Genomic DNA, 143,425 nt, shown 5'->3' with positions numbered 1-143,425 from the left:
AAACAAATTACTAAGTGATTAAGCACCAATAACATCAAATGCAACATGTAATGCTGCTAATAAAATAAGTTAACATATAGTAAAATAAATATAGTAAACTTATTTACAATATGATAACGCAATTGTAACAAGTATATTCAAAAGCCAGATTTGATTCTTTTTGTATATAGCTATCCCAACTTCCAAGATTAGACAGAAAATACATTAACATAGACAGCCTACTGCTAAGAAAGATACAGCTATACTAGATTAAAAGCACATACAAAGCATACTGAATAGTTAGAGCTATATTGTATTGACAATTAGGTTTTAAGCGGACCATAAGGGCTACCGCAGGCCTACTGATATATATGCAGGTCAAATTCTAACAGTATAGGCCTACTATACAGTACTGTATTATAGTGTAGCTGTAAACTGTTCTTTGTTGCACAAAGACCATTGGCATGTATATGTGCATGTATTTATATATATACTGAACAAGATTATAAATGCAACACTTGCACCCATTTTTTATGAGCTGACCAGTCTCAAATATCAAAGATGTTTTCTATGTACACAAAAGGCTTATTTTTCTCAAATATTGTTCACAAATCTGTCAAAATCTGTGTTAGTTAGCACATCTACTTTGCCAAGATAATTCTAATTACATATACCTTAATCACAATCAGATAACACAACAACAATCAGATAATTCTGACTGCAGAAAAAGTCTTAGATCTTTGACTTCAGCTCATGAAAAATGGGGGCAAAAACAACAGAGTTGCATTTATAATTTTGGTCAGTGTATGTTGAATGGGCAATACAATAAGGCAATGTACTGTATACACAGGGATGGCTTTTGTGCATCTATTGCTAGATTAAGTATATGTGCAGTAGTTTATACAGTGTGCACAGACTAGCAATGTTATCACTTTCCTATTACCCCTTTCACTGACTGTAAGGGAACTGTTCCCTTACAGTCAGTGAAAGGGGTCTATTGTTTAGAAAGGTGTATGTAAGAGATATTTTTGGTGTTTTTGTTTTGTTTGTTTTCAACCTCCTGTCACTTGGGGCAGTGGTTCTTGTCAATTAGATGTAAGGTAGTTTAATCAAGAGGTACCTGCACTCAGGTGTTGCATGCAAGCAAACGTTTTTTTGACCGTGTGGTAGATGGTTGTTACATTTGTCGTTTATCATAAGAAAGTAGTAGAATACAAGAGGAACAAATTGGCTGTATTTTGTTGTAGGAAATAAATACATTGTGTTTATTGCAAACACTGGACATTTGGTCATTTACTACACACGTCTAAAATAAATTGACTAAGCAACCATTGTGGCGTTTTATTGAAAGGCAAATGGGTCACTACAGTGGATATAACGTCATGAATACAATTGGAAACAACATTAAATAGTATTTTTAAATGTCATTATGACCCTAACTACATTCTGTGTTAGATAATCCGTCCCCTTATATGCAATCCTCACCCTGCACTTACATGCTCATAATACAGAATTCGTTGCCAAAGAGGAGTTACTTTCTCCCCTGTTATTTTAGAATATAACAAGTGTCCATTTCTGAAGCTGGACTATACCTGTAGCTAGACACAGCAAAATAACCTTAGTGTATTGGGGATCATTTTGCGAAGTGGCTGTGATTTTTCCAATTATTGGCTTCTGTGACACAATTCTCCTGGCAGTTTGCAGCTGGAATGAGTCCTACTGATGTTTTTTCTTTACCTCTTTAAGTGCCACACACATGGCTGTGCTCTTCATTATTTCCCTGTTCCTCTTGCTCCTGCAGTCTGGTCATATGTTTTTCACACAAACAAGGTTAAGCAGTAGCTCATCCATTATGAAGGTTATTGAAACAGAAAATTAGCTTGATGGCTTAATAAACACATTGATTTTCATTTATTGCTGTTAGTGTTCTGTAGAGATGCCATGTACACCATCTTAAACATTTTGAAGGACCAGGGTATTCAACACAGATATTAGACGTACGTGATGGGCATCTTACCTATAGGCTGCTCAGCGCTGTTGTTTACTGTGGAGTTGTCCCTGGGATTTAAAATCTCTTTGGAGTGTGAAGAATGCAACAAAGACTTGGGAAATAAATGAGCCTACACTCGAGGTAGACTGCAAAAAAACTCTGATAAATTTACTGACAAGTGCGTGAAATTTCCCTATCCATTCTCTTAACAAGCCAAAAAGACAACAAGGCCACAGTGAGGGCCAGTGATGGATTGAGCCTTGATCTAATGATGAGAGTCAGTCAACCACAGAGCATTACTTCTTCTTCAGAGAAACAAACATATAAAACAAGCTATAAATCAACACCATTGCATAGCGCCAAATGTTTTTGGTTTAACTGAATGATTAAAAAGAGATTGTAAATGTTAAACTTAGGCCTACTAGAGAAAAAGTTGAAATGGTGTCAGAAGTGGAAGACTTTTCCTTAACCCAGTGGTCTTGAAAGGTATGATATTGTAAACAGTTTTATCCATAGACTGTATAAAGAAAGTTTTCATTTTTATTTTTCCGACAAACTCTCTTTTTACTCATTAAAAATATCAGTTTAATACCAGAAATTCTATTACAAAAAGCAAAACATATTTTAACTTAAACTAGATAAACTAGATAACAGATACATCCTATTTATCAGGAAATAATAAATGGTTGATAATATAAATGAATATTACTTTTTCAACTCTTATATGTACATTTAATGTGGATTTTGTGAAATTCTTAGTATGAAAAATTACAATAATTATTTCATAAAATGTAAACAATTACAGTTCTGATCTAACAATACAAATTTCATATAAAGAATTAACAAGAATTTTAGACTTTAATTAAGGACATTAATTAAGGAAATTTTTCACTTCTTTAAGTAAATATGTGATATAAAAGACAATTTTTCCCCAACAGAAATCAATAAAAGATATCTAACCCAACTCAAATATCACTCTGGTTAAGTTTATCTTTTATTTATCATAATTTTCTTGTATGATTAATGTTGATCAGATGCTGATACCATTTGTCAAGCGTTTCCATACACTTCAGTATTCAGTACAGCTTGTTTATATGTTTGGTGTTCCATTTTTACATCCTAACACAGTTAGCCTATGCCTCATTGTTGTGTGTGATTGATTAACAATATATGAGATGATCAATGTTTGCCTCTGGCCATTTTACCCAGTGAGCTTTGAGTCCACCATGCTGCAGAACTGCCTTACAACCACTCTTCTCTCATCCAACAATTGGATTCATGTCGGCCACGGTCACATCATCAATGGACATTACACATTATTACATTTACAGTCTGCCTTTCTCTTCCCCTTTTAAAAAAATAAATACATGAATGTAGTCTTATGAGTCTGTTTAGATCTTTTCTTTCAACTGGAGAGCTTTTACAAAACAAAGGTTTGTTGCAAGGAACAGTTTTCTTTTGATGATTCATAAAACTTTCTTTCATGTGCAGATTTCCGTGTTCACGTGGTTTAAGATTATTCTCTCTCTGACTTAAGCCACAATCAAATGGTTGATATGATTACTGATTTACTAGTATATTTTGTGTAAATGAAAACGTGGTGCGGTAAATTTTTAAAAGGATGCACTTTATATCTGTATGCAATAATCTGCTCTCAGGAAATGATTTGTCCACCTCTCTATTTTTATGTTGCTTGAGGGGAACATGTTTTGTCTAAAAGCATATTTGTCCTCAGGGTGATTATTGACCACTGTGCCACATAATCAATGAAACCATGACCTCTGAGCCAAAAAAATCAAACATTATCCATTTACTACATAGCCTACTACATGCAGTCTGGTTTATCTATGACTTTACATGGCACTGGCTTCTATACAATCCTGAGTTCACAAATGTCAACCTCGGCTACTTTGAGCTCTGCACAGCAAATTTGTATCAAGAGGCGAGACATTCTTCTCTTGGTTGTAATTATCTATCATGAACACACAAAGCTGTTGATTGCTGAGTACCAGCTTTTCAGAGTCTCTTGTTCTGAAAGAGTTGCCGATTTTATGGATATCAGGCATTTAGGTCAAAGGGTCTACTGTACTTCCTCTTTGCAATGACACACACACACACACACACACACACACACACACACACACACACACACACACACACACACACACCACACACACAAGATGACAGAAAACCTTTGAGCATGACGTCAGAACACAGCAAGAAAAAAGTATGAATAAGACATGCCTACTGAATGTCATAGTAAATGTCAGACACTGTATTTTGAGACTCTAAAAACTCTCTAAAAATGTGTCTTCTGAACAACTCTGGAAGATCCCCCAGATATGACTATCTCCTGTCTGATAAACCTGTCATTTTGCTCAACACTTGTAAGCTTTTGCTGATTGTGTTGTTCTGTGGCCTGCGAGGACGTAACCACTTTGAGAGGATCTGAGATGCATTGTCATCTGTCAGAAAATGAATTGGTTAGGCTTCTGCTGACAGGTTGTCACTCAGAAAAGACTGTGTCCACACACCACACACAACACCACACACCACACACACACACACACACACACACACACACACACACACACACACACACACGCTGGCTTAGGGCTGAAATGAAAAAAAATTAATACAATCCTTGGCCCTACATGATTGATAAGGGTTAGGGTTAGGGTTAATCTAACTGCAAGAAAGTGAATCAGCGTATTTCCCAAAATGTCAAACCACTCCTTTAAGTTTAGGCTGCTAAAGTTATTTGACATTTCTTGACACAAGTAGGCTATGGGAATTTTTACCCACAAAGCCCCACCATCAACTATTGACACACTGAAAAAAGAAGACGTGTAGCAAGGGAGATAAAGGTCTGGGGATTCATTTCCAGCCTAGCAGAGCCACACATACTGTATGTCTCTTCATGTGGCAGATCCAACCACTCCCGTATTCTGTGTATTAGCAAAAGCATAGGTTTGATTCAATGACTGGCTTTAGACATGTAGTAAACCTTGCACTTGAGTCGTAATCACTCAGCACATGCAATATTTCAGTCCGGCTCCATTTAAAAAAAAAAAAAAATCTACATATATAGTTTCTCTACTGATGCATGTAGGTAGGAGAGAAGATGGTGAGTGGTTTTAATTTGAGGACTGATGTCCAGCTGTGGGCATTCGCTGTGTGTGTGGCCTATAATGAGAGGAAATGGCTGGAGAAAGAGAGGGGAGCAGAGGGATCACAAAGAAGATGTCAGGGGATTTATGTGTAATAGCAGTCCACAAAATGGGACTTTATGCTTCATGTCCTTCGTTTCAAATTTCCTAAAGAATATCCTGTTTCTGCAATGTGTTTTTATGATAGTGCTCGCTGCTAGAAAATAACTTGGCTTACATTGAAAAAGTGGTGTTATATCTGAATGTAACATGGCTGCTAAAATTTCTTAGATGTTACATTTGATTTTCAAATGAATGCAACCTATGAAGTAGTAGCCACCTGTGTTGCGTTGGTGTTGTTTGTCTTTAAAATGCCATTTTCATATCTTTTACGAAAGGCAACAACAAAACAAAACGCAGTTCCATGAGCTCACAATGATTTACATTTGAGGACATAGAATACAACACAACATATCCAAAAAAGCCAAAACAACCCATAATATTTTCATAAATGTTTTAATTAAATTATTTTTTATAATTGATTACAAAGTGGAAATGTTTGGCTTCAGCAAATATTGTCCCTCACCCTCTATACATTGTATATAGCTATGTATTGTAATAGCCTGCCTGTCTCCTTGCTTGTTTACCCCATCACGCAATTAACAACATGAATAAAGCTCATTTTCATTCCTTCTGTGCAGCCTTTCAAATCATTTTAGCAGCTCTGTACAGTATCTTATATGAAAGACACTTTACATTAAATGTGTGCATTATGCAGCCACATACAGCTTTGAACTAGCATCACATATACTAATAGTTATGGGAATTTTGCTCAAATGCAGGATGAATATTTAGCCACCGGATTTTTTCAGCTTATCTTGACGAAGAGCGAGTGGGTTACGGTGTAATCTTTGGATCAGCTATGGCTTTTAACTACACTCACTACTCTACTCTAGCAAGATTACTTTGAAATATAGACTTTCAAGAGAGTAGCCCATTTAAACACATCTGATATTAGTCCTATCTCCAAGGAACAGCATAGGACTGTCTTACCCAAAGGAAGAGAAAAAATACAGAATCAATGATCACATAGACTTGAATGTAGATGCTGTTACACACTCCCTCCCTTCTTTACAGAACATTTTGTTCAGGACATGAATGAGCGGTCAATTAGCAATTACAGTGCTCATTTGTCTGTGTGTAATACCCTGCTTGTCATTCAGACAGAGTGCCTCTACGGAGATGATTCTAACTAAACTTTGTGAATCTAAATGCATGTTAGTCATCTCGGCACAGTGCAAACAATCAGAGGAAAAAGATCTGAACTATCTGTAGGTCTGCTATGGCATCTGTTTGTGCAACTGAGAATGTTTTTTTTGAAAGACTGCCGACGTCAGGTGGCGAATCAACATCAGGTGTGGAATGAGACACAGATCCCAGAGGGGGGGCTGCTGTGGGAAGTCTACTGTAAAAAAAGGCAGCGATGGCAGGTTCACCACACCTTGTTGAATCCCACAGTACTTGACAAATTGGAGACATATACCTCCCAAAAAAGAAGGTTATTCGGAAGAAACATTTGACATCTGTTTTGCAGGAGTAATCTTGTAACACACTGGAATGCTTCTAAACATCTGGCGATTCCAATTAGACATGCAAGATAGGCCACATGGGCCACAAGAGAGAACATTTTGTTTCTTAAGTTTTGTTGTAAGAAGTTCTTTGAATGTATTTTCTGTATTGGACTGACAAATATAGAAAAGGATTTCAGATAAATGGTTCAGTTTTGGCTGTTTTGGTAAATAAATCGTCATCAAAGTCTTTTTTTGTCACACTAGCGGTGTGGCTATTGGGATTGAAACGTTCTGTTGGTCGGTCCAGACATACAGACATTCTTGGTCCCCAGACAATGTGTCCTGGTGACTTTGGTGAGACAATTCCTCTAGCTCCTGCATGAGGTTGACATTTGGGCTTCTGTGTGAAGTGGCCCGACAACTGTTGGATGAACTGCCATGACATTTGAAACAGACATTCATGGTCCCCAGAGAAGGAATTTGAGATAAATTTAAGATCTCGATGTACTAAGATACATTTTTTGCCTCTGATGGTGTGTGGCTCTTGGGTTTATCATTAAAATGCACAGTCAATGACGGTGATTTTAATTTAAATGTCACTTTAAATAAAAATAATACTAATAAATGTTGCTGTTTTTATCTCAGATATTCTTATTCATATAAAAAGTGGACTGAAAATGAATTCCTGATGTCACATTAAATTTATCTGAAAAATTAAAAAGTAAATATGAAATTTTTCATCAATTTTATGACTTCCATACAATAATTTGTTTTAACGTATTTATAGGGAGGTTTTTTGCAGCTCTATTTTTCTGGCCTATATTGAATACTCAATTTCAAAGCCTCCCTGGGACCCAAGTGACTCCGAATGAGTCAGACAGACTCATTGTACCCCCAGATGTGGTGTGACTGACACAGCCGCATTATGATATCCAGTTAGCTGAAAGCACCTGCTCCCAGTCTGTAATGAGTATGCAGAGTTTGCTACACATGAACCAAATTGCAAAAACCTGATTGAAACGGTGTGCCCAGGCAAAGAATAATAACCTCATGTCTGAAGCTCAGGTGGGGGGGGGGGGGGCCTCCATTTAAAAATCCCCCACCGCTTTAACTCTCTGACACATTTGATATTTTATTAAATTAATGCCTTAAGCCGCCACTGGAATGTGATGAACTGATCTCATGTTGATCTCATGTCTTTCTAAGTTTGTTTTCATAATTATTCCAACTTGAAAAGCAATTACTCACCATGTAGTGAAAGGTCATTATTATTCTGTGATCAAAATTTAGTAAACAATAAGTACATAAAGGGTCCTACATTTTCACAATAGAATCACATTATAATCTCAGCACAGAGTATGATTTCTTTACTGGGCACATCTGTGTATCAAATTAGGCACTTAGAGGTTGTTTATGTCTTGGCATAATGAAGGACATAATTAATTAATTAAATATGTTTTTTAATATGTAAACATGATTACAGACGCTATGTCCTGTGTAGCTAAATGTAGAGCCATAGTGGTTAATGAGGAAAGTGTTTATAGTGCATTGATGATATCTACTTTTGTACTGACTCATTACATAATTACACCCATTTATGTTGACCATTATATCCTCTGATAACCTCTGAAACTTTAAAGGTTTTCAGGAAAATAGGGTGCATTTTTCCTGTGATAATAAATAGCTGCTAACGATGGGGGGAATTTTATAATTCCTCCTACATTTCAGCCAATTTGACACTTCTGAATGTGTCTGCATCTGGCAATCCCTGATTGCTAATTAGATATCATGTTAAACCGTCATTCTCTGTTTGCCTGACTTATTTAACTTTCTCCATCCTAAATGCTCTGTTCCCCCTTATCTCCAGGAAACAGTTGGGCTGAAGCCATCACTCTGCTGGCTCTCATTTAGGCTGCTGCAATCCTGTTGACTTCACACTTGGAGCAATCCTTTGTGCTCTTTTCTGAAGCTCTGATACCACAAGTCTATCCTGTCAGACTTGAGAAAACCATTCAATTAAAAGTGCATTGCTGAATTGTTTTTCACTGTCTTGTATTGAGCCACAGTACTCCCACTTCACTAGAAGTATCTGAGGCACTAACGTTTGCTATATTATGGTATTTATTAAAAAAATAATATCTTCATTGCAGGTCAACATTGGGTACAGTCCGCACTGGTTCGTACAAGCAATATTATTATTTTTTCATTTTCTTTTCCATACAATAACAACAATAAAGCAGCTATCAAGAACATTATTAACTAAATACATTACTGGTGAGATAGTAAATAGCAAAACACATGATAAGAAACTAGAGTACAAACTAAAAGAGCAAAATGAGGAAAGAAAAAATAGTTTAGATCTACTAATGTTACAGTGTCAATATACTCAACCTCTCATGGTATTTCATCTTTTTTAAATGAAGAAAGAAACTAATGAACCTCTAGGCCTCTTTTGAATGGTCTCTGAGTCAAGTCTATGATGATTTAAAGTTACCCGTGATCACTGATGTGAATAAAGGTGTGAATATGTCACAAGATTTGGGGGATATTTAAGAGAGTTGTCGAAATAAAGGGAATGAAATGAGGTTGCCATGGAGAAACATTGATGGAGATTTTTATTTCACTGGATTGTATAAACGGCTAATTAAGAAAAACAATAAAATGCGTCCTGTGGTACCATTTCCTCTAGTGGTCATTTACTTGGATTGGATTGAAGACATTGGATCACTGAAAAATGCAAAATGGACCTCAAACAGAGTTAGCTTGAGATTTTAAAATTCCCATTCAGCGATTATTTTCAGCATCTCAATTTTTGAAATACAAAACAAATCTCAAATTTCGAATCATTTTTTCCCGGATTTGTAATCACAATCATTTAATAGGCCTTTTCACAAGAGATATTTTGGCATTGGAAGTTGGATATTTTAGCATGGAAAGTCACAAGTGTAATCAAAGGGATAAATGATGGATGCATGCTATTTGGATGTGGTAGTTTGTGCATCCTCTCTAAATGTTTGGGACTTAAGTAAAATTTAGTCGTTTTTGGTATTTGCCAGTGTTAATTACATCTGTGGGTTACCAGCCATGACAAGTCAAAATGTTTTACAAAGAGTTCACTAAAGTACGATTTAGGAAGTTGTATTTTCCTTGTCTTCCCCCTCCCTCCCATTCTCTGTTGTGTGGATGTCTGTGTCTGTTCCACAGCTCCAGAGTAATACTGTCTTGGGACTTCATCAGTACAGCAACCACGAAGTAGAGATGTCAGAGCACAGAAATACCATATTTTCAGCTTTATTACATTCGGGAAACAGGTGTACTCAAAAATGTAGTATATGTCAGACATGCCAAAACTACATTCTAGCAATGCCATTCAGTCATAGTAGTTATATTGCATTTAATTGGGATTTTAAGCCAAGTTAAATAGCATTGCCCAATGACTGACTATTGTGATTGCACAATATTCACACATCCTAAAAAAAATTACTGTTGTTGTATAGCTACACTGATAAAAAAGACAATATCACAGCAAGCATATCATATAACATATAAATTACGAGAGCTTAGAGCTATAATTTCAGAAAACCACTCTATGTAGCACCAATCACGTGTTACAGAGGGTCCAGCTCTGATGGAGGAAATAACCCATAGAACTAGTGAGTTATCTATTCGCCACTGGTTTTTAACGAACAAACAATTTCAACAATGTGGTTCTGATGTTTATGTCAGAAGATATAGGACCATTTATAGCATAAATGATTGGCAGAATGTTCTCTGCTCCTATGGGTGCTCCCTAAGATCTAAGCAGTGCTGGGTTTATCTGGGACCGTGTAGTGCACAATTCTTTGCCAGCTGAACCCAGCTGACACATCGCTGAGATATTAAACACGTGCACAGAACATCAGATGCCTTCAGTTAGTATGGTAATAAGAAACTATTACAGGAAGAGCTGGAGATATCAGTCAACACAAGTAATTGTGTGAAACACGTACAGCAAAATGAATGAAACGTCAGAAAATAAGACTGCCTCATTAACTTTATGTCTGTGATTGGTATGTTGTTTGAACATGATTAGTAATTAACATTGTGTTGATTCTGATGATGTGTACAACACGAATGTGATACTTCATGGTCTTACTCCCTTGCAGTGGTGCCAGCCTTAGACTCCCGCTTCCTCCACAGTAGCTACAGACAAGTCCACAAGGCCAGCTAAAGTTGGTGACAATGACAGCTTCCTATTGTGGCAATGTAGCAGGTGTGCAAGGCCTCCCAGCTTGCACTGGGGCAACAAACATTTGTGTGTGTTCCTGCATTTTTAATGGTGTTTGTTTTGTTTCCACACTATTTTTCCACAATTAGTCAGAGAAGCGAATGGGATTACACCATAAGAGCAGTTGTGTTTACAGCAGTTGATGGTCTCCTCAATGTGGATGAGAAAGTAGTTCCACAACAGCATTGACTTGCCACTGCCCATATAGCATACAAATTTAACTAATCACTTAGTTGAGATCCCCCTACCTGTAAACCCATGCTTACCACAGAATATATAACATAATATAATGAAAACACATGAAACTAAACAAAATTGAATTGGATTATACAAATGATAAATAAACACAATAAGTTAAATATAAGTACAAGACATAATATACAGTATTTTGTCAATATAGTTACCAGTGTATTTAACTTTAGGATAATCACATTGGTTCAAAGTAAAATAATCAGTTTTTGATATCAATGTTTGGGTCAATATTTCTACACCAAGCAAACATTCTGAGTCGTCTAAAATAGACATTTTCTCCCACATCTGTTTTTCCTGATGCCTCTTGTTTTTGCACATTTTCCTAAATGTGCGTTCATCTTTGTAATCAGATACACTGCAACCCCCCTATAATATCCCTCTTTACTGCATGTTATTGCTGACTGTCTGATCACGTTTTCATCTTCTGTCTTTCTTTACAGATCACGTCTTTCACATTGATACAAATGAAGATATTACTCCACTGTTCCTGTTGAAACGCTAGCCAGTTAAGCGGTTTGTGTGACTGAAACTCCTGCCATTCATTAAAGAACCGTCTATCTCTTACCCTGATCCATTGTGATCCAAAATTGAGATAAATGGGGCCAGCTCAGCCTTTTTATGTATGTTACAGAGCATGTTAATATGTTACTTGTGTAATTGCATCATGCAGTACACTCAGCACACATTACTTAGGCAGTTGCATTTACCTCTACTAAGGAAATGACTACAAAATAACTACTAAATTAAATGTTACGGAATGAACAATGCAGTCATTTAACATGAGTGTGTTTGTAACTGATTAAAATGAGACTGTTAGTCTCAGGCACTGATTGGAATTTCATGCGATACCAGTGATTGTGGTGTAAATGTTTGAGTGGCAGCTGCTCCTTGTTAAAGTCACATATTAAATCTGTAAGCCCACTCACAAGTCCATTATCCTGCTCATTTTCATAATAAGAATCTTTGAAGGATGTGATGCCTATTATCTCTAGACTTGAACATGGAAGTAAAGGTCAGGAGCTGGGGACATTCATTCATTTATAAAGGATGGAAAAGAAAAGAACTCTTTTTAAGATACTCTTTTGAACAGGAATTTGTTGCTGTGCATGTGATGCTTTGACCAGATCAAAACTATGTTTGTGAGAGACACAGGCCACAGCTAAGTATTTATCAACCAGCTCTCAGATTCCACTTCCTTGTCTTGGCTCATCTCAAAGTGTCAGTTGCCTTATGTCAAATCTGTCCAACCTGCCAGAAATCAGAACCTGCATTCTAAGGCTAATACAATGTGACAGTTGTCAAATCCATGCAGCATGTCACCCCCCACATCCCTCTAGGAAAACACAGTACACTGCTCACAGCTATTTTTGGTATCTCTGTTAAGAAATGTGAGCATGTCCATCTCTACAACATGTCTTTATGGTCTTTGTTCAGACCATAAAGACAGAGATGTTGGTTGTATGCTGACAGCTGTTGTGGAGTCTGTCAAGTATTGAATAGAGAATACTTAACATGATGAGGAATGTAAAATGTAAAAGATTGAAGATGGAACATGAACGATTTTTAAACGATAGTGAGTTTAGAATTTAGGACAAAATAGTGTTTGCCATCAGTTTGTCTGAAATATTCTATGTAAACCGGATATCCATAATAGGTACACCGTTCTTCATTCTCTCTTTGTGTTTTTTTTAACTTTAAAGGGGCTGTACTAGATATTTAGAACATTAATAAAACAACAAACAAAATTTTTTTCTATGTAAAGTTATAGTAAAGTAACAGTGACCTGAAAAGAGAATGAAGTCACACCCCCTCTGTGTGTTGAAATGTGAGCTTCTCTGTTCTTTGTTTTGATACCCGGTCCCCCCACTCGTGCATATTAGTACTTGTGAGTGCCTTGTGCGTCGGTATTAGCCGCTGAGGGCTGTGACAAAGCGTTGATGTATAACAGACTCTGTAGAGCTGAGAGAAACTAAAGAGTCAGGCAATGGTAGGAATTGTCTGTGTGTTCATTACTGTGAGCAAGCCCTTTAACAAAACATACAGTAGTTGTTGAGTCTGTTCTTAAGATAAACTATGATTAGTGCAGCTTTGAGTAGAAGATTTTGGCAGGTGTACAGGAATTACTTTAATGGTCTAACTTATAATTACATTTTTCATAAACTGTAAACCTTTTTAATACCTGATAATCATGCATGATGTAAGTTTTGCTTTTATTTATTGAATGGCACTAATTCAACCTCGTCCAAGTCTGCACCCTCAAGCACCCCATCTGTAAAATAAGTTCTAATTCTAAAATTCAACCCATGTGCTTTTTATAGACCAAAATACAATTAGTAGTTTCTATATTCATCCTCATTTACATGTTAAAAGCTGCAGTTGTCCTTTTTTTTGTCATGATGTTGTCATGGTAGCCAGTTTTTTGTCTTTGTTTTGTGTGCCTTGTCTGTTTCCCCTCTTCTTTTTTTCCCCCTCCTGTGCCATCTGTGAGCTGTGGGCGTGGTTTAGCTGGCAGGTGGCACCAGGTGAAGCTCATGATTTAATTATCTTGCTGCAGTACTTAAAGGAAAATTCCGGTCAATTGTAACATGTGGCTCTGTTGTTTGTAAATTTGGAGCGCTGCCAGTAGCGAGAAAAATGAAACCGATCGGTGCTGCCTACATCGAGTTATCCAGTTTGCACCCAACAGGCTTAACAGGGCAAGTTTTAAACTTGTTTTTAGCCTCTAAACATGCTTGAAATGTCTTGCAAGTGCCTACCCATGTGCAGTCATTCCTTCCAAGTGAACACTGCAAATTTGACTGCAGTGGATGTGACAGTAAGGCATAAAAGTTGTGTTAATTCAACCAGTGCACATACATCTGTCTATTTCCTGTTTTCCATTGAAGTCCACACTAGTCAAAACATGCCTTTCTGTCACATCTACTGCAGTCAAATTTGCTGTGTTCTCTCAGAAGGAATCACTGCACGTAGGTTGGCACTGGTAATGACATTTTGAACAGGTTTAAAGGCTAAAAACATGTTTAAAACTTGCCCTGTTTAAGCCTGTTGGGTGCTAACTCTAGCAGGAGGATAACACGGTGTAGGCAGCACCAATTGGTTTCATTTTTCTTGCTACTGACAGCACTCCACATTTACAAACAACAGAGCCAAATTGAAATGGACTGGAATTCTCCTTTAAGGCCAGCTCTGTGATTACTCGTCACCAGATCGTACAGTCTACTAGCGTGGTATAGTTGCACTCCTGGCTCCCCGTGTTAATCTGTTTCTGGTGTTTTTGCTTGTGTAGCTAAACATGTTCTGTGTTCTCTCTTGTTGCAGCCTGCCTTGCTTACTTATGCTCATGTTTCCTGTCTGCCTGCTTGCTCCCCGCTCACTCCACACTGATTACTAGGATTGTATTCAGCCTTGAATTGTTTGTTAGACTCTGGAAGATTCCTCGTTATTACCGAGTCATGGGCACGCTCTAGAGAGCGAACTGCATCTACCACTCACCACTGGATCTCCTCGATGCACTCCCCTCCTGTTGTCACCAACACAATTATTGTGTATATAGATTCAGAAATTAAATCGCTTTATCGTATATCCTGTTGTGTCATCTGCTTTTGGGTCCAACCTCCAGTGCCGTTCCGTAACGTTTCTCTTCTTTTAGATCTCTATGAGGGCAGTACCCTCCAAGGAGTATTTCGAGATAGCCTCTGAAATTGGATGCCACTAAATAAAGTGGGGATTATGAGGCTTACCACTACTGTGACACTCAACAGCAGTGTACACGTGTGTCATTACATTTCCAACCAGATGCCTGAGCTGAACATTTACATTCACCCGCATTGAGAATGATTGACTGCAGACCGATTGCCCAATGTTTGCAAAAACCAACTGCGTTGCATTGTTCTCTGAGACACAATAAGCCAGTTCACCAGAAAAAGAAATGTGCTGGTTGTTAATGGCAAAGTTAATCACACTACCTGTTATGACAGTTCCGCTATCTTTTACATTTCTCCCTGTTCTTGTCTCCAAGGGTCTTGTTGCTATGTACATTGCATCTTCAGACCCAGGATTCTTCAGTAAACACATTATCACATTTATGAGTTCAATTTATGTTCCTCTTAGCCCAGAGCAGTCTGTCACTGATTATAAAAACAATGCATTTTTTTTGTCGGGTGTGGGAGTTGCTTTAATGTTGTGGTTTTAAGGAAAGATGAGGGTGTATGTAACCCCGTAAGAAATATTTCATTTGCATTCACAGGACCAGGTGGTAGAGCCTGGTGGCACTGAAACCTGCTCCACTTCGGATATTTGTTTTGACACTGCTCTCACCAAAATGCAGGCTGAAAGCAAGAAGAGGGACACTGAGGACTAAGTGACACTCCCAAAAAGATGGATAAAGGTAGAGAGAAGATTGAAGATAATTGCAAACCAGAGGGACACACACAGTAGACAGAGAGAGATGCAGGAAAGTTTATGACAAAAGTTCTCATATTTTCCTGCTTAAACAAGCTCCATTTCAGTCCTGTCTACCTCAAGATTGGCAGCTGACATATCCTGTTATTACATTTTTATCATAAAAAGAACAATTTTCTAAATGCCACCTATAGTTTTCTGGGCTTTCATCCATCAGCTGCTGACCACCAGAACTAGACTGTAATGGAGACAGCTTGTCATACACTCCCAGAAGTCATCAAAGTCATCACCTCGTCCGACAGCTTATTTGTGTATGTGTGCATGTACTTATTTATTGCATTTGTGTGTTGCTTGTATCTAGAGTGCTTGGAGTTCACTGACCCTCAATATGCCCACCGTTTCAGGGCTTCCTGGGTGACTGCTGTCACTTAACTGTCAGAGGGCATTAATCCTAAAAACTCATACAATGTCATGCCTGAGAAGAAAAGTGCATTTCTTTCTAGTCCTTTCACCACAACCACTGTTGTGGACTGATATAATTTTAAGATTAAAGAAGGTGGCATTATTATCAGCCCATTTCAAGTCAGTTCCATCCATTTTGTGCCATGACACTAGTCCCCGTGCTTCACATCTGCAGTGTAAAAATAACCCAACATGGCAGGGCACCACACTGACTGAGCTATTTTTAGAGAAAACCTTTGGAAACCAATTTTCCTCTCCAATAATCTTTTAAATACCCAGACAAACTAATGTGCATGTCTGACATATGACGAAAGGCCCCCTCAGAAGATGCCTGTTTTGAGATGCTCTGATGTGCGTGATGAAAGGGGGGGGGGCGGGCAGACTGCTGCTTTCTCTCTCTCTACCCTGTGGTCGCTCCAACAGGGACCTGCCTAGCCTTTACTGGCGGGAAGCTAAGGGAGTTATGTTAAACTGGTCTAACATGGTCCCTTACTGTGCTGGCTTCTGATTTATAAATGTCTTTGCCAGTGTACTATAAACTTGTTTGTGCTGTTATCAATCTGCCAAATTGGACAGGCATTTGGTGAAACAGGGATGTTCCTGTCTGCTTGAGCAAAACATGTGACCGGCTGCGTGTTGCTGTTCAGAAGTGGAAATGGAAAATCCCATGGACTCATACACATTGATTTTAATTCTGTCTCATGAATGAAAACTGCTGGGTCAATGTGAGGGATGGGGACAGGGCTTTGTTTGGGCAGTGTGTGAACTGAAGTTTGAATCCAGAAACCAGCAAGCACAACAGGCAGTGACCAGAGTCTCAAACTTTCTGATTTGTTGTTTACAGGAATAAGAAAATTTCAATTTAGTAGACAAGTTAGCATGCAGCATGGTGCTCTCTCAAGTATTCAAATGATTGTTTTTTCAAAAGTTCAATGGTAATAGTAATTTAAGATATTTACCAAGTTGCGGGTAAACAATCTATTATTTGAACAATAAATAAACTTTCAGTATATATGTAAAAACGTATATATTTATTTGTTACATTTAGTTTATACAGTTTGTAAAGCAATGTTTAGGTCAAGCCCTGATATACACATAAAATAATGATCCCAGTCATTTTCACACAGTGAGACATACAGCTTATTAATTATTACAATAAAATGTTGTGCACCCCTAGTTTTGGAAAATACACATATTTGCATTCATGCTGAGAAGATTGATACCACTCTGATCTGTGTAGTAAATTTGAAGCTACAGTAAAAAAAGGTAACACAATCCAGTTTTTTCACTAACTAAAATGCTTGGTGAGGAGATTTTGTTACTTTTGTTTTGTTAACCATCTCCTGGATGTAAATTCATGTTGACTGTACAAACATGATAATTTAGCAACATTGAAAAATAATAATTGTAAGTTGTCAACAAAACTTCAGCTGCTATTGCTTTAACAGGCTTGGAAATGACGCAGACAGGACAGATGCTCTGTGTCAGGCACCAGAGCAAGTCCCATTGATGGATGAGCGTGTGATGAGAGGTGTAGTGAAAGGCACCATCAGTCAGGTGAAGCCCTGAGGCGTTGTGATCAGGTCTCTATGTGGTGGAGGGGAGGTGTCAGATTCAGAGTTAAACTAAAATGATGCACACCAGTTGTAGCTGCTGAGATTGGCTGTGAGGTTCTCACGCCTCTCTCACAACAGCAGTAGCGCGGTTGGCTGTTGGCACCCTAAACACCTTTATTTCCACAGTTTATGAGTATGTCCACATTAGAGCTCCCTCACATTCATAGACCTGACTGGTTTATGCAAATCCTGCATGAGCTAAGCCATCTGAATTTGAAAAGGCATCCATTTTCCTCCATTTTGGCCTTCCATCCACATGAAGCTGACTTTTCTTCTCATCGGAAATTGGTCATCACATGAATTTAACTATGGATGGGGAAAACAAAGCCTTCTGAAAAAAAAGACACCTATGCCTGCCCAGATACTGCCATAGACTTTGTAAACTTAGAAGACACATTTCTGTTCACAAGCACGCCCACGCCCACACACACGCACAAACACACACACGCACAAACACACACACGCACACATCCACGAATGTGTTCAGACAGAAAGCAATACAAATGTTTGCCTGGCGTTATTTGTGTGAATTTGACCACTGGACCGTCTCTGCAGTCTGTTTATTCGCCCTAGACCAGCCGACTGCACAGATATTAGCTGTAATCTAGCTAGCAAAGGGCACACCTACTATGTGTGTGTCGGACAGCTGTGTTTGTGTTAACCAAACCTGTTACTAATCTCAGAACTCTCTAGTTCTCTTTTTCCTCCTGTCATTGTACTTCATAATGCCCAATGATAATTGTACATTTTTTGCTCAATTTGAAACATTCAACTCGCATGGATGTTTCTTTGCCCTTGTGCTGCCTCTGGGGGAATTTGTGTCTGATTCCGTCCATTCTATCTATCCATTGACTTTAGGTAAAAGCAATCACTCCGTGTCTATTATTACATCGCATTCTGTCTGAACACACGTAAAATTATTGCCTGGTTGTTTCTCCATTGACCGTTAATCTCTTCTTAGTACAACTTCAATGAAAGAAATGAGGATTAATATCAAAAGTCAACGTTTTAAATGTGAAACTTTGACAGTTGGCCAAATCAAACGTGTGTCTACCAAAAGTCTTTTAGCTCCTCTTTTGACACGCATATTGGCATGATTATTACTTAAAAGGAACAATGTGTAGAATGAAGTGGTATCTAGCAGTGACATTGCAGATTGCAACCAACTGAATACTCCTTTCCTCACAATTATTCTGCACTCTTTTCCCCTACCTTTCCAATCATGTAGTAGGATATAACCTAAAGTGCCTTCATAACATAAAAATGTGAAAGGCCCTCTCTAACCGCAGTGTTTTGGTCTGTAGAAAGATGGAGGTGCAACATGGCAAGCTCTGTGGAGAAGGACCCACTAGGGCTCATTCTAAACGAACAAAAACATGATTCTTAGTTTTGGGTAATTGTACACTAATGAAAACAGCATTTCTGCCAATAGAGCTCCTTCAGTCCTAAACATTGGTCCTTTAAGACTTGAAAAACTGTGGACCTATTTTGTCTGTTAATTTTGTCAGATGGCTTTCATAATTTAGTGATTGACATCTCAGTAAAGCAGTGCAGAATATACAGTTTGCCTGGTCAACAAATAAGGAGATTTATTTTGGACAGTTATTGAAGATTTTTACAAAAACAATACAAAACAATACTTAAACTGCACTTTCAGATTTAGCTTTCTTAATGTTGACGTCAACTGTCACAGCCATAGCTACTCTCTAAGCCACACACACAACTTGACACAAATACACCTCTCTCATCCTCTATCCTCTTTCTTTTTTTTTAATCACGAATCAATTTCCTCTCACAGGGACCAGAAAGGTGTTTAATGGTTACAAAGAGGAGAAACAAGTAGGGAAATAGATCAAAGCATCTCTGACACTAGCCAGGTGCAAAGCCCTGAGATCCAACCATTTATATGGCGATTTAAGCAGCTGCATGGGTAATTCACAGTATTAAAGCCAGGCTTTGTTTTTCAAATGTGTGGTTTTGCAGCTCAGTCCCAATGTAAATGGAAGGAGGTCACATCGGATAGTCATGTATAGGCTAATCATATCTGAAATGCTTGATTAGATGACTGGTGCATGCTTTAGAGGAGTCATGGTTCATAGCTCATTTATGACATCTAATAAGAGCTACTTAGGAGCTAAATGGCATGTTTGTGAACACTGAGGATGTTACATGGGAACTAGTGCCATTTTTGTATGTAAAAAGTTGTTGATTTGTGGGTTGGGAACTCAAATAGTTTCCTCATTTTAACTGAAAGGCCTTTTACCTTAAATAACCCATGAAAATCCGCTTTGTGAAATGCTAACCTGAACTGATCCAAACTGACACACTCAAACAGGCGGGACTTTAGTGGTCATGTGATGCAGCTGACCTTTCATTTGTAAGAATAAACAGTGAGGACAACAGAACAGCAGAGGTCTTTTAGAAAGAGGCTCCTGGAGTGTGGCGGGCTGGATGCTGATCCTTTGTGACAGCTGTTGTGTTGTAAGGTGTGCCTCTGCTAGGCTGGGATGTCATTTCACACACACTGCTGCAACACTCTTGCACCTGTGATGCTGACCCTCATAGCATTTATAAGCACAGCAGACAAAGATGCTACACAGACAGACCACACAGTAGAGATAACAAAAGAACCCAGAAAGGAACATGTTATTGGGATGTTTTTGTTGTTAACAAACTCCATTTCTTAGATTATTTACTGTCATTTTGGCAGGTAGTGCTCTGAAATAACACCAGATTCAGCTTGTATAGGTACTGTAAATTACAGTTGGTTCCTTGGCTGCTGTACATACAGTACATTGACTCTAACTGGGGCCGGTGATGCTATATTAGTGACATTTTCGAATGTCATTCTGTTCAGTGGCTGTTAAACTGCACACAGATTGGGAAGTTAAGTGGATTATTCTGACACTGAGTGAGTGACACTCTTTTTTGTGCTCGGAAAACATATTTGTCATAGAGTAATTTGGGGTGGCAGTAGCTCAGTCAGTGGGGAGTTAGGTTGGCAATTAAAGAGTTGCTGGTTCAAGTCCCCATGTGGACCAAAGTATGGTGATGGACTGGTAACTGGAGAGGTGCCAGTTCACCTTATGGGCACTGCCAAGGTGCTCCTGAGCAAGGCACCGAACCCTGAACTGCTCGGGGCGCCTTTCCATGGGCAGCCCCTTCACTCTGACATCTCTCCATTTAGTGCATGTACAGGTACTGAGCATGTAAGTACTGAGTGTGTGTAATAACAACAAAATGTACATTTTTAATGAAGTATACATTATTATAATCATTATTTTTATTATTATTATTGGTAATAATATTGTCATTCATTCATTTCAAGTCACCTTTATTTCTAACTCATTTGCTTAAATTTCCTTCTTCAAATCTTTACTCTCTCTCTCTGTCTCCATGCATCTCTTCTGCTTTATGATAGATCTGTTCTGTCAGTGCAACTGCTTAGCTTTGCTAACCAAGTCTTCCCTTTATGGATTCTGTCTTTTATAAAATATGATACATGGGAGTAACTGTTGTCATTCACAAAGCTAGTTAATGTACGTACCTTACCGAAATGCCATTGAAACTTTATAACTCTCATTATGATTATTACTTCCATTGGTGAAATTGCTAATTTGCCTTTTTGGAGATTATCAGCAGCATGCAGTATTGTTGTTTTCTCTGGAGCTAAGCTGCAGCATAGTGGAGAGAGTCAGTGATGTGACCAAAACACACCTGCAGACAGAGCCAGGCGATAATGGAGCCAAGCCTGAGGGAGGAAGAGCTTGCAGCACTATGAGAAGCAATTTGAGGAAGCTCAATAACTTAGGACCCTATAGAGGTTTTATCATACAGCACTCAGGTTTACTTTCATGTGCTGTGACAGAACCAGGAAGTGCACCATTAGGCATAAATTCCTAAGTATAGCATTAGATCTGAAATATGGGACACTGCTTAACTGGCAAATAAGATTACCACTTGTATAATACGTCAATAGTATAGTTTGTGAAATTCTGAGTTGAGGTTTCCTATGTAGACTGTAAAGCATTCTACAATAATGATTTTCAATGTAAATATGTTATTTTATTTTGGAATAAAAACATAATTAGGCATAAATCCTGTAAGTGTAGAAACAAGGCTGTGATTAGAGGATGATGTCAGGGGAAGACATACTGTATGTAGTGGTAAAGCCCTGCTTAGCCAAAGGTGGTTCATAACTAGTACAGTGACTGAGTGCAGCTGACAGCTGGGGCACAGGAGTTGTCCACATAGGCCGACAGGACACTGCTACTTGGCAGGCAGGTCCAAACTGTCACTGCTGATTTCTACAGTCAGGTCTGAAGAGAATGCTTCTCATCAGTGTACCTTTGCTCAGCCAAGGAAACTGGAAAAGACTTTGCAATAATAATTACTTTTTACGAAGTGATTTATTTTGTGGTATGTAAGAATCTCCAAAGGTTACACACAGACAGAGGCATATTGAATCAGGTGATGTTAGGCTTTACAGCATTGCCACAAGTATCTCTTGTTGTGGCAGTGTATTCGCTGTACAGTTAACCCCATCTTGCATCTTGTATTCAACCACAACAAGGGGGATGGATTGAGCTTAGCTTGGTTGCATAGATGCTAGAAAATGAAGAACAGCAGTAATAAAACATGGAGGCTCTATGATAGAAACAGCCAACAGATGCGTGCAGAAATAAAGCTGTTGGTTAAATAATGTAACGTAATATTTGTATTAAACATCTTGCTGAATGATTAGGAAGCTTTGCTCCTCACAATTGCCATTCATTAGTGATGGCTGTCCCCAAGTTAACAGGCTGTTATGTATTAAAATGTGATTTGCAAAGTCAAAGTGGATTTAGCAAATGGCAGCTAATGACATCTTTGCTTAGGTTCAAGGGCATTAAACTGAATAGTGGCAGAGTATGCTTACAACATAACAGTCATCTTAAGCTCATGGTGGCCAAGGAATATTTGTGATTAGGATTTCACTGAGATAAAAATGATCTACAAAACACTCTACATGGGAAATAGTGTGGCTTCATACTACAAAAAAATGGTAGCAAAGTATTCACAATCTTCAGCAGTGAGTTTGAAAGCTCCCTTGAAAGTTTTTTTTCTTTTTTTTACTGTAGAAAAAAAAACACTTGAAATTCCATCTGTGATCTTGAGTGCTTTCATGAAAAGGTTATTACCTTTGTGGTAATGGTGTATGGAGAAAACCTTCCTCTTAAAACAAAAGTAATAGTTCACTTTCAGAGACAAGGCTGTGCTGAAGCTGACATAGCTGCCAGAGAGCTGCATGATTAGAAGGTCAATAAAGCCTGAAACACGCTCACGCAAAAATTGAAATGGATTTCAGGGTCAATATCACATCATCACAGCTATTATTTCTAAAGCAAGCAACACTCATTACACAATTGCATGACTGCAATGAATAATGAGTTCCTTCTGGTTGTCTATAATGATGCTGCATAGTGTTACTCTTTTATTCAAATGGAAAATTATTTAGTTTAAAATCTGCCAAAGCCTCTCATTACAAGAGTTCATTTGCATCTTAGACAACTGACTTCTGTCACTTATATCCATCTCCTGAAGTATAACCCTAACTTTACTACATGTGCAACCCTTCCTAATCCTAATCCTAACCTTAAACATGCATCAATTCATTATTTTTGACCATTTGGTGGCAGAACTCTAACTTGTTGCCTAAAATGGTTTGTTGACACAAAATAACCCGAGAAGCCGTCATTGGAAACTGTTTGGAAAAGGGCAGGCACATTAAAAAAAAATCTGGCAGGGCTCTGGATTAACCATCCTGCTGTTAATGGAAATGTCAGCGAACTCTTGCCAGAGTCAGTTGCGGGGGAATGCGAAAACATATTTTCCAACAAGAAAAGCCTTCAGCTTTCAGCACCGTTCGTTTCTCTTCTTTCAATAAAGAAATACTGTCCAGGAGTTAAGATTCCATACTACTAGGCTAGTTAATGTAAGTGCAATAATCACATCTCCTTTAAACTCTATTTTGGTCTCCACCAATTCCTGAGGAAAATATCTGGATTAGATTGTAGCAGCTATTCCTAAATCCATTACAAGGTCTGTGTGTACATACCTCCTAAATTCTTAGGAGGTATGTACACACTTAGGATTCTAAATTATTAGGATTCTAAATTCTTAAACTAGCTGGTTTAAAACTAGCTAGTTTTAAACTAGTAATTCAGTAAATTAGATTGCAGCATTAAAATTTAAGGAATGTCTTAGCTAGTGAAAACGTTTGTGGTGTGTTACTTTTTTTGTACAGAAAGAACACACACACACAGACACACACACACAGACACACACACACAGACACACACACACACACACACACACACACACACACACACACACACACACACACACACACACACACACACACTGGATTACAGTGTAAGTGGCAGGTGTTAAATCTCTGTGAAGTTTGAGTGTGAAACAATCAGTGGTACAGAGCCATGACTCATCCCATAACTGCAATCAAACATGTCAACTAAGGGAATCATTCTTCAAAACCAGCCTGCATGGATTTATCACAGCTTGACTTTCACAATTACTGCTGCTGTCGTAGAACCCTGACGCCACATGATGTCGGCATCAGCTTGGTTCAGACTGAATAGGCATTGCTGTTAATGGAAATGTCAGGATTTCATAGCCTGCATTCACTTTTTAAAGAAAATCTATTGAGTTTCCTTTTACGTAAAAGGGTAGTTCCCACTGGGGTCAAAGATCTAACTTAAGCCAAAATTGGCTTTGATGGAACCACAGTAGAAAATCAATATGGTGTGCATCAAATATTATTTTTTATGAAAAGACATACAGTGAAAACATAATATAAAACAACCACAATCTAATAACATAAACCACATTAGGAGATGTGTATCTCCCAAGTAATGTAAGAAGCGAGCAAGGGAAGGATGAATGAGGAGCTGTGGGAGAAAAAGAGTAAACGGGAGAACATTGCAGCTGCCTTGCTGCTATTTGGAGCTTTTATTCACTATCCAGTTCATTGACTGGACCTCCGCTCGATAGCCAATCACATGAGAGTAAGCCAGGACCTGAAGCCTCTTTTAGCCCACAATCAACACCCTGCAGATGCTTTAACAGTTGAACACAGCACACATGCAGTAAACTTTATATATTGTACAGTTATGCTATTTTGACCTGTGCTATAGTGGTGAGATACGTTTCTCTACCCAGATTGCAGCTGCACAATAAAAATGTGATTATTTAGTTTTTCTTTTTTGTCCCATCACACTTTCTGCTAAGGGAAGTAATGTGAGAACACACTGTACACACAAACAAAAGTTCTGAATTGAATCATTTGTTTTGTTTTCCCTGTCTTTTGTTTTATTGCAGAATAAAATTAAATTCCTGAATGTCTGAGGATGAGTTGCTCTGAGAAGGAGCCCTGCAGAGGACTATCGGTTTGTTGATAGCAGGACTGCCAGGTGTCTACGTAGATGACTATTTGCTGTTAATATCTCCTAAATCTCTCTGAACATTGGTGTGAGACAGGTGTGTGCAATTTTTAATTTGGCAGTACCAACTGTCCATCAAGAAACTGACTACAGAATGTATTAACTTTAATCTGCAACTTTACATTTCCCTCGTACAGGCTCTCTAAAATCGATCAGAATCAGGTCTCAATGAATAAATGTGTATGAGACACCACAGCATGACCTAACAATGGTTCAGCTGCAGAAAGAAGATTGTTCTCCGCTTGATATTAAACTGTCTCTTCAACATTTTCCTGGGAGCTATTCTGGGTCCCCTCTAATGAAAGCAATCACACAAAGCAGAGAGAATCGTAGTGTGACATATAGAAAGAAATTCTCCCTTTTGCACTGTGTTAAAATTGTTCTTACTCTTCTATACTCACTGCAACATAGCATATGTAATCAAGTTAATGATTTTGTTTTTAGGAATTAGGTTTTATTCGGTAATTTAGAAAGCCAGAAATGTTTTTCGGATTTATATTAGGTTTAGATTTGTTTTTTGTACTACCAACTGAATCTAATTTATATCAGTCTGAATTTTAGATAATTGGTTACATTTGTAATGTGTTATTCCATGTGTTATAACTACAGAAGATGTGAAAATGAGGCACACACATTGCACAGCTATGAGCTCATCACACATAGACTTAATGTATCTGCTTGTTTAGGTGGCAGTGAGAGCTCGATACATGAGTGTATTCAGTTTGATTTTATGCTTGTATAGAATCAATTTTACTTGCCATTTTTAATCCGCTTTGACAGGACCTGTTAAGGACCTGTGAAAATATCATGCGTCAATAGATCGTAGATGTCATGCATCATGGCAACCTTTTTCCTGTTGGATGTTTGAATAAGGAATAAGGCAAGAAAAAAGGGGATTGAAATTAATTTAACAAATGGACAGTAAAATGACCTAACTGAAAGTCCTAAAGGTTTGACACAATAAATACATCTGTAAAATGCAATATAATCCAGTACAGTAGACACGCAATGAATACTTTTCCGTGTTTGTTAGGTTTATTTGAGTTACAGAGGAGACTGTGCCAGAGAGGTATTGATACAAGTGTGTTTTTTTAAGCCATTGATGCTGTGTTGTATTATATTATACTGTTATGCAAAATTTACCTAACATGTATTAACTATATTTATATATTAATATATTTTGAACAGGACTTGTTTCAACTGTGTCCACCCCAGGTACATGTGATAGATTTTGCCCACCACTAAAAAAATGTGGAAATTCAAATATTACTCATTAGACTACTTGAATGAATTTACATCTTTTTGCATCCTCCAATTTGTGATTTGGTTGATTTCTTCAAATCCAACATGACGACATCAAGTGTGTGACCTGAGACAGCAGTTAGGGTTACTTGACAAGCTGCAGCCATCGATCATCAGACAGAATGAGGGCTTGATAAGCGGGACATGGAAGGGAGAACAGAAGGAGGGGGAAAGGGAGGTGAAGGACTTTTATTTATTTATTTTTTTTTTTTAAGAAAAAGCTAGACTTGGGCGATTTAACAGGTGGGCGAGGGTTTCATCCTCCCTGGGTTGACAAGAGAAGTCATTTCTGAAGCTACTGGTTTCACCCTGGGGAGCATGGTTTCCAGGTGAGCCAGGAGTAATGCACAACAGATGCTTTGACTGGAAGGAGAAGGGATTTAAAACGTTTAGACACAACACCCTCAGATAAGGGGAATGTTGCATTTTGGGAGTGCCTTTTTCGGGTCGATTAAAGAAAAATGATTTTCAGTTCATTTAGATAAATTAACATTTTGACTGACTATTAATGGAGAATTGAGAGGGGAAATGTTTTTGTGGAAAGCCATTTCTTCTCCATTTAACACTCACTGCATGCCAGAGAAAACACACGTCTTGATATCCGTTTGATTAAATACATGCTCCTAATACTGCCAATTTCCTGTTGGATTCAATAGCAAATAACCTACATTTGTCTTATCAACATGTTTTTTTTTAATAATTACCACAATAGGCTAATATCTGAATTAAATAGCTCTTAAGGTCGTTAGTTTCTGAAATCTAAATCCCTTTGGCAGAGGGCTTGGCGGGGACCGATATTCAAGAAAAATAGACTTTAATTAAGAGGAAAACTTTAATTACAGAACAGATTTATTCCAATTAACAGGATACATGGCATGTTGGGCTTTTTTTTTCTCTCCACCGCCCACGTAGACACTCATACAGTTATCACCATGAAATTCCGGAGAAATACACCGATTAATAGATTGCATATTGTATGCAAAAACACATACAACATTTAGTACATGTTTAAATATGTATTTCTCCCTTGCATTAGCAACATGAGAGGGTGTTTTAAGCAGCAAATGCGAATACTTTGCCACTTCCTTGACAAAGGATGCCGCATGACACACGGTGCTCCAAAGTACAACAGTGCTCGATTGAATACTTTTAAACAAAGAGGCTTAAAAACGCATACCTCTTGAAGATGCGTACGTCTTTGCTGGCATTTAAAAGCCACAAGGAATAAGGTGAACACCTGTGAGCCGCAGTCACCAGCAGGGTTATTACCTTTGAGGTTTTTCTAAATACCAATATGAAAACAGGGGCTTGTTCAGGCAATTGATCATAGCATTTGTCTTCATTCTGTCTCCACCGAACTTCCGATCTGTTTCAATACAAAGGTCCTCGTCAGTCAGTAGGCTCCAACAATAACTGCCTCCGTTTCTTTAGACGGTCTCCTGTCCGTCACTAAAAAGTTTATCATTCCTTCTGACTTTATGAGAAGGTTGCAACCCAGGAAAAATATGCCAAAAACCACCGTGAGGGACAAAACGCACATGACGGCTATCTGGACCACCCGCATGACGAAGAGACTCCTCTCATCCGGAGCGGCGGCCACAAAGCCGTTATCAGTCACCACGGAGGAAAAGTTGCAGCAAAATAACTCCTCGGTCGTGTTGAGCAGTCCTCCCTCCGTTCGGTTGAACCCGGTGGTATTCATTTCCACTTTAAAAAGAATCTAACTTTCAGTGCGAAAGATCTGAGAAGCAGAGAGGGAAACACGCGCCTGGAACAAACAATCCCTGAGAAAGGTGTGTTCAAGTGAAAAGTAAAGATGATGATGATGAGGAGGAGGAGGAGGAGGAGGAGGCGCTGAATTGAATAAGTTCCGTCAGATCAGACAGGTAGTGGCGCACTTCTGGAGTTTAACAAGCTGCTTTGGCATCGCATTACTGGAGATTTCATGTGGTCTGTAGCCAGATTCACAGCGGAATGAATCCACCAACCCGCGGTTAAAGCCAGTACCTGCATATCTGCTTTAAAGCGCTCAAGTGGCAGGACGACACAGCAAGAGCGCCACCATACGACCAGACTGCACGCGTGTCATGAGTGTCCACCAAAGCATTTAGTAGCCTAGGTCTATGTAGTGGTAAAGGGGTCTTCAATCTTTTTTTAAGCCAAGGACCCCTGACTTGAGAGGGAGACGGATCAGGCCCCCCTACTGCATAACCTAATGCAAAAACAACAACAACATGTGGGTGGCCTAAAGACTTCACATTTACCTTTTTACTGTTAAATGTGGCAAAGTAACGTTAGATCTTTAGGAATAACTGTATCTGTGGATGACTAAGCCAATGTGTTTCTTCACAAATAGACAGATTTATATTTACTTATAATAATAAATTGGGTTAGATTTGAGACATTCTAGTTAAAGATAAACCCAATTAACAATAATTTGGTGGCCACCCTGCAGTAACTCTGAGGACCCACTAGGGGTCCCGGACTCCCCGTTGAAGATCTCTGTAATAGTAGGCTACATTATGATTTGTTTGTGTTCTGTATATTTGTCTGTGTGCAACCTGCTATGTGTTGGTTTGTGTGTATTCATGCAAACATGAATATAGCCTGATGTGTATGGAGTTCCCAGTGTTTTAGGCAGGCAATAACAATATACAGCCAGCAATAAATCCCATCATTATTTATATGGTTTTTAGCTTTTATATTTTAAGTGTCCCAGAAAGCCATGCCAGTGTGACAGTAAGTCAGCGTGCATTCCAGGACCTGGAAACTGAAGAAACTAAATAAAATTCAGCCATTGTTAATTGTAATATTTACATTTTTGGTTTAACTACTCTGTCAAAGTGTCCTGAAGAAGAAAGCAACAACTGCTGTCTTCCATACTGAACAAGTAAAACAAAAGCTATTCGACATCAATCAGAGGCTGAAGTCATTCTTTGATGTTGGTGGTAAACAAATTATAATCAGACATAATTTCACCCAAAATTATGACTTATACTGTACATAAAAACAAGTGGAAGTGTTCACCACCCAAATGTTGTTTTTATGTTTTTTAAATTTCTAACTAAAGTTCCAGCCAACTGCATAAAGTCTTACCCCTTTTTTGGAACTAAGAGTAACCAGGACATGCGCCAACATCTAGTAGAGGCTTTGTAAACAGCAGACTTTGTTAGTTTGCTTTGGACACAATGTATGTTCATACATATCTGCACAGTGTATTAGTCAGCTATTGCATTACAATTGATTTTAATGAACTAACAATGAGCGCTTCAAATAAAAAGGTGGTTTACAGTCTGTGACAGTTCTTCGTTGACAGTGCATCCGCGTTATCATGAACTGCTGAATGCTAACTAAATAGGCTTAGATTTTTGTGTACTACATTGCCCAGAGGCCAATGCAACACTGAATGTCTTTCATAAATAGCAGCAGATGGCAGCATTGTTCAGTATAACTCTCTGAAGGTCTGCCTTAAACAGCTGTGATGTAGACAACAGCATGAATATGATAATTTAATTTCATGTACACCAACTTGTGTGGTGTCGATTTCTGCCTGACTGTAAATTACTTTACAGTATACTACAACCTTCTGACTCCCTGTTTTTCTTATATGAACTAATGAGAACCAAACATCAACAGTTTGAAGACTGCATGGTTTTTTATATGCCTCATGATGGTAAAACATTTATTGTTGACAAAAAAACTCCATGATTTTTTTTTTTACAGCAAGTGAGAGGCCCAAAGCCATTTACTCTTATCTTGAGATGACCAAAGGGTCAGAATATGATGTTATTGTAGCTGACCTTAGCTAAATGACGAGCTAAATTGAAAATATTAAGATGCTCTTAATTTACTGGATTTATCTCATTATGACAATCAAGAATACAAAAACGTAATCTTAAAGCAAACAATTCTGAAAGCTAGAAACCGAAATGTGTACAATTCAATTAAAAGAGTTTTGAGACATGGATACTTTCCTGGCAAGAAGTCCCGAACCAAAACAAAAACAACAACCTAATATAATGCTAATCGTTTCCCTTCCCTTTCTCCTGTATGTTTTTTTTTTTTTTTTCAAGCCACTTACAGGGACATTTAAACATAAAAAATAAAAATTTAAATTTAAATGAAAAATAAATTGGTATGCATGTATTACGCTAAACTCGCAGTAGTAGGCTATCCTGCCTATGGTGGTCGGTGCGGGTGCACGCGCCTACGTTTACCAGACGCCCGTGACGGTTTTTATGACTTCGACAGGATTTCATGAGCGACGACGCTTTCAACCAATCAGAGAGGAGAAACGAGACATTTTGAAGGTCGGTCTGAGTCGAGGTTAGATTGTGCTGAATATCATCTCTCCTGTCCTCTTACCGTCATAGTGTTCAGTCGGAGAACAGGTGCGGGACTGAAGACGTTACGTTGTATTGACAGCATCAGCGTTAAAACGAATTGGAAAAATTAATGGAGACTGGTCGTGTTCGCCGGTTTACTGCGGCTCAACTAGGGACACATCATATTAAGGAGTCCAAACAGGTTCCACTGGAGGCTTTACTGGACGGACAGTATCACACTGCATTTTGGACTACTCCGTATTGAGATGGAATGGAACTTAGGTGTCGTTTTTACACGTTGCGTGTTTTGCAGGAGCTAATTACCCAGTTTAATTTGGCCATTAAATGTACTGTGTATTGAGTCATGTGTCTGCGTTCAACACGTTGCCTGAGAGCGAGGCTGGAATCCACAAATTAGGTAAGCAGAGAGAATCCGGATTTTTCTGACGCGTTCATACACCTTCCACAACATGTCAGTAGATGTAATGATGATGATGCTTTTTGATATTAAAAGTAAATCAAGGTTACCATGTTGAGTAGATGTACAAGTGAGGAAGAGTTCATTGGTTCATTCACTTAAATGCTGTAAAGTGTTTTTCTTTCATTTCACTCCTGTCACAACCCATTAAATAATCAATATAGCATTATGTACATCAATGAAATATTGTGTGTGTGTGTGGCTACATGTACGTCACACCTTTTAAAACCACCACAGTGTAAATGTAATCTTTTCGTGTTTGGGTTATAAATAAGCTGCAGTCACTCGCCTAATGGGTTTATTGGGATCAGCCCTATAATTACCTCCTGTTCCTTTTAGGGCTCGGTATAGATTGGCATTTTTCAGTACTTGTGCCAATGCTAATATGTGTTTTAGTACCAGTAGCAAAACAATACATTTTTTAGTGTTTCTTTTTCTAAAAATCCCAGTATTTACTTTGTTGTTTAATAGATGTTGACTAATTGCTCAATGCCAACTTTCCAGTCTTGACGGTTTATAACACTAGATGCCATAAATACTTTGTTTTGAAGTTAAAAAGTATTGATGTCCGACACACAGCTACACTTCCTGCTTGTGAGAATAGATACATAGTTGACAAGAAAATTGCTGATTTGAATCCCTTACCTGATAGGTCTGAGCATATGAGTGCTCTCTGTTATCTTCGATCCACACATAGGTAATTTCTTATCTAAATAACGATATGTATCATCATATAGCATGTTTTTGGGTAATTCAATAAATAAATAGTTTATGATTAAACCACATGGTATAGCCTATTTTTGTATACTCCTGTGTGAATACTTGACAAATGAAAAATACTGAGTATTTTCTCATTTCATTAAGATCTTTAGTGCAAAATTAACACAAGGTGCAAGGATCAGAATGTAAAGCGTCGTCCAAATGAAGTAAATACTGCTGCAACACAGTTGGGCCTCTGGTTTTTCAAAATTGTGATATAAACTAAATAGACAAATATTTGTGATAGACAATTTCATATAGTTTTTGATGATACATATCATAATATTGCCCGGCCCTTGTCTCTCTGAAGTACCCAGAACAGCAATTAGTTAACAGTTTGGCAATTGCATACAGTGCAAGCACTCCTATTGAATTAATGAGGAATAGGTCTACATAATTTAGCACATAGCACTGCACCAATTATTTCACAACAGAGGGTGTTGCTAACAGCACAATTAACTGTCACTTCATGAAGCAAATAAACATGCCTGGTGGTTTACACTTGTCTTAAATACTGGAAAAAGTGTCTTGTAAAGACCTGGAGGGACCTGATTTAGCACCCTGTACAGCACAGAAGAAATATTCCTTGGTGCAGATGGTTAGACTAATTGACTAAGACTACCTTCGGACGAGACGCCAGGAAGCTGCCGGCAGCACGGTTAATGGTACCAAACCCAAACATGTCTGCCACTGATGCACCAAAGCAGATGGTTATAAATGCAAACAGACCTCAGACAGAAACATCATTGATCTGTCTACGATGTGAGCGGCGGTGATGTGCTACACACAGATTTGGATTCCAGCAGAGTTTTTCTGAGACTATTACTCTTCATTGGACTCATTATCTGGTAGTGTAGATCACATCCATGCAAGATCTGTCTGTCTGAAATCATCTGCCACGCTGTAATCTGAGTCTGAATCTCTTGATGCAGCTGGATGGAGGCTGCCTTCTTTTTGAATAAGAAAGGAGTTAGCCCAGGAAGCGGTGTCAGACCCTGTGATGGACATTTAGACAGGGTGCAAAGAGGTGTTTGTGGGTGTGTGGGTGTGAGTGTGGGGTTGTGGAGTGCAAAAAACATTACCAAGCAAAAGATGAGGGACTCAAATTCCCCACAGGAGATGCTTCAGCCGGTTTTCACTAGATGCCCAAGAGTGAGGTGAGTTGTTAAACATAAATGCATTTACAATCAGATACAGAATGTATATGCACATTATGTTTTATTATTTTTTATAAAAATGTTACATTTTGCATGTGCAGGCGCTCAGTTGGCTTTAACACATGTCCTGTATCATACAGTTTTTGGTAATCTCTCTTTAGAATAAACTTAAATGTACTATACTACGCGGTGTATATTATGAATGCCTAAAAGGCTGGGTATATGTGTGTTTGATCCTCTATGGCTGAAAGTTTTTTTTTCCTTTTTATTCCATTTCCATTCTGATTAAATTTTCATAAGCCTCTCAGTTTACAAAAACCTCTAATTTCAGTCAAGTAGAAATCCTGTTTGATGGAAAATTGTTTTTCTTCAGAAATATTGTGAGGCATACATTCCATGGCAAGAGATATTTAACCTCCACAAGTTGCCTCTGGTGTGAAAGCTTCGCAGATGGTCCGAGCAGCACTACTGTTGAAGTGGGAGAAGTCTGTAAAGAGGAAATAAGCATACACTCATTCTTTTGAATGGAAAAAAACGTTAAAGGTTTGGGATTGGTCCAATACGGGAAGTTGAGTGTGACCTCTAATAGACCATCCGTCTCGTAAATGCACGCCATGCACACGTGGGCAACGATAACCTCACCAGATCAAGGTGGCCGCAGGTTTAAGACTCGGGCAGCCCAGTTGCTTTTCACCGACTGCAAGACCCAGGTGGACCCAGGGCAGGATGGGATACACCTAGCTCTCAGCTGATCTGACAGCTGTTTGGTTCAGAATCGACTCAACATGACATTTTTTAAAAACCTTTTTTTATTTTTAAAATGGAGGTTTTTTTGCTATTTGTCTGATTAAAACAAATCGTAAGAAAATGTTGGGGGAAAATTTACATTAAGAAATCAGAGAGATTAAATCGTTCAGTTTAAGATATTACATCGTTTATTAAAATCAGAAAACATCGATGTAGGCTTTTTACAGTCCCTTGCTTAATAAAACCACTGGGGCCCGGGGTCAGCGAATGGGGGGTTGATAAAAATTTTTAAATCAAAAGGGGGACCAAACGGATGGGGGTTTTTTTGTGACTTCCGTTCCTTTTTAAGGCTTTTGGGAAAAAGCTGTAAACGTCCAACTCATGAGTTTTGCACCCCCCCCGGCTGGCCCCCGCCTTTTCCGCCCCCTTATAGCGAGGCGCATTTCATTTTGAAAAAGCTAGTGAAACCCGAACCCCCCGAAGGGCAGGTTTTTTTGTTTTTTTTAAAAAATCACCATTTAAAATTTCTTTTGGGGGTTTAAAGGTTTACATAATCAGGGCTCGCCCCAACTCTATCCATGATCCACCTCTTTGACCATTTTTGGATTAGCCGGAAGGTAGCTTATGTCAGGCTCTTCATTTTATCTATAAATGACGTCAAGGAGACTACGTCCATATTTTATACAGTCTATGGGTAGACCTTACTTCTGGCTGTCTCTGTCTTCTGCATGCCGTTTAAAGTTAAATAACCCAGTGTATATATACATAAATATGTATATATATTATGAGATTATCAGGCATATGTCGGTATATCTGATTGATTTCAGACCACTTCTTCTCTCTTTCCCAAAATGTAAAAGCTGTTTACCTCCCTAAAGTGGAACTCACTGGGATCATTTTTATGTAAGGTAACATGATGCCAGGTATAGCTGTAGCACAAACAAACTGAGTTGGCTACCAGACATGACTTAATGATGGATGGATGGATGGATGGATAGATAGATGTTTATTGATCCCAAGAAAAATGGGAAATTCCTGTGTTACAGCAGCAAAATCAGTCACAAAGCACAAAATATAAATGATAGTGGAAACACTGAATTTTATGATGACACTGTCAAAGCAACTTTTTTCATTGTGGAACAGTTACATCTGGCCTATTTACCGGATTCGGTAAATATTTGTTTAACCCCTAACGAAGCAACCTAGGCACCTCATTATCCCTAAACTTATCTAGTATGGTATCTGGCTCTGAAAAATCCAGTATAGATTAGGTCATACTGTATGTGTTTTTCTTTTCACTTTTCCTCTTACTGTCTCTTTTTGTCTTCTTACTCAACTGCACATCTGTTTCAAATCTAACTCATAACCTCTGTTTTGTTCTGCAAAACACACTATCACAGTGTCTGTTTTGGCGTGTTTGTTCTTTTTTTTGCACCTTGTTGTGTCTGTCTATATTCTAATAATTCTACTGACTATTTCTCTGACAATATAAAAACATAAGTCACATAAAAAAATAAATGCTTTGTAATCTCTTATGTATAGCTATGAAAACATAAAGGTAAAGCCTTCATAAGAGACAAATGGATCCAGTTAATGTGGTTTCTCACTGATTTTGCTGACACATTGGTTGTTTTAGATCATCATTGACTTTCATCCCCAATTATAGCAGGTTGGCTGCAATAATGATCATGATTCCTGTCATTAGATTTAGATTTCCACCTACTCATTTTGGGCTTTCTCTGTCCTGTAGGATGATGCCTCCTGGTCAAAACTACATGGTGTCCTCCTTGTTTCCTCGTCCCGTCTTCAGAGTTCAACCGTCTAGCCAGCAGACTGAGCGCTCCTGAGCACTGTCGTGACCCTCCCCTTGTTTGGCTTTTCCTGGCTGACGTCCCAGGGAGGTGATGCGACGGTTTGTCTACTGTAAGGTGGTGCTGACCACCTCTTTAGTGTGGGTGCTGGTGGATGTGTTCTTGCTGCTCTACTTCAGCGAGTGCAATAAATGTGATGAAAGGAAAGACCGCTCGCTGCTCCCTGCTCTGCGAGGTGAGTCCACACCATTGCTGCCACACCTTTCATTCACAGGAGAGACGTGATAGGACACAAAGCTTTCAGGGGTCAATTAAGTATGAACCAAAGGAAAAAATCCTGTACTCTGCTTTTGCTAAAGCATCACTTTTTTATTTGTATGTAAAAAATTCTAAATAAAAAGGGACGCTTTAGCAAGAGCAGAGTACGTTTTTTTTTCTTTTCTTTTGGTTTGTAGTTCATTGTCCAACAAACCTGCACAGTAGAATGTGTTGTTGGATGTTTTCTACTCTCTTGTCTTTCAGTTTTGATCCAAGTTTTTCAGTTTTCATGATTTTCTATTGAAATATTTGGTTTAATTTTTATAAAAAAAAGAGCAGTAAGGTGACAAAGGAACTTCCAATGAGTGAATTGTAAGACCTCTCAGAGAATGTTAAAATTTTTAGGTTTTTGATCAGATGTTTTGGAGAATTATTGAGAGTAGAAAATCAAGTTTAGTTTAATTTGTGATGTCCAAAACTGCTTTGAGGAAAATAAATAATAATCCTATCTTTAGAGTCAGACATTTTAATTCCTAAAATTACGTCCATGTGTGTGGTATTGCATGTTTCAAGTAATGACATGACACACTGCTTTACATTTTTATATATTGTACAGTAAACTACATCTAGCACATCATCTACAACTATACAGTTTTTTCTAAATTCATCACTGAATTATTTATTTTTTATCAAGGTAACATTTACATTGTGTGGTAGTGCAGCTTGATTTGAACATAGTTTTCTGCATTTCAGTTTTGTAGTAGTAGGGGAAGGTAGATTTCTCTCCTGGTGCTCAGACAATCTCAACTACATTAATGTTCATGTAGAATAACATGAAATGAAGCTTTGATTTAGTTTTTTTCTTTCATATACTTGGATGGAGAATAAAATTGGTTTCAAGACTATAATCAAAAAACAACCTATTTTTAGGATTACATGTCTTAAGAAAAGGACTTTGCAGAAATTGTTGGAAAATTTAACAACTTTCCTTTTTTGTTTAGGGTCTCTGCATTTTTGATCTTGTAGAATCTAACTTTTTGGCATTGAGTCAAAACAGCTTGTGGATATAAACTGTAGACTTAAAACGTTCCATCATTTCTCTAGATTGTTTAACTCGATGATGTTTGCTGTATTTTCAATCATCAACAATAATGGAACATGCAAAAGCACCAGTATGATTATTACAGTAGTTTTGTGAAGTACTGAATCTCTTCCAGCCCAATTGGATTGTCAAATAGGACTGTTAAAGATCTAGTTAATTTACCTGTAGCAAGCACTTTATGCTTGAAATGATCTCTGTTCATGCGTTTGTTACAGAGGTCCTCCTAAACCACAGTAGTTAATTTCTTCACTTGCCCTGCAGTAAGCAGGTTTTCAAGAGGCTTGCTAAGCTGCTTTTAAGAAAGAGCCAAAGCTGCCAGCTTCTGAGACTGATTACCATACCAAAGTCTAATGTTAAGTAGGAGTTGCTTTGAAATAGCTTAAATATGATGATTTGCTAAATATATGTTTAGAATTTGTCCGTGAAACTGCAGGTGTTTTAGTTGAATCTTATTCATTCAGCATAAAACTGAACAGCCTCCACTTAATCTGGCACTTATTCACATTTTACACTTTTTGATTGTAATCAATTTACCCCATATGATTTGTATAAAACCTTCTGAAAGGTCACACTAATTACCATTCAGTCAATTATTATGTAGCCAAAATTAATGGACTCCTTAAAGCTACAGGACTCCTGATGAATGGATGTTGATTTAGTTTTTAGTTTTTTTTTTTTTTTTAATGGTCTCCACAAAAAATATCTTGGGCCATAGCTGCTAAATGTTTGACTTTGTTCACCAGTAACTTAACTACGGTGACAGGGGCAAACGCCCTGCAACTTAACAAAAAAACATGCAAATAAACAAGACATAAGCAAATTAAGAAAACAACTTCATTAATTTGACAACAAACGTGCAGCAATTAGCAAACGCGCTGTCAATACGCAACCAAATACACAAACACGCTGCAAATATAGAAACGATGCAAAACGTAAACCACACAAACCCCCAAAAAAGAAGCAATACAAAAAGAAAATCAGATTGCAACAAATAAACACTCCATCCAGATTACACAACTGAAGTTCTCCAGGCCTCTAGAGGGAGCGCTAAGTGGAACAGCTGGATCTTCGACCCCACAGGGAGCGAGCATTCTGCCTTTTTTATTAGAGTTGGGTATGGCTGCAGCCTGGAGCCTGGAGCGCTCCCGTCTCATGCCTGCTGTCCATAGCCTGTATATTAAATTAACATTATTATTATTAATATATAGTATATTAATAATATATAGTCTAATAATATAGTAACATTGCATTAATGTTGCTACAGCACAGAGCTGAGGTGAGAACACATCAAAGGGTTTGTTGAATGTTACTTTTAGCTGAGGACAAAAATATAATTCTTATTGTGAATTATTATTATTTATAGACAGATATTACACTAAGAAGTTGTACAAGACTTCTGATCTTAATTACCACGAATCTTTGTTTTTTGCGAAAGCATCGCTCAACTTGGTCCTGTCGAAAAAACGCACGTTGCAGTTAGGGTGAAGGTGCGCATCAAAACAACATAGTCATACTCTGCAGGGTGGTTTTTGTTTCCAGCCTGCTGTGGTTTTGTGTTCAACAGGAGCTTTTCTGATATATAATGTAATGCCAGCTGGGTCAGACTCACAGGAAGAAAGCGTAGCAGTAGAGGGACGAGGTGAGGTAAAGTATGCAGGAAAGAGAATGGATCAAGTTTGTGATAGAACCTCCAACTGGGCACCACTACACAGACCTTTTCCTGCAAATATAACGAGAATGGAAAGAGCTAGAGGACAATCTTCATGCAGATTAGTGTCTTAATCCACGTCAACAAGAAGAATCTGGGATCAAGAGTTCAGCTCAGCTCTTACAAGACATGTCAATAATGGAAAATAGGATAGAATAGGCTAACAGCTAACGTGGCAAATGTTTGGCGAGTCTACAGTTGCATATATTGCTAATTTGTCAGAATTTTGGAGTTTATAATCACATAACGGACAGGTTGATAGAGATGTGAATGTTTAGTTGAGCACTGAAATGTGAGTGATTGTGTCTCAGAAGACTCATTACCTGTGAGCGCCAGGGCAACCTTTTCACTGTAATTGATTGGGATAAAGCTACAGGCAGCGACAATGCATTAGACTGATTGACCCGAGGACAGACCGAGCCACTGTTTTCTTCCCACACAATCGCTATCATCTTTTATAATGAATGCTCTGTGTCAGGGGGAGGGTGTGCCAGGCTTCAAAAATGTTTCCTATGCTACCTTCTGTGTTGCTAAGCAAAACAAGTTAATTTGAGTTTCTAGAAGTTTTTATATTCAATAGTATCATATCATATATGAAGAATTTTGAAACAAGGAGGGTGAGAAATTATGTTTATGGGAGCTAAGTTGTAAACTAGTCATATTACTTCAAACATGATGTAATAAGTTTTTACAAGAAAAATAACTGGCTCCCTAATGCAGCATAAATATGCTAACATTTGGTATAAATAATGAAAAATAGTAATAAATGAAGTTAACAGCTTAAAAACAAAATCTTCGTTCGGTCCTTGATGTATCAGCTTAATTAAATGTTTTATCAGTGGCATGAAATTCACCCTGAAAGCTCAAATAATACATGCTTTAGTTAAAACAAGCCTAAGAGTAGCTATACTATGCTGTCCTTAGGCACAGCAGTGTTTTGAGTTAAAAGCTAATGTCAACCTGCTAAAATGCAAATGTTTAGCCAATTACATGTTTGCTATGTTTACTGTTGTAGTTTAATTTTAGTGTGTTTATATATGGATGCCCTAAGAGGCAAATGAGACTTTCCCTGGTGATCATCTTCTAAGTCTGATCAAAGTTTTCTTTAATTAGTTTTTCTCCTAAGTTTATGAGATAAGAACAGGTGAACATTTTTGTTGTTATGATCAGTTTTGTTTTTCGTTGTAATACTCAGTTTGGCCACAGGCGGAAGTGCCCCACAACCCCTTGTTCTAAATAGGACTAAAGGCATTCATCAGCCGTTCACTTTAGCAAAATTCATGCTACCTTAAAGGAGAATCAAATTATTCTGACAAAGTCACAGTTACTTTTGACTGTTTAGTGTATCACATAATGCTATTTGGAACATTGAATTTGTTATGAAGCTACCAGAAATGTAGTGGTAAAGTAGGAATGACAGTTTTCCTTGTTATTTCAAGGCCCGAGGACTGTCTTCTAGAAAATTCTGAAACTATTCCGCCCTCTGCAGTTTTCACATCTGACAGTACTGCTCCACACATTATTCAGAAACCCACTCTCACAGTCAGGTTACAATACTGTATGATATAATTTGACACTTTTAAAATTTGACTGGTGTTAATGGTTTGAGTATAATTTGTCCTGAAAATTCATACCCCGTCTTTATCTGTAGCTGTAGACTGATGTATTGGAGAGGCTGAGCCTGTGTTTGATGGACACTTTGTTCAATCATCCAGCTCAACTCTCGAGCTGTGTCCATCAGATTTAAGCCAGAGTCCAAATGAAGAATGTCAGCAGCGCCATAAACAAAAGATGATCAGTTGAGGTTAACAGTCCAGCAGGTATCAACCGGTCTCCCTGATGGGTTGTAGGGAATCCTCTTAACCTGGGACCATGCAGCAAATGTGAACTGTGTGTCTTCCTTTTCATGGAAATCGCTGCCTCTGCTCTTAGAGATTATTAAAGAGAGCACAGTCATAAATCTGTGGGAGGTTATTTACCTTTGGTGAAAGGAGCTGGCTTTGCCCAGCAGCAGCAACGCTGATGTTTTGCAGGCATTTGAATGCAGCAGCATAGAGCTAAGAAAACTGAAAGTAATTCTAGAAAAGATTTTGCTTTCATATTACTTTTTCATTGATTCATTAATACGTTCTCCCAAATCTTAGAAAAAGACCTCCTAATCAATAAAAATTAAAATGAAATAGCTGCCAGACTATGCAGAGCTTCATACCCACTCAGCCCAAGCCATAGCCACCAGGAGAAGGCTTAAGCGGAAGTCTGTATTAAATGTCTGTTTCCACATTCACTTATGTGTGAGGAAAATCTAACGGTGCAAGCGAGAATGCGATTACATTGTCTGTATGTAGAGTTATTGATGGAATATGACACACTGTTCATATGTGGTCATCCTGCATGCCGCCAGTACATGAATTTGTCTTGAAACACCTGTTTTGTACATGCTCATTGATCTGGAAAATTACATCTATGCTTTGTTTTTTTTCCCACCAGCATAGAAAATTTCACTTCACCCTTTAGTGTACAGAGATAGAACTAGCATGCTTTGCTGCACTCTCCTCAGCCCGAAGAGTAAAAAATAATAAACCCTGCCCAATATTTTCACTACAAAACTGATCTCTCAGAATTTATCTGTAGTTCATTCCCTTTGTCATGGACCAATTAAAAAAGATTAGAGACCCACTTTTTTCTCTCACAACATCAGATTATATATTTGCCAAAGAAGTACATTTTTAACATGTATTATAAAAACCTTTGTCTATATTATTTGTATAGCACTTTTCAAATCAAAGTTACAAAGTGTTGTACAGTAACAACAATAAATGAAAACAAGATCTATAATTGTAATATTGAGGAAATAAAATACTTAAGATTTAACTAAGATTCAACAATAAATAAAACGACAATATTAGCAATATATAAAAAAGTTAAGAAAAGGCCAAACGATAAAAGTGAGTCTTTAAAGGAGATTTAAAGAAGCCACTGAGTTTGCCTGCCTATTTGGATCATTATCCTTCATTAAAGCTTTATTTGCAGTCAACATAACACTACATTTATCACATATATATTTCACTTTTGCAATCTTGCTTCTTTAAGTTCTTGACAAACCACCAAAACATTTTCTCTCTCCACTTGTTAGAACAGTGCACACAGCCAACAGACTGGGATCAGGGAGGAGCATTCTCTAGTTCTTCTTATATGATTTCCCTATCAAGAAATTACTGTACAAACAAAGTGATTTATTTTACAATGCAATTTGTTACGTTTGTTTGTTTTTGTGTCTGCTATGTTTCAGCTGTGATATCTCGGAGCCATGAGGGTCCAGGGGAGATGGGCAAAGCAGTGAATGTCCCCAAGGATGACCAGGAGAAAATGAAGGAGCTCTTTAAGATTAACCAGTTCAATCTAATGGCCAGCGATATAATCGCACTTAACAGGAGTCTACCGGATGTGAGGTTGGATGGGTACGTAAGCTTGGGTGTCTTTCAGATGCATGCCGTGAATCACACAACTGACCCTTTTAACACCGACACACCCACACAAACATCTGCTTTCAAGCAGACCAGCATTATACAGTCCTCACCCTGCTCTTCCACTGCCGGCAAACCTTTGAGACCCATCACACATTGCAAGGTGCTGCAGTTTCTTTATTAAGAAGATGACATTCCAGCTGATTTTTTTATTTCTTGGGATTTAATTTCTGTGTACAGAGCAGACTTGGATGGCGGGTTCACTACAAACTGTTCCAGGATTCAGACAAATGTGTTGGATGGCTTATCAAGGAAGCAGGTATAAATTCTCTTGTCAAAAGAGTCTCAACAGCATTGCAGATAGAATACTCTAAACTATCAAAGCATTATATTCTGAGGGTTAAAGAAATTTTGGCCATTGTTTCACTGCCAAATCCATTAGATCCCTAAAGTGTATACATTTCCCCTGACATTTGAATGGGAGTAGGGTTTTGTTAACTGTCACTCAAAAATAACTTGAGCACTTAACCCTCATGTTGTCCTCGGGTCAAATTGACTTGTCTTCCTATAGCAATGTTCTTTTTAACTACCCAATTACCCAAAATAACATGATTGATTCCACACAACGCTCTTTAGCAAGTACAGATCTCTACTTTCATTAAATTTGGGGTGTCTTATTCAATTTTATGGCCTTTGGAGAAAATAGTGCTTTTGAAATAGTATTGATTAAAAGTTGACATATTCCAGTCGGTGACTATCCATCAACATACATTCCTTTAATTTTAGTCTATATAATTCCTAATTTCTGCTTTTCTAACTCAAACATTAGGTATATATTTCCTAGGTTTATTGACCATCAATTCCAAAAATAACTGTAAAACTAAAGTGTGTTTTTTTTTTTTTTTTTTTAAGTTATTTTTTCTGGGTTTTTTCCCTTTATTAGATAGATAGCCAGACAGAGTGAAAGGGGGAAAGAGAGAGGGGGGTGACATGCAGCAAAGGGGCCACAGGCTGGATTCGAACCCGGGCCCGCTGCGTCGAGGAGCAAGCCTCTGTACATGGGCACCCGCTCAACCCACTGAGCTATCTGGGTGCCCAAACTAAAGTGTTTAAAAAAAGGGACAAAAACATAAGAAAGATTTAAAAACATTGATCATCCAGGGTGCAATTTGTGTGAAACATAAGCACATTCATCCAAGGCTGCTGATATGCACCAGCATTCGCCTCTCGTGGAGACATTATCTATGTGATTCATGTTTAAATATTCGAACCAAGCTCTAGTTCACCACAGCACTTTCATTAAGTGAATGCCAAAGGCTCTGCCAGTCCGATACACCATGAGAAATAGGCCACAGGAATGTCTTTTTTTCACTCCCACAGTTCCACAGTTTTTATGCTATTCTTGCCTATACCAAGAAAACACCAACTAAGACTTTTTGCAGTGTGGAGATGCACATTTAAAAATCTTTTGTCTGCAAAGTGCAGATAAACCCTTTTTTTTACTGAACATTCAGCTGTTTGCAACATTTTTTTTCTGTCCACTATGGCTCTATCCTTTACTCAATATAAATATTAAAGCAGCTTTATTACAGCTTAGCTTGCACAATCTCTTCAGCTGTGTAGTGAAAAATATTCAGAGCCATGCAGAATTGCCGGTCGTTGCCTCTGAACGGCAGTAACATTTTGCCTTCAAGGCAACCTCCTGGCCTAATTGTGTCAGTCAGTGTTGTCACTTTGAATAAATAGGACTGAACTAGCAATGCTGTCTGCTCCGATGGCTTCTTTCACCCTCCGTCACCTCCCACAGCCCCTCCTTCTGCCCCGGCTATCCACTTCCTCCTCCACCTCTGAAACGCAGCTCATTCTTTATTCAAAATCATCCATGACGGCGCCGTCCCAAGTTGTGCCAGATACTCACTCTTGGCTTTGACAGACAGCCCATCAAGCCGAGGACATGCTGACATAGCTGTCAATACTGCTTTCACTTTTTCTACCTTCTTTGGTGATATTTGTCAGTGAATCCCATATGACAATGTTCTGCACTGACGGTTGCATTGGATAACAGTAGGACACACTCAGATTTCCACCTCAGACACTTTTCATACAATATAATGGGCTGCCGGTGAACCACTGTGACTTCAGTTTCAAAACAATACTGTTGTCTTAGACCAACACATTTAGCCCAGGTATGGTTTAGGTATAAGGATACAAATGATTATGTTCAGGTGTTATTGGTCATGGTTAAGTTTAGTTTAGCCACTATGATTTTTTTTTTTTTAATGTGTGTAGAATTAATGAATCGTTTAGTCTATAAAATGTGTGTTCAAAATATCCATGGATGGGTGTGTGTCCTTGACCAACTGCCACTTTGCTCGTTTGAAATCCATAATGTCTCTCTCTCATGGGTGGGCTAATTTCTTTTGGGTGGGCAAAGCAGAGGAAAGGGGAGGAAACCTTGCCACTTATGACCTCATAAGGGGTGCACAACCTTGAGGCGGATGGGCTACAACAGCAGAACCACTCATCTCCACTACAAATAGGAAAAAGAGGCTACAATTTGCAAGAGCTCACCAAAATTGGACAGTTGAAGACTGGAAAAATGTTGCCTGGTCTGATGAGTCTCGATTTCTGTTGAGACATTCAGATGGTAGAGTCAGAATTTGGCGTAAACAGAATGAGAACATGGATCCATCATGCCTTGTTACCACTGTGCAGGCTGGTGGTGGTGGTGTAATGGTGTGGGGGATGTTTTCTTAGCACACTTTAGGCCCCTTAGTGCCAATTGGGCATCGTTTAAATGCCACAGGAAACGGAAAGGGGGTCAAACACAGTATTAGTATGGTGTTCCTAATAATCCTATAGGTGAGTGTATATGCAACCTGTCATGAGAGGTCATAAATTGAGCTGCATATTAACTTTCCTCATATCTGTGGCTCAGTGATACTCAAACGTTGTTTAACTTTGCTCTGTTCAATTTTACTTTGATCGTTTCATTTTGTTTTTACTGTTGCTCCATCAGCTGTAAGACCAAGCTGTATCCAGATGACCTGCCAAACACCAGCATTGTCATTGTGTTTCACAACGAGGCTTGGAGCACCTTGCTGCGGACAGTTCACAGTGTCATCAACCGCTCTCCCAGACACCTGCTAATGGAGGTCGTGCTAGTCGACGATGCCAGCGAGCGAGGTTTGGAGTCTACGCTTAACAGCTTTTGTAGTCAAGTATACAGGATGTACATTTTGAACTAAGGTAGGCTGATGATCAATGTGACCAACATGGGACACAAAACTCTAAACTAAGCTTAGTGGATCACCAAACATGGAATATAAGAAACACGGCGTAGCTTTTTACTAAGATTACTTACATTAAAACCACCAACTACATTGAGATATAATCCTACAAGTCACAGTTGCTTGTGTTATCAATTAATCACCCAATTATATTCTGGATTAATAGATTATACATGGATATTAACCAACCTTTTGTTACAAAATTAGTTGACGATAATTTTGAAAATCAATTTATATTTTGAGTCATATTTCAGTTTATTGACTAATGGCTATTTGACGTATTCTTTAAGTTCTGTTGAATTGCATTACTTTGCAAGAGCACTCTTGCTGGAATGTCTGTTCTTTTGTTTCAGACTTCCTGCAGAAGAAACTGGAGAACTATGTGCGGACTCTGGAGGTGCCAGTGAGGATCTTGAGGATGGAGCAGCGATCAGGTCTAATCAGAGCCAGGTTGAGGGGGGCAGCCGCCACCAAAGGTCAGGTCATCACCTTCCTGGACGCTCACTGCGAGTGTACTGTTGGTTGGCTGGAGCCCCTGCTGGCACGCATCAAAGAAGACAGGTAGGAGCCAAAATAGACCACACGGAATATTTCAAATAGAATAACGACATTTAAGACGCTGATATTACAACAACTGGATTCTACTTTTGAGGAGCATGTTGCTACAGTGCTTATGAGCTTCTCATTGTTAAGCTTCTGCCTGTTCCGTCCTGAAGCATGCTTTAATATTACTGACATCATCACATTTCACTTCAGTTGCATCATCGCATGCTTGAGCCAAAGCTCTATCTGAATATTGTAGAGAAAGCAAAGTATCAGTAAGAATACACTGTTTGAGCCTGACACTGCTGATAAGGGAAGATAATCATTTTGCATCGTCTGCTTCTGCCATAGAGGGAAAAGTTTGCTCCAGTTACCAAAGCTTTGTTCATGACAAGTGACAAGATGTTTATTTGGTGAGATGGTGCACATAGTATAGAGTCAGTTGACTGCTAGTTGACATGATTAATCATACAGGTTGTTTAGGTAAATCAATGAAGGGTCGAAAGGGCTGGTTCATATCAGGTTTGTGATATCAGGACATTTTTTCCAATTCTGAGATACACTGTCACGATATGACACTTGTTTAAAATGCGTTTGATTGTGTTTTCACTGTTGTGCATTTAATCAGGAAAAAAAAAAATCGAAGTGTTTATATTATTTTTAAATCTTTAGCAGTGCTGCATTTATTATAGAATCTATGTCAACATTAAATCTTGTGCTGTATTTGACTTTCAGGACATCAGTGGTGTGCCCTATCATCGATGTCATCAGTGACGAGACGTTTGAATACATGGCAGGCTCAGATATGACCTATGGTGGATTCAACTGGAAGCTGAATTTTCGCTGGTACCCTGTTCCTCAGCGGGAGATGGATCGACGCAAGGGGGACAGAACACTTCCTGTCAGGTACTCAATGAAAATGTCCTCCTTTTGAAGCTAAATTGAGATCATTTTAGAGGAATGTGTTTCTGACGTTCCACTTGTGGGATGATTTTTGATTAAGAATTAAGAGAAAGTAGGTCAAATTATACAAAAAAGAGCAAGAGTGAGTTTCTCTGTGGCGGCAGCAGGCTACAGGGAAGACATGGATAGTTAGATTTCTTCACACATTGTGAAAAGTGCCATTTTTATCCTGCAGATAGAAATAGATCTTTCTTTTATCTCTGTATCTCACTGATGCAGGCAACTGCCTAAATAGCACCCTGATAGAGTGATTGGGCTCTGTTATGGTCCTAGTATGCATGACCTCCTTTATTTAAAAAATAGAAAAACAGAAACTCTGCTGACAGTTGCCTTTTTTTGGATACACAAAGCAAGGCACACTTTGTCATCTGGATGCAAATCACTCCCAGCAACAAACAAAATCCTTAATTAAGTGCCAACTTTAACATAGGGTAATTTAAAAGATAAAAGTAATTACCCCTTTAAGGCTTTGTTTCAGATTGTCAAACAAATTGGTCTTTATTATATTCTTGTTCCTCAGAGCTACACTATGGTACTAATAAATACAACAGGAAGAGATGCAATATTGCAAAAGGATTTTTCGGGCTTTTCTTGCAGGACTCCCACCATGGCAGGAGGATTATTCTCCATAGACAAAACATACTTTGAAGAAATAGGAAGCTACGATCCAGGGATGGATATCTGGGGCGGAGAGAACCTGGAAATGTCTTTTCGAGTGAGTGACAGACGCTATCTCGATGCTATCATGCCACCACAGTTGGTTGATATCAGCGGGTATATGCCATCTCCCTTTATAGTGTTAACGTTTCACTCACTTGCATCTTTTCCTTGAATCATAACCACTTCTACTTAAGATTCAAGGGAGAGATGCAAAGAAAGATGAATTATGGAAATATAAGTTTTGTGAAATATGATGCCCTTACTTCTCCAAAATCCACATTAGGATTAGAATGTCTCAATGTTTTAGAGGGAGAAAAGGAAAAGAGGTTATTAATAGCTCACATCAGATTGCACATTGATTGATTTGCAGCTTCACGCATGACTAAATGGAAATGACAGTGGTAGACAATAAAATGTTTATTGCTACAAGCAGCAGTGACAAGGGGAAATAAAGTCCAGGCTTAAGACCACCTCCTGCTCTCTTGGACTATAAGATGCAGGTTAAAAGGGAAAGGGAAAAGAGAGATTTTAAAAAGAAACCTCTTAATGAATGAAACACAAGAAGGGCATAAAAGTTGTTTAATGCTTTCTTTCTTAGGTCTCAGGTCTACAGTTGACACAGTGACCACTGTCGTAGCTAGATGTTGTAGAAGAAAACACAAAATGTAGATAGTGGGGAATAATCAGGTCTCTTGCTACTGGAAGTCTTCTTTGTTTCAGAATTGAAAGCATTTATGGTTCCTATTGATGACAGATTTGATTCAATTTCTGTGTTACTTCAAGGTGAGGAACAATCACATAAGGGAACTGGCATTTACCAACTGTTGAATCAGTTTGTATTGACTGTATTTGTCTGCTTTCATGCCACGCTATATATATATATATTATTATATTATTATATAATATATTATAATATATATATATTATATATAATTAATATACTATATACTTATATACCAAACTACATGGTTCATGTGTCTGCAGATCTGCAGTGCGAGGCTCATTGGAAATTGTAACATGTTCGCACGTGGGCCACGTTTTCGGAAGGCCACCCCGACGTTCCCGAGGAACGGGCCAGTCTCACAAGAACACAGCGCCTGGCTGAAGTCTGGTGGATGATTTCACAGGATTCTTCTATCTACACCGGTACAGAGCTGCAGGCCACAGCATTTCTGCCAAAGGACTAAAAGTGTCACATGTGGACACTTAGCTAAAATGGCATGGATTCTGCATGTTTTAAAAGTTTTAGGGAATGTGTAGTTCAGTCAGGGATTTGATAGATGTTTATTCATTACACCACGTCAAAGCGATATGACATCCTCATTACTCATGCTTCTGTATTACATTAGCAAATTGTGTGAAAAGGAAGACTCGTCTGCCCTTTATCTTTCATTTCTGCCATGGTTTTTTAATCTCACTCATTAGAATTATATTCTCTTTACATCCCTCGGTCAATTGAATGAATCTGTTTTGTACACCCAAACGGGATTAATTAGTTCCTTATTTCAGACACATTTTTTAAGTGCTCCTCTAACATTAAGTTCAGAACTTTGTCAAAGATGGTCTCCTTTAAACAGACTTCTCTCTGAAAGAGCTCAGGACAGTGCGGATTGTCCATCTGTTGACTTAGTAATGTGATTACTCTTTAGCAGACATCAGTGGTCCGTAAATCTCTGAAGTGTTTTAGATGCCAACCTATAGGGATCATCAAAGACTGCCATCTTTATGGCTCAAATTATGTCCTTCTCCTCCTAACAGTTTGGCAGGATTCTCAGGTCCTGGAGGTGTGCAGATGGAGCCACGGTTGTGATGGATGAGTATTTCTGCGTATTGTGACCCCACAATGACAGTCTGTTCCTCCAGAACGTTAGGGAGAATGATCTGGGCCACACTGCTGTCAGACCTCACTTATTAGAGCAGAGGAAGACAGTATGTTGCTCAGGCTGAGTTTGGTGGTGGCATATAGTGATCCTATTTAAAGTGCATCTCCCTCCTTGTCCCTTTTCTGCACTGGTGATTTTAAGATCAAACAGACTATTCATCTGTAACGTGTGATGCTCTGGCCCTACAAAGAGGGAGAGAAAGAAGGGGATGTAGAGAGCCAGGGGAGGAAGCGATGTCTTCAGCTCTTAGCTTTTATCCACCAATTTTGAGAATTTTTATTTCCCAGATTAAAAGTGTAAAATGGGATTGGTGTTGCAGAAGGTGCTGTTTGCATTGTCTGGCTGGTGTTTGATAGATAAATACACAACACTGTACTAGGTCTTACATGTTGGCTGGTTTTGAATAATTCATACTATTTTACCTTATTGCAATCCCAATCTTTCCTTATAATGTACTACCCTGGATCTATCTACATGCAAGCTATGAGTCCATAAGTGGCACTCTGGGAAGAAACCATCTGCCTAATGTGTTTGTAAGTGTCTGTGCCCAGTCACTATCTAATTTCTTCCTCAGTCTTCTGTTAGATCAAGGCTAATACATCATGCTGTTTCCATTTTGGCTAAAATGAAATACAGCATGACACGCAGTATTCCACAATTGATGCATTTGTTCGTTTCTGAAGTAGATGCCTTATTATAAATAGGATTTGACTTACCGTAGTTTCCTTTTACATTCCCTCTTTGCAAAAATTAAGTGATTTATGTGTTACTTAATAGAAAATCCTTCCATTACCACCCAAAAAGCCCGTATTACCAGGTAGGGTTGCAAATTATTTTTATATTATTTATTTTTTTATATATAAAAGGTCCCTCTGGTGTTTAATATTGGTGGTGCAGGAAAACAGAACTGTGCTTCTAAAAATGTAAACACTGACTGATAATGTTCAGTGATACATATGCCTGAATCCTTGTCTTGGCATTTTGTCTGCAGGTGTTATGCGCGTGGACTACGGAGACGTTTCTTCCCGCAAAGACCTCCGCGAGGCCTTGAAGTGCAAATCGTTCTCTTGGTATCTAGAGAACATCTACCCAGACTCCCAGATCCCGAGAAGATACTACTCACTTGGTGAAGTATGAGCTTTCTCATACTCTAATCCCCCATGATGCAGCATATGCAGACTGCCTCCCTCTGCATTCAGTCAGATACTGTGTGTCCTTGTAGCTTCCAGGTTATATTTTCAGAAAGACTCAATATCAATCCGAGATAAATCAGGAAATCTCAGGATCCAGCAAAAGCTGAACGAACTGAGATAAAACCAAATATCCAAAGCTGTTCATATTAAACGTGTAGGATAAACAAACAAGGGTATGTTCATGCAGTCGGTATTGATCCCACATGTTTACACAGTTCTGCTATGAATGCTGGGTAGCTGAGATAAGGCTCATGTATACAGTCTCATGGCCCAGTTTTTTGTTGTACTAAGCAAGCATGAATGATTAAAGGCAGAATTAAGTGCAAATTTGAGTCTCTGAATTTACAGAGATTTAAATATCTTTAAATTGTTAACCAGCAAATTGTGCAGTTATTAAAAGATGTATTCCCCTTTCTATTAATCTGAAAAAACAGGATATTTTTCAGCAAATGATTATTTTAATAGGCAGAGATGGCGCATACAAAGTAGTTTCTTAAGAAATGAGAAAGGGAATTGTGGGAACTGTGTGATAATTTGAAGCTAAGCCGTAATGATTCATCGTTAATTGTTTTTAAGATAACAGAAGTTTGAGTTTCTTATTAGTTAGTTTCCCCCTCACACAGAAAAGTTTTAAAGAGACCTGAATTTGCTTCTTGATGCCCGTGGCTCCGTGTCGACATCAGTGCAGCATGGTGTAAAGTCATATCTGACATGTAGGGCTCAGTCTGTACAGTAGACGGGGGCCATATAAAAGTAATGACAGTTGAAGAACTGGTGAAAGAGGTTGTAATCCTGCAGCATAGAGCTGAGGAGTGGAAGATTGTATGTATTTGGGCTGCTCTGCTTTACTGCACTACCAGCAGATTCTCTCTCTCTTTTACCACTGCAGCACCTCAGCTCCAATCTTCCTCTACACCAGAACTCTGCCGACTGATTCTCATCCTCCATAACACACAGTCAGCCCTTATTTAACAGCTGGAACCATTAGCTTTTTTATCACTTAATTATGAAGGCCATTCTGTTCCTGCATGATAGACATATTAGGCAACATATAGAGCCTGCTGAGCTTTAGCTCTGTGGAAGCATTAGTTCACTAAAAAGCTGAGTTGACTGTGAAGTCAGTCAGGCTGTGCAGTCAGATCACATATCCAGCTGTAAAAGTGAAGATAATGTGTGGAATATGGATAACTTTGTGACATGATATACTGTACGTTATGTAGAGAAGGATTTTGTTAATTAATCATTTTTACATATAAAATGTCAAAAAAGAAAAAAAAATGCCTGCTGTCCAAAGCCCAAAGATATTCAGTTTATAATGATATATGACAAAGCCTCAAATCCTGATATTTAAGAAATGGGAATTGACAAATAGTTGGCATGTTTGCTAATAAAATGACTAAAGTTATTATTGGCTTATCAAAATAGTTGCAGATTAATATTCTGATGATCAACATGGTGATAAACATGCATTTGTTCATGATTGCAATTTGGAAATGAATCACTAGTCACTAAAATTGTCTGTGATGACTACTGTATATGTCAGTTTTGTTGCCACGTGAAGTTTCCACAACCCCAAAGCTGTGACTTGTGTTTGATCAGTTATTTATTGTATAGCATAAGTTCTTGTTTTAAGCAACAAACTATCCAAACCCCAAAGATATTTTGTTTCATTTCATGTATGACAAAGAAAAGACATACTGGAACCAAAAAATTATATATAATATAAAATCAAAAACAATATAAAATCTGAGATAATATAAAATCTGAGTGTAACACTAAAAGTTCCCTGGATAATAAAACGTCAGCAGTAGCAATAAAAAGAAGAAAGTAATGAACACTAAGAGAACGGGGGGGGTTTAGAGAAGATGATTATTTTTTTTAATGAGACACAGGACCTGACTGGCTTCTGTTTGGTTAAATTGCTAATAAGTATGAAATTAGTCTACTGTATCTAGAGACAGAAAGTTAATTTCAAATTAGAGTTACATTAACTTACGTAATGTTTCGTTTTCTTCCTGCCTGTAGATCAGAAATGTTGAGACCAACCAGTGTGTGGATAACATGGGAAGAAAAGAGAACGAGAAAGTTGGCTTTTTCAACTGTCACGGAATGGGTGGAAACCAGGTGAGGGGAAAAGTAACACTTTTACTGTTCGTAATCTCAATTCTGTTTTTAAAAGTATCTACACACAATGTGCTACAAACACTAACTGGAAACTTTTCAAGGTATTTAGTGTTATAAGTGGAATGTAGAATAAATCTCTTTTAGATTAATTTTAAACAAGCCAAGCCTTTGATTCTTCTTTATCCTCAATACATGAGCTTTGGGATTTCTTTTTCCCTCGAAAGCTTGAGCTCAATCAGGTTGGATGCAAAGTGTGTTTGTATTGCCAACTTTTAAGTCAATCTACAGATTTTCAATACAATTCAAGTTTGTTTTTTTGCCAAGTTTTTCTTTCTCGTTTGTGAAGTCCTTTGTCGATTTGGCTCCATGCTGTGGGTCATTACGAAGTCTTGGGCATTTTAAGATGGTGTGTGCCAAGAATTTGATTGTACTTTGGTCTAATCATTGTTCCTGCTGTCCTTGCATATTGTGTGTTGCTGCACTGCATGACACAGCATCTCAATGTAACCCTGAACTAACAGAACAACATGGAAAATGGGGTAGAAAGCACTAAAACTGTGCTAATGTTGTACAGTAAATTATACAAATCAGGTTTGGCAGACACAGAGCTGCAGCACAGCCAAAGTAGCACACTTTTTAATTCATTGACTTTGTCGGTTATCAGGCAGATAAAACATTGATACAGACGATCTTCAAACTGCCAACTGCATAATTGGTGTGTCCCTAGCAAAAACCATGAAGGCTGTAAATCCAAAATAAATCACGGATAAATATATGTAAATTATTCAGATGTCCTCTCATCAAAGACACTTTTTAGCACTATGACTGCATACATTTCTTGAAAGGTAAGCTAATGATGTTGATGCTTCATCCTCTGATAGAGACGTCTTGATTCCCAGGTGTTTTCTTACACGGCGGATAAAGAAATTAGGACAGACGACCTCTGTCTGGACGTTTCTCGCATCAACGGACCCGTCGTCATGCTCAAGTGTCATCACATGAAGGGCAATCAGATGTTCGAGTACGATGCCGAGGTAGGATCCCTATTCCCCCAAAGCCGCCAAATAATCCACAACCTGGCTGCAATTGCAGGTGGCCATTCTCTGCTTCCTGATGCCTGATGTTTGGAAAAAGGACTTTGAAGAACGGCTGATTGATTGTTTGCATTTGTGTCATTGGGAAAGATTTGGGTTGTGCAAAGTAGGGAAAGGAGTACCTGTTTGCTGCCACCAGATGGTGCTGTGTGTCAGTTGTTTTAGCAGCACACAAGTTGAGTTGCTTTTTCCACCCTAAGCAGCTGAGTCTCTTCTCTCACGTTCTCTTCTTTCACGTAGTATGTTGGCAAGTGGGAATATGATTTTGAGGTAAGCTGTTAAAGTCGCTGTTCCTGGATATTGCCCCATAGTTTGAGTCTTTGAGTGTTGTGATTTCTCCCAAAACTGTGTGTGTCAGTGGTTATTAGAGTAGATTATTTATGGTTTATTATATTTTGTTAGATGAGTGAAGTCAAATCTGTGTTTTGATTCTTTATTCTTTAAAATTATAGTTCTTTTACTCATCACATAAAATTAAGTAAAGCAAATACAGTCCGTCAGTAACGTGCATCTTAAACAAATGCAGTCTACTGCAACAGTCTTGCAAAAAAAATTATGTTAGAGATGTACTCTACATATGAATGTGTGAGTGAGCCACAGTTTATTTATAGAAGCACCAAAATGACAAAGATTAACTGAAAGATTAGCTGGATATCAAAGTAAAAAAACTGCAGAGGTTAATTTTACTTAATAGTCCTGGTTATGCAAACTGTCTTACAATATCAATATTCTGTCAAAGGCAGAAAGAGATGTTGCCGGTTCTTTAAACAAAAATTTTACATCGTAGCAGAATGACGATATTCTCCTCAAGCCCTGTGGACTCAAAACAAAAAGCATCTTTTACATTAACAATTTATGTGATTTCTTTTAAACCACTGGGAGACCGTTAGAAAAGACTGCACTGAATACAGTGTTATCTATCAGTGATTGAGATGTCATATCGCTGACATGTAGATATAACAAGGTGAGGAAGCCTGGAGGCCTTTTCATCAAGCATGGAACAAACCCTAGGAGAAGTCCTTTCATTACACGTTGTTCTCTGGGTGCATTCTTAATATGGAAGAATTGAATAATTCATAAACGAAGAGGACTGGTCTCTGTTGTAAACAGCATTGGGGTTTCATCGCTGACAGAGGCCGAGGTTATTTTAAGCCCAAGTGTGATGGACAGGGACCGAATCCTGGGTGATTACAGTACCATTAACATTTCATCTGGTCAACAGTTTCACTTTCACAGGAATACCTGACTCTTCCGTATTCCTGCTGTATTCATTACCAGCTGTAACAGATAACTTTCATTCTTTTTCACCTGCTCTGCTGTTTCAGCCAGAAATAAGATGTGTCCAACAATCACTCATGAATATACCAGTTACATACATTGAGGCAGTTAAACTCATTCCCCTAATCTTATTCACACAGAGAGAAAATCTACTGAATTTATCCAGCTCTGCTTTTTCCTTTGGTATACCTAAGTTTGGTCTTAGTGTAGTAGAGACTAATGGTTTAGTTACTGTATCTTTCCAGCAACAAAGAGGTCAGCTATGATCTTCCATGTTATTTAATTCACAACTGGAAAGATGTGTTGGAAAATGCAATCGCATGAAAAAAAGGTTGAATTCCTGCCCACTGTGAGCACCATTAAGAGACATAACAATTTCATCATGGACATCAAATTCACAATATGAAACAGCAAATTTATAGTAATGTCGTCTTCATGCCATATGGGATGGATGGCAGAGAAAGATTCCCATGTTGATGACTTTGAGCGTTCTGTGACAGAATGACACCATATCTATTAATTTTGGGTTTAATTATGTTGAATGACAGTCTTTGGCAATGTGTGAGGCACCCATGTTATCTGTTCTGTTTTCTGAGTTTTTGGGATGCTATTTATACTCAAAAACTCATAAATGAAATAATCCCGATATGAAATAAACGCGGCATATTTCCACAAGTTGTAAAATAAACCAATCAAAAAAGGGAGCAAACATCCAAACATCTGAGCCATATTTCAACTCAATTACCATATAAATAACTGATAAAAAAATCCTTAAAGTAAGACAAACCATACATGTCAAAATCCATACAATACAAAAATAAATATAAGGTTTATTCTGCCAAAGATTAAATGGGTGTAATATTAACAAACAAAGTTTAAAGGGGGGTAAAGGGGACTGATCAGACAATAACCACTAACCAACAATAAAAAAAAAGGTTGTGAATTTAATCTTTTATAGTATAAACAAGAAATTAGATGTTACTATTTATATCTGTATTAAAATACTGTGTGCAATGTTAATGTCTTATTTTAAGGTGATGGTGATTTGTACAAACATTTTTATGTGGTAATTCAGGTAGAGTTTGGCTCAGATGTTTTGATATGTGCTTCCCCTGTTTGATTGGTTGTGTCATCCTTAAGGTTTAAAGATTACATTTTTTTATACCGGGAATTTGGTGCCTGACACAATCATGATTAAAACGTTATCTCTCATAAACTCAGTGTTGACAATATGATGAAATTAAGTCCAGGTTTTGAACACCTTAAATAAATTTTATGTTTTTCTATTTAAATTCACTGTCATTAAAAATAATCACCTCATATTAAACTGGAAAAGTTGTCTGTGAAGAACAGATGGATTAATTTAACAATAACCTATTGACTGACTCTCGGAATTACCTTCACCACCATCTGTTCCTTTCAATCCCGGCTTGTCACAGAAGCACACCTTCCTCCACATCATCACCCAATCATGTCTGACCATCAACCGTCTGGACGACGGCACCTACGGCCCCACAGTGCAGTACTGTGACAACAGTCCCTTACAGGCCTGGGTCCTCCACAACTACACACGTCTGGACGTTGCAAGACGCTTTTACTTCAGTCCCACTGATTATTCACTCTAAGCTCTTGGGTCTGAGGTGAGCAAGTACAATTTAGCTGAGAGTAGAAGCCAGTGGTCATTTTAGCTGCTGTGTAGTAGTGGTGTAGTTTGTCATTAGCATTGTTAGAAGTAGATTTGTTTGACCTTTTCAGGCCTTATTAGACACCCATTGTATGTAGCTGATTGTTGTGTCTGATTTTTAGAGGATATTTTATTTTCTTATTTTTGTCAGGGAAGGCAGATGAATGCAGAGCTTGTTATAATGTTGATCTTTCAGATATTAGTCAGAATGTGGATGCATATTGTTTTAGGAAGCATTAAGTAGCTTTTAGCGGTGACCTTTCAGGGTGAACGTATGACAACGGGCAGAGGCACACGACAGATGTCCCATTAAGACGGCTCTGTGTATAATATGCTATATGCAAGACCTTTAGCCAGTCTTCATGCTAAATTAGTTCTCATTTGACATTTATTTTCCAACATAAATATTTTCTTTTGATTTGAAAATCCACTGGCTGTCCCCTGGACTGCCTGCGTTTGGGGAATGATTCCTGAGATGGAGGGCGTGTTATTTTCAGCTGATTTATCTAAGTGCATGGCTGATTTGAAATGTGCTTACTATTGTTTACAAGTTCTTTTGAAGTGATCCTTCATTACGAACCTGCCTTTCATGTCCCTGTCCTCTCAGGCCACTCTCCTATTGGCCTGAAGCAGCTGTGTACACCGTCTGCCATGTACACTCTGCCTTCTTATTTACATACTTCTGTAGGGGAACGTTTTTTTTGACTCAGTATTTCTGTCTGTTTTAAGGTTGTTTTGTCCGTCATTGTCCAGTCTGTCCTTTTGTCCGTAGTCTATACTGTTCTACTGCGTTATATGCTGTTTGCACCTCAGTCTTGCACTGTTGTATTTCTCAAAAAGCTAACGAGCAATTTCATTGTCACATGACACAGTTTTTGTGTGCAAGCAGGGTAAATTGGGTAAGAAGCTCCAAGGGCTGCTGGTGTGTGTCAGAGTTGCGGCAGTAAAGTGACCTGCTGTTAGATGGCCTGATTTGCTGTTCACACTCAGAGGTCCTCGTGGTACAGCCAGCTCCAGAGGAGGGCGCATACACAAGAACAGGGCACCATTAGAGCAAATGAGACTGTTGCCTGACTCTGCCTTGAGATAAAAGGAATCTGCTGTTTTTGTATTTCCCACAAAAAGCAGCCCAGCCCTCTGGATAATCAGAGTCAGCACAAGATCACGTCAAACAGGTACTCTTGTGCCTTTCAACAGGTCCACTGTGCTGCTTGGTGACAAAGAGGATAATGTTCCACAACCGGGGCTTACGGTTAGAAACCGTCCTCATTTAATTAGCTCGTCTCAGCTGTGCACACACTCAGCGACTTTCTCCGGAGACTCTGGTTGGTTTGCTGGAAGGCTGAGATGGGAGTTTTCTCTGCCCCAAAGGAGGCATGAAATAATTATGAGCAAAGGACAAGACCTCCACATTTCTAGTATTTTCATAAAATGTGGAATGGTTTTTCTACTCTCCGTCGTTACACTCTTCTTCTGTCATCTCTGCCACTATAGGTTTGGATCTTTGAATAACTAAAAATTATCTCGTTATTGGCTAAACCAGGTTCATATGATTTAGAGTAGATCTACCTCCAATTTAGAGAAGCTCCTTGAACAAGTACCTTTTTAAATTAAATTAATTCTGATTTAATAAACCTACTCTTAAAACTAACACGTTTTTGAATTCTCTTTTTAACAAAGCAAGAAAATTGAAATGTTTAAAGTGTAGGGCTATCCCTTTCTGTTCTTGTCTTCAGTTTTTTTGGAGGGTGTGTAAGGTTGATCGCCACCTGGTCTCTTTGTTCTTGTTCTGTTTGAACAAATGTGGCCTGTAGTGTGGTCTGTACTTCAAGGGAGATGTGTGTGTATTTCTCCGTATCCAGGCAGCCAATGTCAGGCACTTGTGTTTTATAGCTTAAGATCAAACATGGCCTGAGCGTCTCTGTGTGCTCATTAGTCTGAATATTCTCTGTCAACAGTCGGAGCACAATCTTGTTTTAATATAGAATTATCCCTAAACTGCAAGATAAATCATGCCAATGCTCATGTTTAAAGGTGTTTTTTTTTTTTACAAAATAAATTATGTGTAATTTACAAACATTACAACACCTAATGGTATCTAAGTGGCACTTAGCATTTTATTTTTTAACATAATTTTCAAAGTTTCTGTCATGCCATTGTTCTCCCCTCTGCTTCTCCTCACAAACTAACTCCAGCTTTCCTACTTCTCTTCTACTTCTCTGCATGTGATCATTAGGACGAGAAAACCAACTCAAGTGAGCAGCTAAATTGCGGAAGCATGTTACTTTGAAGGAATGAACATAAATGGTTAATCAAGGCCATTGAGAGCTCTTTTACAGTTGTTAGTGAGCGGGTGGGGGGGGGGATCACTAGATTCTTGGTGGCATATAGCCTCCAATTTCTCTCGTACTTGCTCATGTGGTACTACACAACAGGTATGTTTCCCAGTCTGGACATTTTAAAAGTGCTTGTTCTGTCTTTTATAGCCTATGCAGACATGTATTAAGTTAGACATTAGTACTAGAGACCCAGATTTGAGTACATGTACAAGCACTCTTATCAAAAAAGTGACTTGAGTAGAAGTTGAAGTGTTCTTTAAGCACCACATTTAAGTGGAACATTTTTTGTATTTTGTATTTTTTTAAATGTACTACTCAAGTACCGAAAGTATTGTGTTATGTAGCTATTAAAGAAAGCAGTCAAAAGTTTGAATATCGTTTATATTATTTCAAATATTTCACTCACAATTCCTTTTGCCTGTAGCAGCAGGACAAGGACAGGAATGTACAACGCTGCAGCATGTCATGAATAGATAGAATAGATAGAATGCCTTTATTGTCATTATACACAAGTACACGGTACTTGTGCAACGAGATTAAAGCAATCCCTTTGCAGTGTTGACACAAAAAATATAAGAATATAACAGTATAAAATATAACAGTATAAAATATCAAAAATGAACCGTGGGTAGCTAGTTCGCTAGCGCTTACTGATAGCTCAAGCTGGTGTGCCATTTGTGTATTATATTTGTAACTTACCTTGATAGGTTTCTTGAAATTCAACGGTGAATTTGAAGGCCCTTATTTTGCAATCTTTCAGAAGGCAGAGTAGGCACTTCATTCTCTATTGTCTTTCATTCCAATAAGTGAAAAAATGGACTTTAAGAAGGGCCAGGGGTGGTCTCCTTCCTCACCGTCATGATCACTTGAGGTTGAAGGTACTGAAGATGGTGTTTCTGGTTCTTCCATCTCGAAACAAACTAACAAAGCTCAAGTTTTCTCAAGGCAGGCAGGCAGGCAGTAGAGCGAAAGGCAGAACGGGAGCATGCGCTGTCTTCTTATAAGACAGCTTGATTGCTTGATTTGCTCAATGATGAGCCAGCTTCATCAAACCTGGTGACAGAGCCATCTACCGCTCTGGCAGTGATAATGTGGGCTTGGAACATTTTTATAACTGGTACGAGTAATGATGCAGCGCAAAAAAAATGTATCGGAGGAAAAGTATTACTCATCAAAAATATGTACTGAAGTGAAAGTGGAAGTAGGAAAAATAATAATAAAAATAATACTCCAGTAGAGTACATATACAGCCTTTTAATACTTAATTACTGTAGTGAAGTAGTTCTACTTTGTTACTATACGTCTGAGTTTATGTGATAGACAAGCAAACGGGCAGACCTTACAGCGGAGAGGGGGCAATGTGTGGAATGGAACAGGAGACGTGGTATACTGCAAAGTAAACTCCAAATATAACAGGACCGTTTGAGGTCAGAAGCATTAAAATCTAAATCCACCCTTAAATAATCATCTGAGACAGTTAAGCATATTTATTAACTTTCAATGATATTGCTGAAACTGTTTGAAGATAACATTAACAATGGCTGAGTTCTATTCAAGTATCCCAGTAAGTATGTTTACTTATTTGTTATCTTCTTTTAACCTTTCATTTTGATAAAATAACTCTACTAACGCATTCTACCATTTCTTATGGAAAAGAGAAATGACTGCCCATAAGTTTTGTTTCACAGGCCAGCCAAAGGCCTCTGGGAGGTGTCACTATATAAAATATAAAGTCTATAGATTGCATAGTATTGAATGAGGTTTAAACTAATATAAGACCAATGTTATTGATGTAGTAATTACTGAGAAGCATTACCTTTTGTCACTAATGGTGTTTATTGGTCACTTTTACCAACTTTTGGGATTCACACAGAACCATTAGATGTACATGGAAGTCATTTGAACAAACTACAGGAAAAAAAGAGGTTTCGGGGGAAATATGGCTTAGCCACAATGAATAAAAGCGCCTGACACTGCAGTTGCCCCCAGTTAGTGACTAGCTGGTGAACATAGCGGAGCATTTAGTAGCCTAAGAGTCAGACATTTTTTGCATGAGATGGTGGAGACCAAAAACAGTGCTTAAAGGAGAGTAAATATTGAACTTACTATTAACCTGGATGTGTAAATAGGCCACTGTTTACTAACGTGATTGACTTAAAAATGATAATATGTCAATGTTGTTGTTTCTGCTGGGCCCAAGTGGCCAAATCATAAGCTGTTGCAGGGTCAAGTTTAGAACATGTCTGTTAAAAAGTCCTCTTCATCTTGGCCTAATATATCTTGTTCAGTCATTTCAAGAGTTTAATATGTCAAGCTGCGTGGACATTTGGCCTCCTCCTACTGTTTAGTCCCACAACCTGACTGCATGTGTCCAATGTTTGCCCGCCAACTCCAAACTACAACACTGAGCTAAAAGCAACAGAAATAATGAGCTGCAGACTGAGGTGTTGATTGTCATTGGTATTGGTGCAACTAGTAACAATTTTACATTACAACAACTCATTGGATATATCCCAAATATGACTTAATGCAGCTTAAACATAAGCATTAGAGTAAGTTTTATTCATTCTGGAGTAGAAAAATTAGTTATTTCTAGTCTCTTTATTGATTTTTTTTTTTTTTTTAATTTATTGATTTTTTTTAATGCTACTGATAGTCAACAGTATTTTACAAAAAACTCCTTCCTGTTCAGTGGCTGTGAGGACAACAGTCTCCACACTGACAAGCGCCTTAATCCTCTGAGCAGTCTCAGTGCACATTGTGTAATAAGGGGCACAACTCACCTTTTTCTCGACTAGAACATCCTGCTTTCTTGATGTGCCTATTGTTTTTTCCTGCTACAGTTACTGAGTGTAACATGCTCAGGCCATATACTTGGGTCGGAATGTATTTTTGTGAAATGTGGGAAATCAATATTTGGAAGTGTGTCTGTGAAGGTTCATCTTAGTCATCCAGGTGGATTCAACTTTCTCCTGAGAAGAGTTGAAAATAACTCAAAACAGACAATATTAGTCTAAGTATTTGTGTGTTTTTGTACGTTAATGTGTATACATTTACATGTAATGGCCTGTGTTTTCATCCTTTTCTCTCCAGCGACTCACTCTGCTGCATGTGAACAGCAACCAGTGTTTGGACATGCCTTCTGAGGAGGACAAGATGGTCCCCACCTTGAGAGACTGCAATGGCAGCCGCGCCCAGCAGTGGCTGCTCCGTAACATGACCTTAAGCGTCTGATCCTTCGCCTCATCTCTCTCTCCACCACCGCTCTATCCTCATCCTAACCGGTTCTGGTTCTCAACACCCTTGCCAGGTGGTTCCCACAGCACACCATACGCCTCTTCCTGTAACAGCCTGTCCAGCGAATACAGAGATCCAGGCAGCAGCGGCTTATCTTCCATTATGAAGGCCGTCTCTTTTTACAGCTCGCCACTGGTTTGAGAGAAGCTGCACCTGCCGTCCAGGCGGCACAACAAGCTGTGGCTTTGGGGACCTTGTCATGTCTGAGCAGGGAGAACGTTGTGTGAGGTCTGTGCAAGGAGAACATTGAAATCAAAACACTCACACTGTGTCAGCCAGCTGCTAGCCGTGCATCCACTGTGCTGCTTAGACTGCTGCTTAGCTGCTGGACAAACCAAACAAATAAACAGAAGAGCATTTATAAGAATATTGCGAGGCATGTCTCTGCGATGGTCTGCAATCTAAAAACAAGACTGTTGTCATGACTGCTGCTCATCCTCTCTCCATATCAGTGTCTCAGTTATATTCAAACAACAGGAAGTGAATAGAGCCTGACCAATACTGGATCTGTGAAGCCGATACCAATATTCATATTTCAGGGTTAAAACATTTGATAATTGGTTTTGAAGTCAAACTGAAATTCAAATTCTTATCACTTTTGGTGTAGGGAAATGTAAACTATAATGATATTTCAGCTGTTGTGTATATTTTTCCAGTATTTAAAAAGAGAATTAAGCACTGCAAACATTTGTAGAAACAGTATCCAAGCGTGGAGCCTCTTGGTGGGTTTCTAACCCTAGCTGGTGAATGATATTTGAGAGGCTGTGTTGCACCGTCAGCGTCAGTTCTGTGGTGCGCTGCTGACTGAGGAACGTCATTATGGTTTCAATATCTTTTTACAAGCCTTAAGGATTTTAGTGCTCTGTCAGACCTATTTTTTTGATAGTAAGAAACCAAATAAATACAAAATTAAAACAAACACAAAGGATATATGTATGTGGAAATAAATAAATAAATAACTATATATATAATATATACACACACACACACTATCATAATTCCTCAAATTTGACTATTAGAGAACATAATTTAGGCATTTACAAGTTTTAACTATTGGTTCTCTCTGATGGACAAACTATGTAATGGACACTTGATTATATTAAAATACTTGAAACGTATCTTTGGAGTTTCTTGTTTCCAGCTGATGTTAAGGCAGATAATATATCTGTGATAAGTTGATCTGCCAATTTATTGTTGCGCTCTAGTTGTTAAGGTGGATTTCTTGAGATTCTAACCTGAAGACTTCAAAACCATTTTCATATATATAATATATATATATATAATATATATATATATATATTATATATAAAAATGAATAGAACATCCTCCCGTATCATTCGTCTTTGGCTCTGTATGAAAGTTTATTTATAATAGGCTTTTTGAAGAAATGAAAAAAGTGTTTGAGGGAAAGGAAGGAGCATGTAATCGAATCAAAACTCTGCTATTGATTTTAAATGAATGTAGGAGTTTTCCCTAAATGATTACGACTGTGTTCAGAAATACATTAACTGCACTGTGTCATCACGGATATCCGAGAGCCTCATTACTAACGTTTCTGCGAGATTTCAAATTCCTACTACCAATGTCTTTAAAAAGTAATGATGTCTTGGAGCCGGATAGTTACGTGTGCCTTTAGAAAGTTGTTTATTTAGAATGTTTTTGGTGTTTAAAAAGAAGAATGTTCTTTTTTTTTTTTTTGTCTTCTCCTTTTGATTAAAAACAAACTGCGTATTGATAATAAATAATTGTCATATCTCATGAATATGTCACAGTCATATTAATGCTTCATCAAACACTTTGTTACAGTGAACTCAACATTCAGTTTACAACACTCACCAATGCAAATGTGACAGGCACTTTTCATTGTTCATCAGGCAACAAATGTTATTACACATAATGCTGTTAACATGTTTCTATCACCGTTGTTGTTGTTGTACATACAGAACCAATTATTTTTCTATGATGCTGTAAAACTTGAACACTGAGAAAAAAAAAATTGAATGGTTGAAAGATCACGAGGTTCAGTATTGTAGTTTTATTTGGAATTGTGGTAATAAAAACCAGTGCTTACCTTGGGTTTTAAAATTGCGGTGTGTTTTGGAAATCATCCTCGGCCCCACGTAACCAATCCTCAGACCACCTTAAGGAAGTGCTAAGTGCCTGCTCGGCATTCAGACTACAGTTCAATCCCCCCTTTCATACTATCCACACACATTTATTGTTTTTCATTATCTTAAAGTGCAAGGTGTTAAAATAGGAATCTAATACTTCAATGTATTTCTTGCAAAGTGATGTTACCTGTTTGTACAAATTGCCCTTTTTTTTGCTGATAAAAAAAAACAAGTTTGACTGAACATAGATTTAGCATTAATTTCAATGTCAAGCAAGCACATCATACCTTTACATCAGTTGTTTAATAAACCTTGTTGTTGAAGCTTTTAAGACCCCGTACATCTCATTACCAGGCTTCAGTGTGTGGGCTTTTAAGACGCTAATATCAGCTTCTTTTCCGTAGTGACCATTCGAGGACAACAACCGTACAACAGGGTGTTAGAAGAACTACATTGTAATGGGTACTCCCTTCCTCTTTTGTCCAATATCTGGGAAGGTGCCCGCTATCACCGGCTGATGAAGGTATTTCTGACACGGCTCATTACTCTGTACATGTAAGCAACAAAGGCTTGACCTTTTGGGTGGCTCTGGCTTTGTCCAAATCTGAGAGCTGCAAAAAAAAAAAGCGAGCCACGGGAGAGGGAGACAGAGAAAAGAGAATATCCAACTTGTAAATATTAAAGCTGGAACTAATTCTTACTTTCATTACAGATTAGGTTTGCTCAAAATTATGATCAATTGATTAATGGGTTAATTCTATAAAATTGGGGAAAACACCCACCACCATTTCCCCCCCAAAGAAATTGGGTGACATTTTTAAATTGGTTGTTTAGTCCGACCAAAAGTCCAAAACCCTAATCCATTCACTTCACAGTGATGATATGAGACAGAAAAAAACAACAAATCAACACTTTTAAGACTTTTATGGAACCAGCTAATGTCTGTGGCATTTTAACTTGGAAAATAAGTCATTAATCCAACTTGGGGAATAATTCTCTTGCTGGTCTAATTGATTAATGAAGGAATACTTTGACATTTTGAGAAACACCTTGAGAGTTAGATGAAAAATGCCAGTTAAACCACTGTCTTTATGCTAAATGTGAAGCTACAAGCAACTTTATCATAATTTTAACACTTTAATATTATACAATTATACTATTATTATATGATATATAAGTTATTTGGTTTATGGTAGGCCTAAATATTAAGACAAATACAAATATTGCTTTTCTGAAATAAATGCAGTATATAAGACAGCTGGAAAAGTATCCCCTTTTCTCATACTGCATTTTCTTTTTATTTCTCTCACTTAAATAAATAAATAAATACATATTTGTAAACCTCTCCAAAGTAGGCATTGCAGAGGTATTAATAGTTGTTGTGAATCTGACAACACATCAGGGCCTCACCACACCCTCAGCAGGGGCTCTGTGAGCACCGACTGTGGTTTCAGACAGTCTCACACACCTGACGCAGACTGGTTAACTGGGCCTGCGAGGATAAGATAGTGGGTCTGTGGCTGGGCCAGGGGAATCCATTAATGGGTGAGATGCTTTAAATAACAGCCCTAATGGAGGCCTTATCTGTGGCTCTCTAAGGTAGTATGTGATTAGAGTTTCTCACTATGGAGGCTGTACAGTTCTACAGGACTATATAAAGCATGGGCTCATTTAAGCTCAGTAAAATTATAACCATGGCTATGTCTCAAACCTTTAAACACATACCCCGGGTCTTCAGAGACTAAGAACATGCAGTATAATTCAACTCCTTTTATTCAGTTAACCCCTAGATTTATTCCTCAAACTATTTGTTTTAATCATTTTCTAGTGTTTGTTGTTTTTCTGGTAAACATTCATTAGGGTCTTTAGAGACCCAAGGTATGTGAGAATAATTATTTCTTTTTACCTTGTGCAGGTTTTGGAATTGCAAGTCATAATTTTTTCCTGATTAGCCTCATTGTGGGTCGCTGGTTCTACAAAACAATGCATACAAAAGGCTATAGAAGTTGCTTCATGTCACAGCGAGTGGAAGAAGAATTTCAAATCTTCACTCACTAAAAGTACCAATACAATGATTTAAAAAAATAATACTAAGTTCAATTGGGAAAGCAACTCTCCACGCTATCAGACAGCAATACTAAAATTAAGATTATCAGAAAGTAGCTGATGATGAGACTCATATTTTCTGTGCCAAGTGATAAGTCAGATCATTTAAAAGCAGAATTAGGGTATGAGTATGACAATGCTATACCTCAGATGCCGTTGAAAAATTGGACCACTGCAGGCATACAGCACAGCAATGTTTTAGTGACAACAGCTCTAAATGATTGGAAAACAACAAGTCAAAATTCAGGCAATTCAGAAAACACCCTGCTGAAGATGCTCTTATCCATCAACACTGTAGCAGGAATTAAACCTCTTTTCTGGTTGTGTGATTGTCTCTCTAACTTGTTTCCATTAGACCATCATGACAACATGACTCTCAACACTTTCGTGCCTCGTCGTCAAATACAATGCTTTACAATTTGTCCAATTTCTCCAAGTGTCTCTGATCTGCCTGTCTCTCCCTTGCTCAACATATGGTGTTCCATCAACTAAGTGAATCCAATAATAGGTAGAGGCAAACTAGGGGGAGAGATAGGGGGATAATCAACCCTCTGGATGTGCCTTTTCTTCTCGCTCGAGACCAGAGAAATCCTGTACTTAATTGTTAGGGGGACCTGAAGTTTCAGAGCGCCTGCATTGAAAAGCAGCTTTAATTAGACATGGTTTAACAACAACACCCCCCCCCCCCCCCCCCCCCCACACACACACACACACATGTTTTTAAAAGTGCTAGCCAGCCTAGGGATTAAACCAAGAAAATGTCTGTCGTATGCTTACCATCTCTTGAGTAATTTTTATTGATTTGCAGGGAGGAAGGAAGTGCCTCTATCAAGTTTCTCCTATGTGATAATCTTCTTTTAGCGATGAAAGCAGTGATTAGGAGGAAGGGCCCTGTAATTGTGTAGAAATCAATCATCAATCCCCAGGAGCTGTTCCACAAAACTCTCCTGTTCGGATGCTATTTTTGACCACAGTGACAACTAACAAGGTCTTCGCTTCAGCTGCGGAAAGAAAAACCAGCTGACTACACCAGAGCAATATTAATTTGGAATTTTTTCATTCACTTTTTTGTACCTAAATAATTCCTCATCTGACATGACTGTGTTTGGCTGTATCAACGTCATCATCAGATGCTATGTTGCCTCCAGCGACGGTTCAGTTTGTGGTTAAATGCTGCTGCTTCTTTCACAGTCACTCATGAAGAGTTGTAATGTCCTTTGATTACCACAAGATGCTGACAATTTCATGTGCCCCTTGGAGGCTTCATATTTTTACCCAATTGCTGTACCCCCATCGAAACACTGGTTTAGAGATGCTGCTCCGCTCATCCACCACATGGCTTCACATTACATGCCAAGCATGGATAGGAGAGCCTGTTAGTGCTTCAGTATCAAATGAGCGCCATGTTAAAACCTAATCTTTGTGGGAAGAAAATCATAGTGCATGTATTTCATGAGAAGAAGATTGTTGGTTTAAAATTCAAAACATCTATATTGTAGCGGCAAAATAAGATTACAGAGAAAATTCAGGGGGGAAGTCGTAAATTTGTGGCGGGGGAAATAGACGGACAAATCCATCAAAGACAACATCAAAACTGAGGCAGTTTTCTCTGCTCTGCCTCTGATTGTAGAGATTAAAGGAAGATGGAAAATTACAGAAGATTGTCTGAAGTGATTGGCTGATCTTCTCGGAGAATGACCTCAAGTGCTAGCTGAGCTGATTTGGAGAGGAGGACAAATACATCTTGTGTCCTACATTGTTCTGATTAGATTAATAAATCAATCCCCACCCGCCCCTCAGGTTTCGCCCGGGCTATTTTTATGAAATGGGTTACAGAGGATCATCAAAGTGTTCTGATCATTGACTAATGGCAGGTTGACTTACACTAGTGCAAGAAGAGCCAACCACATGCAGAGCACTGCTCAATGGTAATGATGGAAGACGATGTTTCCTTGTGGGGGGGAAAAGGCAGTCGTTGTCTGGGGATGATGCTAATAAACTTTTTTGCTTTGTAGCAACAAAATGTGCAGTTCCTCAACATCCAGCCGTTTTTAGATAAGAACTCATCTGCATATATTTTAATTTAGTGCACAGTGTTATACATCAGCTGCTTCCTGGGGTGTGACAAGAACAAGCCCGGACCTTGACCTCATTCTTGTATTTAGTTGTCAGTGACAGAGCCTGTGTCCTGAGCAGAATTAGAAAATTGTTTCTGTGGGGTCGGGAGTGTTTGAATACCGGTTCAAATGCAGGTTTCTATAGTACGGTGGCCAACACGGGCAAACGCCTGCAACTTCAGAAAACACATGCTCATAGACAAAACAAAAGCAAATTAAGAAAACAACTTAATTAATTTGACAACACATGCGCAGCATTCAGCAAACACACTACATAAACACACAAATTCATAAACGCAATGCAAATAAAAATCAATACAAAAAGAAAAGCACACAAACCACGAAAACAAATGCATAAAAAAAAACGCTGCATCAGATTCCACAACGGAAGTTCTCCAGGCCTCGAGAGGGAGCGTTAAGTAGAACAGCTGGATCTTCGACCCCACGGGGAGAGAGCGCTCTGCCTTTTTATTAGAATCTGGACCTGCAGCCTGGAGACCTCCCGTCTCATGCCTCCCGTCCATAGACTGTCCATTAAATTAATATTCTTCAAAAGATATATGAATAATATATAGTCTATGCTCCCGTCTCATGTCTTCCCGACTGTTGCCGTCACCGAGCTTTGACTTTTCAAAATAAAAGCTTGCGTCTAGTCCGCTATGTCTTTGTAGGCTACTTTGATGTTTTAAATGTTTTTGAACTAAACAATACGACATTCCTGCTAATGAATACAAACTATACTATAAAGCCATCTCAATCACTGATTTACAGGGAGGGACTAGAAATCCTGTCTGTTTTTTTTTTTTTCTGTTTTTTTCTTCAAGAGCGAATTGCTCCAGAATATGAATACAGATTGATTGCTTAGTTTATTACTTATTTTGTTGGTAACCGTAGTTGAATAATCACAATATGCTGCTTGAGGAGGCCCACACTACAGCGATGCGGCTTTCGGACAAACTTATTCTCTCTCATGTAAAATGGCTTAAACAAACGTCTATGTTAAACGCTGATGCAGTTTAAAATGTTTTATTACCACGATCTGACAGACACATCTCTGCTGATTGAGCATCACCTGTGACCTGAGCCGAGACACACCTACCAAACGAGAGGAAACATATCTTAAATATAGACTTAATATTTGCAGTAACACACTGTTTCACACCATTCTGAGATTGAATCTTAGACTGTATATTATTATTTTTAATAATAATATACAGTCTATGGATTGAATGTGTCCCGGCCATAGACCGTTAATAGATATACAGTCTATGGTCCCGTCTCTCTCTCTCTCTCTCTCTCTCTCTCTCCCCCCACCCGTGGGGTCAAAGATCCAGCTGTTCGTTTTTTATTTGCATCGCGTTTATGTATTTGGTTGTGTTGTTTGTATTTGCAGTGTGTTTACTGAATGCTGCACATGTGTTGTCAAATTAATGAAGTTGTTTTCTTAATATGCTTGTGTTTTGTCTATTTGCATGTGTTTTCTGAAGTTGCAGGGCGTTTGCCCCTGTGGGCCACCGTACTTTAGACTCCCTTATGGCTGATCATTCTAGAGACATACTGTATTGTAAAATGTTCTCTGCGACTATCACTGTTGTTGAACTGAATCCACATGGGAATAGGGCTCGTATAATTTGAAACACATGAAAACACCTAGGTTTGAAAAGAAAGAGAAACCGCATGTGACAATAATCAATTTCTATAACCATGTCGTTACATACATTTTACTGTTGTATCATTTAAAGACCCTAGAAAAAAAAATTCTGAATCAACTAACCATCAGTGATTGGATCCTACACGGTCACAAGATTTTCTGTCAAATTAAAAAATAAATTTATTATTTGGTTAGAAAACGACTTGGTTAGAAAAAAACTATGTCATACTTATCATGCACCAATCTGGATTTAGCGACATTTGAATGTAAATTTAGTGGATTGTTTGGTCACTGTTAATCAAATGTAATCCACAAAATTCTGATGAAGCAAGTTAGCTTCTAAAAGTTAAACTCTTGCTAAATAACACTTACAGATGTTTGTTTTCAACTTTGATTGTTGCACGTTCAGTCATGAATATTTCAGGTTAGAGAGAAATACTTTGATTTGAAGTTTTCAGGGGCTTTAAAACTAAAGGACACTAGATAGTCGCACAGACAGATTGTGTCATCACACAACACACTGTATCCTGAAGTTAATTGCTTTTTCTAAATGTACTGTAATGAGTATATCTGTGAAATACAGCAATTAAAATGTGTAGCTGGTGCTGGCAGGCTGGCTGTTATACAGTCCAAATTAAAAATCTTATTTTTGCTCTGCAAATATGTGAATAGCCTTTTCTTCCTAATGAGGGCAAGAATACATGGTGGATGACCTGTGTCCCCCTGCACTCATTATAAAAGTCCTGCAGAAGCTTTAGCTAATGTTTACCTGGCAATTATGACAGCCTTGTGACTGATGGGGAAATCTTTTCCTGTCTGTCCCCCTCAAGAGGACCGCACCACGGAGCCTCGCAGACAACACTAGGAGGCATATCAACGTCGCACTGTGCTGCCATGCAATCGTTCATTTGGAAACGGTTATGTCAGGCCTTCGTGCTGCTAGAAGCTACCATTTAGACAGTAGGGCACACTGGGCTCAGCCTGGACATGGAATATCATGTGGTAAACCACAAGGAGCTGCAGGATAATAATAGAGGTAGATTTAGCCTGGAACCAGACTGACTCGACAGCATATTGATCCCTCTGAGCACTGATGAGCAGATGTATGACATGACAGCAGAGTGTAAAAAAGGATCTATGTTTCATATTCACATGAGATTATGTAATGCTGTAGTGGGTGACTAATAATTGGAGTGCTTACTCCTTTATTTATCCACTGATATTTACTCTTTTTGGGGTGAAAATAATCAACATTGAGCCCCAAACTGCTTTGTTGCTGATATACCTCCAGCAAAAACTGACAACCATGTGAATTTCAAAGCTGCAGTCATCAGTGACTTCTTGATAAAGTGGTTATTGTGCTTTTACCATGGAGTAATATTGCTGATTTAGTACAACACACAACATTACAGTACACCGAGTTGAGAAGGAAAAACTGTGTGTGAGAAAGGTGCTGGTATGTTGTTCTTCATCGTGCCTCATGTGTGTTCGAGAGACGGTGTGTAAAACCAGGGTAACTATGGTGTGGGTGTATTCCTCTGTGGCCATGATCTCTGTAATAGATGAGTGAATTCTGAGCAGTGCATCCTGGTTGCAGCTCTTTGTCCCCCCTGAGATCTCATACAGTTTGCTGTGAGTGTCAGTGGCTTTCCTGCAGAACGTGTTACTCTGTTAAGATCTCTGGTGTAGGGCATTTGCAGGATAAAGTGGATGCAGTCACCCATGGGACGGAAACGGGGTCATCTGTGGCTGTTAGCACAGGTGACCCAGAATAACAACCAGTAAACATGGTGCATTTGTAAATGTCCACTACAAATGGGAGGACTTTTCTTTAACCTGCATTGGAGAAGAAATTAGGTATACAGTAGGATATTTGTTCAGCATTATGAAAGCAGGCTGATGTCTTTGCAACATAGAGGTAACGATGTAAAATACAGTTTTTATTCTTCCCATTGTTATGTTCATCTTTACCGATTGGGTAATGTTGCAAACAGACAGGGACCAATTTATTTCCTTGTTTAGGCTAAGATGTGGCGTTTAGGGTGATTATTTGAAAGTCAATATGACATCTTGGTTGCAGTTGTACATATTTGATCACTCCAGGCGATCCCGTTCCCTCCTCCTCTTCCTCCAAATTGTCAGTCATTGTAGTGCCACTAGGCAACAGTGAGTGCATCACTGGAAACGTGGAAGTGCGCAGGAGCCGCGCGGGGCAATCGACAGGAAAGAAGGCTCTAAGCAGCTAAAAGAGCATCTGGTGGATCTCTACCACTGGACCATGAAAATCCAGTCGACATTTCTCTAAGACAGTGGAAAAGGTGCCCGAAAAGAGCCTGGAAACCAGCGTCGATGCGCGCAGCCAAAAATGACGACAGTGGGACAGTGATTTTCTTCCTCCATCTAGTCATTTTTCACTGTCATATGCTTGGATGCAATTCATCTCCTATGTATACATATTACAAAGGAAGGGCTGGAAACCGAATAATCTTCAACACAGACGCAGACGCAAGTGCGCAAAGAGACGTTTCATACTGGAAACAGTTTCCAGCGACTAATTACGCAGAGATATTGGTGTTTTATGGGCCGTTGAAGGATTTTGAACTTTCGCATGAAAACTTACTCTGTGTGTACAGTTTTGAACAGGTCGATATAGCCCCAACCTTCACGGGCGATGAGTAATCCACGACGCAACTGATTAAGCTGTAAAACCTGGACTGCGACTGGCGCGTTTGGATACCTTATCCTGTGCGTCGCTTATTCTTTTTCACATGGCTTCTATCTTCGGGTTTTGTAAACTAATCGTACATTATTGATATTTCATGGCTATAGAGTGTACCAACTAGCGTGTGGCGAAGAGGACGATGCAAGACTAACTGGGGCGAAGACAGCGGACTTTTATTGCCTTATTTCCAAAGACGATACATTGCGCACGGGCATTAACGACTGCAGCAACTACAACCCAGACTTTTTTTTATATAATCATTGAATCCTTTGTTATTTCTTTCACTGCTGTCATCGTAGTATGTCTGCACTTCGAAAGAAATTTGGGGACGATTATCAGGTAGTGACCACCTCATCTAGCGGGTCTGGATTCAATCAGCCTCCCCCAGAGAAAAAGAGGAAGAGGCAGCGGTTCGTGGACAAGAACGGGCGATGTAACGTCCAACATGGGAACCTGGGTGGTGAAACCAGCAGATACCTCTCAGACTTATTTACAACACTAGTAGATTTGAAATGGCGCTGGAATCTATTTATTTTCATCCTCACCTACACAGTCGCTTGGCTCTTCATGGCCTCTATGTGGTGGTGCATCGCATACATCAGAGGAGACCTCAACAGAGCCCACAATGACAAGTACACTCCATGTGTTGCCAATGTCTATAACTTTCCCTCAGCCTTTCTCTTCTTTATAGAGACCGAGGCCACTATAGGATATGGTTACAGATATATCACAGACAAATGCCCCGAGGGGATAATTCTCTTTCTTTTCCAGTCGATTCTCGGATCGATCGTCGATGCCTTTTTGATCGGCTGCATGTTTATCAAGATGTCTCAGCCCAAAAAACGGGCCGAGACTTTGATGTTCAGTGAACATGCGGTGATTTCTATGCGAGATGGAAAACTAACTCTCATGTTCAGGGTCGGCAACCTGCGTAACAGCCATATGGTCTCTGCACAGATCCGCTGCAAATTGCTGAAAGTAAGTGGTGCTACTTTTTTGTCAGGAGGCGTCCATTATTTTAGTTCTATTCCCATTGTTTATCATGGCCCAGTCCATGTTTTCTTTTCTTTTTTAGGAAACTGATGCTGAAAGGCCTACACACTGACATTTAAGCCTACATGACGCCATTGTGCATTCAATAGACAAAGCTTCAAAGACTAGAGTGATGCAAATAGATACAAAAAAAACAAGTCATCATAAGAGCTACCACTGACCAAGCCATAACAAGGCGGACATTTTATGTATTTATCAAATTACATATTTTGTACTACTGATGGAGGAAAGGATCCATCAAAGTTTGCCAAGAGGCCTTCATGTTCATTCAGAAGAACATGTTCATATGCTAATTTTTAAATAGTTTTAAAGTGATAGTGCCCTTATCAAGAGAACTTCATCTATGGATTTCCCTGCTGTCCAACCATTCCCAAGAATGCATTGAATATATATTAGGAATACTGTGATATTATAGATTTTTAGATTTCTTTATTTAAAGGGAACAACGTACATTAATTTAAATGAGCACCAACATGTAAGTGTGCCAGATTTAGCCATGCAGGCTAATTTTCATCTGCAGTAGGAGATTCAATGTATAAAGTGCAAGGTAAGTATAAACTCAGTATGTTTTACCAACACAGACACACTGCAGCCATATCCACTTTAGCAAATTAGTTAAACAGGTTTTTTTCAGAGAGATAAGCATTGTTTCTAGTTTCCATGTGTTGACACAGCAGGTAAATAGTGAAAGCAGATGAATCCAGTAGTATTAAGTAATTTAAACCAGTTGTTTTGATTCAGTTGTTTAAAAAATGACACATTTTAAGTCCCAGTGATAGTTAAATAACATGCTGAGATGGATATTTTTGCAGCACAGACGTCTCTTCAGACATTTACATTTAAGAAAATGATAGCGTTTTTTTCTGATAGGCTGATTGGTTGCTCTGATTGAATATACAATGTGAAAAATCCCCAAAGGATCTTGACATGCTGTAGCTAAGTCAGTCTTACCCCTTCCTTACCCCACCAAACATCTCTGTCTCTTCCTGTACGCTTCCTTAGTCTCGCCAGACGCCCGAGGGCGAGTTTCTTCCGCTGGATCAGTTGGAGCTGGATGTGGGTTTCAGTACTGGGGCAGACCAGCTCTTCCTCGTCTCACCACTCACGATCTGCCATGTGATTGACACCAAAAGCCCTTTCTACGACCTCTCCCAGAGGTCCATGCAAACAGAGCAGTTTGAAATTGTGGTGATACTAGAAGGAATAGTAGAGACTACAGGTGAGTGACCACAAACATGCATTTTACATAAGCCTCCTGTTAAAAATAAGAGCTCATTTTGCTGCATGTTGTGGCTGCAGGCTAAATGTACATTCAATGTTGTATTATCTTTACAATGTTTTTGAGGTGATGTAATATCTATTTCTGCAACAAATCTCCTGAATAATATTGATCTCAATCAGAGGGGGTAATAGCTGAATTCCAAGTGCCCTCACTATTGACCCCTTTATTGCATTTTAATGATTTTTGTCATGTCATTAAATGACATCTATGATTTTGCCATCATAGGTGATCATTTTTGTATTGCAAGCTTAAATTAAGTGAACCAGTTTTAATCTATGCAGTATACCACCTTCTTGGTTTTGGGGAAGTAAAGCCAAGTTTGAAGCTAAACGAGCCTTTCCAGCAGGGTCCATGTCTCATCTTAAACAGATTTCATTTCTCCACCTTTGTGCCCACCCAGCATTTACCTCATGGCTGCTATTCTCAGAGCGGATAATAATATGCTTTTTAAGGACCCTTTGGAATTAGGGAAATCCGTGTCCACAAGTTTAGTAATGCCCCAAGTAAAATTTTACACTGTGGTCATTTTGAATTCAACCGTTTATTTGACACAGCTGAAATAGTGTGAGGAGAGCCCCTTCAGTGTTATGGAGTGAAAAGAAGAGCAGTTCAGGTTGGTTCAGAGAAAACAGCATATGGAGATGTGACAGGGAGGCTGACAACACAGACAGCAATTAGCAAAGATATTCAATTCCTCATGTTGATCATTTAGTGCAGTTTTATTAAAGTTCCTCTGCACTTTAGTTTATGACATGCAGCATTTGTGTCATTTTAATGAGACTTGACATGGTCTCAAACATGGTGCACATATATGTTAGTGTATAAGAATATAGACTATCAGTATTGGGTGAAGTGTTTGCTATGTCCCACACAATTTGGCCTGCCTACTGTTGGAACACTTGATGATCCTTTGTTTTTTTGTCTTTCTCCCAGTTAACTATTTATTAACCCTTGTGTGGTGTTCATATTTTATTTACACAGCCAATGTTTCTAGGTCTGGTGGACCCACCACATTATTAGGCTTTTAAATCAATACAGACATAACACTTTATAAAAAATACTTAATAGGTGTTTACTTTACCTTTAATTCAATAAAAAACAGTAAATATGTAGGGTCAACGTTTTTATTTATAAAGTAATTGTATCGTTGCTGCTGTGTACAGGTTGCTTTGAGGTATAAAAATATTCAGTGTGGCAATGCAACTGAATTACCATTGCTATACTAGCAGGCATGTCAAGTATTCTAGTGACTGTTAGATACTCATGTGTCATTGTATCATTTATAGTATTCACAATTTTAGTTTTAATTAATCTGGTTTGGCTTCATGTTTTGGGATTGTAATTCACACGTTCATAGAAATGTCTGCATGGAGGAGAAGTTGTGGTTATGTAGAATTTGTGGAAAAGGCTGATGTTGAAACAATCTATGGTTAAAAATGTATATACAGTGAAAGTCTAAATCCTCAGACACTTTCATTTCTGGCCAATGTAACTCTGTTTCCATGGCAACCTCTCCTTGAGTATTCAGGATTGCAGCACTGCACCTAAACTTAGGTTGTTTTTTTATTCCTATGATATAGGAATCATAACAATTTCAGTAATAAGACAGGCAAACATGCAATGCTGAACATTAATGAAATTGCTTTGTTGACCGCATTGCCTGATATTACGGAGGATCTCTTCTGAAATATGAAAAGCACACAGAGGCGTTACAGTGCCACAAAGTGCTTGCCAGAACAGGTGTTACAGCAGAGAAAGAATAACATGAAATATTTATGAGGCTCAGTGTTTACTAGTGAAGAAGCTGCTCAACTCCCTGAATCAATGTTGTGTTGTCTTTTGTTATGTGTGAAAAAAAACATTGTCTGGAAGTGAAAATACGCTCCACTGCAGATTAAAGCTGCACAATCACTGAATCCTTGTCCTTACTAGATAGTAAGAGACAGTGTACCCTTTCTGACATAGTAACCTTTTGTTACTGAAGATCACACAAACATATTTTGGACTGACTGATGTACTCTTCACGCACAAGAAAAGAAGGAAAAAGAAGCGTGTACAGAGCACGTAGGAGCTAAGAATTGTTCTCTTCCGCTATAACCTTTGACAACCTCTACATTGTATAAAAAGGCATGAGCTATTCCTTTTGAATAGGAGCCCAAAGTGTTTTTTGATCACCACCTCAGTATGATGCACCTTCTAAATGAGACATGTAGGATGTCTGGTAGCAGCAGATATTCTTCTGGAGTAATGCCAGTTGTGGCTTTGTGGTATTGAGTTTGGCTTTCTAACGCGGCTGCGGGAAGATGTTGTGCTGCTGAGGATGAATTGGCTTAACATCACGTTGCAATTAATGTACTGTACATGCCGTCTGACTGCTTGTCCTGCTAAGAAAGAAAAGCACAAACATGAAGCCTGTAATAACACATTTTGGTTGAGCTAACAGCACTAACTGGGATAATGTCTGACACAATAACAATCAAAACAAGCAACACAAACCGCACTGTTCCCCAACAAGTATCTTTATAGAGATACTACAGTGTCATTGGCTACAGAGAAAACATGCATGTCAGGCTCTGTGTGTGAGCGCGTCAACCGCTTTGTTACTTTGTTGTAAATCTCAGTATAATAACACAAAGCTGAGTTACTCCTACATCATTTGTGCATTGCAGGCATGATTTGATTTTAACACTGGAAGAGTAAATAACAAGTAATGACAGCAGCTCAGCCGCTATTGCTTTGTGTTTGTGCATAGTGCTAATACCAATTAACAATACATATATTGTGTATAAGAAATTCAAATTTTGTGAGAAAAATAATTACCTACCAGATTTTACAGATGAACAGTTTGATTGTTAATCCTCACAGAGTCCGCAGTGCTGTTACATCTGCTCAGTTGTGATGGAGGTGGTGGAGTCTGCAGGACAAACTAATCACAGTTTCTGTTGTTTTATCTTAGTATTGTTTATCTTTAATTTTTATGTGATGTGCATATATCTGTACACAATAAACAATGTTTATATGCTATTAATAGGGATTATTAAAAAGTCAAAATGATTTGAAATACGAGACACGCGATCGTTGCTTTAATAACATGTCTAAAAAAGCACAATCTTTTCCAAACATTAACCAAAGTGCTTTTGGAGCCTAAACATAACCACATAAGGGACTGAGAAAACACCCCCTTGTTCTCTGGTGTCAAAGTCCTGCGCTTTGTACGCCCACCATCCACCCTGACCGACTCAGTAATATGCTATAAATAAATTCAGTGCTTACTACCCAAGAAAAATACATTGCCAACCCCAAAAATTAATAATTTGTTTTGCCAAACATAATTAACAAAACAAATTACAGTAGTATACACTGTAATCGTAACATTTAGGGTTAATCTGTGATAAGACAATATCAGCTACAGTAATACTATCAAGGCTATTACAGTAGACACACACACAGGTGTTTTCACTTATGAAGCCTAATTAGACCTCTTCTCAGGACTTTGTGGACAGGCGTGTATGAACAGGGCTTGATTGGCAGCTCCCTGTTTGTTTTGTAGAACCTGTAGGACTGGACAACATTATTACGATTATTGGTCCATAAAGTTTGGTGACATGATGGGAACCGTTTTGCTACGGTTTCCGTGTTGAACAGTATGTAAACTTTTGGTAATAAAAAGGCAGAGCACTTGCACACACAACAGGGTGCTCAGGGCACCCTTGTTTCAGTTTAAACATCAACGTGATGATAGATACGTTTTGTCGGGGCTGAACGTGGCCTAGCTTAGAGGACGAGTTCAGCCAACACAAAACGTAGCAAAAAGTTCATTTAAATGGAATCATTGTGTTGTGTATGCAAGCGCACTGCCTTTTTGATGATTATGGTTTATACATGTGGCCGCTGATTTGATTGAGTAACACCTTAGACACACCCACCAAATGAGAGAAAACGTACCTCAAAGCTCGTTGCACACCGTTTTACAGTTTCAAGGAAACATTTTGTTGATAACTGTGGCAAAACGTGTGTAGTATCTGATGACTTATAAATTTGAATCAGGTTCTGTCATAAGGGTTCAAATTAAGCACTGTCATATGTACCAATGCAAAGGGTCAATGATTGACATCTTAGTGGAGCGATAGTTTGAAGGAGGTATTCTATGTGGAGAGCAGTGATTGGTGGCTGTATAGGTTCAAGGGACTTTATTTACATTTTTTAATTTAATTTTAATTTTATAGACTTTAAGCTGCCAACTCACAACATGTTACCTAACATATCCAATATTACGTATGTTTAAATACTGAGAAACAGAGTGTTCATTGCGTTGGGTCACTCTCCGAGTTTCTGCTGAGCTCGTAAATTGATGCTGAAAATTCTTTGATATAATAAAGTTTTATAATCGAGAAACAGTATGAAGTGGATTCCTTCTCCACGCATCATTCCAGCATTGCTGTTCAGACACCACACATGCACACCCTTTTGAGATTGAACGTCCCGCTGTCTTCTGGGCTAATCAGAATGATTGAAAGCACTTGTGCGATTTCACAGGGCCTTTGATGAACTGTATCACTGCATGAAGCAAGTCAAGTGCAGATTTGAGTCACGCATGCTCCGATTTAAACGGTTTGCGGCATACGTGTCATACTGAAATTTGTGAAATCCGTGAAACTTTTCTCATTACAAACAATAACAGAAGATGGAAATCATTTCAAAAACATTTGAGCTATTCATGAGTGTTTGATTGCTAAGGTTAGCTCAAAACGCCATTCAAGTGTCAGCCTTTGTTGTGTTTGATTGCTAGCTTGTAGCCAACAGTGAACAAACTTCGTTAAGTAGGTCCATTTTTACTGTATTGTTATTACAGAAGTCTCTCGTTAGCTTCTTGTTGGCTACTTGTTGCAAAGTGGCGCATGCGCGACTCAAATCTGCACTCGACTTACATCGGGCAGTGACAAACTGTGTAACTCACCTATCGGAAAGTAGTTAGCTTTTTTCACAGCAGACATTTTGTCTTGTCCCTGTAGGAAACAGGTGTTACTAATGACATTAACGATTGCTTAGTTTGATTCTATTATATCTGCAAAAGAAAATGCTGTGCAAATGTTAGCAGTTGGTGCGTTGCGAGAAAGAAAAACAGCTAGTGGTGCTAATTCTCCAGTCTGGTGAAATCAAACCATTGCAGAAGAAGAACTTGCAACAAGGCAACGTATTTAAACAAGTTTCAGTCAACCTCAAATGACAGTCAACACTGTAGAAAATGTGATGGAAATATGGCATTCATGATGTTCCATGTATTAATTTGTCTCCTCAGTCCAATGCTGGAGTATGGACATCAGGATTTATTTATGCAACATCTTTTTCCATCACACTTTGTTGCATTTTGTCTTCATTAATATTCCAACTTTCCCCCATCAGTCAAGAGGCTATGCAAAAAATTAATATGTGTAGAAAAACAGCTGGATAGAAATGTATTTGGTGTCACACTGAGCCAGCATGCACAATGCCAGGAGCAGCTAAATAGAATCCAAAACGTCTCCTGTAAAAAAGGCCTCTTCTAAATAAATAAAAGTGTATCATGAATGTGTGAAAAATAAATCACAAACAAATTGTGATAAGATTACATAATAATTGCATGACAGGGTCATTTTCACTGTACCACTACAGAGCTTGATGATGAACTGACTTTGACTCATCAGCTGATTCAGAACTACTACATGCAGTCTCAAAATACACCACAAGTTAAGATAAGTGTCCCATTAATACCACTAATGCTGTTCAACACTGCGAAGGCTTAAATACCAAGCCAGATGCAATCTGTTCATTAGTGGAGCTGATTCTTGAGAACCCAAAATAAACTGTAGCCAGTAACAGTAACAGACGTCTAGGTTCCTCCAACCATGGAACTGACAAGTGTATTGCAAAACTAAATTCATTTCATGATTTCCAGTGTTCATTTAGTACACGATGCAGTTACACAACTCTCCTTAATGCTGCAGCTCCTTTATGTGGAAGGTCTAAAGTGTATGTATATCATTTAAGAACAGGCAGTTTTCAGATTAGAGAACTAATAACTAGCAAAAACAAACAAGCTGATGATTTATTTCATGGGGAACTCATTTTTATCACCAAACAGAAAATAGTCTGCAAGCACATTAGTCTATCACTAGATGTTGTGTAGTGTTTGGGGTCTAACATGGGGGCAGATCTTCACAAGCTCTGCAAAGTGTTTTTAAATTCACTCATCAACTACGAAACGCAATAATTCACGAGCATAAACTGTATCATCAGCATAAACCTCATTAAACCCCTTATTTTCAGAGTGATGTGACTTTCATGCAAATGTGTGTAGTGGGATCATGACACTTGCCGTGAAATGCATAAAATACTACAAATAAGTCATATTTAGACATGTTTTTTAGGCAGAGTTGACAAGGTTTTTTTTTCAGGAAGTTTACTTCATTATACACTCTGCTGTCTTGGTGTTCATTTAAATGGTTTTGTTTCCTTGCTCAGACAATTTTCAGTTAGGCTTCATTTCACTCTTTTGGTGACACGGCACATTTGTACTGCAGGCAAACAGTCTGCTACCGAACAAACTAATAACCCCCCATGTTTGTAAAGGATTCTGCACTGAATGTCTGATGTGAAGGGAACACTGTGTCACATTTCATCTCCTGATTTGGTTATGAGGCAACTGATGGCAATAAAATCACAAACACGCTTTTCTCTTTAATAAAGTCTTGCGCTGATTTTTATTGTTTTGAAAGATTTCTGTCAGCCCCCTCTATTTCATACTGTTACAAGGCTTTCCTATGATTCACTGTTATAGAATAAAAACAATAGAATATCCCTTCTATCTGCTCATTTTAAAATGAGTGTTGGTGGCAGGGGGCCAGTTGCATGTAGACTGGATCAACTGGTAATTATTATTCACGTGTGCAAACTGCATAAATGTAGTATGAGACTGGAACAAACAGCTGTGAAAATTGAATCGCCCACTTGTGTGCTAAATATTAAAAATGGTGCAACTATATCTCTTAAATGAAGTTCATTTCCATGGGTTTTAAAGTTCTAGGAAAAGCAGAACATTTGAATTTTACTTGATGGATCTAGATGGATTTATAATTACATATATTAATTCTCAATAAAAAAGGCATTAAAGAGACTCTTGTCATTCAGTTAATTACCTGACGTAACATTTAGTTATATAATTATCATCATAGCTTTAAGTAAGTTGTTGTTCAACAAGTACACATGAAATGTATATTTAGAAATTAAATTAAGAGTAATAATTGCATTGATGCAGACTCTGTAGTAAAGCCAGCCAGCATAATTAATTGGAAACATCTATTGCCACTGATTAGCAGATCAGCCAATGTCATGGCCCGATCTGTGTTTTATCATCAGCAACAGTAATTGAAATGAAAATGGAGAGCTTTCTGTTGCGCTGGAGGCCTAATAGTTTCAGTCATATGAGTGGGAGGCCGTAGTCCCGGAGGTCTCGGGTCGTCTGACATTATGAGCCCTAGAGCTTAGGTAAACGCTGGCCAAAGTGGACCCCGGATATGAGCCAAGAATGTGATGTCCTCTGGAGAAACTGACAATAATTCATTGTGAGTCATTACACAGAGAGCGCGTCGTTCCTTCCGGGTGTTGCGCTCCCGGGTCAAAGGGTTAAAGTGGGTTCAGCGGGGAAGAGAGTGGGAGTTTCCAATTAAATCTAATGTGCTCAGGGTGATAACTCAGGAGAGAAGTGTCTGTCCCCGCTGAGCTCCACCTGTGCAGCGATAAGCCGAGTGCTGGATACCATACAGCTCTCTTGTTAAAATGTATTTCATGCCTTTAGTTCATGTGACTTTATTAACGTGAAATTTTTCTACTACCTGCCTTGAATATTTCAGCATGAAAAATATGGGTAATGTTCACGATGTCATGAGAGGTGTACACTAGTGACACATCAAGTCTGCACCTGAATACAAAAATATTCTAATACACTTTTCTGGTAATCTTCCTGGTAAAGTACATGTTGTCAAAGTGCAGGGTCTTTACTTGTAATAGAGTATTTTTCACATTGTGATACTTCTACTTAAGTAAAGAATCCACCACTGGGTTTATAAACATGCAAATATTGTATTTCTTTCAGTAAAAGTAAGGGCAGCATGAGGACATTTGAAATGGGGCTTGCTGATGTAATGTTTTACAGTACAAACATTAGCAAGGAAGTAGTCTTGCATTGCTAGACCTATATCCACAGTGCTGTGAAGGAAGGTGTGACTACAACACATACATTCTGGATTAGGAGAGAGAAACGCTCTGGGTTGTTTGCATTTCTTTAAACCAATCACAATTTTTAAAATGGCAATCCACGGAGAGCAAAAGTGCTGGTTCAACCAACTTCTGAGTCTTCATTAGGGTGTTGCTGTACTGGATTGTAGTTGACTGTATTGCGTATACATTGGGGTAATATTTAAAATATACTACTTTTCATTACAACAGCAAGAAAAAATGACACCCTTAAAATCACTATAAGGACACACCTCACACAGTCTACACTGTACACCTAGATTTAGTTGTTATTAAACTATTTAGTAGGCAGTACTTATTCTTTCATGTTTCATTAAAAAAACATTTTCATTCCAAATCACATTAGTTGTTTATATTAATCAGCTTAAGCATGCGGTGCAGAGATCATATTAAGCAGAGATAACGAAGGACCTTATGTTTCTGAATGGGAGGGGCGGGGTCCTAAAAAAAAAATGTTTCTGAATAGTTTCTGTCCTAGTTAAAGGATGTTTTGATAACGCTCTATTTATGTTTTTAGTTTGCATTTATGTTATCTGGGCTTTGGTTTTTTATGATGGATTTAGTGTTGATGTTTATCTACATTTATTGTTGCACCATGACTTAGACCCGGGTGGGGACTGATGCGCTCGGGGCAGTGATGAAACAGTCAAAAACAGATTGGAAATCAGTAATTCTGTCTTCTGAGTGAAAGTCTCCATGCAGTACTAAACTCTGGAAAATTACACTGTGTTATGTATAATGTTTTCTTTTTGGGTTTTTGCAACCAATATATAATTTACATTATTACTTAAGTTATTCTGCTGTATAGGGAAAAAAATCCTTCTGTGATTTCCCATCACCCCAACCCCACCTCCACGCAGTTGCTAGTGGCCAAGGACATGGATGATTAAAAAAACATGATGGTCTCTTAGGAAGAGGTTTTTATTTTCACTTGATTTTCTGCGTGCAAAAGTTGCCTGACCACACCAGTTTCTGAACATAGCCCTACTGAGAACTGCAGAGAGAGTTGTGTATAGCTGACAGTCTTAATTAGCTTTGTATCAACTCATTTGGCAGTGACTAAAATGTAATGGATGTCCATCAATATAAAAAAGTTACACACTAAAGCTTTAACATGCTTATTTAAGTCTTAAGAAAAAAAATTATTTGTTTACAAATGATTTTTAGTAGTGCTGTCAGTTAAACGCCTTATTAACGGCGTTAACTCTAACCCATTTTAATGGCGTACATTTTTTTTTATAGTGAAACTTTGCAACAACTAGTAAAGTTAGAAAAACTACAACACCACACCGGATCTGGTTAGACCGGAAACAAAACAACAGGCACACCGCACACACTTGTTTGGGCTTGCGAGCCGGCCAAAGAGTAGTAACGTTAATTTTTGAGTGGATGGTGAGTGCGAGATGCCGAAATGGATGCCAATAAGATTCTGAATGGAAAGTTTACTTTTTAAAAGTTGCCAAATGGTTCCATTGGCAAGACCAACGTGCTCTGTTTGTTTTGTCGTTGAACTGAGCTATGATCGCAGCACATCCAGTCTGAAATACCACTTGATGGCCAAGCACACAGCTGATGCCTATTCTCTCCCCCCCCGTCAAAGTATTTTTTTCACCCTTTTATTGATGGACAGTGTTACATTGTGTGAGAGATTATTTTCTCCGAGAGAGAATGTTGCGAATGAGTTAACTATGACATATGCGATTAAATAATTTAATCGTTTGACAGCAGGCATTTTTAGTAATAACTACTAATGTAAACTTGATTTGTCTATTGCATCAACTTACCGCTCTGTGTGATCTGACCTGAAGTTTCACCTCTTGTAAAAAATCAGACGGTTTAAGGCAGCCGGTTTCCACGCTGATTTATAGTAAAGTCAACTAATTCTGGATAACTGTGTACAAATGAATTCAACTTTGTAAGCTTCACAGAAGATTTGTTGAAACGCTGTTGGATTTGATTACATAATAAAGGTGTTCGTGATATTTTGTCTACCCCCTGTTTTTTTACGGCATCTGTTGAACCACGCATTATGCTCTGCACAAGCGCAGTTCAGTTTAGCATGCATGCTGTATTGAACAACACTGAAATTAGCTTTTTCTAATTTTAGATTAAAAAAACATGGGTTTTCTGAGAACGCATCTGTGAGATTTACCTCTATGCACTGGGGATGAACTCCATATAATGTGCATTGCAGCGAACCGGCTATGACACCCTGGATTCATTATCCTTTTTAGATGAACTGTGCTGGCTTCCCAAGGGGGAGCACGGTAATTGTGTCTTTAGGGATTTGTCAAGTCAATGTTGGATGGTAATAAATCATTGGCAGAGGAGGTGTGATGGCAGACCTGGAATGAACTGTTGTGATGAAATCATACCAGAAATGCATTTACCAACAATGCATCAGTCTTCTCGTCACACAGTGAAGAGTTTGAAATAATTGACTAGGTCTCTGTTGCCTTTATCTTAGAAGACGTGCTGTTGTGAGAAGGACACTTTTTTGGTAATTGACAACACAAACTGTAGACCTCTGTATTAACCCTGTCCAGATGGATGATGGACACTCGGAGCAAACTGTTACATGTCCATAATTGAGATAATTTTGTGGCTCCACTTGTCTCCACTTGTCTAAGAGGTTGTGAGGAAGGTTGCAATGCACTTGCAGTGTTGGTCACTGGCATTGATTGGTTGGGCTGTGACTGTCCCTGAAGTGCATCAATCGTGCGGCCTGAACACAGAGCCACATGAACATGTTCTGAAGGCTTGTCTTCTAGCAAGACTTTCCTCTGGGACTCCTCTCTTTCTGCTTTTGTCACTCAGACGTGTTCGAGTTCACAGGAATAATCTGCTCTCGAGCTCAAGTGATAAACTTAAGGCAACAACAGATAGGCTTTCTTACCAGTGAGTTCGTCCTCTTTAGCACCTCCTAAGTCTGAGATTTCTTCAGGCATTAAAATCCCTCTTTTGTGTCACTTCTTTTTTAGCTTCAACACCTTTTCATGACTTAAGTAGATTTACTGTAATAGCCGAGATCAATATGAGATTACAGCTCCCACTCATTCACTCTGTTTTCGGGTCATTTCTGCACTCAATACACAATGAGGAGAAAATCTTTCATAGCTCCCTTTGGTCTGGTACCTCTCCATTGGGATTTTTCCTGTATGACCAATAGTGGTTGTTCGGCCCAAAGGAAAACCATCAATTGCTGTTCTCTTTATGGCAGTATTGAGATTGCCTTCACTTGGTAATATGTGCTCTCCTGGCTGTATTAATGGCCTACAGCCATATGTTCCTCTAGCCTGCCTGACACCCCACCTTGTGTGAAGATGGTTGGCAGTCCCTGCTCCTGTTCCCTTCCCTTCCTTTTCCTTTCCAACAGCCTCCACACTCAAGCAGTTGCCTCAGCATCCAGGCTCTCCCCTCCCCCATAGCAGTGCACTTCCCCTGCCTTTTCTCTTCATCAGCTTCCTCCTTTTTCTCATTGCTCAGCCGACGCTGTATGTGTAGAACATACATCAGAGCTGCAAACAACTGGAAGCCACCTTTACAAATGGATCACACACAAAAACAGTGTTTAATGGAGGGAAGGGAATTTATTTCCAAGTCAAACTGTGAAAAACAGGTCACTGAATGATTGTGGATTTCTCTACACTTTACCACTTGGTGGTCACCATAGAAACAGATGATCAGACAGGACTTGTAGCCACAATAGCAGTATCTGTATACAAAATTAGATTTAGATTAGATCTATTATAGGTACAATTTGTTGTGTACTTTGTCATGTTTTTCCATAAAGATCAGAAGTCAACTGTGAAAAGCTAAACTACTAAGAACCATATTATTTAGAAACACAACACCTAGCTCCTTTATATTCTCTTCTTCTTCAGCTTTCCAGGACGACATTCAGCACCGCAGCTTTATACGTTATGACACAGATCCTGAAAAAAGGCAAAAAGGCTGCTTCCTGTTTTGTAAAATGAAGAACAGGATAATTGTCCCATATTAATTGCTGCTCCTCACATTCCAGCAATGCAGCAAAGGCATTTTGTGGACAGCCTTGGCTGCAGTGAGTGCCCGACAATGAGAGCACAATGAATCTTGGACAGTGTTGTGTAGCGGTGCACTGTGTGTGCAGCTTCCCGATTCTCATGCTTGTTTTTGCTAGCATTTTTCTCATACATAACACTTCAGCTGTTTCCACAGGCGTGATAGACTGTCAGGGGACTTTGCTGACAGCACTGCACTGGTGAGTGAGTTTGTGTGTGTGTGTGTGTGTGTGTGTGTGTGTGTGTGTGTGTGTGTGTGTGTGTGTGTGTGTGTGTGTGTGTGTGTGTGTGTGTGTGTGTATGTGTGTGTGTGTGAGTAACTTATGAAGAGAGAGCCAGACAGAAAGAGGGGGGAGGCGAGGTTATTTGTGATTTTGTCAGTAAATAAATAAATCCTTTTTTCAGTAAATCCCATTGTGAGAGTTCATCTAGAGAAGTCATTTAAATAAACCTTCATTTTCACCATACATTTTGATTGTCACTTGCTTGCCAAAAATCTAGATTGAGGTTCTGAATAGATGTTTGACAGAGCTGCAATAAATAGATCTCTGCATGCTCTCATGTCTGGCCCTTGACTTTACTCTGTCCTCAGTGTGTCGAGGGCAGATCTGCAGCTCAGAATTTGACTGATCCAGCCACCAAATAGATATGATCCTTCAACAATCTGGATGAACAACATTAAGACAAGTCCATGAATGCCACTTAGGCTGTTTTTCTTTCAGCTACTATCAAGAAACACTGACAGGCTACCTCCGAATTTATAGTGCTTTTCTATTTCAGCCACCAAAGAACCCTTTTTATCTTCACTGTCACTCCGCTGGCTGTGCGGCGGCTTCTCTTTGTTTGACCAGAGATGCAGCCCGCTCTATGTTATCATCTCAAACTGAGATGGCTTTTAGGCATCTAAATCTCAAAGTTTATTCTTGACATTTTCCTGCCGCTTTGCCTTTTATAGAATCAGCTGGGAGTCTGTGAAATATTGCATAATACTGTACATTGCCGATAGAGCACCTGTAATCTCAAGACCGACATTGCATCTCCGGGCTGTAAAGTCATTCACAAAGTCTATTTCATTTATAAAAAAAATCATTTGATTAACATATGTGGGTTATCCCTGAAGATTTCGTTTAACGATGTTATTGTTGCTGAGACAGCAGAATATTTTCAGCATGTGACAATCCTGCACACACAGATGCAGAAAATGTTTCTTTTCTATTTCTATTTTATTTCCCCTACCTTTAATGAGATGTGCTTTTTTTTTTTTACATCTGTCTTGAATTTGTGGATTCAGCAGAGGATTATTCTAATACTGCTCATGCTGTCACATAGATACTGCATACAGTATGAAAGCAGTAAACTGCCTGGTGAACTTTTAGCGACAAGGGACTTCTGAAGGGATTTCACATTTGTGTAGGATTAAAGCAACACTAGAGAACTTTTTGTAACTTAAAATAATGTTTCAAAAATTGTTTCAGTGTTTCATTAACTCATAACAGGGTGAACGACAGTGCCTTCGCTTTGCGGCTCTCTACCAACTATAACCGCACTATGCAAGTTTGCCAGATCGAGTAGCGGATCTGTAGTTACAATGAGACATAATGGGACGATTCCGCTTCCAACCTGTAGGGGTACTGAAGTGGGAAAAATTCCCCAGTGTTGCTTTTTAGATTTGCATTGGCCGGTCAGAAAAGATCATACATTTCACACTCTTTTACTGAAGGCATAGTATTAGGAAAAAAGAAGATGGCGGACATGGTACATTACTTATCCTTTGTACTTTAAAGAAACACTGCGGAACATTTTATATCATTGCGATTTGGCACCGTAGTTTCAGAGTGTAATTCACACCACTGTCGTAAATACAGACAGCTGTACAAATGCATTTGTCATGATAACATTACTTATGATAAAAAACTAGCAAGTTGACATCTTGGCTAACAAAGCCAAACATTAAGCGAGTGCAACAACACAAGATGTAGTAAGTTACATAATATTACTTACCAGTCCAACAACAAGATAGCCAGCTCTCCATCTGTCTTGCAGACTTTTATTTTGCGAAGCTCTTGCCAACTACTAAAAGCCCGTCCGAGTTGTCCAATAGCAGCTCGATGTACTCTGCGGCTTCTAGCCTCTGCCATGATGTCTGGAGTGGCTGTTGAACCAGGTCTCACCGCTTGCTCACTCTGCTCCCGTTTTGGCACGCCACGGCCGCTGTTGTTCACAATTTGATTGTAATTCTTACTTTCCCTTATAGATTTGATTAAGTAGTTACAAATAAATGGATGAAAAATCAACGTTTGAAACCCTAATCCATCTGAAAGCATGAAAATCCCCAATATTGGCAAGACAAGGTTTCTACCTAACAGCAACAATATGTTAAAACGGAAAGTTTACTCTCAAGAAGTTTGTGACTGCTGGACCATTACACCATTCAAATGTTTCTCACACATTTAAGCAATTGAATAAACACAAATTTAATAATTTATCAATAAATAGTATTACGTTTGATATTTAAGTACATTTTACTTGGCTAATTGTATCTCCAGCAGACACAGAGAATTCAATCAAAGTTGTGTTTGTTGCCACCTGGGTTGTGTAAGTCCACTATTCACTCTCCTTTTAGCTCTGGTCTAGAAGTCTCCAGCAACTGTTGAAATAAAATGACTAGCTCTCTAGCTGCTAAATGCTCCACTGTAACTTGCTAACTGTGTATGCCAGCTGTTTGGGGGTGGGCAGGTAGTGTTCAGTTGGTTTATCAAAGCTTTTTCGCTCCTGCTGCTGCTGGATTTGACGCTGATGAAAGAGATGAGGGTGAACTAAAACACTGAAGTAGCAGGCCGTTAAACCAAAACAACGAGCTGAAGTGTGTAAAAGAGTAAGAGAACTACATACACAGCCATTTTCTGTGGGTTAGACACAACCAGGGTGCGATTTTCCAGGGGGGATGCGTGGGATTTCCCTCTTTCTTTTCTTTCTTTTCATGCCCGATGGGGTCAAAAATGTACCTACCCCTCAAAGCTATCAATGCTACTGCACCAATAGATCATTATAAATAGAGGTATTTTAAACTAATCAAAGCACTGCAACGTGAACACATAGTGCCATAGAACAATAAAATCTGAGTGGCAGTTGCTGGGTGTATTTAGCCACTACAGAGCTCCGGGACGCCGGCTACCAGCGGCAGTTGTGTTTCGCAGCAGTAGGCGAGCCAGCTACAGGCACCGCCAGACGACGGTGTTTTCAGTTGAGTTTAGCCAGAAAAAGTGAGGGTCATGCAGCAATGACAGTTAAGTTTAGACACCAAAACAATTAGTTAACTTTAAGAAAAATATCGTGGTTTGGATTAAAACACTCCCGCTGAATGAACAAGCGTTTCCTGGGTGAAAATATTTTTGATTTTGCTGCGAAGTGAAATCCGCTCCCCGACTTGAAAGCAATGTGTTTTATGTTGACACCACATTGAGTTTTTTTATTTTGAGATTATTTTACAATGGATGTTGAAGGTCTTTTAATAAGTGTTATGGCATGACTGTCCAAGTTGCACTATATCCGTAGTTTTGGAAGGGGGAAAGTGCTGGTCCCAACAAATGTCCCCTTTTACATTAAATGTAGTAATACATTTTCCATGAAACAATTACTGATTAGTGCAGCTTTAAGGAATTTTGACTGCAAGATTTCCCCTTACAAATAAGTATTATCATGACTGTTTTTGGCACTTCTTCCACTTTGACTGATTGATTATTTTGAAACTCAGGGACTGATAGCAGATAATAATTTAAACCAAGCCTTTACCCTTGCTTGTCGATAAGCCTGCTAGCATAGGAGACAATGTAGCAATTTGCAATTTTCAGTATCATTATCTGCACAAGGTTTTTGGCAACTGGCAAATGCTGGGAACTGTACTGAAATATGATGTATAATTTTTATTTAACCCTTGTTGTGTGTTGTTCATATTTTTGTTACAAAGCCAACGTTCCGGCTCTGGTGGACCCACCACATTATTAGGCTTTTAAATCAATACAACCAAATCATTTTATGTGAAAAATACTTAATAGATGTTTACTTTAGTGACCAATCATATATACATCACATTTATGATCATTTTTGTTTTTTGTGAGAAAACAAGGAAATTCAATTATAAAAAAGGTACTGTATAAAAAAACAGAAACAAGATTTTTTATCATTATTAGTGTTTATTTCTTAGAACCTAATCAGAACAGGTAAAAGTGCTTGTAATGTAACAATTGGGTAACTTTTTGTGTGAGAATAGCAGGTGCTGAAACATTGCATAGTTTCATAGCATCTACATTTAAATACACTTTTTTTTCACCACAACTTTTTATGTTCTTCACAGAAAATGAGCCAAGGACAGTGAGTTTGAGTTAGAAGAAATAATAAATAGCATAATTTTTCTTTTACAAACATTGAAAACAAGTACCACAGACCCAAAAACCATACAAGGGTTAACCATGAAAAATGTAATATTGGTATAAAGACTAGTACACTACTGTTTATTGCGACAGAGATTCTGTAACAAGGTGGTACAGAATCTCTTATTGTGCATATCTTTATTGAGAAGGACCACTCTATTTAGGATTTGAAATGTATTGGTATTGGCTTACACTGAGTCACAGAGGGGAACCAATAATGATTTACTGAAATTAGAAGTGCATTGGATCTAAAGACTTACAAATTCCTCTCCTAATGGGTTGAATGAGGAATTGTCTCTTCAATGATTACAATGGCGTTTTTCCCTCTTGGTTTCTTTTGCCCTTACCTTCTGCTTTTACCTCCAATAGAGCTAGTGTAGTTTAATTATGTTTTATTGTTGCTGAAGAATGAATGTGCTTGTGTTGATTTGCTTTCGACTGATTTTTGTGTTTATTCTTGATAGTGCTGAAACAAAAAAGATGATTCATTAATTACCAGTTCAATGTTTTGGTTTATAAAATGTCCAAAATTATTTTAAAAAATCCCACTACAAAACATAAAGAGCCCTTAGTTTCATATAACAAAAAAGAGAAGCAGAAAATCGGAAAGTTTAAACTCAATTTGTTTTGAATTATGTTTAAAAAGTCATTGATTAGCCAATTTTAAAAAGGAATGTATACTATATTTATCTTTGTGATTTTAAAGTTTTTAGATAAACTGAAGGATGGGGTTGAACATTGGGTTAAGATTTTCTATCAGATCAGAGATCAGATCATGTTTTTCATGGTTCACTAAAAGTTGACATTATACTGCTGTATTAATTTGCTATTAACTACTGGACATAACCAGGTTTGTAGTGTTCCGGTGGTCAATTGGTTAAAGACGCAGACATTGGAACTGCAGCGCTTCTTGTACCATTTTGGGAACATGTCAACACAAATCTTTAAAAAAATAATCAGGTGTACAGAACATAAAATAAAGACGTACAGAAAGAAATCTTCTAAATAATCTGTGTGTACTTGTTTGATTTCATTTTTTGACAAATGTTACTAACACCTCTGACTGTGTGTGTGTGTGTGTGTGTGTGTGTGTATGTGTGTGTGTGTGTGTGAGAGACACAATGCTTATATGATACTGAATGTGGTGCCATGAAGATAGCACAGATATAAAACACTGCAATATACTGTGAGAGTGATGGATGATAGAGAAAGAGAAAATCGTGGATGGCATTTTTTTATATGAGATCTGGCCTTCACTAATGAGCAGTCACCAAAGTATATGATTTACCTCTTGTGTTATAAAAGGTCACATTTCAGACACAGTAAAACCATTTTGGTCTGACTCTGGAGCCAAATGGATGGTTTGACCCAGTATGGAAAATACATTTTGAGCCGTTTGGATGTAAGAGTTTGGATAGAAGAGAGAGACTTTTGTTTTGTATTGTCGCTGTTACTTTTGACCAAACTCAGCAGTGAAGAGGTTTACGGCGGTCACATGCACACATTCCTACATTTTTGTTTCCATAGAAACGCTGAGTCCCAGGCAGGCGGGTATTTTTGAGTTACATAAGCCTTTATCAGTAGTACGACATCCACATTGATATGGGTATTCTCATTTGACTGGATTCCTATTTTAAGGAACTATATTCAGTAACTGGGGTGAATAAACAAATCAGGTTTCATTGTCTTACAATCATGCTATTTTTAGCTGTTTGATCTTGAGGTCTCTGTCTAACATGTTTCTCCACATAATCTGTCAATTTCCATCAAGATTAAAACTGTGTTTTGGCCTGAGTGAAAGTCGAGGCACACAGTTGCCATACGAATGTGGGTGTTGCAGAACAGCTGATCTTTACCAACACAATTGTACATATGTGATACAACCGTGTCTATAATTATGCAACAGCTCAGGCATCAGTCCTTGAATAATATATGACAATTAAATACATATCAAGGGCCATGGTTAAATCTAGTGCCTTTAGTTTTTGAAGAAGGGTATAGGTAACTAGACCATCCACATCAGTGAGATTTCTTCTTTTCTGTTTGTAAGGGATTGAGTAGCTCTAGAGGAGGGGAAACAAGTTGAAGAGGGATTCAGCCTCAGGACAGCAGGGTTCATGTGTTTCCAGAGACTGAGGTCTTCCAGTAACTCCTACACCACCTGCAGGAACAATAGAGCATTATTAATAGATGTAAGATGAAGCTATTTGGGTCTTGTGTATTACTGTAGCAACCTTTTGCCTCAGGCACAATTGCATTACACTTGTTCCAACCTTTTCCCTAACATACACCAGCAAAGTCGCTTATTGATGTTCTTGTCCTGTATTTACTGTATGGATGTCCCGTTACCATTGCAGCATCAACTGCATTATTCCATAAAGCAAGTATGGTTGACTTCTGGGGATGATTAAGTGGCTGTTATAAAACCAATACAGAGAGCGTTTTACACCAGAGTTTTGTCATTGATGATCAAATGGTGACTGTGTTTTTGCTGGAGGCAGTTTAAAAGGCTCTCAATGCAGAAAGATTTCAATTCACACTGAACTCTTCTAAATCGCTTTGGCCCTAAAGTTCTCTTCAGCTTTGCCTTCTTTTTTTAACTACAGCACACTTCCATTGTGCTTAAAGACCCCCGGACTCTGAAGCACTAGTGCAGAAGTAATACTTTGAATACCCCAAACACACTTGATGTTCAGTCTCATGCACATCTGCGATTGTGTACAGAGCTATTATCAGTGAATTATTTTATGACCTTGGGAATCAGGCGGAATCACAGATGCCTCCAGTTTTGATGATGACATCCTCGCAATCAGCAGCGGTGTCTCACTGTGAACAAGCGCTTCATCTTAGTTTAGACCCAACTGTCGCTGCTAGAACAATATTAAGCTGGTAATTAAAACGTGATAATAATCTACTGCAGTCGCTGATTTTGTAATGGATTTCAACAAGTCTTAACATGAGTGCCCCCCAGCCATTCCTCTATGTGAAAATAAGGGCTTTTTGGACTGATATAACCAATTTAGTGTTTTGTTTCAGATGTAAACCTAATTATAGATGTTCCATGCTCGCTTTCAGTGAGAAATGAAAGTTGTTTTTTCCCAGCAGAATATCAACTATGCCAAGATGGATGGGGCTTTGCTGTGAGTAGTGTAGTATGATATAATGCACATGCAGCTATGATAGCAGCTGAATAGCGGTGATGAGTAATAACTAATAAGAATCCAAAAACCTTGCATGAAAAAAACCTGTTGTTGATCATTAATTCAAAGCTCATGATTTTGCTAATTGCATTAATTTCTTTCTGAGGACGTGAGGGGAGTTTCTAAGCAGGGATTTAATTCAAAGTCCCATGTGAGGGAACATTTACTCTAAATGTATCATATTTTGCAATCTTGTGCTGAATTTGCAGAATATAGTTTACGGGTACCAACACAAAGTGGGAAATATGATATTTCATTTGAATTTGCAGTCTTCAACTGACAGAATTTAATGCTTTAAACTAAATTGTCAGACTCATTTTGACTTTGCCAGCTGAACAAGGTAATGGAACAGATACTTCATGTAACATTTTGTGTTTTGGATTAATTTGGATTCCCTTTCTTGTGTCAGAAAGCTCCAAAGACATTTCAGTGTGAGCTAGAGCTCCTGAAGCCTTTGCCTAAAGCCGTTACTCCTGTGGGTTCCGGCAATTTGATTATCTTAATCCCCTATCATTCGAAGCTTCTAGCCAAGCTTAAGGTGTGGACTGAACTGTTAAGTAGCATAAGAGGTGATGGTGGAGAAGACCTGTGTTTTTACCAGAAGCTGTGTTTGTTGTTGCTGTTTTTGTCTGTCTTGGGTCTGTTTTATGTATATTAATGTGGAACCCCAGGTAAACCAAACAGAAAAAAACATAGGCTACTTACTATTATATTGGTCCATTGGCAGTTCCTTATGAACAGTAGTCTCAGAATGAATCGGGTTCTTTATGAATAATAATACTAGAATACTATAATAAACTAGCCATTTTTAGAATGTACACACAGCAAATAAAAGCTGCACTTTTAATTGTCTTTAAACTTAAGCTGGAAATTGTTCATAAACATCAGATTTGAAAACTGGAAAAATCAATTAAGCTTTTTATTTAAGCAGCTGGCTCTGTAATACATTAAGTACTTATTCATTGTGGCACTTTTGTTTGCAATACTGTTTGCTTTGTGATGTGAAAATGGCAAGAATCCTAGACAATACCATGTTATTGATTCTTACGGAACGGTGCCGAGCATATAATTAAATCAGGGCTCTGTTGAGGATTAGAGTCATGAAACATTCATTTTAAAAAGTTAGTCTCTATTGTGTTGGGTTGCGGAAAGAAAGAGACATAATATGCCATCATTTTTAAAGAGCCTCAAAATGAATTAATAAATAAATTTGACAATTCCTCTACTCAATGGTCTTTTCATTATGTTTTTGACAGGGATGACCTGCCAAGCGAGGACGTCTTACACTGAGGACGAGGTTCTGTGGGGACATCGCTTCTTCCCAGTCATCTCCTTAGAGGAAGGCTTCTTTAAGGTGGACTACTCTCAGTTCCACGCCACATTTGAGGTGCCCACCCCTCCATACAGCGTGAAAGAAGCAGAAGAGGCTCTGCTCCTATCCTCGCCCCTCATGGCTCCATCCCTGTGCAACAGCGGGGAGAAAAACAGCTCTCTGGACTGCCTGGAGACCCTGGAGGACAATGACAGCACCACCAAGCTGCCCACCAAGCTCCAGAAGATCACAGGGCGGGAAGGCCTGCCCAAGAAGCTACTAAGGATGAGCTCCACCACCTCAGAGATGACTTACAGCTTTGGAGACCTGCCCATGAAGTTGCAGCGAATCAGCTCTGTTCCCGGTGTCTCTGATGATAAGCTGACCGGTAAGGCCTCAAAGATGAGCACAGAGCCCATGAGTAAGTCAGTGGCGGACTTACCTCCCAAGCTGCAGCGACTGGCTGGGGGGGGAGGGGGCAGGATGGACGGACACCTGCCGCCCAAACTCAGAAAGATGAATTCAGATCGCTTTACATAGAGCAGGCAACATATTTTAACTTATGCTATCCACCTTTATTTCCCTACTTAAAGTCCTTGTACTATCCCTAATTTATTAATGGACAATATTCTTATATTAAAAGAAATGTTGAATATGTGCACAAATACCTTATATAAAGTAGGGTGATGGAATTGAGCACATTTGGACCTGGATGTAAGTGTACATGCTATGATGAAAGACCTCTGATATTTTTTTTAGGATGATGTACAATTAGCACAATCCGGCATGTAAGAAACAGCGCATGTAGAACAGAATCTCAATAATTTCTGGCATGACATTTATCGATATATTATTTTACAAAAACAATTTCATTGGTGGATTTATTGACAGTGAACAATTGCACAAAGCCATATAATTTACAACATGGACAAACCTACATCACATGGTTCTAATTTGTGGTGACAAAAGGCACATACATTTGTTTTGAGTTGATTGCTTTTGTTGTTTAATGTAAAATTGTGGCAATGTTTATGTTGATTGCATGCTCGTCTTATTGACTTAGCTATACAAAGGTAATAGACAAAGATGTTTAGCCTTAACTATATTACCTTGTTTCCATTTTCATGTTTGTTCACAGCTGGATTTTGGTATTTCATATATAGACTATTTTACCATGTGCAATTTTATGACTTTATTAGTTGATCAAATACAGAATATGTTGCTAGATGATGCATTTTGAATTTGAAAATGCATTATTGGCATCATTTGACCTGTCTAAACTGAGCACAATGCTACACAATTTTCACTTGCTTATTAAAGTAACACTTAAGTTGAAAGAGTCGATACTTTTGCTCGATAAGCACAAAGCAATCATTATATAACACCCTGTGATATTAGAAAGCATTTATGGGCATTTTGTCATTAACTGCTTAGGACAGTAGTCCGATATTGTGCAATCCCTTTGTTTCATTATATAACTAAATCAACTTAATCTACACTAGGCCTGTGTGCCTAGACACACAGGAGACACTCCATTAGAATTTCAACTTAGGTGTTACTGGTTAGAGTTACGACGTTTTTCCACTGCATGGTATCTACTCGACTTGCCTCGACTCTACTCACCTTTTTAGATTTTCCATTACGAAAAAAAGTCCCTGGTACCTGCTAACAGGTTCTTTTTGTAGTAGTACCTCAGTCAGGGTTCCAAGCGAGCTGAGGCGATACCAAAAGATGACGTAAAAATTTGCTAAATACTTAATGGTCGGAGAGAATCCACTAATTTAGCCACTAATCACTGCGTCCTCATTGCTAGCGACAGACGGGGGGTGTCCTGTACAAACCCGCCGTGTTAACCGGTAAATAGTTTATCCAGTGTTTTAATTTTTTTGCTGCCTCCAGGTTCATTAGAATCAAAAACAACACCCCTTCGACGTTCTGTGTGTGTGTGTCGCGTTAGGTCACGGCAGTTTCATGCTATGATGACCAGACACGGCTCGCCTCACTCATGAGGCAGTACTAATCTGCAATGGAAAGAGGAGGACGGGACACCGGGGTCGAGTCAAACCAAGGCTAGGCGAGTCGAGCAGGTACCATTAATGGAAAAATGCCATTAGAGGTGGGCCCATAGGGAAAGCATAACCTTTGTCTTAAGGGCCCATAATCTCCCTCCTGTGTGATGAAAGCAATAATACTGTAATGACTATACTCTTTACATAGCCACAGGGTCTACCACAGCCCCATATTCATTATGTTTACTGAATCCATGCCATGAAATCTGGTTCTTCTCTAAATGCATCAAAGACATTGTATGATACCCAATCTCTTCAGGAATAAAGATCTAACATAACTGTTTAGCATCTTGCTACTTTGAATAGATTCAATGCATGCTTTACCCATTCAAATCAACAAAATGTTTTTATTAATATTACTTATTAAAGGGAGGGGTCAAAATGATGGAAGACCAACAACAAGCTTACCTCACTGAAAAGAGCTGACATGGGCCTGTGCGGGTGCATCTACTGTACCACCGTTTAAGTATGATCTGATCATTTTCACTGTTCAGCTTAAAGAAATAGTTTGACATTTGGGAAATACACTTATCTGCTTTCTTGCCCAGAGTTAGATCAAAAAATATGTAACCACAGTCAGAAGCTGGTTAGCTCAACTTAGCATAGAGACTTGCAAGCTTCAAGTATTGCGTTTGTGCCCAAACAGCAGCGAACCAAACCAATCAGCAACTTGTGAGAAACTACTGGCAGCTACGGGCGTGGTTTTGGTGTGTGTGACGGCCATGATTGTTTGTTCAAAACAACAATGGCAGACGTGATAGACAGACGGTTCATCCAATATCCCATCACCTGCCAAGTATTTTTTTGTATGTGCCTGCCCTTTTCCAAACAGTTTTCAATGATGGCTTCTCAGATGCTTCTGTGTAACAAACCATCTGATATTTATTAACCATATGAGGTTAATAAATACTGTGCAAAGGTGAAAAAGTCCATATACCAGCACCTCTAAAGCTCACTAATTGTTAATTAATAATTATTATGTTCTATTATTTGTTTCATCTGTTTGTTTAATCCTATTGTTTGAATCTGCACCAAAACCCAATTGTAACAACAATACATACCCCCCAGTAAAATGGATAATAGTTTATTCTTTGTTTATTTTTATTTGATTGATGTAAATATTAATCAGTGAGCTTTAGAGATTACAGTAGCTGTTTTTAGTGTTAAGGCTAAGCTAGGCTAACCGGTTGCTGGCTGTTTATTTATATTTACTGTATCAATCTCTTAATGTAAAAATGTATACACTTCTCTCTTGGAAAACAACAATGCCTCTACATACCAGACAATTCATACTATCATTTTTAGTTATTTTTAAAGTGCTCACATTATGCTTTTTGGCTTTTTCCCTTTCTTTTATTGGGTCATATCTTTTTGTGCACGTTATAGTTTTACAAAGTGAAAAAGCCCAAAGTCCACCCCAAAGGGACTGACCATCTTCCAGAGAAAACACTGTTCACAAACTGCTTCAAACAGCTCTATTGTAGTCCAGCCTTTACTTCCATGACACGTTATAATGCTCACCTAGCTGCTAGCGTGGCATGCTCTCATACTCTGCAACTGACTAGCTAACAGTGCTGACCTGCGCATGTGCGACTCCTGACAAAGAGGGAACAGAAGTGTGATGCCTCACTCGGTAGCTAAAACAGAGAGCTCAACACACAGGGGGAAAAGTGGTGCTGCAGCAACATGCAGTACAACAAAAATATGGTGTTTTTTGAAAAGTAAACCACATAAAGCTGTTTTGGTACAACCCTCTAAATTCAAGTATGAACCTGAAAATTAGCATAATATGAGCACTTTAAGGATCATTAGTTATTTGTAAAAGGCTCTGAGCACATTTACATATACGTTTATTAAGCTGAGACAAAAAGCCCAGTAAAAATATTACACTTCAAATTTCAATGCCGACTGATACTCCACATGTGCTCTAGTAAATAACTGACCAAAACCCTGTCAAAAATCTCAGGGGCAGAGATGCACACGATTGTATTTTTTTAGAGTCAGTGGTACAGTCTGCAGACTTTCTACTCAAAAACACGAAAGATACAAAATTCACAATGGATTGTTCATTCTATTTTTGTACGCTAATCTTGCCTTATTGACAACACATGCAGGACTACAAATTGATGTGGTCTATTTCTAAATCTGGACCAAAACTGCGCCAGATAAAGGATTATGCATCGACACAGATCCAGTGTCACTGCGACAAGTCTTTTCTTCTTGCGCTTTCATTGTTTTGATTATATCCTGTTTAGTTGCTGCTGCTGTTCATATTTCACAGTACGCCCTTTGTTACTGTCAAATATACTGTGTAAATAATAACTGTGTTTCCAGAGACACCTTAAATGACTTATGGAGATAATGTCAGTCCCATGACTGTAGGTACCACAGGCAGTTGGGTCTGTATCTTGAGAAAAGCCTTTTTGTTGTTGTCTTTTGTCACGTGAGGTCTCTCCAGCAGGGCCAATAATGCCTCTCGACAGAAATAGCATTTCAATACAAAAATGATTGAGTCAAGTGTATTTAGAAGAAGTGGGAGGATTGTAGTAGGAGGCAAGAAATGGGTTATTCAGAGTTTAAAATCTTGTTGAAAATGGTAATTCTTTGAGAGATGTTTTGATAATTTCCATAATCAGGTTTCTTGACAAATAATAACTGACACAGACTCGGCCTGTGGCAAAGAAAACAGCTGGCGTCGCTTGCTGATTACAGGACATATTAAACACAATTATGCACTGAAATATCAGTTATCTATTTCTTTTCACAACTTCTATTCAATCCAAATAATTCCCACAATAAAATCAGTTTACTTTTAATTTATACTTGTTTTTTAATGTAGACGTGGAAATACAACAGTCTACTTTTTTGTTAAAAAAAAGACAATGAGAGTAAAACTTCATTGAACGTTCAAAATGAAATGTGACATGCTGACTGGCTGTTTGAACACTTCTTGCAACACATCACGTGTCAGCATCAAGATGGGACAATATAAGACCCTTCACATATGAAGAATGGTGCGACAAAACTGGTGACATTTCACTGCATGACACACGAGATAATCATCATTAAATAATTACAGCGGTTCCCCAGTAGTCTGGTCTAACATGTCAGATGCAACATATGAATGCCTGTTATCATGTCATTTTTAAAAGGAAAAAACTCTTCTTTCATGGGTGAGGGGTGCCAATTCCGGGTACAAAATGTTTTAGCCCATATTCATTAGGCTTTTTGATTTTTAACCATCAGTTTACTAAGCCCCCACTTTAACAGTGACTGTCCAATCACCAATCAATCAACTTAGGATGGTGTTTTCTTTTGTTTATCCCTCTCAATAACTACAACAACTTGGTTAGTCCTAATTCTAATAGGCTTTTTCTCCTGTAATGTTAAAGGGAAAAATACAAAAATGAACGATTCAGCCTAAATCTGTCATCTGTACTGATTGTCAAAGTGCTAAGCAGCCAACCAGGCTTACTGTATGTTTGAATAAATTGGCATTCAAATCTTGCTTTTTTCCCTATTATATACAGTACTGTGTGGCTACTATACATCTATTGATGTACTGTACGTAGGTACATATGTGTGTATGTATGTATGCATGCATGTATTCATGCATGTATGTATGTATGTATGTATGCATGCACTGTAATACAAGGAATAACTAGCTCTGAACCGCAATACAAGAACATGCAGATTTAATTTTGGGTTTATGCTAAATAAACTAGTTTGAGTGATGTGTCTTCCAACCACATTGGAAAGTGTTTATAGCTGCTCCGAACTGCCTCACTTGAAGGTATACTAGTGCCTTTAGCTTCTTCCTTTTAGCATAACATAATGTTTTAGCTATCAGAAACATATGTAAGACCCTTTGCCTCATAGGCAACATTACAACAAAAAACAAAAGTTGGCCAAAGCACTGTTACAACCAACTCAGGAAGCTAATGTTAGATTATTTAGCTAGCTAGCTAGCTAGCTACACCTACTATCTGCTGGCGACATTCAGCAGACAACATCAAGAAGGCTTCTTTTTTCACCTCTTTTTAAAATCAAGGTCCCATTGGTTTAAAAATGACTAACAGTTCGAGAGGTAAATATGCCTCCACTGTCATTATTAACTACATGACGTGTGAGAACAGAAGCGGGACAGTTGAGTGCCTAGAAAAAAAAATGTCACGCTACACGCTGCCCATGGATGAATGCATGTCTTTTTTTTATTCCCTCTCTAAGAATTATTGGGGACTTCAGAAACAGTTATTATTCTTTATGTTTATACTATTTATATAATATATGATGATTATATAATTTAATCAGTCATCCTTCAGTATGAGCCCTGCTGTTTGCATACAAATGTAATCTTGTTGAACTCACGGTCAGATTTCGACACTGCCACTACATGACATGAATCAACTTTTCAAGGCCTCTGTAATAATTTCCAATTCATTTTTATAGCAGTGACTCCTGACTCATGAGCTCTGGGTGTGATTTACTGAGGTGCAGGTGGGGTCTGGAAGCCTAGAGCTCACTCCAGCTCAAGACGAGCACAATGGTGGTTAGATAAATATCTGCATCATAAAACAGATACGAGGGTGGTTTTACTGTTTGTTGCCTTTTGACACTTAACATAGACTGAAGCCACATTACGAGAGAAGGGCACAGCTTGTGGGAATGAAATACAGAAATTTGCAGCCATCAATTTGCTAAATTAAGGATTTACCAGTAATATGGAACCACTGTGGTATTGAAGATCAACCAGTCAATATATTTCAATATAAAATTTCAAATTATAATTGTAACATTTATACATATACTGTATATGCTTTTAACTAGTGTGATTCTGTAATATTTTCCATTGGTTTAAACTTTGCAGTTCAGTACAGATCCCCAAAGATCAGTGCCAAATTTTGACAGAGCAAACGGAACAAAAGACAATAGTGACAGTGAGATGAGACAAGTGCATTACAGACAGCAGAGGAGACCCAAATTGGTGTGTGGGATGAATAATGCATTTGTCTCAATCCTTTTTCAATTCTGTAAGTTTGCAAAATGACAGTGATCAAAGTTGAGTCTGAAAGGGATGGCATTAAGGGGGAGATTAAAATGGTTGAGAGAGTGTAAATGAGAACACCAGAGGGGGAGAGAGGACATTTCTGTCTCCTGTCAGGTTCTGTCTGACTTGTTTTACATTTACAGTTCCCTCTGTATCCCTTAGCTCCCATCGTTGAAATACAAATAGGTTGGATAAGTTCAGTGTGGAAACAGCTGCCGTGGTCTGTAATGCAACTGCCATTAAGACATTTACACAGGGACATTTTTATATATAATTTCTACTGTGTATTGTTAGAAGTTTGCATTATACACAGTAACAGAAGGCAATGCTAAGATAATCCATCAACCCTGCATACTTTTTACATCCACCCCACACACACACACACACACACACACACCACACACACACACACACACACACACACCACACACACACACACACACACACACACACACACACACAACAGATGCTTTGTCTCTGGTGTATTGTATTTGTAAGATAACGGGCGGGTGTGGGCGTCTGCAAAACAGCTCAGTTTGCACCTGAGTCTATCTATCTTGGCTTTAGTCGCCAACAGCGCAGGGGAAAAGGAGCTGAGGAGGACATGTCTCACCGAGCCCACTCTCTCTGTTGAATACTGAGCCTGCCTGATGCACACTTTATCTGCTCCCCTCCATTTCATGTTTGCTTTAAGATCAGTAGGCAACTGTCGCCCTCCTTTGCCAAAAAAATATTTCTTTGGGAGCAAGGGCAGTGCAGGATGTTCCGGTTGAGAATATGGTCCCCAGCAGAAAATGATTTGAAACTCATTGGTATAGTGATCTGGCTCTGAAGAATGATTTCTGGTTCTAATCTAATTTCTTGTGTGTACACTGTAAAATCATTACACGATTTCGACCTTTTATGTGTTTGTGCATTGAAAAAAAACATGATTTTAATGTTTGCATATTTGTGTTCTAGCTCAATTCTAGTTATGATAAATCACATCATCATTAGGTCACTGATGTGAAATTACAGAATGAGCAAAAACCAGGCTCATCGGTGGCCATGAGAAATGTTTTCCAAGAGCTGCAGTTAACCTTCATAAATCCTATCACCTTTTGTTCATCCATGTGGATGTATGCTTGAGGAAAATGACTCTGCATACTCGAAGGGCACCAAATAATTGTGGTGCTTCAGGCACAGCCAGTAGAACTGAAATAATACAAGTGCTCTCTCACAATCCATGCCTGCTAAAAATAAGCCTGTTCAGACAAGGGTGGCAGATTCTCGGCAGCATCCCCAGCTCTGGCTGTAGAGGCAACTGTTCGATAAGTGTGGAGCTATGAGAAAGAGATTGTACATAACAGAGTGCCTCTGTTCCTCTGCAAGTGTGACACACAGTACATGAAGGCTTTTGATCGACAATACAGTTTCCCAGTCAACTGTTCACAGATATTATGCATGTAAAACCAATCAAATTTTACAGCATGGCTTTGTATTGCTTTAGAAAAAGATCAGAACTATGTGAAGAAATCAGATTAAATGTACATAAGCTGTGACTGATGTGGGCACTAGTATTTAAGAGATGTATTCAAATACTTCTATCAGCAAATTAGCAATTAATGATGCGTTTTAAATACTTCATAATGAGGGTTTCCCCCTGAAGCACTTGTTACCTAGCAACTGCAACCAGAATACATTGCATCTGCATGGTGCCAGGACTTAACATGTTTAAATTTGAATGTAGATTTTTTTGTGTGTTGTGTGTTTGCTATAGGAGGAAGGGTTTTTGATACATGACTGCTTTCTATACTTTGAGCAGCAGGAGTAAAATCCATAGTAGATGTGAAGGTGTTTTCACTTGGCTGGGCAAAGCCTCCGTCCCGCTGTTGGTCATTCACTTCATCATTGTCTTTTCACAGCCATTTGAGTGCCTGCTGTGGCAGTGGGATGAATATTTCAGGAGTCTACATTGTGTTCCATTTATTACCTTGGTTGTTAACAGTGTTGGACTCTTCCCCAGGTAGTCATGTGTTTACATGCTGTCATAAAAACTGTGTTCACTGTTCACAAACACTTGGCTGCTAGCTAAAAGGCAGTCACAATAGGACTCTGGCATCTTTACCCATTTCTTCAAAGCAACTCAAGAGAATTTTTCCCGCTTCGGTCCCCCTACAGGTTGGAAGCGGAGTAGTCCCACCATGTCTCATTGAAACCACAGATCCGCTACCCAATCTGGCAAACTTGCATAGTGCGGTTATGGTGTGTAGAGAGCCGCAAAGCGACTGAAGAAGCGTCGTTCACCCTGTTACGAGTTGATGAACCACAGAAATGATTTTGGAAACATTATTTTAAGGTACACAAAGTTCTCTAGTGTTGCCTTAACACCAGTTATCTCAAGAATAAAGGTTTTTCCACCCATTTGATATTCACTAGGCTAAAATATGTGAATCTCAGGAAAACACACACAAAGGAATCTCAAAGGCTGTACTGCTTGTGCATACCAACCAAACCAACCAAGCGACCAAAAATGTTTATAATAATAAAACTCTCTTTGTGTCTCAGACTCAGGCGATTAATAACCCATGCTGGATTCTTTATGATGCAGATGCCAGTCAGTCAGTCAGTAACCTGAGATGCTGAACAGCCATATAGGCTAAATGGATTTGTTAGACGTAGCCTAGCATGTAATTCATAATGCACTTCACCCACATGCATTTTTGATGCTATAGAAAAAAATAGAGCAGGCTTACAGCCTCCACTTTCCTTCACCACAGGAGCCAAGCCTCCCGTCGGTTTTCAGCCTCAGGGAGCTGATTGGCCTAATGTTGCAGATGAAGCACTGTTTTCTTTTCCTCTCTTTTCTCGAGGTCACATAAGCACAAAGAAGCCTCATTTTCCTCCCCCTGCTGTTATATAAAGGACTGGTGAAATCAATAGGTGACAGGAGGCTAGGACAATGATGATAGAGATAAGCAGAGGAAGGTAAGGTTACTTTTGACACAAGGTTATTATATGTGTGAGATGAATCAAAAAGAAACTTGCCTCAGATAATTCACCAAAGGGTTTTCATTTAACCCTGTTGTGTCACTTAAACACATTAATAGTTTTTCCAATTAAATAGGATAACTTTTTCTATTCCACTGTCAGAGTTGAGTCTCTCCATACACCCAGAAGTGAAAAAACGCTTTATCTTCTAAGTTCAGATAACTGGACAACGACTGCCCTGCTATTAAAAACAAAAACTCTCATGAGAAGTGTTGCTGTATAAAAACACCATCTAATTGGTTTGCTCAAATTTGCCCCTTCTTCTTCATTATTAGAGAGTAATGCTGAAAGTAAAAACACAAAGAAACCACCTTAATTGGGGTAGAATGGGGAGTATAGGCTTCCTGGAGGCAATGAAGTCGAACGTGGGTGAGTGTGATAGCTTTCACAGCGTTGCATTTGAAGGCTGCATTCAATTGTCAGACGGAATAAATCATTCAGCAACTGTAATGCATAATGCAGGCAAACAAAACTTTATTACAAGGAAATATTCTCATGCTGGAGAAATAATGACCATGGTGATTTGGTGTGGTTGCCTTTACATTAAATGTCAAAGCCCAAGAGGAAAAAAAACACTAAACAGTGAACTACGAAAACAAAATCAGACTTGAACAATGAGCTGTTAGGTGGAGTTAATGCTAGCCAGTGTAATTTATGGACAGCAAATGGTTGACAGTACAACGTCAAACCCTTATTTGTCAGTGACCAGTGGAGCGACAAAAACCAGGGCCTTCCCTGAATATGTGAGCTGACCCAAAACATAATAGGCTGACCATGTCACTTACTCTTTTCTGACTCCACAAAGAAGTCATTTTTAAAAGCATTAGTCAAAAATAAAAAGGTTTATCCATGAACATTAACCTCCCTTCCCAGAAAATATTATATTAAGGCATATTACCTTTTTGAAATGGATTATACCCTGAGTGCTTCCAGGAAATTCACTGAGGAAGTGCTCGGTCATCTCTTGTTTAAACTGACAGTAGGTCTAAGGGCAGCTGTCCCCTCAAGGACCATCATTCAGCATCTGAACCTGAAAAGCTAAGCTGCTGTAAAAGCAGAATGTCACACACAATGACAGCTTGTTCACAAAGGTAAACCAAAGATAATCACAGAGAGGGGAGTGCAAACGAAAGGGATTAAATTTAAGGATGAGCTTGTGGGTGTTGATTGGTGTGAGTTTATTTATTTTAAGTGTTTTCTTTTCATAATTTTCACACTTTACCATGTTTTTACATTCTAGATTTATCAAGAAACTTCTCTTAAGATTAGTCATTTCAAGGTTTGTGACATTGAGACAAAAAAAGATTTGACTATGCAAACTAAAACTTTGCTCACAAGTTGGGAGTTTTTAAAGCTGTTGCTGGCGTTACTGTGTCATCGGTTGGGGGAATTATTCATTCTGGCTCAGCTCAAAATATGCTTAGCATCTGTTCCACTTTATTCCAGTGCCAGCTCATGGCTCATGTTTAATGTATCTGTGCTAATGGCATCATCTACATACTGTACAATGGCCATCTCTACATCAGGAAATCAGTGAAGGAGAGAGACCTTGCCTGTATGAATGCCTTCAAAACAACCTTTTATCTGAATCATTTGCTCTATCGCCTCTTATATCGACAATGACCATGAATAATTGTCCTTCTAAAATGTATTAAATGAATTATGATTTCAATACTCTGCCATCCAAATGGCACATTATCACACATACAAGCAACATGTTAGTAGCATATCAGTAATTTGACCACACTGCAGCAGTATTTATGATCTATTTAAATCCTGTGCAATGGAGGTCAAGTTTGACTCACTCTAATGTGATTATCCCCCTGAGAAATATATGAGGAACATATGGAAGTGGAATTTTTAATATGCCTTTCAGGCACATTTGCTCATGCAGTCATTCAACACTGTATAAAACATGCACACATATACACATATAACATATAACCCCACGCACGCACAGAACTTTACACCCAAAGCACACTACATGTCCACACACACATTTTATGATCCCAAATCCAAAATGGAACAGAATTTCACAAACTGTCTCAAAAAGCTGCTTGTGTAAGTTTCTGAACAGGCTTTGACTTTCCTCTGATAAGGTACAAAGTATCACCATATAGGGAAAATGCTTTCAACAGACCATGAACCGACGGATTAAAAAAAATTGAAGTGCTTAAGGCCTGTCACCCCAGGAACTATGTGTGTTAAGGTAAACCAAGAAAAGTCAAAGCCTAACAAAAGGCTTAACAAAGTTTGTGGGGTCAGGATGATTTTAGCTTTACCTTCCATCTCATTCAAATAAATGATATTATTTTCATCATTCATTTACCAGTTAATTGATAAATCCTTTATCCTTTATAAAATGTCAGAAAATAGCAAAAATGCCCAGCACAAGTTCTTAGAGCTAAAAGCAACATCACAAAACAGTTTGTTTTGCCCACCCAAAAATTCTAAATCCAAAGAAATTCCATTTACATTTATATAAAACAGAAAGATATTGGGTGTCCTCTTGGTCAAGTGGATAAGATGCATACCATGTAATTGCAATGCCCTTGGTTTGATTCCTACAATTGACCTTTGTTGTATGTGAACCACTTGTGTTCTGTTCCCTGTCTTTTTTAACTTTAATAAACCCTAGGTTTTTTACTTCCTTAATTTACAGTCTTTTAGCAAGGTCACGTCTCAGTCAAGCCTGATGCATATTGCTATTTTCATCTACTGTTTGATGCATTGACTAATCATTACAGCTGTGATTATATGTTTTCCCCTTTACTATTGTTAGAGTATTTTCCGCACATATTATAATGTCTCATGTACCTGTGTCAAAGGAACTATAGTACATTATATATTTGCAAATGTTTGGCTCCGGACACAGAAAATCTTCTCTGTTGCCTCCTCAGCAGGAGGAATTTCAAATGCCCTCCGTTATATATGCCAAGTCAATCTTTCAATTAATCGTCTAATGATAGCCACTCTCATCAAAAAATGTTTGAATATGTGTATTTTCATTTGTGAACTGCTGCCGAGAAAATGCTGGCTCTGGATGAGCAGCCTGCAGGGGCCACATCAAATGGCTTTGGCTTTGAGGAAGATGAGAGAGTAGCATCGTCTTAATCTTTTGCTCCCAGAAAAAGCCTTCACTACTACCTTTAATCACCTCGCTGCCAATTCTCACTGCTGACTCATGCTTGCTCATTTCATTTCATCCTCACCCAAAGAGAACCACATGGCCTTGAAAGTAACCACAGTGGAAAGCTGAGGTGGCTCATTAACACCAGACATGTCCAGGTCCAGGAAATGTGCTTCCTAATGGCTTAATTAGAACAAAATGCAGGGTTGCATTGCAAAGTATTACATCCTGCACAACTACTGTAATATTTTGACCTGAAAAAGTTTATCTCAAGTTAATCTACACTGAAACAGTTTTAACAATTCTCTTAATCAGATCATGGCAACAACCCAACAAACAGCATCCAGTTGTCACACTACAAACACATGTTAAAAGAAAATGCGTTTTGAGAACATTTGAGGGAAAAAATGTACTAATGCTGGAAGCCATATACTCAGCTATTAGTCTCAGGATTTCAGAAACCCTTGTACAACGGGGGCCACTTTCTAAAATCGTTCATTTAGATGTAGTTAGCAAGCAATGTGCTGCTGTGCTATGCCTATATCGTTGCAACACTGTCTCAAACACATTCACGCTTGTTACTGACGCAAAAAGTCTCCTTTAGCATTTAGCCCTCTAGTGTCTTATTTAGACGCGCTTGGTCGAGGCTCTTGGCATCACTTTTTGACGCTCTGGGTTGGGACGTATGTTTAACTGCCATGCGGCACAAGAACGGGATAGATAGATTCAGGAAAAGATTGTGGGTGGGGTTACAAAATATATGTTTCAGTGACATGCGGCACAAGAACAGGACACAAGGCCCCGTCTCCTGGGTGAAAGTATTGTGTTGTTTGACCCATCCACCACTTCGGTCTTTCATACTACTCACTACCGTTTCTGACGCTGAGAGCCACTGACCAAGCGTATTTGACGAGTTGGGAATACCAGGATAAAAAAACAATCTTTTATACAACAAAGTCGTTTTTTCCTCCAAATTCTACCTGGTGTCTGTCAGTGGTTTCATTAAAAGAAATATGCCTGGATTAATTCAGTGGGCTTCTAGCAGTGGGCTGAACACCATGCACCAGGGAGCCACAAGAGGACTGCAACAGACTGTCAGTCTGCTGTGAAGTCAGCCAGATGGGAGACAACATCTTTTTACCTCAGGGAAAAGCACTGGAAAGAAACAGGTGAAAAAAAAGAGAGGAGAGAGAGAGAGAGAGAGAGAGAGAGAGAGAGAGAGAGAGAGAGAGAGAGAGAATGAAAACAAGAACTGAAACAGAATTACAGGAGCTAACTCGGCGCCTAATATGAGGTGGTTGGATGCTGCAATCACAGGTCTAGGTTAGCTCTGGATGACGGGAGAGGAAGTTCAATATGAGACATGAATAAAACAAAACAATGTGAAGAGGTGGACGAGCGGGAAGTTGAACACGATGCGGGGAAACATGTTGCACTCCTGAGAGGCTTCCTGCTGCATGCTGAGAAGCTGTAGAACCTGATATTTATATGTGTCGAGTTAGTTATAGACTGTAGCAGCAGGATTTGGAAAAATAAAAATACAAAAACACATGGGTAAACATTGCAATTTCATGCCATGACCTAAGCTTTGAGGTCTACATACCAACCCACATGCAGACAAATCCCTTGCACGGTGATTCAGAGTGATCTCAGTCGCAATTCCACAAGGCAGCAGAAGTCATGATCTCCTGTCGTGGAGAATATATACAGTCTGTCAGCCACATGATGAAGAGCCTTTATATGGGCCATAAATTTCACTGCCAGACTTAGGCAACAACAATACATGTTATGTCAAGATTTATCACTCGAAAACAGATACCCTTTCTCGATTCCTGCTGCCCTCAGTTCACAGCACTTTAATGCACTTCTGCTTTATAAGGACTGCTATTGTGAATCTGCCATCCAAGACTATTGCATTTAGTTATTAGTTGAAATGTGCTCTCTCTTGACCACAATATACCTGACTGATGCCAAAGCCATTGTGTAAGAGCATGATGTATGCATTCAGCCAGACTTTGTCATGACAACGAGGTCGCTCAGTAAAATTATCCTCACTTATTAAAACTGCCTATCAGGAGTGCGGTACAGTTAATGAAATTGCCCAGGTCAAAGCCATTCTTCAGCAAAACCCTGCTATCATTCTGGGGTAATTCGTTCCGATTTTTGATCGGTCAGCATTTTTTTAACCCCTCACTGTAAAAACTGACGTCCTTACATTCTTGAATCACGTTAATTCTCTTCATAGAAAAACATACATCAAATGTAAACTACATTTTATCCTATCAATATACACTGGAAAACCACCACTGAAAAAAATGCTTCAAAAAAAGCACAGTTTAAAATGCACCATGAATCTTTTAACAAAGCTTACATGGAAATAGCAAAGCAGATTATTAAAGGCGCACATGAGATGGGGAAGTACTGTACAGTATATTCAAGAGGCGTTGCTAGGAAACGCTACTGCTGGGTGAGTCAATAAGCAATCCACTGGCTCTAAGAGGAGCTACAATAGAACAGACAGCTAAGCAGCCACAAAATAATCTCAGTTCACATGGTCATTGCAATTATGCTAATTAATATTATCCTTACAGCCGCTCCAATGAAAAAAGTGGTATTGAACATTAGGGGTTTTAAGTTTCAACAGAGCAGGTTTCAGAGCCACGGCAAGAGCTAAAAGAGTGATACTACTCTGAACGTATGGAGGAGGGAAGTTCAAGGGAAGAGGAAAAAGACAGGTTGTCACATTTTTAGTGAAAATGTGAGGATGTGTGTGAGTGTGAACAGTGGACATGCAGTGAAGGTAAGAGAATTGTCACGTTGAGTACAACGTTGACCCCTATTCTCACTGTTATCACTTTTGTGGGCAATTTCTAAAACTTGCCTCTCCTTTGATGGTCACAGTGTTTCTGGATAAAACGTGATGCCTTCGTAATGCCTTGTCATTCATGTATGCTCAAAGGGAAAATGTAATTTCACACACAGATGTGCACACACATGCTAAAGCAGAACACACACACACACACACCACATAGTGCAGATTATGGGTAACCTATAATCAGACACAGCGCCCCTGTCAGACAAGCGCTATCAGGAGGGGAAAATGTTCCATTTTGATGTGGAGCGTGCATCACCTTGATCTATATGGGTTGTGAGAAAACATTTCTCTTCTGCATAATACCCCATACTGTTCATACTGTACACCTGCAACTCAAATTCATGGACAAATAATTCAGATTACATTGCCCCAAGAGGACATTCATCTTGTAGTAAGAACCTACCTTTACACAGTAGACTTAACAGCAGCAGGCACTGCAATTATACAGCCCGTATTAACAACACATGTTTTTGTCATTTTGGACATGCTGTATCTACCTCATGCAGTGTGTTCGGCAAAGATTTCATGTGGCATTGGGTCAAATACTTTACTCAACACACATAATAAAATCAATTTTTCAAATACAAGTGGCAAATACAATATAAATGTAGATAATTTAAGCATTCAAGCAACAGAAGCAAATTCTCAGTATTGAATTTAATGTGTGCTTGATCATTTCGCAGATCATTTTAATTGTCTGTACAATCTGACCGTCTCTCCCAATAATTCTTGTAATCTTTACGGACTTTAAAGAGATGTATATAGTTCTCTATGCTTCGTCTGTTATATGTATGTATACAGTATATATATTTATATTCCTATGTGTTGTACACCATATTCCTATGGCACTTTGTACAGACATACTTTACTTTTCATGCTTTCTGAATCATTTAGAATAAGGTCGACTTGACACTTTCAATCACCTTCACAGATATTTCCAAACAAACAGGATTAACACGATCTGTCTTTTAAAAATCTATTCCTCTGTGATGACATATTATAAAATAATTAATGAGCACAATCAAGCACTCTGCGTGGTGACAATTGGTGCTCTTCATAAAAGTAGGAACCTGTAGAATGTTTGATAAGATAGGAAATGTGGGGTAATCCTTCATCACGACAAGAACACATAAAGGCAACGTGGCTGCAGGATGTAAGACTGTTAGCACCATGCATCTTCATTTAAAATGACAACACCGGGCTTGTGCAATATTAACTCCAGATACATGAAGCAGACCAACCAGCGTCTACAGAGTCAGGAGGTATCACAAGAAATAAGGCTATATAAGATGTCAAATTTGATGCATCAACAAAAGTTATCCAGATGTTTCTTGGCTCTATGGGTTTTGCGTCTGAGAAAATTATCAACATGTGATGACCATGTTCCAAACCAGTGTGCCACCTGTGTTTAACGGTTCTTTATGGTATTAACAGCATTTCTCTCTTGCTCTGCAGTCGAGTCATTACACAGTACAAATACCTTGCTACTGTCCTTAAGTCAAATTTTCATGTATCTGCACTTTACTTTGTTATTTATATTTCCAGAAACTTTTACTTTTAATCCACTACATTTCCTAAATTAAATGTATACTTTTATTCTACTATATTTCCTCTCAACATCATATTCCCTTGTTACTACAAAATAAAATCAGAAGAAATTTGTCACACAGGGAAAAAAAAGCAGATTTGGCTAATTATTGCTCCTTAATTGCCAAGATAATGCACCCTCCATTCCAGTTGGTGACCTAATGTCTGTTTGTTGCCAAGCGGCAAAATAAAAAAAAAGAAGAGGAGGAAGCATAGTGACTGATAGTGTCAAGGAAGCACCTGGTGCAGGCTCTACCTTTAAGACTTTTACTGAAGTAATAGTCTAAAAGCAGACTTTAACTTCAACTAAAGTGATTTTCTGGTGAGATACTTGTACTTTTACTCAAGTATTGCTTTCAAGTAATTTATACAAGGCTGCTGGGTGCTTGTCTCAGCAACATTCTGATTTGAGTGTGAGTTTAACCACCACGTTATAAGGACAAGAGTGCCATCTAATGCACATGCGGAGAACTGCCAACAAATGTGCAAAGTGCCAACAAAAGAAATATATTAAAGTTTTATTCTTTTCAGTTTCTTCTTGGTAGCCTTAATGATAGAAACATTACTAGCAGCAGCACTTAATCTATGCAGATTTTCTTCCATTAAGAAAAGCCCACAAAGTGTTGCAGTCTATGAGTGGAAGTAAGCAGGTGTTGAATTTACCATGCTCTCTGCAGAATTACCACTTCAGTTGGAAATGCTCAGATGGTGACCTCTGCCTGATGTCCCCTAGAGTTCTCTAGAGTCTTTTCTCAAATCTTAGCCACTTTCATGTTGAAGTGGAAGGCTTGTGAAGTCTAGTGCATGCAGTCCTTGTCAGTATTCATTATTTGCCTCCATCAATCCAGACAGGTAGAAGTATGCCTGGCACTCTCCTGTGCACACAATTTTCCAGGTTCTATTTATAGAGAAGTAGGCCTACATACTCAGAATATATCAGATATAATGGACTTTACATTTTCCTCAACAAATCAGACTTTTTAAACTGTGGCTTTCTGAGAGAGGATACTATAGCTTTGATTAAAGAGACAGGCATCAGCGATGATACGTTGTTCAGCAGTGTTGTACATCAAGTTAAAAGCAACACAGTAACTCATTCATCTTGTTTACATGTAGTCCTGCTTATTATGGGATCAACTTTGAAAACCTGATCACAGTCAGTCTCATACATCTAAAACAAAAAAATGAAGGCCTATCAATGGGCAGCACATTTAAAATTAGTTGCATTTTTACAGTCTATCATACAACATAAGCTAGCCTACTAGGCTAATTGTCACAGTAGGCTATAATTTAAGTGCACAAATAACATTTTTCATAAGGCAAGCAAAACAGCAGCAGGAAGAGACATTATTGCTTTCCCTAACTCATTATTCAAATTCATCTGATAATTAAATTTTACTTTTGATGACGCACTTTACAAGAATAGCAAGGTTGTATGTCACTTCCGGTTATCGTATTTGACTGGCAAGTCGCGACGTCTAAATTGGTGCAAATCACTAGCAGGAATATGTTTCCCCACCTGGCTCCAACCCATAGACCGTATGCTCCAACCTTAGTAGAAGAATCCGTTGGAACCTTGGCATGTGAGCGGTAAGAATTTTAAAGGACCAGCTTTGTTTTTCAAAGTTGGAAACTTGACCCTGTGACCAAATGCTAAACTCTCAAGAAGCTCTAACGTAATAGGTAACGTTAGTTAGCTTAATTTCTAGTTAGTAGTCGACACCAAAATGAGGGCCTATACCCCTACCTGGTGCTTTGTGCAAAACTTAAAGTTAAGCTAGCTGATTTTTTTTTTTTTTTTTTTTACTATTATCTAGTTCATTTAATTATTTTTTCTACTGATTTCCTTCTAGGTAGAAGACCTTGAGTGTAATTTTAAATAAGTGGAATGGGAAGCACTGTGTATTGGTGGTCAGTTGTCTTTTAACACTATACCCAGCTAACAATTTTTAGCTAGGACATAAAATTACACAATACAAACTTCAGCTGTTTTCCACAATGTTAATTTATTACTCAAATATACATTGTAGTGATTCATCCAAATAACCCACAAAACCTATTCTGGTCTACAAATAGTATTACAGTTAATTTAGTTAGATTTACACTCTATTAATTCATAGTTATTCAACAGTAGGCTAATGCTTGTTTTAATTACGTTGAAAGGCGAGAGTGAGGCTGTAATTTCACTGCTGCTACCGTTTGTGAAGTGGTTTTGGTACATATTAATTATTGTTCTTAAATGATGCAACATAGCTCATTTTCCACAACAACTGTGTTTCCTCTTCACGTTGGAACCTGACTATTTCCCAGCCATGTTCTCAGGGCTATTTTATGCGTTCATTTGGAAATGATTGTAAAATTTCCAATACAGTTGAACGCAGCACTGGGAAGCGGATTTTGCAGAGCCGCAACTCGACCCCAGTCAGACCAGAGCTGCAGTCCGGTGACGGCGGAGGCCCCGCGACGTAGCTACGCTAATATTACTAGCTAGCTCCCGGCGAAGGAGGAGAGCGGAGAGCAGCTCCGGTCTGGCAGGGCTGTTGCAGTTGCTGCAGCCTCTGCTGAAGGTCCAAAGCATGTATGGGCTCTTTGTGGTGGGTGCCGACGGTCGTTTGTTGATGTTAGCGAATTTCTAACAACGTTAGTGTTGCACATAATGTTGGAACCAATCTACTCGTGACTTTGATTGGCAAACAACATCACTGGCCTTAATGGGCCAGCGACTGGCCTTGCCCGACATGCTGTTTTACTGGCCCCGGGCCATTGCTTATGTTGAACCCGGAAAAGTCACTAAACAAACGTAAAATTTATTCGAATAGCCCTTCTCACAGCGAACAAATGTATAGCCAAACAATGGAAAGATGATTACCTATGCTTTATCTGATTGACTGATTAATTAGCATTGTGTAATCAAAAGATTTGGGGTGGTTTTCTGGAGACGGCGTCCACAACATTGAAAGCCTGCTGTAATTTTCAAATGATAGATTCCAACTGGCATCTTCATGTATGTCATCACATTTTTGTGCATTCAGCCCAAGGGCTGTTATGTTCCAAAACCAATAATGATTATGTTCTCTTAATACATCCATGGATTATTTGGGCTCAACAGTGTACCCTGCGTCCAAGGTACACCTCCTCCATGCCTTACCCTCCATTTCCCTCATGGGCTCTGCATGGCAGGGGCATCCTTCTCCCTGAGTCGGGACTAAGCCGGACCGCATACCATCTGTTTCTACCTTGCTGCCCAGTTTGAGTGCTTACGCTTGATCCAGAGCTTCCAACTGTCTGGGATGCTTCAGCTGAATAATTGTTATTTTTCCTCTCATAAGCCTCTTGAACCCCATCTTCCCATGGTACAGTTGATTATACAACATATGCCAGCTTTGTTGTTGGAGACCACAGTACCATGTCTGGCCGGAGTGTTGTAGCCACTATTTCTGGGGGAAACACAAACTTCTTATCAAGGTCCACTTCCAGTTTCCAATCTCGCGCTGACTGCAGGATGCAGGTCAACTTCAATTTGTGAAGTTGACATGTCCTGCTGTTGCTGCTGCCCAGTATTGACGCCAGCTTTCTGAGGACTTGGTTATGCCGCCAAGTATAGCGCCCTTGGGTGAGACTTGTAGTGTACCCTGATAGATTGTGCTTTAGGAATGCAGGTACTTGACACAGGGGACAGGCGGGATGTTCTCCATACCACACTTTCATATTTTGGGGTGAGGTTAGCAGGTTGTATGTGGCTCTGATGACAAAACTCAGCTGCTCTCCCTCCATCTGCCAGATGTCCTGCCAGCTGAACTTTTTCTTCTCCAGGCCCTCCCAGTTGGTCCATCTCCTCTGGCATGTCACTCTCCCTCCTCCTGTCTCCTGACTTCTACCACTAGCTGTCTTATCTGCAATGATGTTGCTTTGTGCCACAGAGGAGATTTTGGGATGTGTTCGTACCCTCCCATGCTGTACTTGTCCAACCACATCTCTGAAGTGAAGCGCAGACTTTGCGCTCTGAACAACTTCTGATGGAGTCCACTTCCGGCCCGCTACAACCTGGGGGGCTGCTGTTCGGATGACTCTATCCTCATATTCAGTTAGGGTCATGACAAGCCTTGCTTTGGTTCATTTGAACCCTTCCACAAGCCCTGTGATTGGTAATTCCAACTTGCCATGTCCATAAAATCTGCCGGAACTTAAACAATGTGGAACTCCAAGTCACTGCTTTAGCTGTGTGCTTATCAGCCGTTCCAACTTTTCAACCTTGGTGATGGGGATCTCATACACAGTTAATGGCCACAAGAGTCTTGGGAGTTTACCAAACTGAAAGAACCACAACTTTAGTTTTCCTGGCTACAAGGTCTTGTTGATGCGCTCCATGCTGGTATCATTTTTTAGTTGTTCGAACTGATTGATGTCTTTGAGCTTTGCATCATACCATCTCCCCAACCTTTTTACTGGCATTTCTGAAACAGTTGGGATAGGTGGTCCGCCAACATGAAATCTATGGTCTGTGACTTGGCGTTTCACAATGGAAATGCTTCCGCACTTGTTGGGCTTTAACTTCTTTCTCGCCCATGTTATATTTTGATGAAGTTTCATCAGCAATCTCTTGGTGCAGGGGACAGTTGTTGTGAGTGTTGTTAAATCTTCCATGTAGGCTTGAATTGGTGGTAACCTGATTACATAGTTGTCGTTCTTCTCCCACATCCCATTTAGAGGCTCTGTTTATGATCTACGTTGTCATCGGGAAGGCCAGTGGGGAGATGGTACACCCCGCCATGATGCTTACTTCTAGCGGTTGCTAACTTGTGGTGAAGCCTGATGTTGTGAGGCAAAACTGTAGATCCTGGAAGTAGTGTTTTACTAGATTTTGTGATTTTAGTCGGCACCTTGAAGAAATCAAAGGCAACCCACAAAACTGAATGAGGGACTGACCCATAGGCATTGACCAGTTCGAGGAACAAGACGTGGAGATCTTTATCTTCTTTCTTTGCAGTCTGGATTTGATGCCATATGATGCTGTTCTGTTCAAGGCATTCCAAAAAGCCTGCGATGGCAGCCTTTTGGGTTGATGTGTCAATGAAGTGGTTTTGTTTTAAATACTTTGTCAGTCATTGTTCCAACACACTGAAAAATATCTTGTCTTCAATGTTAAGGAGGTTTATCTGGTAGAACTGTTCAATGGTGGTTGAGTTCTTTTCTTTCTGGAATGAACACCCGTCCAGTTTTTCGGCAGGCGTTTTTATTATTTGCTTGTCCCACGCCACTTTCATGTTTTTTCCACATGTTTTTTCGGTCTTGCCTTATTTATTGCCTGGTTCACCTCGCTCAGCTTGGGAGTGCTGATATCATACTGATGTTGTGGGGGTGATATTGGAGGGATGTCAGTGGGGACAATGATCGGTTTATCTTTTTTCTCATCAGTATAGATGGTTTTCATATGTTCTTCAACCTGGTCTTTTGATGTTTTCTGGAATCCACGCTTCTCGTTTTGTGGATATACCTTTTTATACGGCGCATCTGCTCGGCAGAGTTTTGAGAGCTTGTGCTTTAGGTCCTCTTGAAGGAGGTTAATGTCTTCCCTTTCTTCTGCCATCACCTTTTCCATAACTTTCTTAGCTGTCGCCTCTCTTTCACAAGCTGTTGGATTACTTTCATCCAACGGGACTTGGGGGCGGGAAGCATGCGTTTCTTTCTGACTTGCTCCTTCACTCCACATTTCTCCTCTCCGTAGCTGTAGATAAGGTCGCTCATTTTTTCCAGCCTCTTCTCGGCTGATCCTTTGATCTTACTTAGGATAAGCTTAAATCTGTATTGATGCACAGCAAATTTGAGCCTTTGGAATAACTCTCTGGGAGTTCAATCAACTCAATTTGAGTGTACATGTGAGACCATCAAAAAAACTCTAGGGCAGAGTAAAGTAAACTATTTGTAGGAGTTGATCTTTTAACCTTTTCAGGAGTTAAACTGAACTACTGTGGGAGTTAAACACTAATCCCATGTAGAGTAAAATAAAACTCTAACCTTTAGTCAATTTTGATGTGAAACTCCTTAATAGTGTTCAAAATTCAAACACTTAAAGTATGTTTATTTAACACTTATAGAGTTGACATAAAATAAAAAGGTTTTAGGTGAAAAAACTACATAAACAAAAAACAATACACCCCATTATTACATTACTAAAATATTTATTTGTATTGACAAATCCATACACGGTTAACAATCCATGCACAAGAATACTTGTGTAACAATTTATATTTTGACTAAAAGTGCTTTTACTGACAGTGTAAATATTTTTTTAGCAAACATTCACTTAAAACAATACAACTTTCTAAAAAACATACAAATGTGAATCATGCCAATAGGAATTTGGGCATCAAATTATTGGAAATGCTTTTTCTATCCCTTTCTAGAACCAAAATCTGCTGGGGATTTTTTAATTTTTTTTGAAAGCATAAAAATGGTCATGGAAAAAGTTTCATTTTTAAAAAAAAAAACAAAAAAAAATTTTTTCCCTTTGGGGAAAAATTAAAGGGAGGTTAATTAATGAAATTTGGCATTTTTTATCGTGCTTGTGAAACCAAAAGAAAACATGATTTTCCAAGCCAAAATTTTTTACCCAGGTTTTGGGGTTTGAAAGAATTTAACAGTATTGGGTTTTACTGCTTCCCAAAAGTTTGGCTTGATGGGGGAAAAAATTTGGGGCTGTGGTTGACACTCCCTGCTTCAAATTTGGGGGAAATTGGGCAAAAAAGGAGGGGGGGTGTTTCATCATTTAAGAAATGGGGAATGATTGTACAGTTTGAGTGTCACAGTTAAAGGTCCCATGTGTTGTCAGTAGGACCCGGTATCTTTAAGATGTCCTCTAAACCGGGAAAAAACTTTAAAATTGGCCAACAACACCCTTTTTTGTTTACTTTGGGCTTTGAATTATTTTTGGGGGTGAACAGAATTTAAAGCTAAAAGAAAATGAAAAAAAAGGGGACACATTTAAAATGTTTGTTTTTTAGAAAAAATTGTGCTTGTTTAAAAGTTTTGCTCTTAACTTTTGGGACTTTTTGAGAGTTTTTTTGGTCCCAAATTCGATTTTGGGCGAGTCTGCAGGAATCTGTACAATTTTAAAACAGAGCATCATAATTGCACATGAAAAAAAAAAGGGGAGCTATCAATGCCCCCCAGGGAGGGAAAAGGGGAGTATGGAAAAATTTTTCTACCCAAAGGGACTTGTAGAAGGGGAAAAACCCGGTGCCAAAGCCCTGTGGCCGGAAAAAGGGGGGGGGGGTTTTCCCTTTTTAAAGTCATGAGGGTTCTTCAAGGGTTGGGGCCCAAGCCCGGGAAAACACAAAGAAAAACATTTAATAACCCCCCTTTTAAGTTTAAAAAAAACTGTTTTGGACCTAAAAATTTTTGAAAGGGAATCCTATTGTTTAAAAAAAAAACCTTGTAAAAATGAAACCCCAAAAAAATCTTTACCCTCCCAAAGCTGATCTTTTTGGGCTGTTTTGGGTTTGAGGAGTTAGCAGAGGGGTGCAATACAAAAAGAGATGCCTTTTGCGGGTCCGCCCTCTGCAGACGGGGGAACACAATTATTTCAGAATGCTTTTTCTTCAAATTCTTCTCGTGGGGTTATGGTGAATTTTCCCCATTTTAAAAAAAATGGGTTGAAAGCTAAAAATGTGCAAAGTTTAAATATTTCAGATAAAACTATCCCCGGGGGGCCCTTCCAAGGAAGACCCTGCAACAAATACACAGCGTATAGGATGAAAGGTGTTTAATGTCGGACAGGATTGTCAAAGGTAATCCGCAAAATTTCAAATTTAGTTTTTCCTTTTATATTTAAAAAAGCAAGGGTTAAGGGTTTTTAAAAATGTTTTAAAGGGGGAAAAAAAAGAAGTAATGCGGGTAATGCTCTTTTTTGTACCCGTTAAAATTTTTTTTGGGGAAAAAAATTCCCAAATTTATAAAATTTTGGCCCTAAGTAAAGGTCAGAAAGGTGGGGGGAAGAAGGGGACATGGCCCCCAAAAATTTTCTTTCCCCTGTTTGCGGGGTTTCGTTAAAGTTGCACAGTTTTTATACGCCACTCAAAAAACCCCTTTGTTGCTCCTGTTCAAAAAAGGTTCCTGAAAAAAAAGAAATTTCTGGTTGAAGAGCAGACAAAAACCCAAGTTGGGGATGAAGTAGGGGAAATTAGCTGTATACACAAAAGAAAAGGGGAAACCAAAATGAACTGCCCCCCCAATTACCCCAATTGTGTTGGGAAAGGCTATGGGAAACCCTGGTTACCTAGTAAATTTTAAGTTCCCAAAGGGAGGGCCCTTTCCCCCGCTATTTGGGTATATAGTTAAAAATAGGCCCCCCAATCAGGAGCCCACTTTTGCGGGGCGAGGTTGGGTTTTAACCGAATTGTAGGAAAATTTATGAGGTTTCCCTTTTCTTTCCTCGGGGAATTTACCCCAGCAAGGTTTTAGGTCAAGTCATGCTTCAGTGTGGGGACGGGGTCGTTAACGGGGCTTTCGCCCTACCGTGTAACAGTAATCAAAAAGGGAAACAATGGGGTTCGGGAAATTTGATAGAATAGCTAGGAAACACATAAAAAACCGTGTAATGATTAGAAATTTTGGGCTTTAATTTCAGCAGGAGTAGCAAATTTAAGAGAAAAAAATGGGGACAAACCCCATGAATTTATTTCAGAGGGTTCGAAAATTTTGGGATTCACACCCTATTTAGCTGAAATTTTTTTACATGCAATATACTCATGGGGGTTTAAATGGGGGGAAAAAGTTAGTTTTTTTAAAAAAAAGAAAGGCGGTATAAAGACAGAAAATTTTTAACAAGAGACTTATTTTACCCCAAATAAATATTTTGAAAAGGGTAAAAATGGACATTTCCCTTTACCTGATCAAAAAGAAACCCAAAGGGAAAGGACGGGCCGGGGGGTGGGCGCTTCAGACCCGGGGGTTTTAAGTGTTATAAAAATAAACACCAGTACCGTATTTAAATTTCACTTTCCCCTTAACACCCCAAAAAATGAACTCCGAAAATAAACACCACCCAAAGATTTCCCCCTTTTTACACAAAATGTGGGAAAAATTTAGGGAATAAAACTAAAAAAATCTAAAACAAAAACCTTTTTTTTGTCTAACCCCCATATTTCAAACCAGAAATTTGGGTGTTTTTTTCCCACCCCTTGCTTTTGATTTTGGGCCTTTTCACACCCTACCCCTTTGGGCATTTTCTTTTTTGCGGGGTGATTGTTGTTTTGAATGTTTGTTTTCCCTTCCCTTTGAACCTTTTTCCCCACCCCCTGGGCTGCTTGTTTTTCTCAGTAGATGTGGGTTTCTTCCTGCCGTGAGTTTTCTCCGATAAATTTAAACCTTTTTTCTTGACAAAACGGGGTCAATGGGGGGCCCCTAGGTGGGGGTTTTTTTTAGGCTTTCTTCCGTTTTTTGGATGTCCCTTTAAAGGGATTTGGGGTTTAAAATTTTAAATTTTTGCCCCCCCACTTTACAAAAGGGTTTGGGAAGAAAAATGCCCAAAGCTATGGTTTCTCCAAGAGTTTGAAATTTTGGTTTTCATTGTGTGTCCTTTCCCAAGGGTCTTTTTGGGTTTTTTTTTCCCCCTGTCAGCTGTCCCCTCCTTTGCGGGAAAAAGGTTTTCCCCCCTTGTGGTCAGGCACTTTCCCCAAAGTAACGGTTTTTTTTTCAGAATAAAAAAGCTAATAAAACCCGTTTGTTTGTTTTTTTGTAGGAAACTCTTGACATAACTGAAGAAATTTGGTTTTTTAATCTTTTTCAGAAAAGGTTTTTTGGGAAAATGGAACCGTTGCAGGTTAAATTAACTTGCCTTTTGAAAATCGAAAAGGGTTTTGAGCGTAGACTGCAAACTAACATTATTTCTATTTAATTTATCTTTTGATTACTTTTTTGATTTAATTTTTTGGTCTATTATATTCAAAGAAGTCAAATAGTGAAAATAAAATAAAGATAAAAAAAAAAAAAACCCAAAACGAGGAAACCGTGCGGTTAATTATAGAACCGTTTTATACAGGGGATTTGAATGAGTTTTGGGGTTTTGGACTGACTGATGTGTGGATGCAGGGGGTTTTCCCGCCGGGGCGGGCGCTGGAAGCCCCCCATCCCCGTGCAGAGGCTGCAATTCGGGTGGGGGAGGGAACAGCGAGGAAAGCCAGAGAGCAGTGGAGTGTAATGGGGGGAAAATAGAGTGTAGGTTGGGGTTAGTTTTGGGGGCTTTGAAAATGAGCAAAAGTTTTTTTAAATTTTTAGGTTTTTGAAGGGAGCCGTGCCTGGATGAAATGGGGGTGCGGGGGGAAAAAGACTTTGTGCTGGTAATGTTTGGGGCACAAGGTCTGAATGTTTTTGCCCGGAAGCGTTGGTGGGAAGGCCAAGGAAACCGCAGTAAAAATCAATAGGGGGTAACCCAAGGGTGGACCAAGACTTTTGGTTTGGATTGAGAGGATGGGCACATTAAAAAAAATTGTGAAGGTGGGAAAATTTTTTCCTTTTTTTTTGAGGGGGCATAGGAAAAGGGTGTTGTACAAGGGCGAGACTTTACAAAAAAAGTTTAAAAAGTTATTTTGAATGTGTGTTCAATGTTGTTGCTAGGGACCTGTTGCCCTTGTATCTCTCTTTTTTTTGCCTCTGTGCATGGGGGGTCGAACTAGCGGTCTAATCCCACCCCCCCAAAATGGCTATCTTCCCATAAATTTGCTCTGGGAAGGGTGCTGGTTTTTAAAATTTGGGGGTTGGTCATACTTTTCCCCCTTTTTTTCATCAGTTTCCTTGATCACTTTAAAAAAAAGTTTTTCCTTTGACTCTAAAGCCCAGCTGACCCCGAATTTTAACTTCCCTAAAACTTAAAAATGCTTTTTAGCACAAAGGGGCCGTGGATTTTTGTTACCTGTCTCACAGGGAGTCATAGGGATTTTTTTCCCCCCCCCAAAAGGGAGAAAAAGGGAATGATGGAAAAAAACTTTTTCCTTAAAACCAAAAGGGAAAAGATATTGATTAAAATAGAAAAAACCGAAAAAAAATAGACCTTTTTTTTGCCCTTTCAAAGTGGCAAAGCCCATGATTTTTGAAATTCATCATTTTAGTTTTTGAAAATATAAAATGCAGTCCCGGGGTGAAGGGGGAGGCCCGCGACGCCTTTTTAACCCCAAATATAAACTAGCTATTTCCCGGGCGAAGGAGGAGAGGGGCCCCCGCAGCCCCCGGTTTTGGCAGGGTGAGTTGCGCACCCCCTTGCTAAAGGGGCCAAACCCATGTATGGGTTTTTGTTTTGGGGGTTCCGCCGGTCGTTGTTAAGGGTTTAGCAAATTTTCTAAACAACTAGTTTTGCACATAATTTGGGAAACCCAAATCTACCCCTTTGTTTTTTATAAAGAAAATATAAACTTGAAAGGTTAGGTTATACCCACTTAAAGGCCTTCCTGGGCTGTGTCCCCTATATAAAAAGGCCCTTTCACCTGCGTCTTTATTGTCCCTTTTGAGCTTTTAAAAAAAAAAATTGTTTTCCCGTCAACAGCTTTGGTCCCTTTTTCTTGGGGTCTTTTTCAGAAGGCTGTAAAACCGCTTAAAAAAGCCTAAACCCGGTTTGTCCAGAAATTTAAATTTTTTTGGGCCCAGGCTGTAAACAAAATTCTTTTACCCCCCTTTTTGGCCTAATTTTTTTGGAAAATACAGTTTTTAAATTTGGCTCAATAAAATTGGGTCTGATTTTTGTTTGTTACTGGATTTGGGTATTAGGCTGTTTTCAACCTTGTTGCCCTGAAATTTTCCCCGACTGTTTGGAAAACTAAATTTTTTGTTTTAAAGGGGATTTTTGCAGCAAAAGATATAAAAACCAATAATATCCATGTAATCCAAAAACAAAAAAAATGTCCTGCTAAAAATACTACTTATTAAAGCATACATTTAAGGGGTTGACTCTTTTTATAGATGTTTAAAACTAAATTTGGTTTTGGTTTTTTCGGGGGACTAGTTTAAAATTGTTTTTTTGGTTTAAAGGTTTGGTTTGTTTGGGGTTTAAATTTGGGGGGGGCGCACCCACTTCACAAAACCAATTTGGCCACATTTTGCACAAGCAAAAGCGGGCTTGTGGTCTCGAAAAATGTTTAGATTTTGTCCATAGATGTCCCCCCAGGGACCCCCAAATTTGAGATTAAATTAAACAAATTTTTTTCCCATTTGAAATCAAACCTTTAAAGATCCCTCTTTTACCCTTTTTCCGTTTTTTTTGAAAATTCCCCTTTTGTTTCCATTAAAACCAGGGTTTTTTTAAAGTGGATCCCTTTTTGGGGTTTTTTCCCCTATTTTTTTTAGCTTTAAATTTTAAATGCATTTGGAGCTTTTGGGATTTAGGGATTTTTTTTGGGCACATTTCCCTCATAGTTTTGGGTTACTTCCCCGGCCTCCCCTTTCCCTTTGGGTTTGTTTTGTCCCCAATGAAAAAAAATTTATTCTTTTGTTATTTTGGGATTTATGTTAAACGGGGCCCCCAATAAAAAAGAGGAAAAAACATAGTCCCCCCAAAATCCCCCGTCAGCAAAAACCCATAAAGGGGTTTTCAAAAGCCCCCCTTTATGGGGGGGCCCCATAGGTTTTTTTTAAAAAAATTTGATGGTATGGAAATAAGTAAAATAGTATCTTGGTTTGGAAAAAGTTGTTAAATTCCCCCCCAAAATTCCGGGCCCTTTTTAAACATTTTTTGGGGTTTTTAAAACCCTTTTTTTTTTTTTGCCAATTTTTTAAATTTTAGAAAGTGCGGGTTTATTTTTGCTAGTCCCCCACTGCGAATATAGTAGCGGTTTTCTGACACTTGGAAGCCCGGGGGAGAGTAGCCCTTGGTTCCCAATCCCTTTTAAATTTTTGGGTTTGCATTACTGCTGAACATTTTTTTTTTTTGGGGTATTTTTTTTTATCAAAAAACCTTTTATCGCTTTTTTGACGATAGAAATTTCCCTTCTTATTCCTTTACAACAAAACTTTTACCTATTGTAACTATAAATTGTTCCCATGCAAATTTCAAATAGGGCGGGGAAACTTTTCATTGATTACGAAAATCCACGACACATAATTTGGTTTCAATCTAAAAATTAAATGTCGGCCTCCAGAAATGCCCCAAAGGGCCTCGCAAACAAACTTTAAAAAAAGGTTTTTCACTGATTTTCTAAATTGTGGGAGTATTTTACTCTTAAAGCCAACAACAATTTGGGGGGACTGAAACCCTTTGAAAAAAATGACCCCCTGATCGGGAAACCGCACAAAAAACTGTGGGTCTGCCACCCATGTGTCTTTTTCCAGCTTTCCCGTAGGCTCCCTGAAAACCCAGTATGTCCGGAACTGACTTGGGGTGTGGTTAATCTGTGTGTTTCCCCCCCCAATGGAAGGGGTTTCCCAGACCAGATTGTTTTCAGATAGCCCCGAGTCCTTTAACCCTGCATTAAAAAATTTTGATTTAAAAAGGGGTCTGGGCCCCTCAAACCCCCTTTAGAGGGGAAAGAAAAAAATAAAAAAAATTTGTTAGTTTAAAGGCAGCTAATCAAAAAAATGACGTAGACCCATTTTTTTTAAAAATTTTCGGGAAAACATTTTGTTTGTGCCTGGGGGGTTGTGTATTTATTCCTTTTTGAGCCTTTTTTTGGGGGTTTTTTCCAGTACAAAGTCCTGCTATAAACTCAGTTGCAGTGTCTCCAGCTGCTACTAGGGAAACAACAGCAGAGTAGAAACTCCAGGAGACTGGGAATGCGGAAACACACTGGCTAAGTAAAGCAGACTGGGCTTTGTCGGGAGGGGGGCTTAAGGAGACATGCGTTACAGAGTGTCTCAGACCGAGGGTGACTACAGGATCAGTAGCCACGGTTAGTTTGACAATAATAAAGTTTTTATTGAATGTACAGAGCATTTACAGAGCATGCCAACATTTTCTAGTACAAATTCAAAATACAAGTAGAAACCTGAAAATGCTATATAATAGTTTACCTTTAACCTTCCAAATGTGATCAAACTAAAGAAAACTATGGCATCTTATCACTTTTTAAATTTAAATGCCTATCCCATTGATTTTAGATATTTAAATTCAGTGTTCACTGCATACCCTTACAAAGGTATATAAAAACACTCAGAGTAACAAAAATTCAAACCAACAGTTTCCAATGAAAATACAATTAAAGGATCTTCCTATTTTGAAGTTCTGATCTAGGTTAAGGTATTAATTGCGGAATTGCTTTCTCCTGCTTTCTTTGTGCAACAGCCACCAAAAGAGGGAGACATAACATTAGAAATAAAGAAAAAGTATTAGCTCCACAGCTGAAACCCCCACATACTGTGTTTCATTCAGTTACTCATTTCTCCGTATAAGCTCTGTATACCATTACGTTTATAGTTCAAATCAGTTCACAGATTATTAGATATGTTCTTATTTTGTTTTTTTTATTTGCAGAGTGCACCTGACCATGGCGGTTGTAACACCTAAATGTTGCCTCTTCTTTGTTTTCTTGTCAATCTCTTAGCAAATGCAATGCCTTCTAACTTAGTTTGAAGTTTGTGAGTATAAAGCTGACACAAAGAGTCATATGTGACTGTAGTCAGAAGATGGCAATGGTGTCAGGTTATTGCTTGGCTGTCAGTGTTGGTGGCCTGGACAGGCGGCAGCTCTGCAGTAAGCAGGGCTCCTTTCTGCCTGTTGGAGATCTTGTACTGGCTGCTTGAGTCCGCCCTAAGCCGCTCTCCCCACGCAGGGCTCCCTTCACCAGCGTTCACCTAAATCTGTCACACAGATTTGACACTGCGTCACTTGGAATGCTCTCTGAAATGACATGTATATAATGTGGAATATTGTGCACATTTACAGCCTGGACTTCCCTTAGAGCATTAACGGTTTTCTTGTTTGTTTTTTTTATGATCTTTTTTTTCTTCGTGTTGGGAAAATAAGACTCAAGTTAAACTCATTTTTAATACTACATTAATGTAAATTGTTTTTTATGTCTAGGCCTAAAATGTTAAAATTCAGTTTACTGTTAACTTCAACTTATTTTGCATCGTTGTTAAATAAAAACATTACATTTGTAAAAACAACATATTTCCTAATCAGGGGCGGGGGGGGGGGGCGGAGTTAGAAGTTAATTGTTTATGTTTAATTAGCTATTAAAGACCAGTTCACAGTGTTACCATATGGGGACTTTTAACAATTGAATGTTGTATTTACAGTTCTGTGGCCAGTCAAAATTTTGCCGTCAAACATTCGGCATAATAAGGCCATAAACCTAACAACCCAAATCAGCTCAAATTAGGCTCAGCTATTTATGCGTGAGGAAGACCTCTAAATGCTGTCTCGTATCTTTTTCCCTGTGAGAAAACATTTTACACTGATCTTGATTTTAGAATAGATTCATTTCAACTTCCTATTTCAGATAAGTAGTGTATAGAAATGTATTTTTTTTTGTACAAATGAAACAAAATGTTAAGGGAACAAAATGAATAATAAAAATCCACTAATATATTGAGCTGCAGATTATATTAACATGTTACATCTTGTTAATGTTTAATGCATATATACAGTGTACACTTTTCTATTTTATGTTTCATTACTGTTTTTGTTGAATCACATTTTCACAGGTAACGTACAGACGTAATATAAATTATATACTTGGTTTTAGTTGACAGTGTCAGTCTCCACTCAGCAGCATATATTTACACACTGTTCCCCTTTTGACAGCTAAGTTTTTGGTTGTTGATATTTGCAGTAATGAATTCTGAATATACTTCCTATACATAAAAAGCTCTTTTCCTATTCAATCTTATGTTCCAGCCATTTGCCTCTGTCTGCCACCAGTGCGTTTCCTCGATAAGAAGTTCAGCCTAGAGAAAGTTCGGCATTAGCAACAGAGACCAGACAGTGGACTGAGTGCCCATCACCCTGGGTTCACTTCTTTTCCTCATACGACGTTCACTCTGTGGCTTTCTTCTGCAGTATTTACTGGATAAAGTGGTAGCAACTGGCCTTGGTGGCCATTAAGTAGGATTTTTTTTCTCCTCATCTGTTGTGGCATTGCCTCTTTGTATTGTGCAAAGTTGCTTGAAACTGGGTTGTGGTTTAGGGTTCTCAATGCATAAAGTCCCAGAATTAAAAATAAATAATGCAGTAATCAGAGTACCATGCAATATAATGATGTTTGTCTACATATCCTGTGTATGTGTTAGCTGTAAGCCGTTTTTGTTTTTAAAAACTATAATGTTTGTGTCCCCAGCAGGTCTAAGGGGATCATTGAGATTCACTTATCCATATGTAAATGAGAAGCCATGGACGTCTGCTCCTTTGGGAATCTCCACCCCTTTGAAAAGAAAATAGAGGTTAAAAATCTGCTAAACGAGTTAGCAGCAACCAGGACCCCTCTCTTCCACAGGTAATGAGTTTGATTAATTTTTGACCTTTGGAAACTTTTCACTGCTTTTTAAACCTTTTTTTTTTATTTTTCCCTTCCTGGCTAATAAGAAGCTACAGGGTTTTACACTGAGGACAGGAGGAGCACATACTTTGCACATGATATTACAGGTACACAGAGGCCATAGTGAAAATGACAATTATATTGTATACCATCAGCATTTTTCAATATGTTTTTACATTTTAAAGCATTCATCAAACATCTAAGCACTGGATAACAATCTAAATACATTGTAAAATATGTGTACAATGTTTGAGATACTTTCTTGACTCAAAGGACGGCAAAAACAAATGTTGGCCTATAAATAATAATGCATGGGATGCTTATTTTCTCACACAGGTGTTTAGAGATCCTCTCTCTGATAAATCATGATTTGTAAACTTTCCCATAGACAGCAGTGACAGGTTTCCTCTGATAATGTAGAAATATGGAGAAAGAGAGGGCTGGGTTTAAGTAGAGCTGTGATTTAGAGCAGAGAGATGCAGCATCTCTCCTTTCCAGAGGAGGCCCTCCTGGGTTTGATTTAATTCTCTGCTTGCACTATTAAAAAGGCCTTCTACTCTCTTCACTATATGCACCTTGCTGTCATAACTGGCACAAAATCATTTATCAATGCCGCTTGTAGGCAGCGCGACTAAGGCCTTTCGCAGTGTATATATTTTTTTCCATTATTGATTGTGTATGTAATTCATGAAGAAGTACAAAGATGGGTCTCCTCCTGTGTTGGAATGACCATATTAGGCCAGTAGATGACGGAACTGTTTCTGCTTCATCTACAAATCCATATACCAATCATCATTCCTGTTGGGAAGGAAACTTGTTGTTAAAATGTTTTATTTCACTGTTGTCTTACTGGCAGCTGAACTCAACAGTAATTCTGTGCTGGACGTAAAACAAGCCGTTATTTGGTGCAATAAACGGAAAGGCAGTGAATGTCAGTGTCCCCCTTTGTTGTTTAATTTATTTTTTTTCAAAGTGATGGGAGGTGTCCTTGCTGTGAGAGTTAGTCATTGATGTGGCTATAGTTAGTCCATCCCCTGCAGCGACTGTTTGTAGGAGATGCTACTTCCTCTCTCCTGCTCGTTCATGGCTTCCTTTGCCCAGAATGATCACCTCTCTCGGTCTGTTTGGCTGCATTTTGTATGGGGGTGGGTACACTTGATCGAGAACAAAAGACATAAGTGTGAAGTACAGCAAAGCCGCAGTTCTAAGAATCACACTGCTCTGGGGTCAAACAAAGTCCTGTAACCTTCTCAACAAAGCCAGCTCTCATGAGACTCGTACTGCTGGGAGATCAGTGAGTCTGCATCTTTTTAGTGTTGAATTAGAAGTTGTGTACACGTTGCATAACAACCCTTTGGTCCTTATAATACTTTTAATGGACTGAAAAATATTTAAAAAAAATTGTTTGTGATATATATATATATCACTGTGACTCTAGCAGTTTTCTGACAAGTTAAGTAAAGAGTTGAATGCTCCAGTCTGCTATGCCAAGGAAAGTAACTTAGTGTCTGGAGGCTGATTGTTTCTTGCAATAGGCTTACAGACCCACTTACGTACATTAATTGCTGGATTTTGTAGTGTATCATACACCGTATATGCTTAAATCATTCTGATGATAGGCTACAGGAATTATACTAAAGTTTATTTAAAAAGGAAAGGGCAGACAAGAATAAGACAAAGAATACACTGTAAAAGAATAGGCAGTGTAATTGCTGAATGTTGATTTTATCCGTTGAACAATCTTCATTTGTTATATTTAGCGTTGTAATAATACTAAATTGTTTCATCAACAGCTTACTAATGGTCTTATCAGCAATTGACTATCCCTCTGCTCGATAGGCTTAAGGTAAATGGAAAGAATCTATTACAGGCTGAGAGCCCTTTATCTCAGCTGTCTTAAATATTGACATTTACAGTAATTTGTCCCCATTTTCTATTGATTTCTTGTTTTGCTTTCAGGTTACGCTGTAAACAGGGTAAATAATGACAGATTTGATCAAAGCTCCTTTCAGAGATGATCCACACCTAGCTGGCTGTGCTGATGACATAGTTCACTCATTAGATTATATTCAACTTTATTGTCATTGTGCAGAGTTTAAAGACAACAAAATGAAGTTTGTGTCCAACCAGAAGTGCAAAAAGAGCAGAAAAGTGCAATGTGATCTACAAGTATAAACAGGACAAGAAATATAGTGCAGTGTAGACAGTAGTGTACAATTGGTTTACAGAAGGTGATTTAGAGTATATAAATACATGCAGTGTATTAATCATATAAGAGCAGAATATATGGCTATGTAATATGAACTATGTATGAACAACCTGTACAGATGTGCAAAAGATTCAGTATGAAATAGACAGATACTGTATGTACAGGACAGCTATGTGCAGTGTGGTAACAGTACCACTGTAGTATGAAGAGCAGTAGAATATGGCTATGTATAAGTGTAGTTACAGTACGTAAGTTTGTATGTAAATAAATGGAACACTGTTGGTTGGGTTGGGGGCTTCGATGGATGCAGAGCTAGAGTTAGGTTGGGTGACAGCCGCAGGAAAGAAGCTTCTTCTGAGCCTGCTGGTTTGGGTGCGGAGAGACCTGCAACGCCTTCCGGAGGGGAGTGGGGTGAACAGTCTGTGGTTGAGGTGAGAACAGTCTCTGATGATGCTCTGTGCCTCACGCAAGCATTGCTTGCACTGGGTGGCCTCGATGGAGGGGAGTGACAAACCAATGATGCGTTGGGCAGTTTTCACCACCCTTATTGGTCGTAGGGAGAGCAGTTGCCTAATGAATTGGTAGAACTAAGGAAGCTTCTGCAGAGTGGCGATTGCAGTTTTGATGAAGGCCAAGTCAGTGGTGACATCTCTTAGAAACAGATAAGGCATGTTGTCAGTGCTGCAGAAAGTCTGATTGATACCAAGATATTGATCAGAGCTGGCAAGGGGTTTGTTAGTATGCTAATTATAGTTATTAGTCAGAGGGAAGGTGGTGTGGCTTTTGCAGCAGTTTGTTGGATTCAGAGAAACAATCCCTGGCAGAAACAAGAAACCAAGAAATGTTTGCAGAATTTTTCAAAGCAAGTAAGCTGGCTTGCAATTATGTTTAAGGGCCACATTTTAACTGGCATTATTTGAGTTTAGGTTAAAAGACTTTTCACTTAACACCTTATTTATCCTCATACGATTGCTAATCCATATAATCCACCAATAATATGTTTTTTGATCATGCATATTATTACAATAAAAGAATTACTCTTCTAGCATTAAACTGGAAAGTTTTCAACTCCCGTATTTATTTTGAAGATCTGTGCCCAAAACTATGATGTCTTTCCTTGGTTTTATCACTTCCATATCACCGTCTGGAATGCATTGGTAAGCCCGTCCTCCAAGGGCTACTCTATAGCTCTCTCTGCAGGCTTTGTACAGGATGAAGAAGTCATAATCCTCAAACAGACTTAAATTCCTCCAGAAAGGCTCTTGATCCTGAATCCACTCATTTTCTTCAAACAACTTGGCCCAAAAGAGAAGGGATATTTGGGCATAGCTGAAATCCTTGATTGAAATCTGCTACAAGTGGGCACAGACACACGTGTGGGTCCACACACACACACACACACACACACACACACACACACACACACACACCACACACACACACACACACACACCACACACACACACACACACACACATATATGCATGCACGTACACAAACAATCCCCACACACACAAATACTTGCACATACACCTCCCAAGCCGTCGCCTGCTGTCGGTGAAAGCCTGGACCAGGTTGTTGAGAGGGTTTCTCTGAGCTCTTATTAAAAGGTAAACTTCTCTAAGGCCAGGGAATCATGTCAATCACAGGTTGTGTTTTCGCACCGAGCCCAAAGCCTGCTCTCTCCACCCTGTCAGACGCTGTTATCACTCTCAAAGCCATATCAGAATGCTGTTTGTTCTGCGCTTTAGTTTCACCCACACAGTGGATTCAAAAAGGTACAGGTCTATTTGATAGTGTATATTTCATTGCCGGAGAGAGACTGTGTTTGTCTTGCTGTGTTTGTCAGCTCATATTTGAGCTGAGGGTTCCTATTAAAACTAAACACCATATCAGAGGAATATTGCCACCGCCAGGCTCTTTTAAATCGCATATTGAGCCCATGGAGTGTGGAAGCAATTTAGTTGTAGCATAGTTTATGTCTGTGCTTGTGATGTTTCTATTTACTCTTCATTCTCATTTATTTACACAGTAGCCTCCTTCTACATATTTCATATGCTGTAAAAAAATACTTTATTGTTTCTAATTTCCTGAAATATTACCTTGTTTGCAATTTCACTTATTTAATAAATCCCTTTGAGAATATGGCTATTTTTGTTGAGCGGCACTGTTGAAGTCCTCAAAGTTCTAAAGTCAGCTAAGACTTAAAAACTTCATGCATCTTTACCATTATACTTCATGTTCAACACACTTTAATGCTTGAGATGTTGTATCAGTCAGACAAGATGCAGATCAGACAGCAGCACCACCAAAAGTGTCAGGTGGTGTGTTTTTGGAGAACTCTGAACCCACCACCAATTGCTTACGTGGATATGACTGGAATGGATATTGCTGTTTTCGCTCAAGTTGTTGGACATTTGTCATTGGTTAATGCCAAAATTCAATATAATAGTAATGTATATGACATTACTAGTAGTAGAAGTAGCAGTGGTCGCTGAACACTAGTTGGATTGATTTACATGTGGTTTTGCATACAGCTGCCATATTTTGATATATATCTTAAAGTGCCAATTTTATGCTCATTTTCAGGTTCATAACTATCTTATAAGTATAATAATTATAAATATTTTGAGGTTGTACCAGAATAGGTTTACATGGTTTAATTTTCAAAAAACTCCATATTTTTGTTGTACTGCACATTGCTGCAGCTCCTCTTTTCACCCTGTGTGTTGAGCTCTCTGTTTTAGCTACAGAGTGAGGCATCACACTTCTATCCGATCTTTGTTGGGAGTTGCACATGTGCAGTAACTGCGTAAGTACTGTACCACTAGCTTGCAACCACCTCATTCTCAATGGCAACACACTGCTACAACACACACAAGTTCACCATAATCTACAAAAGAAATTGTATAGAACTACTTAGATTTCCCTCGTCTACAGGTATTCCACGCAAAGTTGAAGGTACGCCTCGTTTAAAAGAAGTCTCCCAGCTAATCCTGCCTTCTACTGATTGATGTTGGTAAAACAGCTAGCTGATGTGGTATTAGCCAAAGTGGTTAGCAAAAACCAAATGTTGCGGCCAAATATGTTCACGGCCCTGCCCATACTGACCAGCTCACCCGGAGACTGAAGGCAGGATACATTCAGAAACCCGTGTCTCACTTTTTTTTTCTCATAATATGGGCACTTTAATTAGTCTGGCTTTCACCAGACCAAGCCAAGATAGATAAATAGATTTGAGATTGAGCATTGGTCTGCTGAGTCTGCTCTATTTTCTCTGCACAAGAGGCGGGACCAACGGGCATAGTTCAAATGCCTCTGTATGAAATTGGAAAGTCTTTCAACCAATCGGACCAATGATCCGGATGACGTAGAAGCAACAGCGGCATCAACGGGTTTGCTGCGCTTCGGTGGCGTTTGGTGGCCGCTAGATTGAATGTAAACAAGAAGCTACATGGTCACTTCTATCGTCATCATCTTAAACCCTCCAAAAGCGCGCCAGGTAGATAAGCCAGTTTGTGATTGGTTCCCACAAAATTGTGAACTGAAGGAAAATTAAACATGCAGGTTTCCAGACAGAGTTGCAGGGCAAAATCAAATCGGCGGTTTACCCAGTCTACACTTTAATAGCATCTAATATTTTTCTTCAACTGCATTTGTGTAATAATAATTTGGATGTTTGTTAATGCAAATATTTGCTGATATTTAATAATCACTGTCCATATTTGTATTTAAAGAATTTGAGGTTAGTTTTGAAATTCCAGTAGAATTCATTTATAGATTTTGTCATATAAAATGCAAACAAGCGTCAGGTTTTTCCAATGTTATCAAATTAATCTACTGTTAAAATGTAGCAACATTTTCCAAAATAAATGTATAGCTTTTTGGATAGAGAAAATCCATTAATCCTGTAAATTCTTTGAAGAATACCTGGCTTGGAATAGGGAAATGTCCCAGTTTCTATAACTCTTTAAACCTAAATATTGATTTTCTCATCTAAATCCCTTTTATCTAGATAATAGGCTACAAATCACGTAAGTGTTATACTACTAGGGTCAATTCATTACTGTATATACCTGCTAAATCATCCTCATTCACCCATTGATGGATGAGGAAAACAAAAGTGATGCAGTGAGGCTATTCCAGTCATTAGTAAGTTTGCTGGACCAACTGCAGGAGTGTGGCTGGGGAAATAAAAAGGTACTTGCGCTAGTATTGACCTTGTTGCTGGACTTACTGCTGTTTGCTCTGTGGCCAACCCTCTGTCACACACACACACAAACACACCAAACACACATAACATACACTCACGATTTTGCATGCATGACAGAGAGAAATATATTGAGTGATGAAAGATGAAAACATTATTGGGTTTCCAATATTATCAGGCAGTCTTGGAGGCAGTTTTACATAGTTGTGCAACAACAACAAAAACAGGCGGGCAGATTTAAACAAAGTAATTATAAACGCATGAACAAACTCCGTTAATCTTTCATTGAAGACACATTTGATTTCATAAATGCATTTTTAGTGGTTCCTATGCTGCTGGAAAACAGACAATAAAGAGGAACAAAAACAAAACACTTAAATCTGTTCATTAGTATTGAAAATGGTAGTGTACTCCTGTCTGTTCAAGAATCCATATCTATATATGAAAAACATTTCAAGAAGGTTTGTGATAGAACGCTGTGTAAACAACCCATTACTGCAACTCTGGCTGATTAACATATGATTGTAATTCATCATATCATGTGCAGCTGGTGACATCTTGCAGTAGCATTTACTTCATGTTGATACATGCCTTTGGTTCCTTTCTGACAACTCAAAACAAACAGATTGCAAGCTGTCGCTACATTTGCTCAAGATAAATGGGGAAATGAATTGGGAAATCAGGTGTGTCATGTGATTAGCACAATCATGCCTGAGATCCTTGTGGAATCATAGTAACTTATTTGAATAAACCCAGACAGTGCAGACAATCTATTGTATCTTTTTTTTTTTTTATAAACACTCCTTACAACCATTAAAAAAAAAAGAAATTTAAAAAGTAAATTTTTTACACAAGCTTTAATTGCATTAGTTTATCTAAAGAAGTGCACCAAACGTATGTACAGAATGCAACCTTTTTAACAGTTGAAAAAATAAACATTTGATCTCTGGTGGGCAAACATGTAATGAGATATACTTGTCATTTATGTAATGTAAAATTGTGTTACTTATTGGCCAACAAGTAATGATATATCTGTGATTAGCTCATTTTTTTCTTAGCCAAATGATTGATGATAAATTATTATTATTATTTTTTTTTTATGATTAAAAACATCAAACAATTATATAACTTAATATACTCAACCTGAAATTTTGGTGAAAAACTGAATTAGCATTTCAAGCTTTGCTCTTGAAGAACATTGTGGAATAACTGCGAAAATAGATAAGAGACCCATAATTTGCATCATCAAAGAATAGAAAGATTTCCAATTATAGAGCCAAACCTTCCGGTAGTCAGTCACGTACGGTACTTACGTATAGTACATATCTCCTTTACATCTTGACGTTTTTTAAGACAGAAGTGATAAGGTTGATTTAAAACTGTGCTGCCTACCAAATCCCATTTGACCTGCACACTGCTTGACTTGGCAATGTGGGAATTTGAGTGGTATCACCGGGGATATGGGCAGTGCAGCTCTGTTGTGCAGCAGTCTCCGGATAGTAATGGGACGCAGTCACCAGGGAACTCCTTTTGAGTGTGTGTGTACTGAGGGAAAACTGACATAACTGTGGGTAGAAAAGAGAGGAAAGAGATTCAAACGAGTGAGCAATAGTGAGGGAAATAGAGGAGCGTTTGTATGTTCTTCTCTGCCACTGAAGTTGTAAAATGGGAACATATTTCTCCCCTGACAGCTACAGTAGATCTAACCCCCTGCGTTGTGCTGCTTATGATGTTGTGCGGTGTAGAGGTGGACCGCGGGGGTGTCCCAAAGGCTTGTTGTTTCTTGTCAGAGATTAGATTGAACCTAGCGGCTCTGGTTCATACTCTTGCCTGAGAGAAGCCAGAACTCCCTGTAACTGACCACAACCTCTGAGCTTTGTTCTGTATTAGTTTATCCAGATTTATTTCCCATTGTAGAAGGAAAAATGTGTTGTTTCCAAATAGGTACAACCCTGGGGGCTTCTATAGCCTACTGTTGAATATGTGTTAACTGTGATACATTCTACACTGGTGCATTTATGGCCATTGGGAATGAAGAAAAAGGATGTACACGTTACAACATTTCAACCTAATCCTTCAGATAATTCTTTCATGCATTTCCAATTATTCTGCTTGGCAATTTGAAAGTTTGTTTCCAACAACTACTGAAAAGCTCAGCTGTATGTTGTTGGCAAGAGACTAAATGGAAGGCCCACTCTATTTATTCACCAAACATCATTAGACAAAATGATGACAAACTTAAGTTTTGTTAACTTAAGTGGATGTGAATTAGTTTAAGCTTTTATGTATTAGACTTTGTGTCAGGGAAGTTAGTTTGAGTGTTGTATGGGTGTTAAAATACTCTTTAAAATGTCTCGATGCAAGTTGATTTTTTTTTTTATTTATATGTGATGTGAACTTCTCGCAGTGTAGATAGATGGACGACGCACAGAGGAAGCACTTGTTCGTCATGTCAATTCCAGCCACAACAATGTGACAGGAACACAGTGAAGTCATTGATTTTCCTTCATCAGCTGGGGGAGGTGCTCTAACGACTATTAGAGGTGTGAAGAAAAACGGCCTTACACTTGATGTTTAACATCAATACTTGCCAAAAAATGTAAATGTAGAATGTGTACTTAGTTTGCCTAATTAACAAGTTTACAATTATTGTCCCCAAAAATCCTCTTAATAAATTCAATACTTCTTAAAAAACTGTAAATACTCTTATGGGCTTTGGGGAAGTGTATTTCATGATTGCCCTTAGACTGTACATGATAATTGTGTAGTAATAGAGATTTTTTAGAAATCACCCCCTTTTTCTGTAATAATCAATTTGATGCATTCTTGTCTGCTCTGTGAGGGAAGAGGTTAGCTGTCCCCCTTAGTTTTAGACAGAAGGTTTAAGGAGGGATCCTCTGAAGGCATATGTCAGTGAGGTAAAGAGCGCTGACAGCCATACGTCATCTCTGCCTGGTGCAGGCCTCTGTATTTAAAAGAGTACGGCAGTCAAAAGCCCATAAAAGTGAGTGACTCCTCTGAAGCAACTGCCACTGCATGCAGGGAGGAGATTCAATGTGAAAAAGGGGAGATAATGTGCTCACTCACTAATGGGCACCCGACTAGACACAGGCTCATTTTTCACATCATGTCATCTGTAAGGTTTGAATAAAAGTAATGGCCACAATGAGCCTGGATCTCTCACAGCCATTATGGCTTTTGCTTCCTCACTTTTATTTGTGTTGACTTGTACAGTCGGAGGAGATGACAGTCTCTGGGCCTGTGGATCAGTCAGAGTGATGATCTGCACTGCTCTCCTCTGCTGCTGACAGATGCTGTAATCTGACAGAATAAAGGGATTTGCACACTGGGGACATCACAAACTCTGTCTTTTGTAATTTTCTGACAGAGACAGAAGGGGGAAATGAAGGGGTTTCTACAGTTCCATGTAGTAAGAATTAGTGTCAGTCAAAGTTAAGTGGCTATTTTAAGATAAATAGGAGAGGATTTCCGTGGCATGTTTTGGGGCATTGGGCTTTAAAAGACTATGCTAATGTGAGTAGATACTGATTGGTCATTGGATGTTTTCATTTCCTGAACATTCAGAGTCGCAGGACAGAGCGTGTCTAAATATCCATTTTGAAAAGGTTAGTGTGTAATTAACGCTTAAATTCACTGCTACTGTCAACCATGTTCAGTTCAGAATTGCAATAGATGCTCAGATCTTAAGCTTTTCATCTAAAGCATACATTGTGGACACTGACCTATACAAATGCATATAAATAATACAAATAGAATATTTTTAATAATAATAATAATAATAATAATAATTAATAATAATAAAAATATTTGTGAGTTCTGTGTTAGTGTGTCAGGCCTCTTGCATAACACAATCATTTAATGTGTATATATAAAAGGTAAGAAAAAGAGTAATAGTTGATGCTTCATCAATTACTTTTAAAATAAAGGAAATTTTGTGTCAGCCCCTATAAAAAATATGAAGATGGATGAGAAAACAAGTGATTTTCTTATTAAGTTCAGGAGTCAAAGGCCTTCTTCCAGAGCTGTGGGCTTCAAGAGCCCTGAAGATTAAGACATATATTGGTTTCATGATGGAGGCCACAAAGTTCATTTTCAAAATAAAATAGAATATTACTCACAGTCCTTTTTAAAATTCAGATTGCCAGCTGACCTGTGACTTGGAAGTAGTGTATTACATTTTCAATGAGCTGCCGCTATGTCACTAGAAGGAACAATCCCATTTCTTGCTCTTCTGCCAGGGGAATTATGGGATTAGACCAACCATAGTTTAAGGAAGTAAACAAAGATACTGTAAAATGTATTTTTACACTCAGATTTTGCTTTATTTTCATCTCACATCCCTTTTACGGCAACTGCATTATTCTGTTAATTCTTGAAAGCGTTGGAACTGAGACGGATATCTGATTGTGAGCCCTACTGAGACAACACTGTAGTGAGGGAAAATGAAAACAGTCCTGCTTTGTAAGGCATGTGAAAATCTCCCACCGGTGATATTACAAGAGACACATGCACACAGCTCTGGCTGATTTTCATATATATTAAAATCACTACCTACAGTGGCATATGAAATTGTGCAAACCGCTAAGGCCTAGGCTTACCATAGAACTTCTCCTTCTCTTTGATTCAGATTTTACTCTCAATTCTCTGACCCTAAAAAAAGGTGGCCAATAATCTCATTCACACACTGTTTCCATCATAGACCCCCACGTACCCTACATAAGACCATAGAAGTAATATTGACATTAGTCAGCTGCATTAAAAGTTGCATGTCATACACAAATATTATGAAAAGTTAACGCTTTCCTCCCAGCTAGACACACTCATTGCTGCCAGTATGGTAGAAATCTCCATTTAAAGCTTTCTACAGGACAATGGACATCTGTTTGTACAGCTCTTGCACAGAAATATCAATATAACATTCAGTCCATATTCTAATTTTACCTCTCAGTACTGGCAGCTTTTTGATATTGGGGAAATATGCTGAGCATAATCAGTCAGTAGACCTGGTGGAGGGCTGCACCACACATGGTAATAAAGCCACAACTTCAGCATGGTGCAGCTCATTCCCATAGTACCCAACGTCCAACCCCCATCTCATTGCACCAATGCCTGCCTCATCACTCCACACAAAATATCCCACCCTTAATTGGTCTGTGCTCCTCCAACATGTTTGTAATGAAAAAAAGCAGCACATAATTCTTAGTTTGTTGGCTGGCAGAGCCCAATTTACAAAAGTGGAGGTTGGTGATAAGCAGAGACAGTATGGCTGTGGAGTGCTCAGAACAATGAATCACCCCGCTGCCAGGGTTGAGCAGAATATAATTGAGTCCAACATCTCTGAGCACTTTCACCATAATTAATGATAATCTGTAACAGAGGAATCTGAGATTCCAGTTCACAGAACTGTTTAATTAGGCCCAGTAATGAAAGCACAGGCACTACAAGAATATGGCCGGCCTCATGATTAATGATTTGTGCTACTGAACACAAAAGTGCTGCACCGTTAACTCCAACGGATGCTGCTGTGTCTCCCTGGCATTTACAGAACACCAAAATACATATGGAGCTGTTTGCACCCCCTATATGAAACATGGTAAATACTGTTGTTGTTTTCTATATGCGTATGCTCCTGTTTTTATTATTGCATTCTCTGGATTAGCTAAAACATTGTTCACCTTTTTAAGTGGAATTATTTTTTTACATTATATTGAAAAGAGTTATAATTGTCTGTCCATGTATATTAATGTGTTGCACTGATCAGTGTTTAAAATTAGGTTTAGTAAAATGTAAATTACCTAATGTGCACCCTTTTAAATTAAGTTATAA

General features: G+C 38.7%; 3 protein-coding genes across 3 annotated transcripts; 2 read left to right on the top strand and 1 right to left on the bottom strand.

The window, feature by feature from the left end:
• Window positions 1-27,306: 27,306 nt before the first annotated feature.
• rprma (reprimo, TP53 dependent G2 arrest mediator candidate a) lies at window positions 27,307-28,544 on the bottom strand. The gene has a single exon (XM_032530237.1). It carries the CDS (start codon window positions 28,188-28,190, stop codon window positions 27,882-27,884), a length of 309 nt encoding a protein of 102 aa, XP_032386128.1. The 5' UTR covers window positions 28,191-28,544; the 3' UTR covers window positions 27,307-27,881.
• A 2,224-nt stretch (window positions 28,545-30,768) lies between these two features.
• On the top strand, window positions 30,769-65,084 carry galnt13 (polypeptide N-acetylgalactosaminyltransferase 13). Its single transcript, XM_032529938.1, is given in 14 exon segments — window positions 30,769-31,231; window positions 35,705-36,000; window positions 42,123-42,291; window positions 45,317-45,483; window positions 45,941-46,148; window positions 46,866-47,036; window positions 47,691-47,812; window positions 48,746-48,890; window positions 50,614-50,767; window positions 52,855-52,953; window positions 53,853-53,987; window positions 54,288-54,317; window positions 56,765-56,965; window positions 62,442-65,084. Coding segments are annotated over 12 exon segments (1,728 nt in total). The 5' UTR covers window positions 30,769-31,231; window positions 35,705-35,858; the 3' UTR covers window positions 56,951-56,965; window positions 62,442-65,084.
• Window positions 65,085-73,652: 8,568 nt separating this feature from the next.
• On the top strand, window positions 73,653-99,065 carry kcnj3a (potassium inwardly rectifying channel subfamily J member 3a). Its single transcript, XM_032529955.1, has 3 exons — window positions 73,653-74,330; window positions 75,408-75,624; window positions 96,909-99,065. Exons 1-3 carry the CDS (start codon window positions 73,653-73,655, stop codon window positions 97,502-97,504), a joined length of 1,491 nt encoding a protein of 496 aa, XP_032385846.1. The 3' UTR covers window positions 97,505-99,065.
• The last annotated feature ends 44,360 nt before the right edge of the window (window positions 99,066-143,425 follow it).

Source organism: Etheostoma spectabile, chromosome 11, assembly GCF_008692095.1.
Source record: "Etheostoma spectabile isolate EspeVRDwgs_2016 chromosome 11, UIUC_Espe_1.0, whole genome shotgun sequence".
Classification (NCBI taxonomy): domain Eukaryota; kingdom Metazoa; phylum Chordata; class Actinopteri; order Perciformes; family Percidae; genus Etheostoma; species Etheostoma spectabile.
Note: the sequence above shows the minus strand (reverse complement) of the source record. Positions and strands in the feature narration are given on the sequence as shown.

Coding starts and splice junctions, on each gene's coding strand:
- rprma (XM_032530237.1), bottom strand. CDS start 28,190: ATGAATACCACCGGGTTCAACCGAACGGAGGGAGGACTGCTCAACACG.
- kcnj3a (XM_032529955.1), top strand. CDS start 73,653: ATGTCTGCACTTCGAAAGAAATTTGGGGACGATTATCAGGTAGTGACC. Junction 74,331..75,407: donor TCCGCTGCAAATTGCTGAAA/GTAAGTGGTGCT, acceptor ACGCTTCCTTAG/TCTCGCCAGACGCCCGAGGG. Junction 75,625..96,908: donor AGGAATAGTAGAGACTACAG/GTGAGTGACCAC, acceptor TGTTTTTGACAG/GGATGACCTGCCAAGCGAGG.